Below are 144,179 nucleotides of genomic sequence, written 5' to 3'. Positions count from 1 at the left end.
GGAGAGAAACGGAGGAAGTTCTGAGGTTCCAGAGGAGGCTCTGGAGTTTCTCCAAAGCCATATTTTCAATTAAATAACTTATTTTAAAACAGGTTAGCATAGCAGATTTTTATAGTCTAGTAGTCATTGTAATTATTACGATAATTATTTACCACGGTGTGAAGTTTGGTAATACTTGTCATGTGTCCCTGAAAACTGAAATAAAACGGAAAGCCGACCAAGTTACAGGGTCTGAAAGAATGGCTTTCAGCCAAAGAATGTCTTTATTGCGTCGAAGAATTCACTTTGAAAGAATTCAATAAAATGTTCAGTTCCTAATCGGAAACTCAAGGTAGCTGTGTTATATTAAATTAAAAGTCAATGTATTTTGTATTAATAAACAATATACTTTCTTTACATGTGCAATTGCGATGTTTTTAATAATATTACCTACATATGTACAAAGAAATCGCCTTTCAAAAATTGCTCTACAGTACAAAAAAAATAATTGAATAACTATTGAATAACCATAGACTAGCGTGGTGGACTACGCCCAAAACCCTTCCTTCATTGGATGGAGACCCGTGCACCATTACTATGAATGTGATAATGATGAAACATTGAATTAAAACTGAATATAGGTATTTACTTACTAAGTAGGTTCATGTCATGATACTACATGGCATATTTCACAACAATACCATCAACACTGAAGCCTCGATTCGAGCGACTCTTCTACAAAATGTGTGCAGACGCCTAATAGGAAAAGTTGCAAATTGCTCAAGTTTAATGGGATCTTTAGCTATTGTGACAGTTTACAAGCAGACAACTTGCTAAAGTGCTTTCTTAGTAATAAGAATCTGGACTAGCAAACTAATATCGGAATAATAAAATAAATAGGGTGGACTTTTGACGACCGAATGGCGTAGTGGTTAGTGACCCTGACTACTGAGCCGATGGTCCCGGGTTCGATTCCCGGCTGGGGCAGATATTTGTTTAAACACAGATATTTGTTCTCGGGTCTTGGATGTGCCCGTAAAATGGCAATAGGCCCGCCCCCTATTACATTGGGACTAACATACACTCTGGCGAAAAGTGGGTGCAGCAATGCACCTCTGCCTACCCCGCAAGGGAGTACATTAGTACAAGGCGTGAGTGCGTGTGTGTTATCACTATCCTTCGCGTTGATAGGTCAGGGTTCCTGACATACTCAGCAACTATCACTATTGGCACAACTGTGAAAAAGCGAAAAAAAAGAGCCTTTTCCATTGTTTAACTAAGAAACAGCTGTTCTTTTTCAGAATGTTACAGTTGTTTTCAGAATGAAAGTTTGGTCAGCTCATCACGTTGACCTGCCATCGCCAACACTTTTAAAATTCCAACCTTTGTAGGTATACTGTTTGATAGAACGATGTATAATCCAAATAATTAGAAGCTACGTTTTCAGTAAAATCAAAATTGCGACTAAGTTTAATTATTTCACCGTAGGTATATGAAAAAAATAATTAGAAACAGTCCACAAGAACAATATGAGTCTTGAACAATGAGTGAGCTACCGAGAACAATGGGGTAATTAACTACAGCGAGATACGACATCCATCTGATAAGGCACAGAATTTGTGTCTATTCTAGAAGATTTGAGACTATTCTAATCTGTATTTAGTTAAAAAATATAAATAATATAGGGTAAATACTCATAATACTACTTATTATTTGAGTAACTGTACCTACTTGTTTATAATTTGTTATGATATATTATTATGTTTTGGCCTTTGTGGTGAGAGACCCATCGCTATTATAAAAGTAGGTACTTTTTCAATATTTTTGCCTGCATTTATTTGTGTAGTAGGCCGCCATGTAGGTATGTAGTTATTACTCCTGAAATGTAACTAATCCAGTGTACGCACTTACGGTAACTTATTAATAGTAGTCAAATCATTATTAATATTCAGAATAGCACCACAAGAATGGGTTACAGTTTCGGCAAAGCGGAAATTTACCTTTGTCTTTAATTTCCACACTAAATACTTTGTCGTTCCAAAGTTCGGCCTAACTTGCGCGGAAGAAGATAAATTGTCTAAGAGGTTTTGCATTGCGATAGTGTAATAAAGTTTATTCATGATTTTCGTTTTACTTCGCCCAGCTACTTGGACTTTCCTAGCGATCTCAGGTACGTCGGTAGTAAATTTTAAAGCTGCTATTCAGTAAGAATGCTCCTTGATTATTTAGTTTTATCTCGAGATTGTTCACGTAAGGCGTGGAATTTACATAGATATCACGAACTATTTTCAGATGTTGTTCTTTCCACAGGTGGGAAACCTGTTTTAGAATCTTAGGTTTGCTAGGCTTTTTCTAGGCATTATCAGGAAAATTATAAAGGTAATTTCTGATAAAATAACAGCCGAAAACTTCAGACTAAAAACTGACTATCAGAGCACAGTCAATTTTGCGATCACCCAGTTAGGTTGAGACCATGTAAAGTGTTACATAACCTGACATTCAGTATCAGATTAGTGCTATCAATTGCACGTATACCATATGGCACATTAGTTCTCATTAATATCCTAGTAAAATGAATTAATCTAACATCAAATCTAAGATAAGAAAATAGGAATACCTAAATGGTAGTTGAATGCACAAATCGAGTGAGAATTCCACCCCATTTGAAGAATATAATGAGCTTCATTACCATTACTGTATCCAAATAATAAAAACGAGCTCAAACACAATTAATAAACTTCTTAATGAGTATTTCGCACTTAATCAGACACAATAATGGCTTTTGAGTCACGTTGAACTTTCATTCTGTTATACATCAATTAAATGGTACAGTAAAATACTGAAAATTACCCTATTAGCGCTGAACAAAACGAGAATACCAAAAATTGGTTTTTCGGGCAGCAGACCAAATAAATTAATTTCCGCATTGCAAAACAAATTGCTATATTAAGGTCGCCGAAATAAATTGATGCAATAAAGGACGTTACTGAGACCTGTGAAGTATTTATTTGGTGGCCTTTATATTCTTACCTACTTTCGGTAGAAAATAAAAGTTATTTTTTAAAGTTCACTGTTGATCTGACTCTTAAAAATTTGACTGTCATTATCAAAAGCCCGGAATACCTGGACATAGGGACTTTATGTAAAGTTGAAAAAACCAGTAACTAACTAGCCTAAGTACATGCTATCCTAATTACCTTTGAACTTCTAAACTGTTTCCTGACTGAGGTCACAACACTAAGGGCCAGCTGAAAAACAGCGCCTCCCTGGCCACAGCACACGCTGAGCTGGTGCCTTTTTGACGCTCTGGACAGCAACCTTGTTTATATTGTATTATTTCTGTTTTTTCATATATATTTTTTGTAGTATTCTTTTTTTCTTTTTGTTTCTGTTTTTATTGTTCAGTGTGTCAAATAAAATGTTTCTTTCTTTCTTTCTTTCTTTCTTTCTTTCTTCCTTTCTTTCCATGACACATGGCTAAAAACAAGCGCTCAGCTCAGTAATAATATGAATAACGCAAATACAGTGAAACTTTTAGTAGGCCTATCTGATTTTGATTACCATGTACCTACATAATGCACGTACATTTTCATCTCCCGAGTGACACTGGCAAGCGTATCCATTTCCACAATTTCGCCTGAGAACACAAGGAGAAACATTATTTACTGTTTGCTGCAGAGATGCATGGAACATACGTATACAGATGCAAGAGGGTTACTCTATACTGACGAAAAACGAACGAACGAGAGATGTCTTGCAATCGGCACGTTTAATACGACAAGATAGAGTCGTGGCTCGCGTAGTAACGCTCCGAAACTTAGTTTTTCGACTCATAGAGTGACCCCTGGGAAACTGTTGTGAATGAATAATACCGGTGCAAAATGTTGGATTATGATAATGTTGCGAATCAGAGCCTTGTGTTTGCTACTTTTAGTCAGTTGTGTTTACAATACAAGTAGCGATGTGAGATAGTATCGATGTTTTTATGCATGGATTAACGTATAGGTACCGGATAAGTAATAAGTGCCTGGAATGTATCTCTTACTTGGAAAATGTATAATAATAAGATAAATACGATTTATATTGAATTGTCGATTGATTTACGTTTCCCTAAGAAATCTATTTTCTATGGACAGTTTAGGACAGGTTGTTACTGATTAAAATTACCTGACTTATTTCAGAAATGAAAAATATAAAAAATAAGTTACAGTAGCTTAAGAACCATAACATAATGTAGCTATGTACATCGAAACAATAAAATTCGATACAAAACATCGATACAAAGCGACATGTCTCGCATCGCTACAGCCCAGGCGGTTCGACTTTCTGATTGGCCGACACCTCGCCTCGGCTCCGTATGCAGATTGGGCATGAAGTTGTCTGTTTGTGCCGACAGAGGGCGGTGGTGCCGGGCAAGTTGGAAAAACTAGTGGTCGTGGCGAGTTAGTTTCAGGAAGGTGAAGGTGACTATAGCTTGAAAAATAAAGGACTGAAATCTGTCGTACAATCGGTAGGAATATTGCAATTCTAGATGATGAGTCCTGGTTAGCATCGGTACAAAAATTCGTTTTTTGTTAGATTGTCAGTATGGCATAGATATGTTATAATGGTGTCTTGTGCCAACCTTTATAATTATTATCGAGATTAAGTGCCAGTTTCGCCCTAATGGGTTAAAGTGTAAACCATGTCTGTCAGGAATATATTTCTTCTTCTTCTTCTTGGCGTCCTATGACCCCCCCGTGGGGCAAAGGGCAGACACAACGGTTCTCCATCTCTGTCTGTCGACGGCAGCGAGCTTCACCTCGGACCACGTCATCTCCGCGTCCTGCATCTCCGCATCGATTGAACGGCGCCATGTTTGTTTAGGGCGGCCTCGCTTACGCTTGCCCTGCGGATTCCAGTCAAGAGCCTGTCTTGGAATGTGGTTTTGGTCTCTACGCAGGGTATGGCCGATCCAACTCCATTTGCGCCGTTTTATTTGCAAACCAACAGGATCTTCGTGGCATCTCTTCCAGAGGTCTACATTCGATATCGTGTTGGGCCAGAAGATCTTCAGGATCTGTCGGAGGCAGCGGTTGATGAATACTTGAAGCTTCTGTGTTAGGGTCTTCGTAGTCTTCCAGGTTTCGCATCCGTATAGCAGTACAGATTTCACGTTGGTGTTGAATATTTTGAGTTTCACTCTACGAGAGAGGTGTTTTGACTGCCATACGGAGCGCAGACACGCAAATGCGCCTTTAGCCTTGTCGATACGGGAGCTGACATCTAAATCAGTGCCACCATCGCCTGCCACAACGCTACCTAGGTAAGTGAACCGTGATACCATCTCCACTTCTTCGGTTCCTACGAGAATCGCGTTATCTACGTGGTCGCCGGTTCTTAGGTATTTGGTCTTTCCGACATTAATTTTTAGGCCAGCTTTGGCAGACTCCGATTTAAGCACGTCTAGCCTGTTCTGAATGTCAGATTGATGGTTGCTCAGGAGACATAGATCATCCGCATAATCCAGGTCTTGCAGATTACCAACTGGTTCCCAATCTATGCCTTGGTGGACTTGTTCATTGACGCGCAGCATTATCCCATCAAGGACAACGAGGAAAAGCAAAGGTGACAGAAGACAACCTTGTCGCACTCCCGCAGAAACCTCTATTGGATCTGATATGAGGCCATCGTGACAGACTCTGCACGAGTAGTTATGGTACATGGCCTTCACCAGATTAATTATTTTGGTGGGGACACCAACTTCTTCCAGGCGGCTCCAGATGGCGGACCAATGCAATGTGTCAAACGCTTTTTCAAAATCGACGAACAGCGCGTGGATTTCATTTTGGAATTCCGAGGCTTGTTCGAGGATAATACGCAGCGTATTGATTTGGTCCGTACATGATCTTCCTGGTCTGAATCCTGCTTGTTCGTTACGGATGAGTGGCTCCACCGCTTTTGAAAGGCGGTCCAAGATAATTTTACTGAGGACTTTTGAGGGGATTGGTAAAAGTGTTATTCCTCTCCAATTGCAGCACTTGCTTAGGTCACCTTTTTTCGGTACTGTTATTAAAAGTCCAGTTCGCCATTCTTCAGGGATAAGTTCTTGATCCCAGATATCAGACAGCAGAGGGGTAAGCATGTTTACTGCAGATGAAATGTCTGATTTCAGCATTTCTGAAGCTATTAAGTCAGAACCGGGTGCTTTTCCGTCTTTGAGTGTCCTGATCGCGCTATGGATCTCGGTAGCTGAGGGTGGGTCTGTGCTTATATCCAGTTTATTTGATATGCCTGCCAGTGGCTGCGGGTCCTGGAGGTTATTGTTAGCTATAGAGCTCAAGAATACCTCAGTGAAATGCTCCCGCCAGCGCAACAATTGGCCTTCAGCTGTCGTAATAAGGTCTCCAGCCTTCGACCGCAATGGACGTTTCTTTGGACGGTTTTTACCTGCCAGTGTTTTAGTAGCATTGGAATATATTTACCATAGCAAAATGTTGTATTCCTGAGAGTTCATGCTTAGGTATATTTAGGTACTTACGTAAGAATACCTTAAATAAATATATAAAAGTAGCGTGTGTGTTGGATGCTGATTACAATATTATTCGTCCTTTAATACTCTGTAACTATGAAATAATACCTGTATAATGATTGTTCCATAATTCACCAAATGCAATATTCAACAAGCTTTACGCGGGTTGGTATTGAGTGGTACTAAACATTATTTATTCACGAATATTTCCTACTGTCCAATATTATGTACGAGTACATTTTAAGCTCCCGCGATTTATTGTATCAACATCACAAAGTTTATGTTAAGAGGAAGTATTATTGTTGTGAAACAAACTAAGTCTACGTTCAAAACGCAATATCTTTTTAAACCGACTTCGAAAAAAGAAAGAAAGAAAGAAAGAAAGAAAGAAAGAAAGAAAGAAAGAAAGAAAGAAAGAAAGAAAGAAAGAAAGAAAGAAACATTTATTTAACAAAAAAGGAGGAGGTTCTCAATGTTTTTAATTAACTATTGCATTGTTTTGTACAACGTAATTAAATATAAAATTTAATAACGCGACTCAGATAGTGGGTTTGTAATTTCTATTCGTAACTCAGCTGTTAAATATTCATGTACAGGCACCAAAAAAGCTACATTAGCCACTCTAAAGCAAGTCTGTTATATGATCCATTAACTGGGGATGCGTGACATACAAATTTATACATTATTGTCTTAATGTATCGATAACATATTATTTGATTAATTCAACCCAATGAGTCTCAGGATCAAACTGTTTTGCTGTCTGTACTTACAAATTTACACCAAGTTTCCCAGCTCCATGTTAAAAAAATACCTAAGTACTGACTTCTTAGACCTATTAAGACAATTAATATATTTTTTTAATGTTATGCCATAAGTGTTAGAAAATTTGTTTTTTAAGAATGAATGTCTTTGAGTTTGCCTTTATGCTTACTACACCACTTTTGCAACACTCTGTAAGTCGCTTAAAGAGAGATAGTAATACATAAAGAGAGATAGTAATACATAAAGAGAGATAGTAATACATAAAGAGAGATAGTAATACAGCTACTGAATAGGGTTGTCAACAACAACACGATCGTTTCATGTAACGCTTTATTAGATTCAGCTATTACTCGCGCAATACAACGTCGATGCACACACCTGGTGCCGCTCGCGTTGCATTACCATGTACCACGTCTAGCCTTATTGTGTAGCTAGGTTTAGCCCGCGAGCTTTACATGGATAGATATATAGAATGTGTGTACAAATATTCTTTACTAGCTCTTCCCACGAGCTTCGCTTCGCTTTAAAAAGTTTTCCCATGGGGATTCCGGGATAAAAAGTAGCCTATGTTCTTTCTCAGGGTCTAGACCATATGTATACCAAATTTCATTCAAATCCGTTCAGTAGTTTTGACTTGAAAGAGTAACAGACAGACAGATAGACAGACAGACACAGTTTCGGATTTATAATATTAGTTAGGATTTGTACACACACATGAACCAAGCTTGTGCTGGGGTCCACCAACCCGCACAAGGCCAGCGTGGTGGACTAGGCCTAAAAACCCTTCCTTCATTGGAAGCCGTGCCTTAGCAGTGGGGACGTGATTGGTCGTGATGATGATGGTGATGATCAAAACTAGGTATATACCTAGAAACTAAATCTATAGACACTTGTAAACGAAACTGAGCAATGTAAAAGTTCCACTTATTAAATGCTGAAACCAAATGGTCCCTTTCGGCATCGTACACAAACATAGAATAACGAGAACTCGGGTGTACAGACGCATCGCATTCGGTATTCTTTGTATAGAAATCCACACAATTGCGTCCACTTCATCGGCATTTCCGATGCCGTTTCTCCATACATTTAAGACCATCTATTTGATGAGATACGTACGATATCTAATAATATTCACTCCGAAACTGACCAGTCTACACCGATAAGAGGAGAGTATACCTTCGCGATTCTAGCGAAATAGGTATTTAGGAAAAGATTTGTTATCGCTTGCGCTCTCATGCCCCGGGCACGGGTGCGATAGAGATGCACTGCAGCTCGCGACTGACAATAGGTACTTTTCTTAATGAAATTCTGGTTTCGGGAGAAAACGTTTTACACTAACTAAATATCAACCAATATTTGAGATTTTGGTGTCAATCGCTTCAGCATAATATATTCTAGGTTTATAGGTTTCGCTTTTTTTTAAAAAAATAATTGTTATTGTTCAACCAACGGCTTGATTCAACACACAAAAATTACGTTATTTGAGGTGCCTATAAGTTTGAATCTATAAAAAAATTCGAAAAAAGAAAAACCTATAAACCTAGTTATTCCTTGTGTCAATAACATACAAAAAAATCATGGAGATTGGATAATATTTAGAAGTAGTAAAACGTTTTCTCTTTTTGTATGGACGAGCAAGTGCTATACTCTCCTCTTAACGCGTCAAGCGCCACTCAACACGACTCTACAATTTTACCCATTACACGTGAGTCCTGCCTTTATACAATAAAACGTTTAACGTTTACGTTAGCCAGCAAAACCGGCTGCCCCTTAATTTGGCCGCCCGGCCGGTAACTGAAGGCTAATTGAGAAGGTCTAGCAGTCTAGCAGCTATTTGCAATTCGACATCGCATTGCAAGTGGCGACATTGCCATTCAAAAGTACTTTTGTTTTATCTTCTGTAGGTGGATAAACTGTATTTTTTGGGAAACATCAGTTATTCAGTGAATAGGCTTTTTTGGAACGTTATTAATTTAAGTATACTGGGATGGATACAAGTAGAAAAAATTGATATGTTAAGCCAAAAAAGACGTCACAAATCTCCAAAAGTCATTTCTTTTGGCTTTTTTATAGATTTGTTGAACTCTTGGTGACTTTTTACTATGGAGAATCAAAGACTCCACGAATTTCCAAATTCAAATTCAAATTCAAAATCATTTATTTGCATGAACGTAGGTACACAAAGATGTTACAGAAAAACAGAGAAGTCATGCCTTTTGGCTTTTTTATATACATTTGCTGAACTCTTGGTGACTTTTTACTTTGGAGAAGCAAATTAGACTTAGTATACCATTTTTGCAACATCCTGTATATGAAGCGGCTGTATCAGTCGCCGCACAAATACTGCCGCGCCCGTATTTACATGTCTGTCACAGAGGATTGAATAAACAAACTTTTATCACAGTACAAATACTTTCAGTGGTTAGGATGCTGTGGTAGTTCGTAAGAACAAGAACAAAATCAACAGAAACAGGTAGGTAATGGGTAAAATCTGGTTTTTAATCTCAGATACTAAATTGACAGATTCTGAACGGTTCATCAAGAGGCGATTGTCCCGCGATTAACTGATGTACCTATCGTTCTTTTGGCGGGACAGTCGACTGTTGATGAACCGTTCAGAATCTGTCAATTTGGTATCTAAGATAAAAAAAACAGACCTTAGTTGGAAAGAACAAAAACAACAGAAAAGGTAATGGGTAAGTAAATATGTGATAGAACTTATTATCATCATATATTTGCTCTTAAATATACATCGAAATATAATATAATCACTAACAAATTAAAATAAAATAGAAAAACAATTTCATTTAAAGAAGTATAAAATAATATTAATCAACAAATAAACATGCAAACTTATTTACTTTATAGTTGATTAAAGTGGCGTTTTTACAATTTAGCTACAGTTTTACATCGAAAAAAAACAGTCGATTTATGCCTTCGTTAAAATATCTCCACAAAATTTGTAGTAACGCCACTGTCAGTGATCGCAACTGTAGTTATGTGGCCGTCTGAAACTTTTATTATTCTTCGTCCGGAAGTAAATATTTAGTTTTGTGGCGTTATAATGGAATGTAAACTCGGCCATTCTGACTCAGTTTTTGTTACACTGTGCAGTAAACTGGCGGAAAGGATTTGATCGTACTTTTATAGAAATATTTAAAAAAAACTATTTTTTTTATTGTATATTTTTGTTAAGAATTTGAATTAAAACTATAGTTTTAGATTGTCTTTTTGGGTTGCTGTAAACTCGATCGTTATTACGATATCAAAAGTTGATCATTGTGTCCTGATCCTTGGTTTTTTTTTGTTTTAAAATTAATTTAAATTTTGTAAATATTAAATAAGTATACTTACTCAAAGTATTTAGCCAAAAAAAACATGAGTTTTCATACAGTCATATTCTTAAGAATTATATACCTACATTATTTATATACCACCCTTATATATATTATTATGTACCACCCATATAGTATTCTATATAGTTATATAATTGCGTCGTTAGCCATTTTACAGGTAAACTAAAATATTTAGACTATGCCTTTCAACTTGTTCCTCTAGGTACAGATTTTAATTAAGATAAGTGCCCAAGATATGTTATCTAATGTTGCAAAGTTAAAGTGGTGTTAAATATTCCAGCTAAACATTATAATTATAATGTTCAGTCTAAACTGCTCTAGCGCTTTAGAAATTAACCGTGTTGGTATTCGATTTCTATGAAATTTTGTACAAAGACAAACAATACATCTGAATATTTAATATAATTAAGAAATATAATAACATAATTATAATGAGATATATTATAGTCATATATGAAACGCTAAGTATACATCCCAAGTTAAATGCGTACCCAGAAAGCGTACGTTTTCTCTACCCATGGACTGATGACCCACCAACCCGCACTTGGCCAGCGTGGTCTACTAGGCCTAAACCCATCCTTCATTGGTAGGAGACCCGTGCCCCAGCAGTGGGGAAGTAATGGGTCGTGATGATGGACTGTAAATACATATTTCACCATATTTTTCACATTGAAACCTACAAACGGCTCTGCATTCTAAAAGCTTTCTACTAGACAAAGCCTTCATTCCTTTATTTTACCTGTACATTTATTATGTAAGTAGGTACACTAATTTAGGTGAAATAAAGGAATGAAGACATTTCACAACCAATACTTTCCAGTTACCACTTCCTATTTCTTGCGGTGCAATCTACAGTCTTGCCGACCTCTCCTATGGCAGTGTCAGTATATTACCAGCTAACGGCTTGTCCTAATTGGTACAACTCCAAGAGAACGCGCAAAAAATATAGACGACAGATACTAAGGCTGATAAGTGTGGCTTTGGCTGCTAAAGGCTTTTTGTTGGTAACAATTAGGGTTTTCTATACGGAATCACTGTGTTACAGTAATAGAAAAGTCGTACAACAAATTTATCGTATAAAGGCGATAAATTTAATTGATGACTTGATTTTTCAAATAGTTTTTTGTAAGTACATTGGTCCGAAGTATTTAGGTTAGCAAAAGAGTTTGTCGAAGTGATCTCCAACACCACATAAAAAAACCAATAAAACTGAATAGTGCCTTTGTGAGAAAAACTGTCTTTATTCAGAAAAACGGTGTGGAAAAAACGTTGGCCATAGATTCGTCGGGCTAATTTATCGAGGGGTTTCGGGTAGTATTGAATAATACATGCTGTTAGAATACAGCTAGTATGGCAACTGAAAATCTTAGCCTATTTCTATTCTGAGAACACAAAAGTTTACGACTTTTTACATCGGTTTTCTTCTCACAACCACGTGCCACTGGTATACCTACTTTCCTTAGGTTAGATTATAGTCGTGACTATTTCGATACGAAAATAAACTAGCTATAAAAAATCGATACGAAAAGAAACTAATTCTATTTTCAATGATAAAATGCAAAAAAATACAATAGATAATAATATTTTAAACAAGGAATACTTACAATGTGCAATATGTAGTAAACTATAAAACTCTTAGGAAGCTTTTTTATGAACTACAGCTAAGTACTATGTATATAAATTAAATTAAGAAACTGATTGATATTTGATTTTTCTAAACAAACAAAACCGTATTTTTTTGGGATTATTTATGATACGTAGATGTCTCTTTCAGTTTCTTCTTCTCTAGAGACGCTTTTCAGTAAACAAACCTTCACAATTTTAGCGCAATCTTGACCTTCTATTTAAAAAAGCAAGCACTAAACTGCTTACAGTCGAAATGAAAGAAAATTTTCAGGACTTCTTTTTCGTAATCGCATTATGATACAGGACAAGGTAAAAACGTGGAAATGCCATTAGATACCCAATTTATAAAGTAAAAAGTACGATTCAAAAAAAAAGTTGCGATAAATTATTAATTTTTTGCGACTTCTCCGTTATTTTTATAATCTCGCACAAGAATTTAGAATTTTAGCGCCAAGTCGTTTAATTTAGTATTCTAAATCTCATCTGTTCTGCTCGTAAAATAAAGATAACTAGAAAATTTAAGAAACAGTGTGATGAAAAACAAACATAAACATGAATTGACTCACAACTTTATGGAACATAAAAATTGCTGTGGACATCCTTGGGGCCGTCCTAAATTGAAATTTTCTTCTTTTTCCCGACTTTGAAAAAAAGAGGAGGTTCTCAATTCGCCTGTATGTATTTTTATATAATTTTAAACTTTCTACAAGGTAACTATTGCAAATAGGAACCTAAAAGTATATTTTTATGTAATTAAAGCCTACCGTTTTAACTACAACGCTACCTAATATTTGTAAACCATAAAAAAATTATGAAAAGTGCTACATTGTACACAGTATTATGCTGCTAATACAAAAAGCCGACGAACGACGAAACTTGAGTCTTCCAAGTTTGCCAGCATATTCTCCAAGGCTATGATAGCTACTTTTATCGGTCGCAGAAAGTAGGTACAGAGTATTATCCAACTTATTTAAATGACCCGAAGCATACCTCCATGGAGTCCGGAATAAATGCATATTGAATTTGTTTACGTAACCAAAATCGGGAGATAGACTCGTCTATTTATATATTTAAATTCGGTCCTACAATCTCCATGTTATTGCTTCGGTCCGATATCTTCTGTTGTTTGTTTAAATGTGAGGGCAAGATCGGATTGTAAAAGCCTATACCTGGCAGTTTTTAAATATTGTTTATACCTACCTAGAGATTCAGGAAGGGAAAAAAATGCAGTTTTTTAAATTAAAATGTGTTTCAAAAAGAAAACAAACTGTACCTACACCTTCCTACTTTATTAAGCTATTGAAGTATACTGTACATATAGGTATTATTATGTACTTACTTATGTATTTTGCCTGGGGGCATCTTAATCCCCCAATTATGAATTGAATTTGTTCAATAAACGAAAAGAAACATTTGGAATGGGGAACAGCAGTCTCCACAATTTAAATATGGAATAAAAAGAAAATCCCCGTAAGGGGAACACATGAATCAGAAAAAACATGAATCAGTTTTTTATTTCAATTCAATTGAGAAAGTAAATGTTAGCACAATTAGGTTTCGCCTCGTGCCCTTATTGAGATTTGATTGTCAGTTCGCTAAAAAACGACTACACTATTTTCATAATATTTTGTAAATTTAAATACTTTGTAAAATAAATTAATTTAAAGGAACATTATGAATGCTACCTAATGATTGTGAACATATTTTATGCTATGATTTTTTGGTATAACTTTACCTCATTTAATTTCTTAATCATTTAAAATCATGTAACAAGGCGAGGCTCACTCTAATTGTCATAAAAACAACTGTATATTTATATTCGTAGAGAAAATAAAAACATACTTTTGTGGACAGCAGTCAGACTCAAATAAAAATTGTCTCTGCAAAACTAATATTTGACTGAACTTTTTGGTTCAAAAGTATTTTCAATGTGAAAAATAGCGCGCTAAATTTTCATTCTATAAATTGTGTTATTTGTCTACACAAAAGCTCACCAAAAAACTATTGATTTTGAATTTGAATAGTCATGCTGTCAATTAAAAACACGTTGATTAAAACGACAATATTTTGATTATAAAAACAACTTTTATGAACATACTTAAACAGTAACGTATGTCTACATAAAGTTTTTTATTCACTGAAGGAATGCACCTTGTACCTATTGCTATACTTTTCCCAGTTTCAATGTTAGTCCTACCTATTCCAAGGAAACAGAGCACCCAGTTAGACTTGGCATACGACCTCTTTCACTGCCTCATATTGTCGTGAATACTTCCATAATTATTTCGAAACACAGCAGGTATTTCTATGAGGCTATTGTTGTGCTGGTGCAAAGTCTCAACCAAGAATTTCAATCAGGGCATGGCTGCGTCGCCGTGCCGAATGTGTAGGCGTCACCTACACTCAATTGGGACTATGCGGTAGGGGAATATGGAAGAAGCTATGCACGGGGTTTACCACGGTTTCAAGGACAACATAACATCAAATGACGTCAATGATTAATAACTAAAGTAGCCGATATAGCTCTTAAGATCTGCCAACCGTAGAGTAGTGGATGTGTAATTCTGGGAATGTATTATTTAACGACTTGGTTAGTTTGTCCTCTTAACATGAGCTGAACCAAGATTTTTTTCGTCTATCGAACGTTTGTCCACCAATGTTTTGGGCGAAACATTTGTTGGGCTACCCATTCTTTAAGCTAACACATTTTATCCGTCAATCGACTGTTAATGAACCGTATCACCCCCGTCACCACAACGATACCATGATAGTTATAGTCGGTATTTGTAGTCATCCAAGTTTTTGACACAAAACGCCTACTCATGCGCTCTACCCAGCAATATTGAAGCGTGACAAGCCTGCGTGGCGCTGCAGCGCTGTTTGTCGAGCGCCGATCCGCTGCGCCGGGGCTAAGCCGAGACGCTTATGTTCTAGCTAAATTGAATCATGACTCGACGAACAATAAGTGTAGCGCTGTCACTCGATATTTTCAATAAAGTGTGTAAGTACTGCCTTGCGTTAGTCATAGAGGTGGACACAAATATTGAAAAGTAACACAGTTGAAACAGCAGCGATAGGACGTCTTATAGCTAAAAATATACTTTCTATGTGAAAGCAACACGTGGATGAATAACTTCTGAATGCATCAAGTGGCGAGCTATTGAAGACTATCTGACACAAGCACAACTACCTAATAGTTTCCCTGCAATATTTATTTCTTTTAATCGTAAATACAACCAAATACATGAAAAATTCTAATAATTTGCGGCGTGAACATAAACTATGATTAACTATAAACTTCCATTTTGTGGTCGAGCCAAGTAAACCATTGAATATAAATTCGTAATTACTCATATCAAAGTATAGGTAGTTTACCTAGTTTACTCTGATTATATTTTGCCAAAAAATATGTCTATGAAATAAATGAGAAACGCTAAGTACTGACATGCTCACGTTATTAATATTGCTAAAGTTCACGAACAATCAATTTTAATGACAAACTTTATTGACAGCCACTTCTGTATGTTCTCAAGATTATAATTATAGTCTGAAACTTTCAGGTTTAACAAATTATTCAACAAATTTAACTTTATAAGTTGAAATAATTTTATTTCTTCTTTAATTGTTCGTTGAATTATTATTAATAATATAAGGAACGTAACTAAGCAACATGTAGTAAGTTCAGCGACCGTTTAATCTAGCACGCTTTGGTGCTCGCTATTCCTTAACTTAATTACAAGACGGCTGCAACACATAAAATCAGATTTTTAGGGTTCCGTAAACTAGTGTGAAACAGGACCCTGTTTCTACTAAAACTATTCCATTTTTGTCACCAAGATGTATATCTAATGAACTGTGATAGTCAGACACAGATGATGTACATATTTATTTCTCTAAAGGATGATTATTAATTGTATGCCTTATCCTACTTTAAGTATATACATTTTCCGGCTAATTAGGTATGACGGCTGTGAAAATTTACTTCTATAGAAGGTATGAGCAATCCGCTCTCAGTAACAACCACAACAGATTTACAGAATAACATGATGACTCCTATGAATTCAGGAAACGTGTTTTATATTAATTTATGTAGGTATTTATAATTATATATGTATTTTATGTGTTCAGTAATTTTGTTTTTTTTTAGTTGTAATTTCGTAATTAAGTACACCTAAGTGCCCTTTTCCAATGTTTAAATTTTAACCTACAACGGTTGTCTGGAAGAGATCGTTCTTAGCGATAAGACCGCCATTTGTGCATGTATGTTAATTAAGTTAAATATAAGTTATGTTTCATGGTGTGCAAATAAAGATTATTATTATTATTTATTAATCAGTAACTACGGAACTCTTTCTGCTACTAATACCGACTGGGTCCCATTTTGCAAGACGAGAGTGAAAAATGCCATCCAATCTTAGCGCCTAAAGACAAAGAATCCATTCTCCTTCTTCGTTTTTAATCTGAAATGAAAACTCGGGTGGAATACCTATGTACTTGCTACTGTGTAGGTACTTTTAAAGTTTATCTACTAGAGAGGTTATGTCTTGACAGCGAAAATTATAGTTCTAGTTTAGCAGCAGAAAAAGGTTATCCATGCCTTTTTAAGTGCTGACAAAAGCAGACGCGTACTTTGATGACGTTTTTTGATTAAAGTATGCTTGTATTTTTAAATTAAGAAGCACCAGAGTATAGTTTTGTACAGTCAGCAGCATAAGTAGATTTACACTTCTGTACATTGTTAATTATTCGTCAATATTTGACTGAATAAAAGGTGGTTTGTTGACCGTATTTATGGATTTAAGAGACCAACAACGATGGTGAAAATGTTAATCTACAGTAGTGTCAGAAGGTGTAATTTATACCTCTGTGTGTGGAGGGCACCTCCTACTTTCTATGCATTGTGCTGTCCCCTGCTCAGGTTTTGATGTGAGTTACAACCTCCGTACGGTGACTATATTCATGGTAATAATTTACTTTTACTGAAACTTTCATTTACTACAGTCTGCATGCAAATATGGACTGGGATTTTGTTGTAAATAATAAAAACACTGTTAAATTTATTCTTTTGAAACATTCTTACTTTTAAATATTATTTCCTGTAAGTATAATTAAAAATGTCTAATCCATACATCAGAGCTGAGCTGGGTAGTAAATAGGACTTATTTTCAAACAATAACAGTGTATAATTCTTAACTACTTATGTCTACGCCACAATATTCTGTCCACACCAACTAAACTAACTAAAGGCCTCACACAACAACAAACCGACTAATATTCTATAGGTAACATAATATGACAAATAAGCTAGACACTATTTATTAGTCGACGGAAAGCTCTTTTAGAGGACAGTCTAATACCTTGTGTAGCAAAAAGCTTAGGTCAGACGTAGGAAGCTTTATGTGGCTCCGACAAAGACCGGAACTGGAAATAAAAGCCTTAAATTCTTTGTAACAGAAGTTAACAACCACCAATAGGGAGACGCAGAAAGAATTCGAGAACTTCGTCGGATTTAAACCACATTCAGTTACCAACGTAGCCAATGGTATTATATTCTTTTTTACATAGTTGCAAAGTACTTATATAGGTACCTATATTATATTTATCTAGTGTTGCCCAAATTCAGTCTTGGTCTTGCAGTCTTGGTCTTGTTCTTGCGTTTTTGCAAGACCAAGACCAAGAACAAGACCGCGTATTTTTAGCAAGACCAAGACCAAGACTGACCGTGCAAGACTTGAGCAAGAACAAGACATAGCCTGCAAGACTCTTGCGTCTTGCAGAGCACTATTTCACTGAGTAGTTAGGTGTAACAGTTCGGTGTATAGGTAAGTACGCTTAGGAATTCTATGAGATGCAAAAAACTGTATCAAAGAAAATGAATAACTGGACCTATGCGCATTACGACTAATACCATAAACATAGCGAATAAAAAAATATCTATTAAAATCAAAAAGTAAACTTTAATAAATAGTAATAGACTAATAGGTAATTGCAAGACTTGCAAGACTCTTGCTGCAAGACCAAGACCAAGACCAAGACTGGGAGCGCAAGACCAAGACCAAGACCAAGACCAGGTGTATTGGCGCAAGACCAAGACCAAGACCAAGACCAGGTGTATTGGCGCAAGACCAAGACCAAGACTGGCTAAGTCTCGTCTTGTTCTTGCATTTGGGCAACACTATATTTATCCCCGAATTTAGAGAGCTTTTTGACACTTTAAAATAGGTTTAAAATTGACGCTGTTATATACGAATTTAATCTTTTTGATCGACGCAAAGAGTCGAAACTTATTATAAATTTACAACAGTGTATGAATTTGAAGTTTTTAATTCTTTGAATATTAGCCTCATGGCCAACAAAAAAGTGTAGCAATGTAGCAAATTATGCTGCATGGAATTTTTTGGCAAATATTTGTGAATTTTCAGGATTGATATTACATACTATCCATCGTTCATGCTTTACAAAGTTTCTACAAACATAATCCAAATCTACCGATTAATCATTTTAGTTTTATTAATAAACATTTGATCAATCTTTCGGATAACATCCAAATAGATTGAAATTTGGCTTTGGGAGAAGCCTATTAAGATTGATTGAGTGTCTATTTCCCTTGGCCGTACTGTAAGCCATCGTTCATACTAGGCCAGGCGCACGCTGAAGGGAGTTCAATAACCTAACTTTGGCATAACTAGTTAGTTACTCAATTATTAAAATTACATTTGCATTTTTAAGTAAAATGAACAATAATTAGGTACATATTATTATTTATTTATACAGATTGAGAACTTAGGCCCAAGTAGGCTGTGTTAGTAATAACAATACTCTGCGGGGTGCTGGCCGCCCCCAGCTGACATTCGGATGTCGGTGTACACGCTGTCCATCATTATCGTTGTTGGCGTTGCCGCGCGGCCCTCGCCTCGCCCCGTAGGGCGCAGGCGTAGGGACGCTGCGGTGGCACTAGCTCAGGTTGACTCTAAGATCACCACGGATCCACATAGGAACGGTATTGGCTTCTTAGCAGGCGACCCGATGATGAACAAGCGGCCCACACTGTTAGACCTCGCAGTTATTAATGAAAACATCACATTAACTTGTGATTGTAAAATAAAAACCTATCTTGTTACAGTTAATATAGTATTTGTATGCATGTGCTTACATCCTGTTTGCATAATAATGGAAGCGGGGTTTAGGTACTCATATTAAATATAAGTAAATATATCTATTATTTTTAATTAGTGATATAAACATAAATGGCGTCGATTAAAGTGATACAAGCGAATATTCAACATTCGTACACTGGAGCCGCGGCTCTGCGACGTAAACTAGAAGAGGAGCCGACCACCATTGCACTGGTCACGGAGCCTTTACTTAGGAGGGGTAAGCCGCTCGAACTTCATCAAGGTAATACTTTCTATTATAACTCTCTCTCCACTGCAGATAGTTTTAAAATAAGAAGTATGGTACTTATTCCTAAGTGTTATACCGTTAACAAAATTACAAATCTTTGCACTCCGGACTTAACCGTGGTGGGGCTCACATTGGATGTGTCGCACGGGAATCGGGTGCTGTACATCGCCTCAGCGTACCTGCCCGGGGACGGGTCAATGCCCCCGCCCGAGCTTATATCTCTTGTCACGGAATGTAAGATAAACAATATCCCACTCATTATAGGTTGCGATGCAAATGCACACAGCAGTCTATGGGGCTGTAGGGAAACTAACAAAAGGGGTGGGGAATTACTCGAGTTCCTATTATCCAATAATGTAAGTGTCCTGAATAGGGGATCCGAGCCTACGTTCGTCACGGCTCGGGCCCAAACCATTCCAGATGTCACAATCACTAACAGTCAGGCGAGGGACCTGGTGGTAGGCTGGAGGGTGCTTCCAGACGTGTCCTGTGCGGATCACAGATGGATATCTTTTAAGCTAACATCAATAATACCCTTACCTAGACAATATAGAAATCCGAGGAAAACAAACAAAATCGATTTTCACAATCGTTTGCATAAAGCTCTGGGAGACACTCAGCCGTATGACAACTTAAATAGCGGTAACATGATAGACAATGCTGTTGACGAAATAACAAACGTCATTGTCAAAAGTTATGAAGAATCATGTCCTCTAGTGACTGTGAGTGCGACACCTCGGAAGTGGTGGTGCACATCACTGGAGAAAATGAGATCAAATGTAAGAAAACTTTTCAATCGCGCCAAGAATACAAAAAAAGAAGAAGACTGGAAAGCATTTCAAATTGCTAGGAACAACTTCAAAAAAGAGACTAGAGCAAAAACCAGGGAATCCTGGAGAAATTTTTGCGCAACAATCCAAAGTGAATCGAAAGCCGCGAGGGCGAAAAAATGCGTATCGAATGATTCTCAAAATCAGCTAGATACATTAAAAAATCCAGACGGGACTTATACAAAAACCGAAAGCGAAAGGAACAGCCTCTTGCTGCGCACACACTTCCCTGGCTGTGAAATGTTAGCGGAGGCGTCGTGTGATCAAGATATGCTGTCACCAATTATGAATTCTTCTAGTGACGCTGACTCCATTGCAGCCGCCGTAATAAATGAAGAAAAAGTTAAATGGGCTATCTCTTCGTTCCTTCCCTTTAAGTCGCCGGGAGCAGACGGCATAGTGCCGGCTCTTCTACAGTGGGAGGTCGACATTATTGTACCAAGGATGGTAGTTATCTACCGGGCCTGTCTGGCCCTGGGATATATACCAAAGGGATGGAGAGAGGTGAGGGTAGTATTTTTACCTAAACCAGGTAAAGATGACTACACTTCTCCGAAAGCCTATAGACCCATCAGTCTGTCATCATTTCTTCTAAAAACTTTAGAACGACTTTGCGATAGATATATACGTGACGGTGCACTTTCTGTGAAACCTGTTCATCCTAATCAACATGCGTACCAACCAGGTAAGTCGACAGAGTCGGCTTTACACACAGTGGTAAGCAAAATCGAAAACTCAATATTGTTACAACAATCCTGCCTTGCAGTTTTTATCGATATTGAAGGAGCTTTTGATAAAACTTTGTTCAATAGCATAAGTAATAACCTTAAAAATCATGATGTAGACCCGGTCATCAGTGCCTGGATAACAAATATGCTTAAATCAAGAACAGTATCTTTTACTTCAACAAATACAATAAGATGCAAAGTAGCAAAGGGATGTCCGCAGGGTGGAGTGTTATCTCCATTGCTGTGGGTTTTAGTTGTGAATGATCTACTTTGCGATCTAAATAATAAAGGTTTTACAACAATAGCCTACGCCGATGACATCACTATTCTCATCGGGGGCTTGTTTGTTAACACCTTATGCGAAAGAATGCAACTTGCACTAAACATTATAGAGGAATGGTGCCATAAACATGAACTGTCGGTGAACCCGACCAAAACAGAAATGGTGCTATTTACTAAAAAGACTAAAATAGGCAATTTAAAACTACCTAAACTATTTAATACAACCTTAAAGTTGACAAATGAGGTAAAATATCTTGGCGTATGGCTAGACCACCGTTTAAGCTGGTCTAAGCATATTGACAAGACCCTGAGTAAAGCAACAATATCTCTTTATCAAACTAGTAAACTTGTTGGATCTAAATGGGGATTAAAACCGAAGCTATGCAAATGGCTGTACACAGCGGTGGTCAGACCTATAATAACCTATGGAGCAGTAGTGTGGTGGCAAAGATCAAACCTCACCACTGTGAAAAACAAACTACGACAGTTTCAAAGACTTGCATGCGTTTCAATCACCGGATGTATGAAGTCAACCCCAACAGCCGCCCTAGAAATAATTCTAGGACTTCCACCGCTCGATATTATCATCAAGCAGGAAGCTAAAGCGGCGGCGATAAGGCTAAGTAACCTGGGACTCTGGTCAACGAATACCACTGCACAGGGACACAGTCGCATACTTGACATTGCCAAGTTGTCGGCTCCCGGGTCCACTGAATGCAGCGACACTACTATAAAGACGTTTATCTTCAACAGAAGCTACACTATCCAGCGAGATCAGTGTGGCACATCAGGCGAAAACAATTACGACATCAATATCTACATTGACGGAGCCAAGAACAAGAAGGGCAGCGGTGGAGGTGTCTTCTGCCCGGAACTTAATTTACAATACTCTGTCAGCTTCGGGAACAAAGCTACTGTTTTTCAGGCAGAAGCTGCCAGCCTACTTGACGGAGCTACACAAATAAAAGACACAAAAAATAGCAATATCTGCTTCTACACAGACAGTATGGCTATTTTATGTGCCTTAGGCAGAACTGTAACAAAATCTAAATTAATTTTAGAATGTCACAGTACACTGGAAAACCTAAGCATTTCAAATAATGTAACAGTACAATGGATTAAAAGTCACAACGACAACATAGGAAATTGCGAGGCTGACCGACTAGCAAGAATGGGATCAAATACCCTACCAATAGGGCCAGAACCATTTATTAGTTTGTCATCAAAGGCAATAAGGCAATGTCTCACCGATAAAACACTATCTGAACACAATCAGGAGTGGAAAAATCGTGTAGATTGCAGACAAACTAAAGCGTTCATTGTATCACACAACCATAAACTTACACGCTACTTACTCAACCTGTCCCGTAGTAATATATCATTAATTGTAGGATTAATAACAGGACATTGTTGCGTGAATAAACACTTATATACCATAGGTAACTCAACTAGTCCCTTATGTAGGACATGTAAGGAAGTAGATGAGACGGTTGAACATATTCTGTTAGCTTGTCCACCTACTACAGAAACAAGATTATCTATTCTTGGACCAACAGAGCGCCTACCTCAGCTATTACAACACCCAGGCCTGCTACTCCAGTTTACTCGGGAGCTAGGCTGGCTGAGCTGAAATCAAGGGGATATGTACAAAGGTTCCACTCGAGAGAGCCACGTACAGGAACTTCACCCCCTATGAGAATAGAATAGAAAATAGAATAACAATAGCCATATTTTGTATACCTAGCTATATACTCGTAACCAGAGTGCTAATCTGTACAATACGTACTATTACGACTAGACTTCACTTGCTTAGCTAGATATACTCAAGTGAACCTTTGCCTAAGTGTGAACATACACGGTTCATTGTCAAAGACGTTTTCAATAGTACCCATCTATATAGAGGGTGCTATCAATCACGTCCTAAGACAACGACCCTCGTTTTTATGTTGTCTTAAAAAGATTACTACGCGTTTTCAGATCCGGTTCAGTAAGCCTCCGGTTTACGACGCCGGTAACACTTGTTAGTTTAGATGAGGATACTGGATCTAATTGATGACAGGTCATAAAACTGGCCTATTTTTTATGCTTTTTTTCTGGGTAATACAGCGTTTTGTGTTGGCAAACTGTTGACCGTTACTTGAAGCGGGTAACCTTGCGATGGCGATGACGCAAAACTATCAAACTGTGAACATTTAGGGCCACTTGCAGAAACATACGAGTACTAAATTTAGTGTCAAATCTCGATTTAAGAAACGTCAGTCCATATAAAATTTGACACTAAATCGAGATTTAACACTAAATCTAGATTTAATATGTTGGTGCAAGTGGCCCTTAGGGCTTGTTTCAAAATGACTGGGTAATGGCTACCTGTGGGATCAAAGACGTGCTCTCACTGTTTAAATATAATTACAGAGAGTGACAGCATGTATTTTATTTATGCCAAAAGTAGCTATTATGCAGACATTGTGAAACAGGCCCAAAGCATACTAATCCCGCTATACACGATGCGCCGCTAACTAAGTCAGCGATGAACAGTTTTCCTAATGGTATCACAGCCTAGCAGTGGGTAAGTTATGAGTCACATATGATACAAAGAACCTTCTTGTAATGTAGCTTAATATACTTACATACTTTTTTTAAACTGAATACCAAATTTTCCCAATAAATCTTAGTTTTAAATAATAAAATATTGATGAGTCAAATCTAGACTTACATAACACTCTACTGCCACTGAAGGTGTACGTGAAAATTTGTGTCAAAACAAGCGGTGTAAGTATTGATTTCAAACCTTGCTCAAATCTAGTGTGAATGTTGGTTATGGCTTCTCTCACACTCACAAACAACGTAAGATATCTTAAGAGCGAGGACTTCATACACCGAACAGAACAAATTCCAGCATATAAGTTACCTCATCTGCGATATCGATTAAAAAAAAATCTTTGAAACTATCTATACTATTCCTGAGAATATTTTATACTTGTATAGTTTATAATTAATTTTGCATTTAAGGGGGTACCGTCTGATCGCATTAAAAATTATTAGATTAAAGCCTTATTTATGGCAAGAATATTACTATCATAGGCTGTATATTATAATACAATTCAGTACAATATATACAATATAACTGTCTTTATTGATATAAAACAATCAGTTTTAAAGTTCAGTAAGTTCAATAGGCGGTGGATTTCATTGTGACTGAGCAGGACTTGTGTTCTCTCTTCAGTAGATTTGAGAATTTTCAGAAACTTGGCGTATAATTCGGCACACACAGCTAACGGCTGAGTATGTGAATACCCTAACCCTACGTCCTCTTCACTCACACACACTGACATACTGTGATTGTATTAGCTAGGATTTATACACGCAATTTGCCCCAACACTTACGAAGACAGATTCATTATTAATGCTCCCACGGTGTAGTTAGCACTCGCTGTAATTCTGTTAGGGGGTTAGCGTGATATAGTTTTGTATTTAATAGGAGATACGGCTCGCGACCTATCACAATATGAGGTGTAAATGTACATCGAAAAGTGGATGGCTCGCTTGCGAGTCACCTCTAACTACCCCTTCAAGGATCACAGTCGTGAGAATTATATAGGTATGTATGTAACTATGATTTAATCTATGTACAAACCGATTTGGTAATTTTTTTTGTAATTTCTATCTTGTGGTGATTTTCCCAAACGCTAAACGTATTAGTAATTGTGCCTATTTAAATCAAATTTACATGCATTTTGTACTGACAGGCGACCAAATACGTATAACTTTTGGTAAAAGTACAACCTTAATCTGTGGCTACGTAACACTTGAAAAGGATAATATCGGTTCGAATGTGTTTTTAGGGTTCCGTACTTTAAAAGCTATCAAGGATCACTTTTGCTGTCAATTTGTCCGTCTGTCTATTTGTGTGTCTCTTCACAGCCTTAAACTTGAAAACGCCTAAATATATCGCCCCCTTATTATGAAAGTAGACTAAAGATAGTACCTACTGGTTTACAACCGGTAAAAGTCCAGAGATTTCATACAAATAAGTAGTTCTGAAGCCGGGTTTAAGATATTATTTTTATAATAAGGGGGCTTGAGTCAGTGACGTTATTAAGTTTGCTACTAAAATCCTTTCATGAAATTATTTAACTGAGAATCTATCGATCACGAGTCACGACTCCAGAATTTCAGTTTATAGTGCATTGTGTATTACTACTCTTAGCCACAATTCTGGTAAACAAAGGTATATAACAATATAATATTTTCAATCGCTCTGGGGCGTACTTGATGCAGAGGATCTCCCTCGCAGTGTAGCGTGGCAATGCTGCCAGCGTCATGGGAACCTTTGGGTCGGGTGCGTCCTGGGGCGGGCCATTTTAACTTTTTAACCGGACGAAGCATGTTTGCTGAATTATTTATCTTTTAATTATAAAAATAAAATAAAAAAAGTACATATATTTAAACTATGCCGAGAGGAAGGATGTAGAAAAGATAATGAATGAAAGTCTATCACAGGATTCGATACTATTTTTGAAACTATAAAAACATATGGAAAAAACAAATTTCACTTTTGAAACCTACAAATTTGCCTTACATTTTGACAGTGACAGTTGACGATACGCAACGTAAACGGAGTTTCGTGAAACTTATAACCGCTGCACTGCACGATTTCGTTGGACAAATGCGTTTGACCTCTTCAATTTTTCACTCGGTCTTCTCCAGGTTGATGTGCTGACGTACCGTGGCGTGGCGTAGGGCTCTTCTCCCTTTTGTTAACCTACATTACCACATCCAGACACACGTAAAATAGAAGATCGTTGACGGTAGGTTAATAACCTAACCAACTGCTAAGCCGATTTTAAGACTCCAGGTAACTAACAGTCATTACCTATGACCCAAAAAATATCAAATCGATATCGGTTTAGCCGTTTGGGAGCTATATACCGCAGACAGACACACACACGCACTCTGATACACAGACACATTAAACTTATAGCACCCCTCTTCTCCGTCGAAGGTTAAAAAGAGCAGACTCGAAGCCCTGATTGATCGCGCGAGCCCCCCGCGCAGACATGCTGCTAAGCCATCCATCTCTATTCGTGATTGGTGCTTAGCAGACCAGGTTTAGTGCATGGGAGCCATAAATTGCTATTTATAGTACAGAATATACGTTTTGATTTTGACGTGCGGATGCATAGGTCAGGATTGGATGTGGTGGTAGTGTTCAAAACCTGCCCTTCAGTTCTCCATACAAACAATAAATACTACCAATATTTCTAATAAAATCTTATTTAAAAAGTTTTGTATTTTTACCCGACTGCCGAAGGAGGAGGGTAATGTTTTTGGTTAGTAGTAGCTATCTTAGCCAGAACTTCAATCGTTAAAATACGAGTTCCTACATGGCATCGTCGCGTAGGCTATCACAGACATTTAAACTTTCAAACTTCACAATCATCTACCATCACACCAACACTCTGATACCTATCAAGCACGCCAATTCAATACATAACCAACCGGAAAAACGGCTGGCCAAGCTTCGAGCTTCCTGAAACCTACCGAAGGTATAAACCACCGTGTAATGTGACCGTATCGTCGCCGCCTGAATCCTGAAATACAGCAGCAGCCCGCGCTGCGCCAGTCACGTCTGAGCTAGCGCTTGAAGCGGTCGTGTTGGTGAAACCGCACCAATTTCAGTAAAGGAACTTACGTCGTCTGTTCGGACTTTGTGGATTCGACTGAGTGGTCTCTGTGGTTCTGTGCACGGCATTTTGGGAAACTGATCATTTGTAAGTAATTATAGTAAAAATGTGTTGGTGTTTTTTTAAATGATGCGTAGGTACATAGTTAAAGTAAATTTAAAATTATTAGTACCTAGATTGACTAAATGTATCAGTATATAATTTTAAAATTGCTTCTGCTTTGTAAAAATATAAATGCTGTGGCATTTCTGCCACATAGGTAGGTACATAACAAGATTTATTTTGACTATACACTCACGAGCAATGAAAATGTTCCAGCGACAATAGTAACAAATTACATACTCCTTAACGGAAAAGACTAGCTTAATGATGACGTCTACAATATTGCAACAGCTAGTATTACCAAATAAAAACGGAAATATTTTGTTCAAATTCGCAATTATTTTTTAAAAAATTGGGTTCATTTGGTCTCTACACTCGTGAGAATATTTGGTAAAAAACAGATCTCTTCTGAGTTTCGACCAAAATGGTAGGTACATAATATAAAGGCATGCTTATTTTTATGTTTCGCTGTAACCTTTTTGTTACTTAGCTCTTCTCTCCTTATCTTTACGAGGCCTACATGTGTAACGGCCATGGGCATGCAATTACGAAGGTAACAACTCTGTAGAAATACTCTACCTTTTGCATAAATAATTATGGATTTTTTCCCTTCCCTATCAACGTCACTAACGCCGTCAAGTAAGCTGAATGCGATATACCTACCTAAATATAAGAAATATAATTAGAACTTTTAAATCATTTAAAATTATGGTTTAAACTATGCTAAGCTTACTATACAATTTTTGCATCATCTTGTATATTTTATTTTATTTTTATAGGAAAACTTAACTATATGACAACAATACATTAATAAGGACTAAATATAAAATACGTTTAACATGTTTTCACCTATAATATAAAGAAATAAGTATAGGCAAAGGCAAAATGTGTACTTTAACAATTATTACTTTTGTAGAAAACTTGCAACAAAACTAAAACTACCGTATACTGTACTGTATGGGTACTATATAGGTCAACGATCACAGCTCATTTCATTCAGTTGATTGGATAGAGGATCCTGTTTTTGTGCATCCCCTACACACTAAGCCTACGTGCCCCAACATCTATGGCGACGATCAATTTCAACGCGGCTTCTTTTGTTTATTTTTGTAGAATGGAACGGGAAGTGAATTTGAATTTGCAATCGAAAACCATTGCGGCTATGCCACAAACAAAATAAAAGTTGTGTGCTTTTGGCTTAGGTAAAAAGGAAAAGATTTTTGGTAACCTTTTTTTAAAGACAGGCTGTCGATTGCTTTACGAGGTGAATACAAAAATGTCTGATGCGGATCTGTAGTGTAGCTAGCCAAATTAATAAAATGATTCAACTTATATAAGGAAATATGTTTTAAAACAATTTTATTCATTTCAAATGTTGAGTCGCTTGTCGGTCAGATAACAAGCTTGGGTTTATAATGAAACTCTTAGCTTTCATCTTTCAACTTCCACAATTGAAGAGGAAATTATAGACATCAGAATACTCCGTTCGACTTCTTGAATCTTGCCAATTATCCGTTTTAACTTTTCAAACAGATCTCACTGAGTCTTTGAGAAGCTACTCTTAATTTCTTCACTTTTGTTTCTTACCGGAAAGTTACTTGGAAGTAATGGGTCTTAGCGATAAGGGTGCATTGTTTTGCATTATTATTGTCTGTAAGTACTTTTTACAAAAATATGTGGCTTTTATTAAATACTGCCTATAAGACAGTTTTTTTTGTAATATACCCAAAGTAAATAGGACTATCCGCTAAAATTAGGGATTAGGTATAAACTAAGGTACCTATAAAAACAAAGTATGGTAAACTAAATAACCTACTAAACCTGTCTAGAAATTTCTAAATATGCATTTATGTGTGTTTTTTTTTATAACGTAAGTAATAAGTATTAGTAGGTACATAATACAGACACGATATATAACTTTCAAAAAAACTATTTTTCGACTTCTTTATGACATTTTCAGTTTAAAATGCTATATATATATATATATATGTTCCAGTATTCCGTTTCATTTTCATAATTTTATCTTACAAAGCCAACTTTTCATATTCAAACAATAAATAATAGGCATTCGCTGACAAAATTTCGACAGGAACAACATTCATCTCGGCTATTCCACGAAAACTGTATGGAATTCTGAATTCATTAATCTGCCTGTCAAATGTTTGTATAGGTCTCCTTTGTCTTTCCATTTGGCAGACAAAAAGGGTTTGCCGTTATTTAACATCAAAATCTCCATAATTTTAGTAGAAATCCATTTATGATTCAATTCTATTAAGTATTTTTTAAACTATGGTACAAGAAAAGCAGTTTGTTTTCTTTGGATCATGAATTACAGGGCCAATCTGTATATGATATTCAGAAAGCTAAGTAACATAGAGCTGTGAGTACTTAAAAGATGGAATTAAAATCTTACGCTCTCATCTTGGCTTTATGTTTCTGTTCAAGGTTAAAATACAGTGAGAATCATGGTTACATATTATCATTAACCTTTCTGGAAAATCTGTTAAAAATTATAAATCTTTAGATAATGTCACTGAAGTCACATAAGGTATACAAACCATACTCATTTGAAATCTATAGATACTTACCTAATTATTCATTTTCAACATTTCAATAAAAAATATTAAATACACAAGATAAATAAAAAACAGGCCTTTATTTATTTTTTCTCTTACACATTTTATGCTACATTTACTATTTATTTCGAAAAGGGACGGACAGCCTTAAGACGTAATATTGATTGACCGAAAAAAAGGAAAATAAATCACATTCTCTATTGTCAATAAGCTGTCCGATTTTTTGCGTTTCTTTTATTACAGGAAGTGAAATCTTGTCGTAAAGATAGAAGCAAATATCACCAAAATGTTTGTTATATCTATTTCATACATCTACAGGGTGTTGCAAAAAGGGTACCTATACTAAAAAAATATTATTCTTCATAGTAAAAACGTGACCAACAAAGTTTCTATGGTTTGTTTTTTTTCTCGAATTTTGAAATTCTGATTTCTGTTTTGGGCTTAGATATACCATGCTGCACATGTAGGTTTCGGCTTAGTATACCCTTTTTGCAACACTCTTTGCCCGTAAATCATATTTCTGTCATCCGACTAAACTTTACTTTCTTTAATATGTCTAAAGCCCCAGGAATAATTACAAACCAAAATTAAGGAAATCGGTCAAGCTGTTCCATAGTTTTTAAACAAATGAGTATAATAGTTATTTTATAAATTTAATGTGAAGTAGGTAGGTACATAATTATCATTGATGTTTAAGCCCAGCCAACAATACTGTTGATATAGCAATAATAAATAATAAATAAATAAATCTTTTATTAATCCCATAAAAAGTGCACAGTATACATGATACCCCAAACAACACAGTTGTTTCTCGGGGTTAATTAACGCTTCTTATTTACTTATGTACATCCACAAAATTTTATGTAGGTACTTATATCATGTTAACACTTATAGTACTTAGCAACACTAAGATTAAGATCTAAATTTGCAAAAAATGGTTTTTTAGCGCAGTGTTTCTAGCTCTGATTTTATTTGGCATAACATCTTTTGTTAAAGTTGACATCACATTAAATATTTTAGGCACAACATATTCTTTAGTTCGATTACCATATACATTATTAACTTTAGGTACAAACAACCGTCCCTCTGTTACTTTCCTCGTATTAATTTTGGATTTAGGTTTAGATTTAAAAGTGTCCTGCCAATACTCAGCCTTAGCAACTTCAAAGGAGTATTTTTTATCAACAGGTAGAATTTTACATTGTTTAAACAAACACGTGTTTTGTCCTCCTTATTGTTACCTAATAGAATCTTTAGAAATCGTCGTTGTATATCTTTAACTTTATTTATATAGGTTTTAAAAGAACTACCGTACGTTGTTATTCCATAAGTTATTAAAGATTCTACCAGGGCAAAATACAGGCAATAAAGGACAGAACGTGGAACTGAGTACTTTAACTGGTGGAATTTTACTAACAGAATTCTAAGCTTATCTATTAAACAGTTAATATGTTTTTTCCAATGAAAGTTATTCTCAATAATAATACCGATATATTTACAGTCAGTCACCTGTTGTATAGCTTGACAAGTACAGTTTATATTATTATTACAATGTAGACAGTCGTAGGAGTGACCCAACACAATCAGCTGCTTATCTCGATCTTTTTTTCTTAGGTAGTTTGAACAAATATGGATGACGCTTGTTTTGTTTACGTTAAGTATAATGCCGTTATCATGGGCCCACCTTGTGATGTTGTCGAAGTCAATTTGTAGGTATTTTTGTATTTCCAAGGGGTCTTTATGACCGTAGACCAAACAAGTGTCATCGGCAAACATATAAGTATTACAGTATTTTACTACATTTGGCATGCTATTCACATGCATAATATAGCACGCCGGCCCGGTCACTGACCCGGTCGCCACACCATACTTGACGTCCTCACATCCCCCAGTATAATCACTCACCTTTACAGATAATTTTCTACCACTTAAATATTGTTTGAACCAGTCATTAAGTTTCCCGCGTATTCCACAAGACTCCATAGACCTCAGGAGGACCTCATGATTAAGAGTATCGAACGCCTTCCTGAAGTCTATGAAGATCACGCCTACGTGTCTTTTATTATTTAAATGGTTATTTATTTCGTTTGAAAATTTAGACAGTAGTGTCGAGGTGCTTTTACCTGTTTGGAAACCGTACTGGGCGGATGTGATGACGTCATGCTTAGTAAGGAAGTTAAGTATTTGACCTGTGATTGCCTTTTCCACTATTTTATTTATACAAGATAAAATTGCAATAGGGCGGTAGTTGGTGGGTAGTTTATGGTTACCACCTTTAAAAATAGGACGGATAATTGATATTTTAAGTTCATCGGGGTACTTAGAATGTTGTATAAAAAGATTTATCATCTTAGCAACCTTGCTAGTTATACAAAATAAGTTCAGGGAGGACTATATCTTTTTTTTTTCAATCTGATTTATAAGTACCTAATACAACCAACCATGTTAAACAAAACCAAAAAAAGTTATCAAAAAAACCTCTTCCCATTTTCATAATCGAATCAGGAACTTCTGATATTTCCCTGCGTATTGCGTTTGTCAGATCATTCATTCCAATATTATATTGTTGGGTGCGTGTCGAGTGAAGGGAAAAAATACCCTTTGTTGTTCTTGGGAAGACGGCTATATTTCAATGGAAGTGATGAAAGTTTTCTGCCCGAAAACTAACTAAGAATATATTTTGGTTTCGAGATATAATAACGTACCTACTTATCATACAATATTAACAGTAAAAGTAATGAACGTGGAAGCGTTAATTTGTATAGCTATAATTATTATTATTAGGTATATTGTACATACCTAAAAGTTTTAAACCTCATTTTACTACTTGATCAATGATCAGTCTGAGCATACTACGCCGATGCCGTAGTATGTCGTAGCACTCGTAGCAATGCTACGGTTTATCGAGGTCTGTGAATATAGCAGCAGAAACTAGCAGCAATTTTTGTATGGCCGAATATGTTTTAAAAAAAGGCAATTGTAGCAGAATTCTGTTAGCACTACATGCTAGAGAATATATCAATGAACTTATAGACATATATCACATTTACCAACGTGCTCCGGGAGATTAATTACGTCACAATTACTTTACGGCGCGGCGTGCGCCTTATAAAGTGCAGCTAGCAGCAGTTACCAGTTTTGCTAAACTGCTAGCTGCGTGTCCTAAGGCGCGGGTGTGTGACGATGACGTCATGTCATCCAAAATTGCTGCTGGCTGGCAGCGATTTTAATAACGCCGAAGTAATTGTAATGTAATTAATCTCCGGGAGCACGCTGTTAAATGTTTTGTATGCCCATACGTTCATTGCAGTGTCCTCTATCATGTAGTGCTAAGCGTATCGTGTAGAATTGGTATTTTTCTTAATAATTATGAAAAAATAGTCGCCCATATAGGAAAATTTTATGTTAATCAAGTTAAAACTTGATAAGAACTAAATCTACCACTCACCGAGTGTATGTAATGGATAGACGATGGTATATAGATCGTAGCAATAACTACTTTACATGCGTACATGGTCAAGGGACTTCAAAATAATGAATTAAATTGTAAGTAACTGAAAAATAGTCAGGCTAGGAAAGAATGTGAAGGAGTTTTTCACTAAATCAATTATCAGTACCGTGGTCTAGTTGGTTAAGAGATCTATACGTTTGTCCTTAAAAGTCGTTGGTTCGCGACACACCGCGGATCTTTCTTTTGTTTTATGTTATTAGTGTGAAGCGTTTTTCTTTTTGTATTTTATTTATTTTGATAGTGTAAAGCGTTTTTCTTCTTTTATTTTATTTTGATAGTGTGCAGTGTTTTGGGATTTAACGTTTAATGTTTTTGATGGATGTTCGACATGTTAAACTGCTCAACATTAAATTTAATTTTGCTAATGGGTGCAGATAGGAAAATATTATGTTTTGTAAATAAAGTTAAACCTTGATAAGAATAAAAATCAGCAAGCTGGGTGTGTACAAACATAATTATATATTAAGTATAACTTATAGGTGACACATCTCATAAAAGCGCCATCTACATACATTTTAATTAACTATCTTGTACTCTTTAATACATATTATGTGTAAAATGACGCAGACGCAATGATAATTAGCATTAGGCCTAACCTACGTATTTGATTATGAATTGATGACGCATCATGATGCTATGAACTACTAAGTGTATCAATAAACATCATAAATCAACTATACCGAATGACAACTTACTTTGAAATAATAATTACATTTAAGTATTATATATTGATCCAGTAGCTAGTTAAAATAATTTTATTTATCAGTGTATGTAAATAAAAGTTACCAAGACAAAATGTATTTATATTGTTCAAATCCACATTAGAAACTACATCAGCATATTAAATTATTTTTATTTTATTGCGATGAGTGTTGTTGCACGCTACTGACCAACAGATGGCGTTACTGGTATCTTTACAATAAAAAATAATAATACCACCCACCCGATGCCGGGGAGAACCCCTGTTCCTCATCTCTGTCTTGCCTTTATTGGTTGTCCAGAGAGAAAACTGACGAGGAACAGGATTTCCCACCTCTTGCTTGCCTTCATTGGCTGGCTTGAGTGGTGTACCGCTAGAGCAGAAATGCTCGAGGTAGGATGTATTACCCAGTAAGGTGCTTGTAGGGGTCTTGACCGATAACGCGATTGCTCTGAGAGCCGTGGAATACCTCTCCTTCCTTACCACCTCATGCCATGTTGCCCCCTTGTTGCTACGCCACTGTAATGTACTAGCGACTGTTTTGGGGGGCCCATTTAATGTGCGTGCGAGTCACCCCCTGCCTTTTTATCCGTGTGTGAAACATATACAAAATATAATACAATACATACAATTACAGATATTTATTGAAAAAAATACACTTATGCGTGCGATTTAAATTATAATTAAAGAACGGCAGTGGGCGTACCGCCTTTTTTTTGGAGCGTTTCAGAACCATGTTTTCACCATTTATTAATACAGTGTAGATAAGGTATTTTCAGTAATTACAATATTTTTAGAAGTCGGGGGAAAAGAAAAAATGATAAATGAAGAATATTTAAATCTAAGGATAATGGAACGTAAAAACAAACATATAGAGAACGGAACGTAACAATAGTGGTGCCAGACCTCGGAATATAACCAGCAAATCCGAGCAAAAAAGTAATCGAATCGAATAGAAATATCGATACATTCTTAAATACAAAAGATATTTTATTTATCAATAAATTACATGTTCTGGTACTATTTGTGCCAAAACTAGTACATTTGGTTTATAAAATATGATTATATTTAAGTCTTGAAGACTTTTATCCATAGTAAACCATTTTCTTTTTCTCTTTATTCGATTCACTATCATCGATATTTTTTTAATATTTAAATCTAGTAACACTGAATCTTGCTTGTCAATCTTGTCATAGTACCTAGTTGTTATTTCATTTTCCATTACCTAACCTAATTATTTAATATTTTGAATACCGCTGAAACTGCTGAAGATATAGAACAAATGTGACAAAGGGGAGAACCAGACCCGGTTCCTGTTCCACCTCCCCGGCAGGCTCCCGTCCCACTTCTTCATCAGGAACCTGCAGAAGCAGCAGAACAAGAACACGCAAAATTCTGACAATATTTTCTTTGAACCATAGGATGATAAATACCTAAGTCAAATATGAGAAGAGCAACTGCGTTCTGCAGTTCGAATCCCGGCGCTGACATGTACCAATGTGTTCTTTGAATTTAATTAAAATGTATACCATCACACTTACAGTGAAGGAAACCTGCATACCTATCTAGATTTAGCACATCTAGAGAGCCAGGTGCAGGTACTTACACCCCAACAGAGAATAGAATAGAGTAGGTAATAGGAACATAAAATTCCTAAAGTTGATTCCAGGCAAATTATGTTATGTAAATAAAACAATGATCTTTTAAACAGTATATTTTATTTCATTACATTACTCGCCAAATGCATACCCATATAGTAGAACCTTTACATATAGCATTTCGAAATGGCATAGCAGATCCCTGTTGCGGAATGGCAATTTAAAACTTCAGAAGTTGGATAAGTATAACATTATTCCATAATGAAAGTAGTAGCCTGATCTAGTCGATAATATTAATAAAATCATTTTATTTATTATGTACGTTGCACGTCCCGTATTTATTTAAACGTAAACATACAACTTGATATACCTAACATAATAATATTATTATCAAATTATTATTCACGTTGTTCGTCTTATGTTGTTCAAGTGTTGACGTTTAGTTGTTGACATGACACATTTTTTTATCATTTCAATTTTTCTGCTCTGGTTTTGTCAATTTTTATCATTATACTGAGATCCAACCTAGACATTTATGACGTAAATCACAGAGTACTTGGCATAAACATTACTTCACTTGACGTTCCATTCTTCCTGTATGAATGTTTACGTTCCATTGCGACTACATTTTAAAGATTCTTTTTTTCCGTTTTTCTCTTTTCTCCCAGCTTCTAAAAATCTAGTTATTTATTTGTTTGTGTACCTATACAGTGACTCTCTAAACATGGTACTTTCATTACGGAACCCGTCATTTTCATAGGGGTACCAAACGTCCTTAGAACTCTGCCATTGTCCAATTAGCGTGCGTTCTCTTTGGGGGATAAAAATATTCCAAAGTAGGGATGTTCGATCATCACTTTGGTTGTCTGTCACTCGATTCGATAGCACATTCAGGTACTCGATTCATTCAAAAAAACTATATATTTGAAGTCGTTAGTCTACATAATAAGAAAATTACAATGTATAAATCATTGGGGAACAATTTTGGAAGCATAATTTTATTTTAAGAACTGACCCCTTATACCGAACTTGTATTGAATTTGTTTCGACTTCACGATAGGGGACTGGGGAATCAGGTATTATTAAAATTATTATGTTTTACTTTTTCTCCTCTTTGACAGTTGTCGTCTATTCGAACGTTATACAGTGTCTGAGTTGTACTGAACTGTCAAACCCTCAGAACACAGATTTTGTGTCAGCTCACATCTTATTTCCAGAGAGGAAATTCTATATCTGCCCTCATGCGTTCTCTACAGCAACGACGCTTGAAAAATAAACATTCTGAACTTGTAAATTTTACTAAATAGAAGTAAGTAGAATATTGTACAAAATAAAGGCTTGTACAAAAACTCAACTGACAGTTGTTAAGTAAAACGGCTCATTAGTGGGACAATATTATATTATTACAGGTTAACTCGATTGACGAACAAGACAGACCGTGTGTACATCACTACAATAGTAGTAGTGTTGCCAGTAAAAAAAATATTTTTGAAATCACAGAACGTTCATAAATCTATTTTCATCGCAGAGAAAAAAGAACGTTCATAAACACTGTGCCAATAAACTACATACAGTGGTTAGGGTGGCAAGCCGACTCGTGTGCCTCTGCCAGTGGTGAGGGTGGCAAGCCGACTCGTGTGCCTCTGCCCAATTAGAACAAAATGCAAAAATACCCTTCTAATCACATCAATTGTTTACAGATTTTGAAGTGCTGAGTTTTGGATTGCCTAGAGCGTGGTGTTGATGACTTTGAGAAGACGTTGCGGTCGAGGACGTCACGCCATCAGGAAAGGCCGTGTTACAAATATAACTCCGAACCTCAGAATAATAACAGGAAGCAATCGTATTTACACCGCGACGACGTACTCTGTGGTCGGCAGATAAGCCATGGCGTGAAACGTCAAAAAGGAGATGTCAATGTCATTGTCAAGGAAGGAGGGAGTCATAGAGAAAAAATAAATAATTGTGAAAAGAGTGCCATCTCGAGGAGTTTTTTGTCATACTCTATACGTCATACTGAACAGCGCCATCTCTTTATATTTCTCAGCCTCATTGTACATACATACAGGGTGCCCTGATGGGACACCCTGTATATATAGATATTGTTATCACAAGTTATTAACTTCAATCTATAAAGATATAGTGCAGGTGGGTTATTCCGAATTTCGGATAATTCCGATTTTTGCCGATTTCTTCCAAACGCAGCGATGAATGAATGGTGCCACGGTTCAAAGTTCATGGCTGCGTTTGGAAGAAATTGGCCAAAATCGGAATTACCCGAAATTCGGAATAACCCACATGCACTATAAGACATATTTGCCTTAACGTAGTTACACCACACAACAGTTATTACATTTATTAGCTAAATGTAAGTTCAATCTATATATGTACCTACCTATATGCAACAATAAATAAAAAATAAATTATTATATAACTAATTCTTTATTACCTCGCATATAACAATGTTTCAGTTCAGTTTTGTTCATGTCACTTGTAAAATAATATGCGAGTTTATGTTTCCCAAGAGAAGCAAATCCTTTCAATTATTGATCCCTAGCGGCATCATAATGCACTTGATGGTGATAAAGTCATTTCGTCCAAGATTATAGTGCATCATTTATCCTCGCGAGGCAAATCTTGGACGACATTTATCAGTTTGGTACACATAGTATTTTAATCTTCAGCGGATATGAAGATGTCGATCGCTCTTTGCCAGTGCCGCCATTTCAGCTCGGTTCCTGTGGAACCACATGGAACCTGGATCCATATGGAATCTGTCAGGTCGCAAGAATTTCATAAAAACACTTTTTGCGGATAAAGATGCTTTTTCTTGACAAATCATGTTTATTTTTATTTGTAGGTATATAAAATTTATAAATAACAATATACCGAGAATATAGGCTTTTATTACAAAAATGTTATTTGAGAGACATTGTAAGACAACTGAACTGACACTGACACGCAATTTCTTCATAATAGCCATAGATCATCACAATGTTAACATTCAAATACTACTTATCTATGTGTCTTGTTATTGTTCTAGGGTCTTGTTCATAACGCCATCTTACATCTTTTTTGGTATTAAGAGTAATATAAAGAGATGGCACTACCTTCTACTAAAAGTTCAGCCATTAAGGCACTGACCCCCCCCTGATTTGAATATGGAGTCGTGTTCTTGTATTTTCTGATTTAATTTGTTTGTTATCGATATAAATCCTCATGTTTTCAAGTTGTATTAATGATTTATGGTAAAACAAACCTATTTCACAAATGAGTTTACTTTTTGTGTCACCTTTTCCTTCTGGTTTTAACAGATTTGTAAATCTATTTTCATCACAGAAAAAAACGAACGCTATAATAAATAAAATTATTTTACTACCTAACTGGACCAATCAAAGTCAAAATCGGTCAAAAATCATCATGAATCGGTGAATTGTCTATGACAGCAACCTATTTGGGCATTTCAAATCTCAATGTAAACAAAATGTTATCCAAACAAACAGACAGCAGCAAGTGAAGAATTACAGTAAACAAGACTTTTACCTACTTGGATAACAGCGCAAGCGTCCAAATGACAACAGATGGTACAGACATCTGAAAAGGTACGTAACTCTACTAACTCTCACACAAACCACAACAGGCTTCCTCCTATTGAGATACCAAAATTCGGTGGCACAGTTAGTGAATACTATGTGTTTATGAACTTGTTCCAAAGTGTAATTGGCACATGATAGGTTATCCCGATGTGATAAGTTTTACTATCTGCGTTCTCTTGTTTATGGGGAGGCGTTAGATCTAATAAAACATCTATCTCTGGACAGTTCTAACTATGTGATTGCTCTGGAACTACTAGCCAAGCGTTATGACAATAAATTGATTGTTATAAACCACCACATAAACTCAATATTAGATATGAAACCGATCACTAAATGTACAGCACAGAATATAAGGGAATTCATAGCTACAGTCAGACAGCATAGTAGTGCGTTGAAAGTAGGGCATGCAATACCGCAATACCGGTATCCGTAATACCGGGATCCCGGACAAAATTCCCGCTTTTTTCAATACCGGTATTGAAAAAAGCGGGAATTTTGTCCGGGATCCCGGTATTACGGATACCGGTATTGCGGTATTGCATGCCCTACTTTCAACGCAGCACAGAATATAAGGGAATTCATAGCTACAGTCAGACAGCATAGTAGTGCGTTGAAAGTGTTGAAAGGCTTAAATATACCGGTTGACTCATGCGACTTAATAATAATTGCGATCATTCAGCGGAAACTAGATCAATATACATTGCAAGGGTTTCACTTTCTTTGACTTTTCTAGAAAAAAGAGCTGCAGCAATGGGAAACATCACATCCTGCGAGTCTACAGGCCAGAGTGTGAGTAAGGACACTCCAAAAAAGCCGTCATACATAGCTAACAACATCAAACCCATCACTGAAGAACCCACATGTAAGTACTGTCATGCTTCTAATCACAAACTATTTAGATGTGAAAAGTTTAAACTAGCTGCAGTGCATGAAAGGATTTCATATGTGGCCAACAATAAGCTATGCACTATATGCCTCAACAACCACCAAAAATGCAGATTTTTCTTTAAGTGTGGTATCTACAAAGGCAAGCACAACACCTTGCTTCATAATAGCCAACCCGCTGCCGCTGCTGCTACTAATCATGTTTCATTGATGTCTAACATACAGAGTGAGGTATTATTGCCTACAATATCTGTCAAGCTTCAAGCTAAAAATGGTGAGCATATCTATGCTAGAGCTCTACTAGATTCAGGGAGCTCTGTAAATTTTATCCTAAAGGATCTAGCTAAGCGAATTAATACTGAGTTCTTCGATGAAGAAAACAATTGTTGGTGTGTGCAATGCTTCCAACACAACCAACCAAAAGGCTCGATTTGCTATCCAGTCAGCCAACAGTGATTATAAACTCACTGTTCTATCATGCATTGTCCCCAACATAACATCTTCAATGCCTCATTTCCGTGTCAATGTACAGGACATCAACATACCATCTCACATTCAGCTTGCCAATGCTTCAGCGAACCTAGAAATATAGATATTTTACTTGGGTGTGACATCATGTTTCAGATCCTACTGCGTGAGAGACTGCCAGTGATACCAGGTCAGCTGTTTCTACACAACACTCAGTTCGGCTACATTGTTGCTGGCACTGCACCATTGAACAGCGAGGGATGTTCATCACTACCAAGTAACTTTTGCAAGTCAGTATCTGAGGCTGTCTCAACAGAGTCTTTAAATAGGAAAATAGATGGGTTCTGGGAATGTGAGAAGGTACCTGAAAAAGGGAACTATATTCCTACTGAATTAAATCCAGCTGACTGTCTGTCAAGAGGTGTAGATCCTCACAGTCTACTGAATAATCAATTTCATGAAACTGAATTCAAACATAGTGTAGAATCAGTAAATGTGCCTCAGAACTTACCTGAGTTAAAGTGTGAGGCTGAGAAAACAAATATGATACATGCTTAGAGTATATAGATACATGCAATCGGTTTAATATAACCATAAGCCCATAAGCAGTTTATTTGGTTCTTTATGATTGGCTTTGCAGACATACCATCCCATTGTCTGCTTGCCTTCTTACATCTCTTCTTATATCTTTATTTAATATTTTTTTTCTTCTAAATTTCAGCTTTCCTATTTTTTCGGGAATACCGCCGCTGCCCCCGGGCCATGCCTCTATAATGAGAAGGTAAGTGTAGAAATACATTATTTTAAAACAATAAAGTCATTTAAATGATATTGAAACTGATAGACCAGTGTAGCTCAGTCGGATAAGCGCCCGCTTCTCACGCCAGAGATACGGGGGTCAACACCCACATGTGCCAATGAGTTCTTTGAATTTAAGTACAATGTATACCATCGCTCTTACGGTGAAGAAAAACATCGTGAGGAAACCTGCATATCTAGATTTAGCTCATCTAGATATGTGATCTGTTCCTCTCTACCAACCCGCAGTGGACCAGCTGTATCAGGGCCTCTAGTACGGGTTTTGCAATTTACGTAACCGAAAAAATTTTTGTTTTCTTCTGTCACCTGCATAGATTATCTGTCAAAAGTTTCATGATAGTTTCCGCTAGAGGCGCCACTTTGTATGCGAGAAAACTGAAACTTTTATAGTTTTTAGTTCACACAGCAATGTTATTTATTTGGCACGCCTATTTACTAATGTATCGTTTCTTGCCAACAGATCACCTGGGTGAAGATGACGATGCAACATCGACATGTCGAAGTACCCAGCGAATGTGACGACAAAACTACTAAATGGATTTTGATCAACAGACAACCTGGATAGGCAACTTTTTAAAAATCCTAGAATCACTACCAGAAAACTTTTTAGCTCTAAGTTTTATTTTAACAGTTACTAGAAAATAAAACCGAGAGAGAGAGAAAACAGCTGTATTTATTTTAACTCTTTGGACACATGGCGCCATCTGTTGCCGAGTAGCGGTAATAATAGCGACACCTGTTGTCGAGTAGTAGTAACAATGAGTTAGTGCAGTGAGAGTGAAGTGAACGTAACAATTATATTATTTATATATATTTTAATATTTATAGGTTCTATTTAAGTTTAGGTTTATTAGTAGATCACATTTTATTCTGTTTTATTTAATAAAGTATGCTCTTACTTAAAAGAGCTATGATATAATTCAAGCTATCGATTTTAACTGTTACTTGTATCCATATTCTGATTGATAAATAATAAATTTAGAAATATCATTGTGATTTTAATCATACCTACTTATAACAATATAAAATAATTTAACATGATTGTGTTGATGTAGTTTCTAATGTGGATTTGTATACTTAAAATAAAATAAATTTGTCTTGGCATCTTTTATTTACCTACATATTAAGAACCCAAAATAAGTCTGTAATATAACTGGTTACATTCATTACTGTATGTATTTTTAAAAGTAACCATCATTAAAATAAAAAAAAGAAAAAGATCTTTAGTTGCTTTAGTTAGATTCGATCCACAGACCACAGGGATCTAGTTCGAGGCTGTAACCAACTGGGCTGAGGTGCTGATAATTGTGTTAGTGAAAAATTCCTTCACTTTCTTCCCTAGCCGACAACTTACTTAATACATATTTCAGATGCTTACACTTTTCATTATTTTGAAGTCCCTTGACCATATACGTACATAAAGTAGTTATTGCTACGATCTATATACCATCGTCTATCCATTACATACACTCGATGAGTGGTAGATTTAGTTCTTAACAAGTTTTAACTTGATTAACATAACATAATATTTTCCTATATGGGCGACTATTTTTTCATGATTATGAAGAAATAACCCATTGTGGCGGGATACTGTTAGCACTACATGCTAGAGAATACTTCAATGAACTTATAGACATACAACACATTTACTAACGTGCTCCGAGAGATTAATTACGTCACAATTACATTATATAGCGACATAACCGCAAATATGAGCGACAATTTTTTCATGATTTTGAAGAACAAGCAAATCTACCCAAATTCTGTTAGCACTAGATGCTAGAGAATATTTCAATGAACTTATAGACATATATCACATTTACCAACGTGCTCCGAGAGATTAATTACACCACGATAAATTTACGGCTTCTTTGCGCAATTTGCTGTACAATGTATTCAGGCGCTTTCTCTTTGATTGATTATTTTGAAGTCAATTGAGCAAACACAAAGATGACATATATAGATTTATAATGTATTTACCATCGTCTATCCGTTATTTACACACTCATGTGGGTAGATTTAGTTGTAATTTTTTTTTTAATGAGTGACATTAACTTGTAATGTAATTAATCTGCCGGAGCACTCTGAATGGTGTAATAGTAGTTAGTAAGTTAATTGCAGCATCCCCTAGCATGTAGTGATAACAGAATTTTGCTACTTTTTCTTATTTCTTCATAATCATGAATAATATTTGGCCGTATTGAGTGTCCTTATAATTAATAATTTTGACTAATTTCGAGCACACTGTTAAATGTGTAATATGTATATAGGTTCATTGCAGCATCCCCTAGCATGTAGTGATAACAGAATTTTGCTACTTTTTCTTATTTCTTCATGATCATGAAAACAAATTCACTCATACAAAAAATTTGCTTCTGCTGCTATGTTCACGGCGGTCGGGCTACGGAGTCGTAGCGCTACAATGCTACGCCGTAGTCATAACTATACAAATTCAAAATTATATTACCTCTACATTTAGTTACCTTTTAAATCTTTATAATAGAGAACTCGTCACGGAAAAGGCTTCAAAACAGCGCGGCCGGTGTTTGAACGGCAATCAATCATAACTAAATGTCTATTCAGAACCTCTCGTTATTCGTTACCGATGGCGGTAGTAAGTAGAAAATACCGCTTATTCATTCTATTCGAGACTAAAACGATTCATCAGCACTTGATTGAACCATCAACTGTTAGTCTGCAGAATGTTTCAAGTCCATGGGCAAAACTTTCGTTAGGAAAAAAATTCTGTTGGTTAACAATTTCATGAGTCAATCGACTGTGGATGAACCTGTACCTCAGGAAACACCAAGGCAACTTATATTGCAACTGTCACTGGCCATATCACTGATGTCAGCTTTAGGTAAGATCTATGCGAAATGACGTGATAAAAGTGTGACATTGCACTCGCTCACATCGCTCGACTGCAAACACTGTCCTAGAGGGACACTCTAGCCTAGGTATAGCCTACGGAAAACGAAATTTCGGAGCGTTGCTGCGTTAACTACGACTCGATTTTTTCTCATACATCTATTGCATGAAAGCTTTCGTTTGTTCGTTTTTTGCATCAAGTCCGCGTTGTTTTATGCTTTTTTGACAAGCAAGAGTAATCTTCACTGTGACGCTTCGTTCGAACAATCTACCGTCGCCGCGTCAGTGTCGCTCGTCGGAAGTGAACCTTTATGAACAGAGATAGTGCTCGAGGTCAAGCTATGTGAGCGTAAATGTACAAAGATTATTCGGTTTCCGCACAATCAGGACGTTATTTGACAAGACCAGTTACTATTCGGAGTCGCCGGGGAGCGATAAATCTATTTAATGTGATCTGAGCTCCTGGTACTTGGGTAATTTCAACTCCGTTCGTGTTATTGTTGGCGAATTAGTAATAATTAATGGCTTAATAAATTGAGATTTGTTGTGCAAGAGAATGTGTTTAGTTCATTCTTGTGTGTACCTAATTATATGATTATATTTAAGTATTTACTATGTATCCAACAATAGCAGCGTTCGATTACTTATCGGTTTCTTTTTACAGTGGACGACCGAATGGCGTAGTGGTTAGTGACCCTGACTACTGAGCCGATGATCCCGGGTTCGATTCCCGGCTGCGGGGCAGATATTTGTTTAAACACAGATATTTGTTCTCGGGTCTTGGATGTGCCCGTATAATGGCAATAGGCCCGCCCCCTATTACATTAGGACTAACATAACACTCTGGCGAAAAGTGGGTGCAGCAATGCACCTCTGCCTACCCCGCAAGGGAGTAGGTACATTGGTACAAGGCGTGAGTGCGTGTTTTTTTTTACAGTGGGCTCAATGTTTGTCATGTGCGTGTCCTCAGAAAGACACACAGTGATAATGATCAACAGAGGCACACTTATAGCTACTGATTTAATATTAATAATAATGATCAGTGAATATATTTTTTTTGTATTTAATTGTTTAACAATTTTATAAATCATATTTCTGTCATCCGACTAAACTTTACTTTCTTTAATATGTCTAAAGCCCCAGGAATAATTACAAACCAAAATTAAGGAAATCGGTCAAGCTGTTCCATAGTTTTTAAACAAATGAGTATAATAGTTATTTTATAAATTTAATGTGAAGTAGGTAGGTACATAATTATCATTGATGTTTAAGCCCAGCCAACAATACTGTTGATATAGCAATAATAAATAATAAATAAATAAATCTTTTATTAATCCCATAAAAAGTGCACAGTATACATGATACCCCAAACAACACAGTTGTTTCTCGGGGTTAATTAACGCTTCTTATTTACTTATGTACATCCACAAAATTTTATGTAGGTACTTATATCATGTTAACACTTATAGTACTTAGCAACACTAAGATTAAGATCTAAATTTGCAAAAAATGGTTTTTTAGCGCAGTGTTTCTAGCTCTGATTTTATTTGGCATAACATCTTTTGTTAAAGTTGACATCACATTAAATATTTTAGGCACAACATATTCTTTAGTTCGATTACCATATACATTATTAACTTTAGGTACAAACAACCGTCCCTCTGTTACTTTCCTCGTATTAATTTTGGATTTAGGTTTAGATTTAAAAGTGTCCTGCCAATACTCAGCCTTAGCAACTTCAAAGGAGTATTTTTTATCAACAGGTAGAATTTTACATTGTTTAAACAAACACGTGTTTTGTCCTCCTTATTGTTACCTAATAGAATCTTTAGAAATCGTCGTTGTATATCTTTAACTTTATTTATATAGGTTTTAAAAGAACTACCGTACGTTGTTATTCCATAAGTTATTAAAGATTCTACCAGGGCAAAATACAGGCAATAAAGGACAGAACGTGGAACTGAGTACTTTAACTGGTGGAATTTTACTAACAGAATTCTAAGCTTATCTATTAAACAGTTAATATGTTTTTTCCAATGAAAGTTATTCTCAATAATAATACCGATATATTTACAGTCAGTCACCTGTTGTATAGCTTGACAAGTACAGTTTATATTATTATTACAATGTAGACAGTCGTAGGAGTGACCCAACACAATCAGCTGCTTATCTCGATCTTTTTTTCTTAGGTAGTTTGAACAAATATGGATGACGCTTGTTTTGTTTACGTTAAGTATAATGCCGTTATCATGGGCCCACCTTGTGATGTTGTCGAAGTCAATTTGTAGGTATTTTTGTATTTCCAAGGGGTCTTTATGACCGTAGACCAAACAAGTGTCATCGGCAAACATATAAGTATTACAGTATTTTACTACATTTGGCATGCTATTCACATGCATAATATAGCACGCCGGCCCGGTCACTGACCCGGTCGCCACACCATACTTGACGTCCTCACATCCCCCAGTATAATCACTCACCTTTACAGATAATTTTCTACCACTTAAATATTGTTTGAACCAGTCATTAAGTTTCCCGCGTATTCCACAAGACTCCATAGACCTCAGGAGGACCTCATGATTAAGAGTATCGAACGCCTTCCTGAAGTCTATGAAGATCACGCCTACGTGTCTTTTATTATTTAAATGGTTATTTATTTCGTTTGAAAATTTAGACAGTAGTGTCGAGGTGCTTTTACCTGTTTGGAAACCGTACTGGGCGGATGTGATGACGTCATGCTTAGTAAGGAAGTTAAGTATTTGACCTGTGATTGCCTTTTCCACTATTTTATTTATACAAGATAAAATTGCAATAGGGCGGTAGTTGGTGGGTAGTTTATGGTTACCACCTTTAAAAATAGGACGGATAATTGATATTTTAAGTTCATCGGGGTACTTAGAATGTTGTATAAAAAGATTTATCATCTTAGCAACCTTGCTAGTTATACAAAATAAGTTCAGGGAGGACTATATCTTTTTTTTTTCAATCTGATTTATAAGTACCTAATACAACCAACCATGTTAAACAAAACCAAAAAAAGTTATCAAAAAAACCTCTTCCCATTTTCATAATCGAATCAGGAACTTCTGATATTTCCCTGCGTATTGCGTTTGTCAGATCATTCATTCCAATATTATATTGTTGGGTGCGTGTCGAGTGAAGGGAAAAAATACCCTTTGTTGTTCTTGGGAAGACGGCTATATTTCAATGGAAGTGATGAAAGTTTTCTGCCCGAAAACTAACTAAGAATATATTTTGGTTTCGAGATATAATAACGTACCTACTTATCATACAATATTAACAGTAAAAGTAATGAACGTGGAAGCGTTAATTTGTATAGCTATAATTATTATTATTAGGTATATTGTACATACCTAAAAGTTTTAAACCTCATTTTACTACTTGATCAATGATCAGTCTGAGCATACTACGCCGATGCCGTAGTATGTCGTAGCACTCGTAGCAATGCTACGGTTTATCGTAGCACCTTGTATGACACGTAGCATTATGCCTTATGATAGCTCGCAGGTCCATACTACGTTCTCTTTATTTTGTTCTGTCTTTAAATTCTAGAGATATATTTAATTCGTAAATTTATGAATAGTTGAAAATAAAAGGCAATTCAATTTAAAGCCGGTCTTAAAACTCCACATAGATAGATTATACAACTCTCGTGATAATTTCACATTTAAAGCCGCCTTTCAAACTTATAAAAGAAAAAGAAATACAAACCTTTACCCCATGTTTCTTTAATACAGTTACCTCAACCAATTTCATATAATTTTATGATATACCTTAAGTATTAATATTAGACTATTGTATTTCACTCCTAATTAGGTTTTCATGTAAGAGAAGGCGAAACAAGCCGTAAACTATTTAAATTTTAATTCGTTATTTCCCTCTAAACGTTTTCTCCGAACAAAATTTCATTTCTGCAAAAGAGCTGAGCTAAATTGAGTTTTATGAGTTGTTAGTTTTAAGTAAGTTATACACAGTTTTAGGTATCAACATTTTTATCAAATTAGTTTAAATTGTGTTATACTTATTAGCATAAAGTTGAGTAGGTACGTCCTTCAATTGTGTAATTATTGTAATTTTAACTTTATAATATGTTATGCAATAGGCCCGCCCCCTATTACATTGGGACTAACATAACACTCTGGCGAAAAGTGGGTGCAGCAATGCACCTCTGCCTACCCCGCAAGGGAGTACATTAGTACAAGGCGTGAGTGCGTGTTTTTTTTTTTTTTTTTTTTTTTTAATATGTTATAGGTATAAAAAATAAAGATGAACGATTGAACGAAACTTTTATGTAATAGCTCAAGTACCTACCATCAATTACATCATAAAATTTCATAAAATGAATATAATTTTATAAGCGATACTTTATTCTAACATTCTTCTTCTACGTCTTTCTTCGATCATAATTTATCTTATTTATCGCAAAGTCACTAGTAAATTTATATTTGGTATATTATAGGACTATTTTTTATTTATTTGTGAAGGTATAATATTTATAATGATAGTATAATAGTTATTTAATGCCTTATATCTACAACATCATATTTTTTACAATTTATAAGTAAAAAAATAATACATAAAAAAAGTTTGATGAACCTAAGCTCTCCTAATTGCTAGACGAAAAAAAAGCTTCCAAAAAATTGTAATTTACCTAGAACGTGTTTTATTAAATTTTACCTTCTCTCAAAATATGCTTAGTGCTCACTAGTTCATTAAGTTTATTCAGAACCTTTTGTCTACTTGTAAGCACAATTTTCCGGTCCTGTATTTTTTTCTTTCTGAAAAAGGCCATGGTACAGTCTTGCTGTGATTGATTTTAATATTATAACGTCATTATGCTACCGTTGCTGCGACAGCTGCACGGGTCTGTTATAGACGTCGTCGATAAACTAATTTTAGACGCGTTCCAATCACAGCGCTGTATTTATGTCGAATCGCAATAGAGTGACGTTTATCTATATCGATAATGATCCCGTGCAGCAGCGACTGACCTCGCACATCTTTAGGCTCGACGTAAAACGGGCAACCGAAGGCTAGCAACCATGACTTTTAATACATTTTGATGCTGTAGTGAGTGGCAAGGACTTGTGGAAATTGTATGAAAAGTGTGGTAAAATTCATCCCAAGAACAACTAGCGCAGACAATTGAAAAAAAAATCATAACTTCTATTTAAAAACGTTCTTCCCCGAGCTGCCACGTTTCACGCACTTTTCATACTAATTAAATTTTTTGAACGTTCCCCTCAATACCTAGTATCTAGAATGTAGAATTTTAAGCAACAAACGCTAAAAAATACGTTTCTGGCGAAAACAACTAACACAGTAGTTCATGTCTGAAGAAATGCGAGAAAAAATAAGCTACGGAAAACGTGACGAAAAATTATGACCTGTGAGGAACAAAACGGAATAAAAAAAACTCTCTCGTTTGCTTTCCTTAATAAGAGAGATTCGTTTAGTTAACCCTTGTTATATTCTGTCACCTGTCATCACGAAAGACGTAAAAAAGGTAAAAAAAACCTTGATTCGTTGGAAAAATTAGAAAGACTTCAAATCTAGTTCTGTCAGTTTTTATGTCAACCGTGGACCACTTTTGTCTGGCTCTTCCACAGGTCTTTTCTGCTCATGCTGTCGGATTATTATCTGTTTTTTTCTCTTTTATTTCATGAGTTATTTAGTTCATTTAGGGACTTTTGATTGGTTGATTTATTTATTTATACGAAGCTTTTGAATCTTAGGGTTACTTGCACGATAGTTGACTTCAAAACTTATTTAAATCTATTGCTCGCTTGCTTTGACAGTATAGTGTCAGAGCAAAACAATTGTATATTTAAATACTCGAGCAAGTCACCCTTCCTTAGTATATTCATTATTTTTAATAGCTAATAAGAACCTGATTTGTAGAAATCACGTTGATTTTTTTAAAGGTTCCATACGAATTGCCTAGACACCCTTTTCAGAGCAAAGTATATTAGATATCGTAGTTATCACATATCTCATTTTGGAAAGAATATAAAATGCATTTTATTATCTACCTACGATTTTCATATCCAAAATTATAACTGGAGGCATTTTTCGCGTCCACTGAATGTATGTCATTTCTCTTAATTAGTGAAAGAGTTACTGCATCGCTGCACATGGAATTGAATTCAATATTGTATGAAAATTTCAGCCTGAAACTGGTCGCGTGAAAATGGTTTTGTGTAACTGAAAATGGTGCGTATTTTAACGAACTAAAAATCTGAAACGTTAGATTATTTTACATTAGATCCTTATACAAGTGGCAAACAAATACTAAAGAGGTAGAAAAACTTTGAAAATAATCCAATAGCTTTATACTTAGAGATTTCACAGTTTTTATAAAATTTAAGATATTCGCACGAGGACCAACTTAGAACCCAATCTATTCTATTTCTCTCAGAAATCTAAAAAACTCGTAGGCTACTTAAGTTATATAATATATTATGTTTTGTGGCCAATGGAATTTTTAAATAAATATGATATTTATTAATTCGGTACCATCGTATCAATGTAACTATCGAGCTGTCTAAAACACACTCACGGGCAATGAAAAGGTTCCGCTGAGAAAAATACCAAATTACTCTTTAACGGAAAAGGCTAGGTTAATGCCGTCATCTGCAACATTGAAGTACATTTAACAGAGCATCAGGATATTACAAACAGAAAACGGTAATATTTTGTACAAATTTTAAATCAAATGTTTGAAGAAATTGAGGTCGGTTGGTGTCGGCATTTTGTGAGTCTATCACGACCCATTACGTCCCCACTGCTGGGGCACGGGTCTCCTTCCAATGAAGGAAGGGTTTAGGTCTAGTCCACCACGCTGGCCAAGTGCGGGTTGGTGGACCTTGTGGATTTTGTGAGTGGAACTATTTTATTGCCCGTGAGTGTATTTTAGCCAGCTTATAACAACTTAACTTGAAATGAACCTGTCTATTTTACCTTTTCCCCGCGTAAGCCTTTCTTCGTGTTCGTTTTTACACAGCACGGCGCGTAATGGAAAATGAATTATTTATTTTAAGTCTGGATTAAGTACAGCGTGGGAAAACCTCAGAATAATAAGGCAGAAGTTGAAAAATAAAATCGGAACCACTGGTTTACTAGCATTTTTATAAAAGAAAATGGGTTACGTATGGAAGAGCCGAAAAGATTTGTTATAATATAGTAAAAACAAATTAAAACATAGCTTTTCAATCTAATCCTTGTATTATTCATCAATTGTTAGGTAGTAATTTGGCTCATGTGTCCGCACGCACCGCGAATATTTTTCTGCGCGAATTATATTCCGCGATCGAAGGTCGCCTGTTGATTTTTTTGCGATTTTTTTTCCGCAAGTGCGGATACTCCTACAGTTTCGATGTGTTACAAAATTGCGAATTAATTCCGCGCGGAAAAATATTCGCGGTGCGGACACAGCCTAAAGTTGACACTTCTTTCCGGGTCCGACTTACCCAACATTCAATCGCATTTTTACCTACTTTCTTTCAGCGAAAAATATTTATAATACAGAACTAATTTTCGTTATTTTACATGTACAATGTACCTACATTATTGTAGCACAGCTGTTAATTTCCTTATGTTTTTGCCTACATTTGGCATGTGGTTGGCTGATTCCGTATGCTAATCTTTGTTGCCGGATTTGAATACGAATAAGGTTATCTATCTCTTTTTATTTACAAAATGAAAATTATTCCGTACTTAGTTGCTTACCTTTTGATATCGTATTGAATTTTTCAGAAATATTTTTATTTTACATACAAATTGAAAACATTAATGATTCGTTTATTACATATTAGCAGTCGTTTAATCGTCTACAGCTCGTGGCTTATTATGTTTAATGGTTGAAAGAAAAAAAAAACTATTGTGCCCCAAAAATACTCATACTTAGTTACTTTCTACTTATTATAATTATTATGACAAGTTTAGGCATTTTCCCTAAAAAAACATTCAAAATCCAATTCTATTGTTCCAGAAAATGACCCAGAAGAGAGTGCGAAAACGAAAGACGAAGCACATCAGAGTCTTGAGATAGAGCGCTCAGGATGTGACCGCTTCACATCTCCGACGATGGTTGCTTCGGTTCTGTTCCCGCGCGATGCGATGGGCCGAGTGACTGCTATGGGCCAAGTGACTGCTATGGGCCGAGTGACTGCTGGCCGGCTGCTGGTGGTGGCCCTGTGGTTGTGCGGGACTATAGTGTGTGACAGTTCGTGCCCGAAGTATGCTGAGAAGCCGCTAGAGACGCGGGTGCAAGACGCTTCGATTGTCTTCCGAGCCGTCGTCGTTCAAAGCTATTATGAGGTGAGGTTTTTATTATTATTTGGATATGATCTAGATCATAACGGTTTTTATCTTTTTAAATGACAGATACAAAATAAAGAAAAAACATATGGCAAAAACATAAGTCAATAGGCTTAAACCTATGTCGGATGCAGAGGGCTATAACTGGTTGTGTGTGGTTTTGCTTCATTCTGTGATAATTGTATACAATACCTATATATTTTTAAATTTAAGTAGGTACCAACTTGATATTTTTTTTACTAAACTTTTTTGAACGAGTATAATTATTGTTTTACAAAGGTCTTTATTATATCGTCTCACTTCTCATCCAACCTTTATAGCGAGGCTTTTATAATATTTGTTACCTCCTGCCTTCATGCACGGAAATACAATCTTACAATCATTATAAAATAAGTTGTCACGAGAAGTTACAAAAAGTTAGGACTTTTATAAATGGCTTCTGCGGCCGATAAATAAGTAAGGTTTACCCGCGGACGAACTTCCGAATTGCCAGTGAATTATGTGTGTTTGAAAACACTTATTTTACACTACAAACTGCCAAGCTATAAATTACCAATGGTTAGGCACATTAAGTAAATAAGTATAATGATATTACCTATGTAATATCATTATTCTTTTGGAGGAACAGCCGATGTTGGAAATATCGCTATTTAATATAGGTACCTATTGGTACTTAAAAATAAAGGTAATAAATCAATTCAAGCAATCAATACAAATAATAATACCCCGCCTAAGTGAGTAAAAAAATCGGGGAATAGTGTTTCAGAGATATCAACACTCGTCATAATATAAACCACTAGGTAAAGGCCTTTAGATAGTTTAGATTCACGCAATATCGGGTTTCGGTCGTGGATGCCAATACACTAAACCCAAAATAACGTAACGATAACAGTTAATTTCATTAGAGCCATCAAACGTAATACAAAAAAACCGTATTACAAAACACATTAGCCCTTAAGCCTTTTACATTTAACAGCAGACTAAGTAAAGTACACAGTACATTGGCGATCAAAGAAATTGGCTTTTGGACGTGAGACTGGCTCGCGAGACAAATCACCTCATTATTGTTTTTCATTTGCACTAGATCCGGCCAGGCCTGCTTTATGGGCAGATTTGCTGGCGTAAATGTGCTCTTCTTGCCAAGGAAATGTTGCTACTAATTTGTGGCGGTGTTTTATCGTGGATCGAGTGCGCCAATGAGGGGAACTCCATGCTTAGTGGCAGTCGTGTAATTGGGTTCATGAGCGTGTACGTTTGGAGTTATGATTGGCTCGTGTTTAGTGCCTGGGTTTGGGGCTGTACGTACTTTTAGGTTAATTACTGTTTATTTTTGTAGGTTATTGTGTTAATTGTACTGAATGATAATGGTTCTAAATGTGAGGTTACTGCTCCCCTATCGCCAATGTGAGGTTACTGCTCCCCTATCGCAAACTATTTGATTTTCGGAATGAAAATATATTGATTTTGATACTAATTACTTAGTAAATGCTACATCGTTTTGAACTTTTAACTTCACGATAACTTAACGATAACTCCACTGAGCCTGAAATAACAGAGTTTTCAGAAGGAGACTTGAAGTGACTGTACTGTGGCACTATTACGCTTTATTATACTGTCCTATATCACCTATACTGATCTATAGTTACACTACAAAGTCAAGCGAAGAGCCAATAATGAGCTAATTCATTTTGTGACACCGCCCGGTACAGAAAGCTATCTCGTTGATCGCTATTGCTGGCCGCAAGATCGCTTAGTGGGAGCAAGCGGCCATTTCTCAAAGACAATATGGATGGTTGTCTACGGACATTTATCAAGTAACAGCTTGCAGACGTAAACTCAATGGTTCGATTTTTTTCCTAGCGTTTTTATTTAAAGTCGCTAGTTAAATGTTTTACATTTAATGGAAACTAACGAAGAATGCGCTGAATGTTTATGTAAGACATTTCATAGACTGGCTAAAGAGCATGATCAAAATCTGCTGATACTGCTGCTATGAAAAGATCGCCTAGTCAGATTAGCGTCAGTGGTTGAATGCCCAGGGTGCGCCGGACGTACACAAATGATGCGTCACTTCAGAAAGCTGCTTTCGAGCACCCTGTGTATATTAATATCTTGTTAAATGCAATAGAATTACGGATGAACAAATCTCTTTCTCCACTCCACGGTGTAAAATGCCCCCCCTACACAAACACGGCTAAACCCTAAACTACCTAACTGCTACGTAAGCTGCCTAATCGCTACGTATTTTTCCGCCCTAACAACCCTAACTGAAGTGAACATAACGCTAAATGTGTTTTGCATTATTCGTTTGGCCAATGCGTGATCGTCTAGTCTAGTGGTTAGGACTCTACATTGCCGCAGTAACACAAGTTCTTTTAGGAGGTTGAGAGAATCCCTAGCCTAGCTCATAATACCTAGCCTATCTATTTGTTAAGACAACAGAACAAAGTACAACCAATAATTATTTCTTAATATTACTATGATTTAGAAAGACAAAATTTATTAAAATAAATATAAAATTATGGACTAAAATGGCTTGTAGTTAAAATAAATGGTATATATGAATGCGTATGTAAAATTATGTTATAAAAGGGTTTGTAGTTAAAATAAATAGTATATAGGAATATGTATATGAAATGATGTATAAAAAAGTTTGGTAGTTTGAAAGGAAGGTATGCCCCACCTCGCACACCCTATGAAGTTCGACCAGATCTATCCGCCAGACCCATTTACCTCTCTAGCCCACTGGCTCCTTTCAAACTGGTCTTGTTAGTAGTTAGTCAATCTTTAGACATAGATCTATTGATTGGGATTCAGATGATGCTAATGATATATAATAGATATTTGGCACGGGTATCCCCTGAGCCTAGTTATGCACTTTGGACACGGACATTTCCTGAGTCTACTAATGCATTTTTTCGACACGGATATTTCCTGAGTCTACTTATATATATAATATAATGTGTAATAATTATTTGGCACGGATATTCCCTGAGCCTATATATGCACTTTGGACACGGACATTTCCTGAGTCTACTAATGCATTTTTTCGACACGGATATTTCCTGAGTCTACTTATGTATTACCTCACAGTACAATAGCTTCCAATAAAAGATATTATTAAAATATTATTACTCTCTCCCATTTCAGCTTGTGTCAAGGGCAATCCCTCAAATGTATCTTCAAATTGTAGCTTTCAGAGTTATGTGACAATTAATATTTTATCAATGCTGACTTGTATCCGCCATGGAATTCCTACAGACCGTTGGAGACGGGACTTCCCTCTTCTCTTGGTCTCACACAGCACAAGTGCAACATTTATCAATAAATAACTGTCATCATGTCCTCTTGTATATAGTAGATCAATATAAAGAAGAATCCAATTCAGCAACTGCTTTCCTTTACCCAAGCTGATAAGAAATCAACTCAATTCATTAATTAGTAGTAAGAAGGTTATGTACTATGAAAATACTGTATTTTGTCTTAATCAATCATATAGGAAGTTTAGTTAAAATATAGATGAGTTGGTGCTCCTATGGTCATCAACCAACCATTTGACTCTAATGATATAAGTAATTGAAGGTATTTATTTTATTTAAATGATAAGGTATAAAGTGAGAACAAAGTTGGTGCTTCTATGCCACCATCAGACTCAATGAACATATTAAATTTTAATTTTGTTTAATAGGTATTATCAACTTCTCATCCAAACCCAAATCATCAATCTCTGAATAATTATGTAAGAATTGTTATAGTAAAAATAGTCATAGTCAGTCAGGTTAGATGTATATAGTCTATGTACAAATATATATATATATATATATAAATTTATATTTATGTAATGGGAAGGCCGTACATGTACGTTATTCTGTTGTCCAACATTTAATTAACCGTTTTAATTCTAAAGATATATAAAACTATGATTCCTAATGATCCCTGATTTATAAATTTAAGCGCCTTTACCTATTTCATACTATAACAAATAACACCAGTTCTCCAAATAGCAACTAACTAATAAGTATAGTAATTTAACAAACGACTAATATATTACCGATTATCAACATAAAACATGCCAGGTCCCTATATCGTAGAATTATCAAATAGTATTCTTCAACACATTTACTACCTATTTATATCGCCATCCGCCATACAAAGTGAACTTTTCTATTTCAATTTGAAGATATTATCCCATTTAACCCATATTAACAAAGAATTAACAGTAATCAAGTCTTCTAAGTTCAATAGATACCGAAATATGCCTGCGTCATCTGTATAATATATTATAATTTTATACCCTATCTCCTATATAAACACAGTTTTATTTATTTATAAGATAAGGGCACATAAAATACAGTAAAATATAAAATCAATTCACTGCCAAGGAAGATGAACGGTATATTAAGTAAGCCAATCTTAAGAAGGTAAATTGAAATTAATAGATGCAAGTTCATCAATCCTTTCAATGAATCAAATGCAACCATATTGGACCTTTAGATTCAATGAACCTTAGTTTACACAATATGAGAATTACTACACAACATTCCACTAGTGGGACGGCTCATGTAAAGATTAGGAAGGATGATCCAATTTAGTTTATAAGAAAATTCCACCTACCTGTAGCTTAGAGACCCCACATATTAACCTGTAAGAAATCACGCCATCCCGCCAACTCGTTCAGGAGATGTAGGGTCTCTTAGCTTTACTTAACTCGACAGCACACGATGAAAATGATAAAACCCTCAAATCTCCAGGATCACTGCCCTTCTGAGCTTAAATCCTGAAGGTTTCTTAGGGAAAGCTACTGTTAGATTTTACTTATATTTACTTATTTATTTCTTTATAATTTTAGCATTATAATATTATGAGTGATAACTACCAATTATTCTAACATATTTAAGAATCGCAACCCAACCCCTAATTAACACATAATAAACCGCATTACTCTGGGTAATTTTAGTTTGTTGATTTTGTTTAGTTAATTTTAATTTCTCTGATTATTTATGGGTTATTAAATTTCAAGAATTTGTTACGAAACATAGTCTTTGTAGTAACAATGGAACAAGTAGTTAATTTCTAGATCCAATAAACAGTCCCAAATTTCTATAGATTTTGCCAACGACCATAATTCATATTATAATAGTAGCCAACACCAATAATCAAATCTTGCTAAAATAATCATCATGACTTAAACCTTTAGATTTTCTCTGCATATTTATTTAAGGTTATAGCCAAGTAGGTAAATAATGAATTACTAAATTATCTTAGACCCTGGTTTTGATTAGCTTACCCTTTCTATTTGTCTGCCTACCAGTACATACTCATAATAGCTACCCTTTACCGGAATAACAGTAACATAACTCTAAATTAAACGTGTCGGATTGAACGACAACGGGGTAAGTAATCGACTTCAACGTTTCATTATTCTTATCAAACTATAATTGAAATAATTATGAATAGTTTAAATCCAAATTCCTCATAAATGCTGTAAAAGCTAAGTCAACTCGTTCGTCAGTACATATTTATCATCATCATCAGCCCTCTATCGTCCACTGTAGGGTATAGGCACAGGATAATAACTAGGCTTTTTCCTTATACCTAGTGAAATATTAATTAAATAAAGAAAGATATAATTTTAAATTTAACGTGTCGAATCGAACGACATCGTGGGTAAGTAATCTACTTCAACGTCTCATTATTCTTATCAAACTGTAATTGAAATAATTATTAATTATGTATATCTAAATTCCTCCTAAAATACTGTAAAACTAAGATAATTCTTACGTTAGTACATATTTAAAGATCTTCATCATCATCAGCCTTCTATCGTCCACTGTTGAACATAGACACAAGATAATTACTAGGAATTTTCCCTTATTCTTAGTAAGATATTAATTAAGTACAGGGAAATATAATTTTATAATAAATGTGTCGGATCGAACGACAACGTGAGGTTTCTTTATTTCTGCCAAAAGCATAGTTTAATAAGTAATTAACCAAAACCAGAATTTCACACATTCCACAAGAAATAACCTACTTGGCTTGATATTGACCTAACAGTGGCTAGTAAATTTGCCTAAGGTACTTACCTGAGTTCTGCAGCCTCGTGCACACTATGAATATCACTGTAATGTAATTCTATTAATTAAACCTGAGGAGAGAAATTGATAGAACACCCTCTAAAGAAAATAGACCAACGATCCTACAGAGTTTCCACTCTATCACTTATACCCGAATGCCCCGAGCCGAACCCCATGAGTCCCTTTTATAGTCGCTCCTTCCAAGCTACCCCCTAGAGACGACCATATTATCGATCTATTGATTATATTTAGTTCTCACTTATCCAACACCAAAGGGCGCTGATAGTTCTTTAGTAGTCTATTACATGTCGAAATAGTTCACATGTTGTACAACAGATGGCGCTATCCATAGATTATTATTTCTATTTCGATCTATTCTCTATCCTACTTAAAATAGATGCCGCTAGTAGTAGGTTAACATGTTTGTTGAAATTTTCCTATTAGTGAGTCCCACTAGATGGCAGCAGATGGCGCTTTACACAATCAATAATAATTAGTTAAGTACAAACTTATTTTATTTTATTGAACATTATTAAATTTCGGAGTAAAGATACCCTGACCAATGTGAGCCCCGTCCTTATTACAATATAATATTATCCTTATTGCAATATAATATTATGTTCTATTACAACGGCCATTGTATCATCGTTACCGAAAATCGCGTTATCGGATATCCTTATTTCGTTGTTTGTTACACAACATCAAATCCACTTTAGCTAAAATCGATTGTTTCGTTTCGTAACATTGTTATAATACTGTTATACGATCTGTTCAGTTTCCAGGGTTTCTTCGAATTAATTAAATAAATGTACGGTTGGCATTTTCGCTTTCGTATTTTAACTTAACTCATTGTTGTTTTGTTTAAGGAAGATATAAATTCGGAGATTGAAATTAAGTTGTTTGCCCGAATTTGACTCGCTTAATGGCGTTCTTTATGTTGGATCAGAAGTGTCGTATTGTTTTAAGTGTTTATTGTGATGCTGGGGAAAGGCCACAAAACATTAGGAAGCTAGCTGCCAGTTGGAGGAAGAGGAAAGAGTTTTGCTGATCCTGAAAGAGAATGTTTTAATTCTTAACTAAGATTGGTGATATATTTATCGTCACTATCGATTTTTAAAAAAAACAAAACTACAATGCAGTGCAAATACTTTTTAAAATCATTTTTATAGTAATAAAATAATACAAAAAATCATCAAACAACTTAGTTTGAGCTAACGAGCAACATGTTAATTTAATCGAAATATGTAAACTCAATTTATATCTCAGTTTACTGCAACAACACACGATCTATGCACCGGTGAACACTGAACATATTGCGTTAATAAAGGTCTAAACCTCAAAGGCATTCAGCTGGTGTTTACCTCATGTTCTCACAAACGGTCGAACAGTGTTGAGCAAATACTGCTTAGCTCAGAGACGCGTTTACACCTTGCGAATATCAGCGAACAGATATTTTGCAATACTGCATTTGTACATACTATACTCTGTCCATTATATTATTGTTTTTTTGACATTCGAAATCCCATACATTTTTGATGACTGCAAAGGAAAACCAACTTTACTTTCCAGACACCTTCTGCGCTACCACAAAAAAACTTTAAACACTATTTAACAAGTGTTTAAAACGAAATTTGATAAATTTTATGTCTAACGTCAAAAATGCAATAACATAGTGGAGGCTCTTTAGGCATGAAATGTATACAATCTTAGTGTTTCTTTCCAAATATGAAAAAATGCAGTTTACGTAGCCATAATAATATGTGGTTAAAAAAAACGAGATAATAAAAACCCATTCATTTTCTTCTGATATTTTCACTTACTGGATGATGCAATAAGGCGAAGGGGCATTATTATCTGATCTGTGTATGTGTTACTTCATAGGGTAAACTGCAATAAATTAATGTAATTAATTATTAACCTTACTGCATCTGTGTAATATGTGAATGTGTATGCCATCTTTTACAGATTTTAACAGAAATGGCTTTGTGTTACAAACGTATTTAGACAAACTGGAGAGCTCTTATAAGTTATTGAAACGAAAATAATTAAGAAAACCTTTCAGACTCCCACTGTTTCCACAGCTGTTACAATGAAGGGCTTAGAACAATGTTTATTTAATGTCAAAGCTCGAATACAGAACGAAAGGAAAGTACTTGACTTAGCCGTGTCTTTTTTAAATAGAGTAGGTATTATTTTTTAACTTTTGTAGTATTATTTATCCTTTTGGGCATTTATAATCTGTCCCTGAAATGTGGCAATACTTAAGTATACAGAATACTGATACGACTGAATACTTACATACGATTTAAAGGCATATGTGCATAGACTAGACCCATATTAATATAGGTAATGCACTAGGTTAATGAAAAATATCATGATCATCATCACCATCAGCCTATAGCAGTCCACTGCTGGACGTAGGCCTCTCCCAAAGCATGCCACTGGATGCGATCCACAGCCTTCCGCACTTAACTACTTATTCATACGATCTAACACTAAGCACTGCCTTAAGTCTTGTGAGTGCAGCGCAGTGACTATCAGACTACAGTGATGGCGTCTCTACCGTCGCGTCGTCTACTACTCTAACGTTACTATTTTAACATTTAGTAGGAACATTTTGTGATAAATCAGATGATTTCCTAAAAGAATAACATAATCATGAGCATATCGTTACCCGATGAATTTTCACGATCCTGTGTTTTTTTTTTGCAGAGGAGAACACTAGACCTTGCGCTGGTGTCAATATACAGGGGAGGCGTGGAACTGGCGTCAGTGTCGCAGTATGCGGGATCACCCTATAACACGACTGATCGGTAAGTCAAATTTTAGAGTAAAATAATACGAAAAAAATACCTACTTGTGACAAAAAATATTGGTATTTTTATAAGTTTTGTTTTTGTAAACTGACTTAGTATCCTATGTCCCCTGGATGGGGCAGAGGGCGTCCACAGTGACTCTCCATCGCAACCTGTCTTGAGCTTCGCCTTTGATTTCACTCCAAGACTTCCCGATCTTTTTCGCTTCGTCCACTACCGTGCGTCGCCAGGTCTGCTTGGGACGGCCACGCTTTCTCTTTCCTTGCGGATTCCAATCCATCGCCTGTTTGGGTATGTGGTCAGAATTTCTTCGGAGGGTGTGGCCAATCCAGTTCCACTTGCGTCGCTTAATCTGCTGGTCGATCAGGGTATCGTGGCACCGTTCTCTCAGTTGGTCGTTGGAGATTTTATTGGGCCAGTATATTCGGAGTATGCGTCGAAGGCATCGGTTCACGAAGACTTGAAGCTGGTGCGAGATGGCTTTGGTTACCTTCCACGTTTCGCAACCATATAGCAACACGGACTTAACGTTTGACCTGAATATTTTCAGTTTGACTCTTCTGGTTAACTTTTGTGATTGCCATATTGGTCGCAACTGCGCGAAAGTAGCTCGGGCTTTGGCAATCCGCGAAATGACGTCCTCTTCTGTACCTCCTGTTTCTGAGACAACGCTGCCGAGGTAGGTAAATTTGTGAACGCGTTCCACTGCCTCACCACCGATCTGCAGCGGGGTCATATTCTGCACACCTGTTCGCATCTCTTGGGTCTTCCGGATGTTAATTTTCAGGCCTATTTTCGCCGCCTCTTGGCTGAGAGCATCGAGCTTGTCTTGCATGTGTGCATGTGTGTGGCTTAGCAGGCAGAGGTCGTCGGCGTAGTCTAAATCCTCCAATACACTGAAGGTTCCCCATTCTATTCCACGTCGACTGTTGCTGCTTACTCTCTGCATGATTCCGTCTAGCGCTATTAGGAAGAGCAAGGGCGACAAAAGACAGCCCTGACGGACCCCAGCGTGCACGGCGATATCCTCCGAGATTAGGCCATTATGTGTCACTTTACAGGAGTAATTCTTGTAAATGGCCTTTATGAGATGTATTATCTTACTCGGGACACCCACGGATAGTAAGCGGGACCACAAACTGCACCATCTCAACGTATCGAAAGCTTTTTCGAAATCGACAAAAGTAAGGTATACCTCCCTCTGCCATTCTGATGCTTGTTCAAGTATGATACGGAGAGTGTTCATTTGGTCGGTGCAAGAGCGATTAGGGCGAAATCCAGCCTGTTCGTTCCTCAGGAGGGGTTCTACGGCCTTCGATAGCCTGTCCAAGATAATCTTACAGAAAACCCTGGAAGGGATAGAAAGCAAAGTGATGCCTCTCCAGTTGCTGCATTGGCTTAAATCACCTTTTTTTGGCACTGTTATCAGGAGACCCTTATTCTAGTCATCTGGTAGTTCTTCTGCTTCCCAAATCTTGGTGATCAAGGGTGTTAATAACTCGACCGCGAAAGATAGGTCGGCTTTAAGCATTTCCGCACTTATAAGATCAAGTCCTGGTGCTTTGCCCGTTTTCAAAGAGAGTATTGCTTTGGCCACTTCTTCGCTGTTAGGTGGTGCGGTGTCAATATCGAGAGACTGTGGTGGTGGTGGCTCATCTTGCACATCAGCTGGTGTAGCAGATATCGTGCTACGGAAGACTTCCTCAAAGTGCTCACGCCAGCGTCGAAGTTGCCCTTCCGATGTCACAATGAGATCCCCTTCTTTGGACTTCAGAGGTTTCTGCTTGAAACTGTTATTTCCGGCCAAGGTTTTAGTAGCCTTATATAGTTCCTTCAGATTACCCGTATTTGCAGCATGTTGGGCACCTGTAGCAATATTATCCGCCCACATCCTTCTATCCTTTCGCGTGCTGCGGTAGATTTTCCGGCGTATCAGGCGGTATTGCTGTCTGAGGTTGGATCTAACCGTTTCATCGTCTGTTTCGAGCAGCTTTAAGTGCAGACCTCTTCTGTTTTCAATAAGGTTCCAGGTATCTTGGGAAATCCAGTCGTCACGTTTGTGGTCCTTGTGTCCTAGAGCATTAGAGCTTGGGGTGGGAAGTTGGGGTTTGGTATTGGTGGGAATGGTTAACGCAGTGAGGTTACCATCTCCTATAAAAAGCCAATGAAAACCACCTGCTGTGTTAGTAGCGGAACACTTACATTGAAAGCAGAGCCCCAACCAGTCCGTGTCTTCCACGTCCAAGTCGTCCACCCTGGGACCTGCTGCGGCCGCGCAACTGCGTGTCCGCTACCTTAGAGTCGCAGCTGAGCTGAGGAAGCAGGGCACAAGGCGAACATTCTGCGCCTTAAAACAGAATCCTTTCACTAGGGAGGACACCCGAACAAAACCGAGCATGTCCGTAGGCTCCAAGGAGGCAGCCCCTCTAGCGGACTAAGGCACAGTGGGTTAATCACTCGCTTGCTCGAAAACAAATGATTAATGAAACTGAAACAGAGACAAACCGGAACGATCATATACCGACGACTTTTGGCATGAAAACAAGGACACGAATTGCTTTTTGGAATGTACGCACACTTAGCGACGATAGTCGACTAGCCCAAGCGGAAGCAGAAATGCTTAGATACAAGCTGCAAATTCTAGGTCTCAGCGAGGTTAGAAGAAATGGTTTCGGCGAACTGAGAACACACAAAGGCCTCACACTGCTGTACTCTGGCAAGGAGATGGAGGATGATGTCCGTGAATACGGAGTGGGACTTCTCCTCTCAAACTCAGCAAAGAAAAGTCTTTTGGATTGGAAACCGATCTCGGACCGAATCATGTACGCCCGTTTTAACAGCAGAGCCCGTAAGATTTCTATTGTGCAGTGCTATGCGCCGACCAACTCTTCTTCGGAGGAAGACAAAGATGACTTCTATGACGCACTAAATGCCACTATGAAAAATATTAGGAGACAGGACATAGTCATTGTTATGGGAGATCTCAATGCAAAGGTTGGAAGCAACAACAAGAACCGGGAGCGGCACATGGGTACACAAGGGCTGGGAGTAGAGAATGAGAATGGTGAACGATTTATAGAATTCTGCCAAAACCAAGACCTCACCATCGGAGGAACTTTATTTATACATGGTGACCATCACAAGTACACTTGGACTTCACCCGATGGTGCTACCAGGAACCAAATCGATCACATTGCGATCAGTTCGAAATGGCGTTCCTCGCTACTAGATGTCCGCAACCGAAGAGGGGCTGACATAGACAGTGACCATCACTTGGTTGTTTCTGAAGTGCGACTTAAGGTTGCTGTAGCAAAGTCCGCTGGAGAACCAGGCAAGGCAGGGAGACGTTTTGACGTCTGTAAGCTACGTAGCCCAGACACCTGTACAAAATTCAGACTAGAACTTCGTAATCGTTTCGCTGCACTCGACGTACCCTCAAGCATAGACGAGGAATGGAAAAATATAAGATTGGCGTACACCGAAGCCAGCTCTAATGCTCTAGGACACAAGGACCACAAATGTTTTTGTAAAAGTACCTATTTATTTATTGCGAAACAGACAGCATATTTAGTACATACAATTATTTATCAAATGAGTAATACATAGGCCTGGAAAGTTTTCACCAACAATATTTTGTTACTTTCGTTGTTACAAAAAGCAATAATAGAAAGACAAAAAGGCAATTTTAGGCAATAGGTAACTTACGAGGGCGGGTCAATAAGTCCGTGACTTTTTGAAAAAAATACTGGTTTTTGGATAATTTTATTTTTTATTTTTCAACGTAGTCTCCTTTGAGCTCTATACACTTTGTCCAAAGTTTCTGCAATTTTTTTATCCCTTCCAAAAAATTAGGTTTCTCGAGGTCATCAAAATACCCACCTTGGCCTTCTTTGGCGCCGATTCACCCCGAGAAACCCACTGTTTAGATTGCTGTTTGGTCTCTGGTGTGTTGTGGTGGATTCACGTTTCGTCCTCGGTTACAAAACGGCGTAAAAACTCGTCCAAATTTCGGTTAAACTACGCCAAACACTCCTCTGCGAAGTTGTCATTCGAATGCGTTTGTGAGCAAACGCGGCACCCATCTTGCGGAAAGCTTTTTTATACCCAAGTGATCATTCAAAATTGAAACCACTGAGCCACGTGATATCCCTGTGGCTTCCACTATCCCTTGCACTTTCAATCTCCGATCGGCCAACACCATGTCGTGAATTTTTTCAATCATTTCAGGTGTAGAGACCTAAACAGGGTGCCATGAACGTCTGGCATCTTCCGTACTTGTACGGCCAGAATGGAATTCAGTAAACCACTTTTTACCATAGATATTGATGGTGCAGAGTCCCCATAATCTTTATCAAGCTTAACCTTGGTTTCAGTGATGGTTTTTTTCCGCTAAAAATCATGCTTAGTGAGCACACGAAATTCAGTTTTTTACTTTATGTTTTTAAATGGGTGTCATTTAAACGATCGCCAATTAAATCCGTTTTGAATTTGCTAAATAATAGGTTTGAAGGCAAAATAGTAGATTTGCCAGCAAATTTTTGCCCCCAAACAATTTTAAATCAATTCAACAATTAATCACTTAAAATTGCCGGGATTTATGATCAAGTGGCAAGTTAACATTTATGTATATATTTTAATAGGTATGTCCACATAACTCGATGTTATGTTTAATATTTAAATGAAACAAAAAATTAAGTTTAAATCATCAATATTCTTAATTAAAAACAACATAAACAACCTTCTTCTAATTATAACTTAAACCTTAATCTTCTTCTAATCAAAATCAATCTTATTGTAATTAAAACTTAAACTTCCTCTTTTCATCATCATCATCAGCCAATAATCATCCACTGGTGGAGATAGATCCGCTCCCAAGGAGTGCTACAACATTCGGTCCTCTGCCTTCCTCATCCAACCACTACCGGCTATCCGCCTAAGATCGTCAGTCCAGCGGGCAGGAGGGCGTCCCACGCTCCGTTTGCCTGTTCGTGGTCTCGACTCGAGAACTCGTCTACCCCAACGGTTATCGGTTCTTCGGCAGATATGACCAGCCCACTGCCTCTTCAGCTTGCATATTTTGACAGCTAAGTATGTCGGTAACCTTGGTCCTCCAAGCATAGCTCTCTCCATAGCACCGTCTCCGCTAATTTGTAAACTCATGTATTAAATTGCTAACGAATTATAATGTTTTAATAACTGGACCAATCATAATGTAACTACTGCAATGCTGATAAAATATGAATTAAAAAAGAAATCGCAACATGCGACCTAGAGTCAATATATTTGCTGGCAAATCTACTATTCTGCGGGCGCAGTTATTATTTGAGGAGCAAGAATAATATTCTGCATACAAAGTTTTTATTTATGTAATGAACTCAAATTTTTTGGCAATCCATCTATTATTTTAGATTTTTGTATTGATATTATTTGCTGATTCATACCAGAGGACACTATTATTTATTTGAGGACAAAAATATATTGTTGCGGTTGATCTATTAATTTGCTGATACAAGTTGATGACAAAAATAAACTTTGCTGGCAAGAAATATAGTTCCCTTTTTAAATCACGCGGTAGTTGCTAATAACGGGTGTAAAACACAAACCAAGTGACGTAACTGGTCCAAATTTTGACAGATGTCAACTGACAGTTGCCTGTTGACAGGAGCAATGTTGTTCTTTCAGTTAAGTGGCGGGAAATTATAAAAGTCACGGACTTATTGACCCGCCCTCGTATAACGTACCTACATATATAAGTACACATAATTATTATTATGTGCAATTAAAAGTTCCTGAATACAAGGTACTGAAACTAATACGTTATATACAATATTCCATTGAAGAGGTCTTTGTCAATCAATCATCCTACAGTGTACGGTCATGCCCATCAGTGTACGATGTACGGCCTATGTGGCGTGTGGACACAGACCGCCTCTCTCAGTACACTCTGTTTGATTCCATGAGGGTATGAGGTTGACCGGCTTTGATGAAATTGAACCCATTTAATTATTTAGTATATTCTAGTGTTTATAGGTATTTTAACAAATTTTCATTTTCCTCTCAGTCTATCGCACTACCTATCACTTTCTCCTCAACACCCAAGGTTAGCTGGAAGAGAATGCTATTAGCATTAAGTTCGCCTATGTACATATTTATTATTGTGCAATAAAAAATTAAATAATAATTATGTCTCAGAATAGAATATAACTTTATTGGTCACCTCAAATTACGAAACGGACGGAGAACTTTTGTAACGTCTTGCGCCGCGTGCTAGGCCTTCTGTATGGATCCTATGCATGGGTTGGGTACTCTAAATACAGTAATATGTGTCTTCATATCCATTTTCAACACAAATTTATGTATTGTTCGTAAAATAAATTCGACTTATGACGCTTTAGTGGATTAAAGACCTGAAATATGAAATAAAATATGATAGTGTACCTACTTATTTAATGCTATTTCATCAGAATAATTTCTAACAAAGACTGCTCTGAAATAACGTTTTATTATTATTCAGACACATCATTATGAATTTTGGAATTTGTGCTAACATTTTACTTTCATTTTAAGTAATAGCCCATTCAGGTTACATAATAATTCTTATAGTTAGATATACTCTAGAAGGTTTTAAATGCTAGGTCAGAATACAAGTAGGTACATTTCGTCCATAGTCTCGTCAGATATACAGGCCGCTCCATATACTTGACATATCGGTTTGAACTATTAATTTAGCTGCCAGATTTAATACTGAGTAGCTTCACGTTAAAAGCTTAGCAACAGTATAAATAGCCGTATTTGGTCTATCCTACTCGTATAATAAACAAATGCCGAGTTACACAAAGAAACATGCTAATGTTGTTATTAAATCTACGTCACTCTGTCTCTTTCTGTGAGTATACTGTCAAAGCAAGGCACCCATAGATTTAATGCCGGCATTGGCTTAAAGTTTCTTTGAACAACTCAATGAAAATCTATAACCGCAATATTTAAAATCCTACCAAATACAGTAGGTAAGTCAGTTGAGTAGATCAGCTAACGATGTTTTCTCAAATAAAATAAGTTACGAATAATTTTATTTAGCGGAGCAAGCCGGCCGCTCACCGCGGGGAAATAAAAAGTTCCGAAGTTGCTTCTGAATGCACGATTTTTAGGGTTCCTTTGTGTTTTTTTTTTTTTCTTAAATATGTGGGGACATCTCACACACTGCCATCCGACCCCAAGCTAGGCAGAACCTGTGTTATGGGTGATAGATACTAAATATAAATATCAACACCCAAGACCCGAGTACAAATATCTGCCCCAGCCGGGAATCGAACCCGGGACCTTCGGCTCAGTAGTCAGGGTCACTAACCACTACGCCATTCGGTCGTGCTTATTGAATTATGTAGGTACGAATCCAGAAAAAATCTTTTTTAGGTATGAAAACTAACTTACTCCACAATTTTATCATACTCCTTTGTACAATTTACTGCTTGAATAAATGTCTAAAGTGAATGGTAGTTCCATAACTGAGACGCTTGAGCACTTAACACAAATTTTACTCTTACCTCGTACGAAATAAGGACGCCATAGTGTCCAATATATATATATAAATATAATGTCTAGAAGTCTAGATAGATCCCTATCCCCACTGTAGGTAAGGTGTAATTATAGGTGGATGCAGCAAAGGAATGCCACCACCACTATGAAGGATAGTCATTTAATACGATCCTATTTCAGAGGAAATTCTACAGAAATTTCTAGACGGTACTCCAGAATGTCATGAATTGCTTGATTAAACCGTAAGGCTATGTTTTGTTGAACTTTATACTCAATATAAATTATATCATCTATGTATGTAGTTCAAGCGGTCATAATTAAGTAGGAATAAAATAATTTAATTCGAGTTAAAAGATACGGAACCTTATGGTTTGTAACTAATTTTAATAATGTATTTTCTATTTCCGGAAAAAAAATATTGTGAACAAGTATAGGTAAATACAGATTTCTATCCAAAAGGTCATAGTGCGCGAGTTTTAAGATGCCATTAAAACTTTGACCTGATAACTTTATGAGCATATTTCGGGTCGTATTTTGGTGTTTTCGAAAGAAAAATGGCAAGGATTCAAACCTGGTGCCGTATTAACAACAGGGTGTTGTAAAAGTGGTATACTAAGCCGAAAGAGGGTAATTGAAAAGTGTAAAAAAAACGACCATCATCATCATCATCATCATCATCATCACGACCCATCACGTCCCCACTGCTGGAGCACGGGTCTCCTTCCAATGAAGGAAGGGTGTAGGCCTAGTAAAAATCGAACATTAATAGCATAATAATAAAAATTATGATCCATTGGCCTAGCAGCCTCGCGCAGATTAATCTTTCACATCAAATAACTTTATGAATAGCGAGTTAAACTGGCTCCGTACCTCCTCTGCGTCGGATACACCAATCTTCTCAGTAACGAGACCCACTTTGTACAGCGAACTAATTAAGAAACATTGATGTGATGAAACGCTCGAAAAACTTCATTTAATTTATGCATGAAACTTAGAGGAAAGTTTCGTTTTAAGCGGAACAGTTTTGGGACAAATTGACGTACTTTTGACGAGATGGGATGTGCCGGAATAAGTTGTGGGTGTGACGGCGATATTTTAACTATAATTAATAACTTGGCAAAACAAAGGCTGACAGAGTTAAGCTAGGGTTTTTTTCGGAAAATATAGGAAAGTTTTTTTTTATAATAGGTACTTTATAATTTTGTAATAGCTAACAAAAGAATGAAAAAAAAATGTTTGTGTAAATAACTATTCATATTATTCAAATCGATGACCGATCAATAGTAAAGTTTCTTTCTTTCTTTATTACTTCAGATCATTACCTTTTGAAAGGTTTTTGACGGTCGAAACGAGTCAATGGGAAAATAAACAAAAGCCGTCTTTTTCTTTAAGTCTTTAAATTAATTTTTCAATCACTTTTGCACGCACTTCTGCTTTACTGTAATGACCGCTTTTCCGCACTAATTTCACAATGTAGTAATTATATTTACGACCACGTAATACATCCACGATCCATGCACACGCGGCCCAGCAATGCCACGCTGGCTACGTCAAAAGGGTTCCGTATAATTTAATTTTTCAGAGCGACTCTCACAGTGCGCCCTAACTTCACGCTTCGCAGCCTATCCGTCAACCGTACTCAGTACTAATGTAATTTGTCGGTTTCTTTTGCTATTTGCAGTGCCGTGTTTCTATATTAGGTTACGTATATATTCTGTGTATTATGAGTTTAATACGGTTCTGAGGTGCACGCGAATTTAATCTTCTTCGTTTTGACGTTTAGAGCTAGCTTTGCTCTTCTCGGTGTATAATGCCTGCTTCTACAATATTTTACATAGTATCTATTGGCGCAACACGACTGTTTCTTTCAATATAGTTATGGATGATATTATGGTACTCGTATTTTTGCAGGAATTTGAATAAGCTATTTTAGTAAAAAAACAAAGGGTGCTTGCAGTGCTATTATGCAAAAATATATGATTAGCCTTTCTTTCAACCAGCTACATATATGGGGGCAGTGGTGTTTTTATAAATTTATAATAGATATACTTACCTATACTAGATAGATATATTATTATAGTTAAAAAAATTGTACACACACATGAAAAAATACTTACTTACATTACTTAAATAGGTAGGTAGGTACTACTACCACTATCGGTAAAACACTGAAATGATAGACCAAAGCTATCGTTATAACACATAGATAATCTTGTAAAGAAACAAACAACAGAAGTGACAGGAAGAAACACCTAACCGTATCCTGCTACCTTACATCCCATGCGACCATTAGAGTAATAACCTAATAACTTAATCAAAGAAAAACACGTTTTTTCCCCCGGCTATAATTACTGAACTGTACAAAGGGGATTAATCAAAGAAAACTAGCCGTGGTCCAAGAAACTTGCCCGTTCGAGTTGTAGAAAGACCTCTCGCAGAGTTTCATAACTTGCCAGAACAAGTTTTTCCAAATGGTAGCTAATAATGCTATTGGATGAGCGAAACAATGATGGACTTCAACAGTAGAGTTTCTCGAAACTGAGCAAAGTTTTCTCTACCTGTTATTGTGTTTGTTTATTTGACACAATGCAATGGTTTTGGCTACCCATTTGATGATATTAAATAAAGTTTTCAACGCAAGTGCACCGAATTTAAAATATAACTTGAGAAATGGATCCAACATTAAAATACTACGAGCCGATTCTTAAAAGAAAAGTTTACATTATTGGAGAAAAATATGGCGTTGTCTAAGTTGTCAAAACTGTCATATATTTTAAAACGTATTATTACATACATCACTAGCGTGTAATGAGGAAACATACAGTATGTCATGTATGCCAAGTAATTGTTCATATAAAAAAACCGGCCAAGTGCGAGTCGGGCTCGCGCACAAAGGGTTCCGTAGCAGCAAAATTACAGTTAAATCAACCTATCTCAAAAACTATAAGAGATACTTTGATCAAACCAAAAATCGTTGAAAGAGTTAATTAGCATGCATCACCTCTATTTTTTTTAGAATTTTATACCCCGTAGTTATAAAAATAGAGGGGGGGGGACATACTTTTTACGACTTTGAGAGCTGATATCTCAAAAACCGTTCACTTTAAGAAAAATGTTTTTTAGAAAACTTTATATCATTTTAAAAGACCTTTCCATTGATACCCCACACGGGTATGTACATCGAAAAAAAAAATTTCATCCCTCAGTTACATGTATGGGGGGCCCCACCCCCAATTCTTTTTTTTACTATTTAGTGTCATATTTTTGTAGCGGTTCATACAACACATATTCCCATCAAATTTCATCACTGTAGTACTTATAGTTTCCGAGTAAATCGGCTGTGACAGACGGACAGACGGACAGACGGACAGACGGACATGACGAAACTATAAGGATTCCGTTTTTGCCATTTTGGCTACGGAACCCTAAAAACTAATTATAAACAAATTTCCGACGGCAGACCTTTTTCAAAATTAAATATATGTTTTACCCGCAAATTAAATAGAAACTTAATATCCCGAAGCACGATTTTCAAATATAATTTACGTCGAGCAAATATGAATCTCCTCCATTCAAATATGTTTTAGACGAATGAAGGCCAGATTTCTGGTTAGAATCGGGATAAATTTAGAAAGGCCAATAAAATTATTTGCTTCCGATTGTTTGGAGTGGCTTATAGGATGATAAAGACACAGATTACTATTTGAAAAATTGGTCTGAATGATTCCGTAAACATTTATCTTAACACCTGTATACATAATATATTATATGTATGTACCATTTGTGCAACCGCCACCACTATCGGCTCTTTAATTGCACCTGCAGTAAGATTATACTCGTATAATTTTACAGTGTTAGTAAACTAAACTTGGACAGAATATACATTTTCCTAAAGTTGGTATGATGACGTCATCGTGGGCGACATACATTACATATTGTATGTATGTTAAGGTATGTTTACACCCGTTGTTCTATGGTATGTACTAAAAACCTACCTATGTACGAACTTCAGCATATAAACACACTTTCCTTTCAGAGCCGGTAATTACCAAACCTCCACATTGTTTACCAACTTGCCCAATCAAATTACGTAACCAATCTTTACCTTCCGGTGGTGGGATACTGGGTGGAAAATTATCAGTGACACTTCGATGACATTAATAATTATTTGTAAGAAAAAACATACAAACATCTTTAATTTTCCCAATCTCGTCTGTGATGTCTATCTCATGGGGTATATTATTAATGCATTCCTATTATACCGTGTCGTTTATCATCAGCCAATTATCATCCACTGCTTGACATAGGCTTCTCTTATTTTTTTTTATTAAATAAATATTATTATGCAATAAGGATTGCACAAATATAAAAATAAGTGTACAAAGGGTGGACATAATGCTAATCATAAAATTTTTGGGGTGAAAAATTTATGAAGAATGAAGTTCAGTGTCAATTGATAGCTAATTTCAGTATCTGTATCTGTTAGCAGAATTTAATTACCTTGTCCCAGTTTCGTAAGAGCAAACGCTGTGCCTCTATTCCGGTGGATGTCACAAAACTAGAGCATTCCAAAATTGTTTTATAGTACCTGAGAGGATATCCTAGACTCTACTTATAGGTTAAAAGCTAAACTTTACATTCAAGTTTAATAAAGTAGGAAGGTTTTGTAATTATAAATAGGCTTTTTACTATAGAACTAACAGGTTTCTAGAGTTTTTGTACGGATACTCTGAAAATATACAATTAGTTTCACATACATTTCAACATAGCTTTACATGCTAACAAAAAGTTTTTGCTATACTAGGTAGGGTAACGTAACGTACCTAGGGACATTTTCGACTACCCCAACTTTGAATGAAGCTATCGCAGCGTACAACTAAGATATTAATGTGAAATTTTCTTTATTCGGTAGGATATATAATCTATTATCACTAGTATTTGTGCTTAAGCTTTAGTGTGGCCAGATTTTATTAAATTAAGATAAAAGTAAAAGTGCTTGTTTTGACCCAAGGTACGTTACACGTTTGTACCTTGGGACACTGTTTCCTATAGCTTTTGTACTATGGAAAATGCAAACTTCTAAATAACGCCTTATATCTCTGTTCTTATTTATTTACTGCATCACTCTTCTGTCTAGTTTCACTCTGGCACTAATAAGAACAGAGATATAAGGCGTTATTTAGATGTTTGCATTTTCCATAGTACAAAGTCATAGGAAACAGTGTCCCAAGGTACAAATTTAATCGTGTCCCAAGGTACAAAAAAGCAATATTTAACCAAAATTTAAATATCTTTATTTTTAATTAATAGGAATCTTTCAGATAATTGACATGTCATAAAATTAAATAACTGAAAAGTTATACGTGACGTCCATGTCTTTATTTTGAGCATGCCTCAATGAGATAAAGCAACACAAAAAACTATACAAAAGCTACTTTTGACTCCAAAAAACTTCATACTGTCTTCACCACACACTAGATGCTGGTATGATCACGAGACTCACTAGTTTTGCCAAGCGAGTAAAATACTATGCCTAGGGTAGAATTTTAATGTGTTTATTTAGCCGGTTTTTAAAATACAATCAATGTCCCGAGGTACAAGCGTCCCAAGGTACGTTACGTTACCCTACATGTATCATAGCTTTAAAATTTCGTGTACTCTAGCAATCCAGTCAGGTATCAAATTAAATATTCAGCTCTGGAGCACTGGCCCTAGACAGATCCACAGAATATGCCGTCAAAGTTCAAGTTGGTATTACCTAATTGAGTTCCGACTAATCTTTAACTTTGAGGGCCCCAAAGTTGAGCGTCACGCCCGACACCTTTCGACAAACTTCGTTATTTGAGTACTCAGTACATGAATTAACATTCTCATAACGTGCCGTGGACCTTGGGAACGGAGAATTGTTTTATTTTGTTGTTCTTCTTAATGTTTGTTTTGGTGATTTGTTTCGAGTGCGTACGAGATTCGATTTTGTTTGGATGGGTTCGGTTTTATAAAGTTAGCGAAGGTTAATCTTGTCTCATTCGGGTAAAACAAATCTGTTATCGATATTTATTTTCTCCACCGTAGGTATCTACTTAACGCATTCTCATAATATATGTGTGGTATTAGATTGAACTTAAAAGTAGGATATTCTGTTGTAAAAAAGTTGTTTTTTATTTGTCTGTTTTATCATGAGACAAATGATAAGAAAAGACAATGGAATCGAAAGCCATAATGTGTATTAAATACTAACACTATAAGTACCTAGAGAAGTCTCCTTACGGGTACCTAACTAATCCAGTAAAAAAGTAGCCCCTTTATACTAAACAAACAAGGCCAGACTGCACTGGCTTTAATCCCCAGTCTTTCGCCATCTCTTAACTTTTTGAAAAAAGAAGGAGGTTGTCAATGTGTGACGCACCCCTTCGATCTAGCACGTCACATTAAAATCGTTTGTAGAAATCGTTTGCGAAAATCGTTTGTGAAAATCGTTTGTGAAGCTGATCGAAGAGCAAGCAGGGATTCTTCTTTCTTCCTATTGTAGGGCAGGGCAGGTGCTTGAAATGAGAAAGCCTTATTTCTTCTATTATTAGGAGGCTTCTTTGCTTCTTGGAGGCTGCGAGCGGAATGATCGAGGCGGCCCGGACCGCCTATATTTATATGCGCTCTCCGCCGCGCGGGCGGTGGGAGGCGGGGCAAGAAATGCGTCGACCAATCAGAGCGCTTTGCACCATAAGCGCCCTCATTGGTACTATCTAACTATCTATTATCGCGCCTAACAAGCCTCATAGTTTATTTATTAATAAACAACTTATACTAGGTATATTTACAAACTATTAAAACTATTACCAGATATTATACCTACTACAAACAATAACTATGTTAGATCTCTACCTACCTATAAAACTTTATTAAACTTAAACAATTCGAATTATAAACAATTAAATCATCAACTAATCTAAACAGTCTTGAACACAATGCGTTTATCATTCTTTTTTTATCGCTTACCAACATCTTTCCCCAGACAGGTGAACCTGAAGATCAGCCGGCCCCTCCAAGACTGCTTCAACTGGAGCTATGCGCCGGCCCAGTCCGAGCTGATAGTGTTCGCGAGGGTCAGCGACCCGGCGGTAGACTTCGAGACCACGCCGCCAGACGGACCCTGGTTGGAGGCCACGTGTGCCGCCGTGCCTTGGAGTCTCGGCGTGGACATTGCCATTTGGAATGCTGTTGGTGAGTTTTTTTTTATAAACTTCTGTTTTAACAGGTTGCCAAGCATAGGATGACCCGTCCTCGGTTTTAAAAGTATACCTCTACATAATGGAATGCCTAGAAAAGTGCTTTAAAAAAGTAATAATACCTCCATTATTGGTATTTGCATAAAAGTATCCTTAATAGGTAGATACTTTTTCGTAGAAATCTTGATATAAGCGAGTACTTTCATAAATTCCCCTTATAAATATAATTTATATCGAAACACAATTTCATGATGTAATCTTTCACAGAAATAAGTTGAAAGTTGAGTTGACAAGCTTTCTAACTTAAATGAAGACCTGGACGTTTTTATTTATCTTTTAAATAGATACAGAACAGTAAAACTTGATGGAAGGTGGAATTAAAACGCTTCAGCTAGTTGAAATAGAAAAATGCCGGGACTTTATATCTGCTTGCAGTTTTCCAGATGAACTTTAATTAAAAATGAAATGATGAATCGATTTACTACGTAGTCTCATCTCAGCAAAACAACGTGGATTACCTTACCATTGCGAAGTTGTTATTATTGCTACTTTAGGGTTTTTCAAGCCACAAAATTCCTTCTAAAATCATGCTAAAGTTGATCGCTGACTGCCAACATAGGCTTTAACTCTACCATTACGGAGATGTGCAAAGATATCCAAAGCGGGCACGAGAAGAAATTTCAGCTTTCATCAATCTTCTTTACGTTTGTTAATAATTCACAAAGGATTCGGTTCTTTTGACATAAATTTATAATTATGCATATTTAATGCGATATATTGCTTATCGCAATCTCTATAGGCCTCCTATTTGTACTGCTATTATTTGTAAGCACTTACACATTTATTATATTTATATGTTTTTGGTGCAAATCAAAAGTCTTGTATTTAATGCCTCCGAAACCACGGCTAAAAGCTGAGCTAGTCATCAATAACTATTACACCACACGACATGTCCCCCAGGCTGGGCGGGGTGGGGCGAGTGGGGCGCGTGCAGCCGGTCCTGCGGCGGCGGGCTGCAGCTGCGGCGCCGCTACTGCTCCGCGCGCGCCTGCGAGGGGTACGAGGAGCAGCGCCGCGCGTGTAACACCTTCTTGTGTGATGGTGAGTTATACACACAAACATACGCAATCCCAAATGAACATAGATGCATATCCTCTCCCAAAACACAGACTCTGTCAAACACACACCTTCTACTAAACACAAAACACACACACTGCCAAACACACTCTCTACCCCAAACACACCCATCCTACCAACCACATGAAAAACACGCACACTTACTTTGAGACACATCTGATCTGGTGGCACTGCTCCACGGGTACATCTTGCGAGAGGTGCTTGTAGCAACGGTGGGGTTGCATCTACTTTTGGTATGATTTTGACGCGAACTCTGTCTAACACAATATTAAAATATAAGAATCTACTGCGTACATCGCAGATAAAAATTTAAAGCGCACGTACGGGTGGTGCTCTATCCATCAATTTCAGTAGTCAGCCGCAACCAGGGGCCGCGATGCAAGGTATAGTTTATTTAACACACACAAAAAAATATATTCAAACACACACATTCATTGAAAATGTAGTCACAGAGTTTAGTGGATTAACAGGATCGAGTCAATATTTGGATTATTGAAGCAGAAATTAATCGTTATTCTGGAAATTAATTCCAATTAAAGCAAATTCATTATAACGACGACGGCAAGAAGATTTATCAATCCGATGATCTGAAGGCGAATTTGAGGTAATCTTCAATACTTAATTGTAATGGTGTCAGAGATCAAATCAAAGTGACCTAGATAAATTCTCTCGCTGATGAAATTCAAATCATTAAAAATACGAAGTTAAGTCTTGGGCAGCGATAAATTAAAAAAGACTAAAGAAGTTAACAGTTTCAGTTTTATCCGCGTTTTTATTATATGCGTAAAAATACTTGATATAATACCTATATTATTTATGAATTTTAAAATTCCTGAATGATGAACAAAAGAATTCACGCAACGCAAACTCCAAACCAACCCCATAGGAATTTTGCAGAATCAAAGCAAAAAAAAAAAATCTTTGCAAAGTCGTCCTTAATTCCTGCGAAGAAGCTGAGGCCTTGTTTGATCACGCCACGGTTGATGTAAAGTTTTAATAATTCAAGATAAGACGCGCACAACTCCGCAATTTCTCCAATGAAACAGACAAAGGCGGTGGGTTTCATACATTTTTAAGTGAAAGAAGCCACACGCATTTTTGGAACGCAAAATGTTGCCAGATTTTTGCTTGTAGGAAAAATCTGCGTCGTGTCATGGTCGCTCAACCTATGAGTTTTATGAATAAACTGGCACGATTGTTGATTTGCACCTGCTAAAGAGGGGCTTTTAATGATTAATACACTCATGTGCAATGAAAATGTTCCACTTACAAAAATACGATAGCTCCAATGTTTTAAAAGATTTGAACATAATATTTACGGTATTAGTGGGTAAGTCTGATGCGCTGTTAAACTTTATGTATGCTTCAATATTGCAGACGGAGTCATTAAGCTAGGCTTTTCTTACTTAGGAGTAATTTGGTGATATTGTATCTGGAACTTTTTTATTACTTGCGAGGAAAATGATATGTCTGTAGAAAATTATATTGCCTCAATATGTAATTGGTTTTTGCATACTCGAAAAGTCTGGTTTCAGAAAAACTTAAATATATTATGAAACCTACGCAAATAAAAATATCATTGGCAATAATTGCGTGTGGGATGATATGAAAATATATTTGACCTTTATCGTTTACTTTATTTGGCAGGTATATTTGCCAAACGCAAATAGCTAAATACTTTGATTTATTTTACGTTATTTGTGTAGTAAATATAGCAATAACATATTTATTATCAATCTACAGATGATTACATACTTTCAGAAATTGATCGCACTTTTTTTGAAAATTTTCTGTAGTACCTACTAAAAATATTCTTAGTCCTCTAGCGTGTGTGAGGATAGCGAAGTTTTTTGGACCTACGTAGGCAGATATATTGACAGATTTCTCCGGTAAACAGGAATCAACAGTATAACTGCGCAGGCACAACTGCCATAAATAGGGCGCGGTTAGTGGAAAGAGTAAAAATATCGACGCCGGTAACAAACCTGCGTCACTCTGCATAGTATAAAGGTCTGACGTTTCTTCCATATTTTCCTTATGTTGTCGTTTCTTCCAGGAGCCATCAACCCTCTCGCGCCGGGGGCCCGGCGCAACTTCCACCCGGCGCAGGCGCGCTGGGGCCGCGTGGCGGACCGCCCGCACGCGTTCAGTCTGCGCCCCAACTCGTACATCTGGATCGCGAGCTCGGAGCTGTTCGGGGCCGATCGGGCGTTCCCGAGAGAGTTCACGCTCTTTGTCTCGCTTAGGTTGAGGCCAGAGGTTGGTTTTTTTATGTACAGAAGGCCTAGCACAGGGTGGAAGACGCGCACAGCAAGACGGGACAAAGGTTATGCACCGTACTCACTTACATCGTGCGGCATCGAAAGCGAGCGCGGCGGAGAGATTTTGACACGTCTTGATCTTGATATGTGCGCGTCTTATGCTCCGTGCTAGGCCTGCAGGATGTAGTTTTATTGGTATCTTTCCCCGAAGGTCAATGCTTTAAATGTGTGTCTCTTAATGAGAGCTTTTTTAGGATCTAGAAGGCATTAGTAGGTATAGTCTAGAAATTCTAGAAACTTCAAATGACATGAAAAATGTTTCATCGACCTAACTAAACGTCATAATATAGACTTAAACATTACTTACTTACTTATTCCCAATCTCCGCTGGGGAGCAAAGGGCCGAAGTGAAGCGCCGCCATTCTTTACGATCTTGGGCCAACTCAGAGACATCCGCCCAAGACATCCCCGCCTGGCCCATTTCCTTTTTCACAGTGCGCTGCCATGTCTCTCGCGGTCTGCCGAGTCTTCGTTTACCGCCCTCGGGGTGCCATGTCAGCGCTTCCTTTGGGACGTCTTCAGTACGCCTGAGAACGTGTCCTATCCATCTCCATTTGCGTTCTTTTACGGTTTCTGCTACAGGTTTTTGATGTGTTCTGCGCCAAAGTTCCTCGTTGGAGACAAAGTCAAACCAACGGATCCCTAGGATACTGCGTAAGCATCTGTTTACGAAAACCTGTAGCTTGTTCGTGGTTTGAACCGTTTTCTTCCAAGTTTCGCAACCGTAGAGGAGAACGGTCTTTACGCACGCGTTGAACAGGCGGATCTTGGTTTGGAGACGGAATGCGGAAGACCTCCACACTGGGCTTAACATGGCAAAAGCTCCGCGGGCTTTGTTGATGCGGTTGCCGATATCCTCGTCAGTTCCACCATTTGGTGTGATTTTGCTTCCCAGGTAGGTGAAGGTGTCAACATCTTCAATGGATTGGCCGTTGATTTTAAATGGAGTACGGTCCGCAGTCATTACTCGCATTGACTTTGTCTTTTCTCTGTTGACATGCATGCCCACTCGGTTACCCAAATCGACGAGGTCATTGAGTTTCCTTTGCATATCAGCGCTATTTTCGGAGAAAAGACAAAGATCGTCCGCAAAAGCGAGATACTCTAGAGATGTTCCATCGGACCAATCCAAACCTCCTTTGCCATTCTGCTCCATCATATCCAAAATTACTTCGGTAATCATGATGAAGAGTAGTGGGGATAACATGCAGCCCTGCTTGACGCCAATATTGGGGCTAATTGGTTCGCTCAGCTTCCCTTCGTGGATTACTTGGCAAGTGTAGCCATTGTAGGCTTCTTTAATACTTAAACATTATGAGACCGAAATACCAACCTCTAATGTATTATTCTGTTTAAAAATAAATGCTCTAGTACGATGCTTAAACTAGGGTCAGCAGTTGAAAAAACGAAACTGTTAACTACGTCTTTAAAAACGCTGAAAGACTTCAACGTCGACTAAAACGTCGCACGGTTACGCAACTCTGCCCCTCTTATCTCGTCACACATCTTTTCAAAATAAAAGCCTTCATCAAGAGATGGCAGGCCCAGATATAATTAACCTAAATAAAAACTGGAACTTTATGTTTAGTGGCGGCCTAAAAGGTTTAAATGTGTTTAGCCTCAAAGCGCGCGTTTATGTAGGTTTGTAATAAAAAAGTTTTCACTTTTTTATATGCGTCCTCTTTGGGATATTACCTGTAAGTTCACCACAGGGTTATGTGGTCTCCTAAGCGGTGACCAGGCGGTCGTGAAATGTGGCCATCAACAGTTTCTGAATGTTTAACCCCTGAATAAAAAAAGGAGAGTGTTATAAGATAGTTGTGTGTCATTCTATGTGCACCATGTTAATAAAAAATGCACGATGGCATATTCATCTAGGTATAAAAAGTTATTTCATCTTCTAACATGATGCATACGTAATAAAATATGTACGGTACGGTACTTAATATGTATCTCTAAGGCAAAAGTATAGCGTATTATTTAACAGGATTTTATGTCTATTAATCCAATTTAGTTTTATGCTTAAGTACCCGCCTATCATTATAAATTTCAAAACAAATTTCCCATTTGTTTGCGTTAAACCTTTATACTCATAATGCCTATTGTTCACCAGCTTCAGGCTTTAACTTTCAGCTGAAAGCCATTTGTGAATAGTCAATATTTTATTTCCAATTACGGCAATTGTGAAGTGTGTACTTACGAGTACCTTAATTGAATTGCTGTGTCTAGTAGTTCTGATGAAATTAACAATTTACGAGAATGTACAGATAACGTCTAAAGTGATTAGTTGTCTTAGTGGCTTAAAATGTAGCCTCTATTTTCTAAGAGGTCAAATATATTTGATTTTGTTCACTGCTTGTTATGGCTGGAAAAAGAGAAAAAACAATTGAATGTTACTGACATTAAATTATTTCAGTAAATATAAAATAATGATAGTAATATAGTGATAGATCTTATAAATTAACCAGTGCTTGATGGGATAAACTTATTCTAACTAACCTATTCTAAATACCTCCTCATATCTAACCAAAACAAAAATAAAACAGTATTTTACAAACAACAGTAAAAGTGACTTGAAAGTGCTTATCTAAGAACACACAAGTTTTGTCAAGAAAACTATTCCTGTGGCTTTAATTCTACAAATGTGATACAAGTTAGTGGTCTAGAGACTCTAGAGTATGAGTAATACACGAGAAGTAGAGAATCCTTAGAATACAGTGAAAATGTAGCTAGAATATGCGGAAATAATAATTCCTAGCATTCGCAAAAAAAAACTCATTTCATGAAATATTTTACAATCCTCAAAAATTACATGAATGAAAATTGCCTAAATTCTAATTAAGTAAGTACTTTAAATATTTCCCTTTCTCTCTCTTATAAAGCAGGGTAGATAGATATTATGCTGCATCTCTGAATAATAGCGTTTTATACACGTATCGATAACACAAATAAAAGAAAACAAATGCAACAGATAAAAAAATACCTACTCCTCCGCGGTCTGTTTTCACGAATGTCCCTTCTGGAGTTACTCTGTGTTCTTAGAAAACCTTTCCCGTAACAAGTTTCTGGCCGTCTCGTCGTCGGGAGTCGGTTTGTTGGGCGAGAGATAATATTTGTATTCGCTTGAATTGTTCAAATCAATAGTAAGTATATGCTGTGAGCAGAGGTCAAGTTATACGAGAATATTCGGGTTACATGGTTTGTAATAATAGTGACCACATTTCAATCCATATCCATTCAAATAAGATAATGTATTATTCAACACCGGCAATATGTGACCAGCCTTTGAATCAATCATTAAATGTGCAAACTGTACAGGATGTAATTTTATCCATGTACCGTTGGCCTGTCAAAGCACCCAGCAAGCAGCTATACACAACCAATAAAGTATTAAGTTCTCCTAATTCAAAAGAGTCTAATTTCCTACTGCCTAAATCATACTTGGCAAATTGGTGACCCCAACATGATACAAATTTCCACACTGTAGACTTTCTACCAATCAGCCTCTAACTCACAACTCCACCCCCACAGAGCGGCGGCTACGGTCAAGGCACACTATTCTCGCTGCGTTCGCGGCGACGCACCGGCGCCTTCCTGTCGCTAGAGCTGACGGGGCGCGGCGCCGCGAGGCTCCTGCACGCGGGGGCCGGCGCTACCAGCGCCATCTACCTGCCAGTGCCGCTGTATGACTTCCGGTGGCACCATATTGCTATCAGGTGAGGAAACGAAGCAATTCCTAGATGTAAAGGCAGGATCTAACTATCAGTCTTGCTCAATTTGTAAGAATGTGACACTATGTCGCTAACGCCATCTACCTACCAGTGCCGCTGTATGACTTTCGATGGCACAATATTGCTATCAAGTCAATTCCTAGATGTAAAGGTAGGATCTAACTATCAGTCTTGCTCAATTTGTAAGAATGTGGTGACACTATGTCGCTAGCGCCATCTACCTGCCAGTGCCGCTGTATGACTTTCGATGGCACAATATTGTTATCAGGTGAGGAAAACGGCTTTGCAAGCAGTGTCCAAATTTATAAACAGGCGTTTCCTGAATTATTGACAGGTACTTCCTAGATGTAAAGGTAGGATCTAACTATCGGTCTTTGGCTCAATTGGTAAGAATCTAGGTACAATTTAAGTGGTTATCCAAGGAAGAACTGCAACACTTTGTCGTTGGCTTCTCATCTCACCACTACCGGCTTTCCGTCGATATTTCTAGAAAAACCATATATGCCAGTGCCATGCACAATACATTTAGCAATTCATACACGAAATTTTGCAGCTCAATTTTTTTATTTGGCCATTACAATAAAATGTCATGACACACTCATGACATTTTATATTTTATTCCGGAGTGAAATTGTACGGTAGCGTGGTCGCTATAGTGCTTTATGGCCATACTTAAATGTTATTGGTGCTGTACATTGTGCTTTATTGTACTCGTACTGTAAAATTTTGTTTCAATCCTATAGTAAAGCTTAGAGTTATGCTTGACATAATTTTATTTTTTAGGTTGAAATGAGTCTGTTAGTCGTTGTTCGCAAAGAGCTATGATATACATATTATTTTGTATTATTATATATGTATTGGATCTACTATAAATTTTAACCGCCGTAACTTATCTTATAATTTTGAATTTACCCGTTATTGTTCAATGTGAAGACATTGCGTACTTAGGTTGGTGCCTCCGATCAAAACGGTTGTATGTAAGAAACGTGTCACATCAATGACATTATAAACCCCTAAAAACGTAACGCACAATGTCATAAACATATAAATTATTAATAATTATCCAAGTCAAAGTAATTATCTAATCCAATCCAATCATCACTCAGAAAGACTCTTGAAATTCTCGGGTGAAGGATAAAATCGTTTAGAAATCTGCACGTCAAAGATAGATTCTCTGGCTCTAATGAAAAATGCTTGTTGAATCTTGATAAGCTAGTATGGCGGAACATTCTACTTTACGCTTTATCGAAGAAGTGATTAGGGGATGAAGTGTGCTGATACCGCGCTGAAGGGTGATTCTTGTATCATAAAGACAGTTTAAATGAAAATCTAGACTCGCCTGTTAGGCCAGGCTAGACGATAAACTTTTAGGTTCCATTTTTTTCATAGATAAATTTTAGTTTCTGTGCATATTAGTTTTCTCTGACGTAACTTATATTTAATAATCATTTATTTCACTGAACTCTACCCGTATACGTATAAATTAGTTAGCTTAGTATAGATTTCCTCTTCCAATCATTACGATCGTAAAGTTACATCATTAAAGTCAAGAACTCTATTAGATGCTAAATTAATTTTACAAACTAATTTATATCTTGAAGCCATTGGAATACTTCAGCTCAATTAATAATTTTCTGATTTAATATTATTTAACATAATTTTCTTTCAACAACTAAAGTGTAATCGAAATTATTTGGAACTTTTTAATTAAAAACTGGTAGGTACTTTGATTGACACTGCCGACTTTTAGTTGCGAAGCATGAGTTTGGACCAAACGGAATATTCCCTAAAATAGTTTTCATACTTTGACCAATTTAGGTTTTAGTTATTTGAATATAAAAGAAGATAAAATAAAGCTGAACTACAATTTTTTATAAACACAAATTCAAAAATATAAATCTTTCCTCTGGGCTGTTTGTTTTTACCCTATTGTACAACGACAAGCTAAACCACAGAGTAGTATTAAACATTTTATACAAAGACGGTGCATCATTTTTGTCTGTGAAAAGTTACGCTGTCTACCTTTTATAGCAGAGAAGGTGTTAAAACGAAACTAACTGGGCTGTAACTTCTGACTGTGCTGTAAAAATGTGCAAGCTCACTGAAAAATAGTTTCATGGAAGTTGTAAAAGTATGTTTTGTATTGGACACCGTATTAGTATGGAACTAGGTACCCTGAATATGTCTACGTAACACATTCGACTATTTGATGGCAGATAAAAAAATATACTACTAATAATAGTAGTTTATTTTAAAGGCTGTATGCTGGCTGTATGTCACACGTCACGTCACACAGCGGAAGTGGCGATCTCATTTTTATGAACGAACGAACGTAGTGATTGTGGTGGTGAACTAATCACTTCGTTCGTTCATTCGTCCATTCGTCGAAATTAGTTCGTGATACACCTCTCTTGGCTCGGAGTGTATATAGGTATATTCGCAAGAAGCACACAGCTGAGCCGGGCTATCGTTAACTAGGTAAGTTTACTACCGGCTTCTTAAACCGGGTCGCAAGTTTATCCGCATCTGCGGGACACCCGGATAAGACAACACCCGGATATCTGTGACCACTGGGTTTTATTCAGCGTATGTATTCTGCTGCTAGTATTTTGGCTTGCTTGTTGATTAAAAGATAATTTAAGGATCTTGTATGGTAGTTTATAATTACTGAACTAGTTTTATTGCTATTCTTCAAAAGTGAAACTTATATTTCATTTCAATTATCAGCTGCCGACTTATTACGGTGCCCCGAATGTATATAAAGAACAGTTGATACTTACCTTGGGCACCCCAGTACACAATGCACAGATGAAACAATAAATACCCGCTTTACTCATTCGCCTATTAAAAAGCACACAATGGTTATCTTATTTGTATATTTTTACTAAAAGGCCGAAAAAACGACATAAATAAAGCGCAATGCGGGCACAGAACGCTGACTGAATGAAATAGCTCTCCGCATATAGTATTCCCTGAACGCTCCAGGTATAAATCTAGATATAACCCGAACCCTATTTCAGATACCGCAAAGAAAATAATTTATTTTATATGCCTCTTTCCTCTGGCTTGGAAGACGTATTCAATAAATCGATTTTGAATTTTCGCAGTGTGAACTGGAGGGTTTTTTTATATTTATTAAATTCGGTAGGTTGACTTGTGTCCGGACTCTGTACAGACCTATATGGTTTGGGAGACGTCTCTCTAAATTTAAAAGTAAAGTTTGTTTTACTTACGAGTAAAATGATATTTTTTTTATATATATTTTTTTTAAGTGGGTTCAGCAATGCACCTCTGCCTACCCCGCAAGGGAGTACATTAGTACAAGGCGTGAGTGCGTGTTTTTTATATATTTTTTTTATACCTATTTCACAACGTGTGTTTTTAGGCGTATGTATTGGAGAGGTATATGTATTGGATACGAATACTAGCTATTATTCAAAGCGTAATCCCGGTGACAAAGGCTCTAGTTTTCCGGTTTTATCACAGTATTTATGGATACAATTAAATTGTGTGAAACGCTGCCAATCCCTGTATTTACAGAAACTGTCGACATTTTATGTAGCTTTTACTTTGCGAATTCATAGATAAAATTCGAATTTGGTCCTATTTCGACGACCGAATGGCGTAGTGGTTAGTGACCCTGACTACTGAGCCGAAGGTCCCGGGTTCGATTCCCGGCTGGGGCAGATATTTGTTTAAACACAGATATTTGTTCTCGGGTCTTGGGTGTTGATATTTATATTTAGTAGGTATCTATCTATGTATTTGTGTAGATATATCAGCTGTCCGATACCCATAACACAGGTTCTGCCTAGCTTGGGGTCGGATGGCCGTGTGTGAGATGTCCCCACATATTATTATTATTATTATATATTATTTCTTCTATTTTAGGCCTACGGAGAACTATGTTATGTAAATAGACACCAAAATATAGGTACATAAGTAACTGTATGATCGCGAATTGCGTTTGATTTCGCTCCGTGACTTCCCGATCTTCATCGCTTCGTCCACTACCGATACCGTACGTCGTCAGGTCTGCTTGGGACGGCCACGCTTTCTCTTTCCTTGCAGGATTTCTATTGTTTAGGGTCGTGGTGGCGGATAAGGTCTCACAAATGAGACCTTATCTGCCACAATTCGGCTGTGGGGTCGAATTCTGCCATGTACTAAATAATTCTTAAAATTCTGTAGAAATATGGAATTTAAGTACAGTTATACAGGGAAAAGCGGTAGCTTACCCCTGACCTACTCCTTCGCGAATTACATACAATAAAGAGCATTATGTATGTAGGTATGCATTGTTGTTTATCTATTCATCGTATTAAACCAACATGTTCATCCCCAGTGTCCACGACGACAACACAGTCCGTGCGTACGTGGACTGCCGCTGGCTGCGCACCGACGTGCTGGCGCCGGGAGCGCTGGACACGCCGCGCGACGCCGACCTCATCATCGGATACCTGTTCTCTGTGAGTTACTTTATAGTACCGCCAGAAAAAATGATTCTGTGCCAATGTGCCAGTGCAAACAGCAGCCGCGGCACGGGTCTGTTGTCGCCGTCGATAATCTCGTATAATATGTATAATGTTTTGTAATGACTGTTTGTAGCCAAAATAAAGAAAATAAAAAAAAAAAATACTCGTTCCACCAATCAGAGCCACGTATTAATGCGAATCGCAATATAGTGACGTCTATCTGTGTCGATAACGAACCCGTGAATTTGTGGTAGGTAAGACGCCTAAGACTTACAGGAGTAGCCGTTTGTCCCCCTTACAATATTATCACGTTTTTGTAATTTTTTTTATTAGATAGACATTTTTTTCAAGAAAAAGTAAAAGATTTTAGAGTTCCCAAGCTGATACTGACAGTAACTCAGTAACTTACTGCCAGTTTAAATTCATATTTTATTACATCACATCAAGGCTCTCTTTTATGAAATCCTTTTTCTACACAAGTAAGTGACTATCTCATCTCTCTTAGTCCGCTAGAATCTTATTAAATAAAATCAAAGGGAGGCATGAAAGGGACTAGTGCAAATATTGGGGAAGGACTCGTAAATCGTAATACTGTTATAAGTACACAGATTATGGATTAGTTGCAGAGAAACCTATGCAATCTATTAGTGTGGCTGTAGGGAAATACTTCATTTAGGTCATGTTAATAGGTCGAGTATTTATAAGTGCTAGCAGAAATACTTCCTAGGGTCAGAAGAAAGTCACATAGTATGAGGCATAGAAAATAAAGAACTTGTATCATTGGTGCGAACCTATGCAATATTGCGTAGCCGGAATTCAAAGTGTTAATGAAAATGACTCTCTAGAAAAATATATTTGAGTCTACCATAATACTATGGAATGGAACCTATGTACTTATATCCGAAGTGCCAGACTGGTTTTCAGGTAATATCCTTGAAAATAAAAGATACTAATATCGCTTTGTGGAATTACTTATACCGATAAAGAACACATTGATGTGAATCAGAATGCTCACACAGCATCAGCAACCAACGAAAAACATCGCGTTCATTTAATCGTCACAATAATGTTTCTTGGTGGACCACAAGGACACTTAAAATGTATGCACAATGGCATTGTATATTACGAAGCTTGTGCCAGCCGGTATTGTACCGGAAACCCACTATAATTTACTACATACTCTGCATTTTTGGTACACAAAAGTTTTATTTTGTGTACTCGCTTCGGGAATAGAAAGTGTGGGGTACTTGAGGAAATTTACGCCTCACTGTTTCATGATTGCCCGTTTTTAACTGAGATCGGGAAAGCCTTTGTGAGCGATATATAGGTTTTATTAGATTTGCCCGAATGCCGAAATGATTTTCGGGTTTGTGTTATTATTCATGCGTTTTTGAACGTGAGTGGTTTTTTGTGTATTCTTAATAAGAGTAACAGATACGCGGAAATGATAGGAAGTAAGCTTCGAGGAAAAGGAATTATGGCGATACACCTCTCGTATTATAATTATTAAATACGTATATGAGAGTAGGGTGTAATATTAAAGGAATACCTATGAAATAAATAAAAACTGGTTAACTAGTTGTCTTATTATATTTATATGTTTTAACATTGTTTCTTTATTTGCGGGCATGACGTGTAAATAGCCGTAAATATCTATGCCTAGTGCTTCTTTAGGTATGTACTCATTGTCTTTAGGAATAAGGAATGGACAACATTTCAAAAAACTAAAGCTGCTATAAATCGAAAACCATTTCGAGATTTAGCGCTAAAGGCCACAAAAAAAATGTTTTTGTATTTTTTGGATGTATCATTTTCGAGAAAATCATAAAATAGTAAAAAAGTGCTGATGACATCATGCATCAGGTGCGATGCATTTTGATGATCAAAGCCTATAGATTTAAAAACAAAGTAACTGTCACTTTCATTTTTGATTGACGTTGACGTTTTATCGTGACGTTGTTGTTTATTTGGGTCATTTTCATTAATTCTGTTCTGACACTTTCTGACTATTTTTTTTATTTATTATTAAGAGATAACCTCTATATAATATGTCCCAGAGCATGCCACCGCCTACACAGCTGAAAAAATGCTTCTGCTTATTTTTTTACATGATAAGTACCTACTTTCCATCATTAGAAATATCAAGGTCATTTGAAAATGACCCATTTGTTGGTTGGCATGTAAACAAAGTTTAAATGTCACTTGTCAGTGTCATTTATGTTTTTTTTAGAGACTCAGGCAATAGACAAAAATAAAAATTGAGCCTAATATGTGACGTCACTTCCGGTTTTAAAATAATTAACTTTAAAGATAAAAATAACATGCAAAAATTTATGTAAATACAAAATAAAAAAATACGGGTCCACTAATTTTCTATAAACTTTCCGAATTACTAATAAAAATATAGGGTAAAGAAAATGAAATGTTGTCCATTCTAAGACTTGACACTATGTTTTTTTTCCAGGGTGATCTGGAGCAACTAGTATTAGTGCCAAAGGCGGGACAAGCCCACAAGCAGTGTTCCAGCCAAATAGTTGGCGTATCTCCGTCGACGGACACAAACGAAGTTTAAACGGGACCGATGCCACAACTTAATTCGACAAAGGAGATCTTGCGAAGATGTCAAAGCGCTATAGTACTCTGTCATAATGATGTGCTATACTATGTTTCTGAGAAAACAGGGCAAGGGTATAGATGCCGTGGCAACTCGTTTCATTAAGCCATTTGTACAACAAGGTTTCTAGTACATTGATGCTGGAGCGTCGAGTTTTAGTAAAAAACACAGGTGCTCTTACGTAAATGCACTGACAACTCACTTCGGATTCGTTTCAAAGCGATTGAGACACAAGCTTATCGTGCGCTTTTTAGTACGGATCATGGAGGGCTACTTTAGTTGTACAAAACACAAACAAACTATTTTACCACAACATCTGTACGTTAAAGCCAACGAGATAGAGTCACGATAGGCCGAAACTGCGTTTTTCATAAGTTACAGTGACCCCTATCAATAATTTATTCAGTACCTTCAAGAAAAGCCGATCCATGCAATCTATCTTGAAGTCTTATCTACCGGCGGCATCTGTACAATAACGGCAAATTTTGCAAATGGCATAGACTTGACTTATAACCGCAAGTTAGTAACCCCCATAATTATGGTGGGGCATTCACTAAGTAAGTTACTTGTTTGACTGTATTAGATTAATTTTTGGTTTCTGGAATGTAAAGTTGAAAGACTAATTTATTTGATAATTAAGACTATTTTGTTCAATGTTCTGTTATACATAGACTAAGTTACTGAAAATAAATTATTTATGTATCTTTGTTACTACCATAAAAAAATATGAATGAACGTGTGTTTTTTTACGTTAAACGAGTTTTGAATTATATTTCCGATATATCCGAGTTGAAAAATTATTCATGTAGTAAAATTATAATTTTGTTAAATTGTATAAATTCTAGAGAAGTAAGAAAAAATATATAAGATAAGTTAAGTTCTTATAAAACATATGAATTGGCAAATAACTAAACAATAAAATTTGTGTATTGGACGTGGCGTTTCTTACTTTGTGGACTTGGCCTAAATGTAAATATTAAAGTATATTATAGCTCTTGTAGAAAATGTTAAATGAGTTTATATTAAACACCCGGTTATAGCCATTACCATAGTTTTGTATTCGTTATTTAATTTCTGATACTAACAACTTAACTAATACTTAATTTAAAGTTATATAACAGCTACATTATAATTTATTTCTATCTGTTTGATAAATAAGTATTATGTAGTCTGAGCCTATCTGAAACCTAGTTAAACATTGTGAGATATGGCGTTTCGACTTTCTCCGTGTTCGGCATCATAAGGGTCACAGTGACAGTCCATTTTTCTCTCCACCTTTAATTTGCAAGGTGCGGGTGCCTATATAAATAGAGTGAGTCGCCCGCGCGCCTCAGTTGGTTTTTGATTTTTGAAGTGAACACTTCGGCAAAATGGCTCAATGTAGCCACGGTTCTCGTCGGCTTCGCTTCGACGGGGAAAAATATAATATTGAATTTGCGGAGTCCTCGCTGCCGGGAGCTGTAGCGTGATGCGGACCAGGCGGCGCGGGGCCTGCCGGCTGCTGCGCACGCAGCCATTGCTGAGGATTTCGCAACGAAGGTTTGAGTTGATAAGCCGTGAGTAAAATGCTATTATTTACTGCTTTTAAAAGCTCAGCCACTGGTCATAATGCTCCGGCGCTTGGGGTTTTTATCCCACGCAGTAGGGTCCGATTCAATAGTCGTGGTGATGATTGATCACATATTTCGGTCCTACTAGTGGCGCTTGAGCTAGATACTTACATTAATGACCGCTTTAAGTAAAGCATATGTTAATTTTATAAAGGAAAAAATAATAAAAATATATTTTTCTACCCTCAATTTCTAATATTTTTAGAAAACAGTTGATAAAAACTTTGCTATTACAATAATGCACTTGATTATAGCTTATGTAAGGCTTTACAAACAGGAGCTTTCCAGGACCGTCATAGGATTTTTTACAGGAAGCACGTGGCTCCGAGTTTCAGTATGTTGGGACATTGTGGCATGTGCGGCGAGTAATGTGATCCGCCGGTACCTACCCGCTGAGGGTAGGCAGGCCGATTCGGTGAAATTGAAGTTTCGTGTAACCTGCACCCGGCCCTGAGCTCCTGCGCTGGCCGCCGTCTTGTGGCACCTGCATCGCAGCGTACACCCGGCCCTGCGCTCCTGCCCTGGCCACCGGTTCGTGCCACCTGCATCGCAGCATACACCCGGCCCTGTGCTCCTGCGCTGGCCGCCGTCTCGTGCCACCGTACACCCGGTCCTGGCCCTGGCCACCGGTTTGTGGTACCTGCATCGCTGCATAGACCCAGCCATGCACTCCTGCCCTGGCGGCTATACACACAAATTACTCGTCCTCAACACTAGATGGCAGCACAAATAGCTTACCGAATATATCAACAGAAAGTTGTGATAAATTGGAAGACTTACGACACGAATTAGACGACATAAAAATCCAATTATCTATAGCGCACGAAGAAGTAAAAAACTTATCACTCGAAAATGCTTCTCTGAAGGCCTCATTGGAAGAAATGAAAAAGAAATGCGTACTTTACAAAAAAGTTACATGCGACGTAACACCAAAGAAAACTAAGCAGACTTCATCTACTCCAAAGAAAACCAATGGCTCAATAGTTTCCAAGCCAAAAAATGTTACACTTATGAATACATCATATACTACTACAGCAACACAGACCGATACAGTACTGCCAAATGCCACAAAATACCAATATGAACCAATTACAACTAAAGACGGAGCTATGAAACCTAAAAACAATGCGAAGAAACACAATATCTGTATAATAAGCAGCAACAAAAATAACAACATCACTGAGATCGCTGAAAATACGTTCCAAGGAAATTATAGATACTGTCACCATATCCACACAAATGGTAATATTGCTACACTTATCTCAAGTATAAAAACTACATTAAAAAACTACACAAAGAACGATTTTTGTGTCATTATGATTGGCGAGGAAGACTTCAAATGCACAAGTAACTACTTTGACGTGATAAGTCAGATAAGGACTACACTTCAAACCATAGATTTCACGAATATAGTCATCTGCCTACCAACATACAACTGCTCCCACAGCAAAAACATGTTCAACTGGAGAGTTGAAACGTTTAATAACCTTTTATGGTTAGACGTCACCACTCACAAGTATGCGCACATTCTTGACTCCAATCTGCAACTGACATATGATTATGTAACTTATAATATGAAATATGGAACTGTCAACAACAATGGAATGAAAAATATATTTTACAAATTAAAGGAACTATTAAATAAAATCAGTAATCTAGACACTTCTTACATTAATAACAAAATCGTGAATGACGATAATATAGGACATGTTTCGGAGACCAAGAGTAAAAATAATAGCAATAATTTTTTTCTTTTATAAATACCTATATATTATGCATCAAAATATTGCAGGGCTTATTAATAAATCCGATAGGCTTATTTTGCATGTAAAAGAACTACAAGAAAGGCAAGTTCAAGTTGATGTAATTTGCGTTACTGAACATTTCATGCCGTCGGGTCATGAAGACATACTCAGCATTCCAAACTATCAATTAGCTTCATATTTTTCGAGAAAAACCAAATGTAGGGGAGGTGCTTGTATTTTAGTACGAAATGGACTACGATACAAGGAACTAACAGGAGTAAAAAAATACTCCGTTCCAAATTATGTAGAATGTTGTGCAGTAGAATTGTTAGATCATAAGACCATTATTATATGTTTGTATAGAGTCCCCCTTAAAAAGGAGAATTATGATATATTTTATGAATGCTGTGAAAATATACTTAAGAAAGTCTATAACAAAAAAGATGTAAAGATTATTTTATGTGGAGATTTTAATATAAATATTTTAAACAATACTAGACAAACACAGGAGTTCCAAAATTTACTGTTAAGCTATAATTTGAAACTTGAATTTAATGAGCCCACTAGGCTGATAAGTAAAACCTGCCTAGATAATTTTGCACATAATATCCGACGTGACTGTAAAGGCGATGTCTTAGACTTAGGACTATCGGATCATACAGCACAGCTTTTACAATTACCAGTCAAAAAAACTTACGCTTTTAATTATTTACTAATGAGAAGACGGCACTACAGCAATGAAAATTTAACAAAATTTAAATCATATCTGTCTAATTATTCGTTTACAGAAATTTGTCATATGGAAGATCCAAATAAAGCGTATTGTCAATTTATGGAATTCTTCAATATGTTATATGAACAGTGTTTCCCTGAAAAAATTATTAGAAAACCGATAAACAGGAAAGAAAAATGGATTTCGCGTGGGATCAAAATATGTAGTAAGAAGCAAAGAAAACTACTTTGGGCATATCGACTTTCTCCGACCGACCAAAACAAAGCAAAATTCGATAGGTATAAAAATATGCTGAAACGTATAATAAAGTTGACTAAAAAAGCTCAAAATAATCACTTAATCCGCACCTCATGCAATAAATCAAAAACGACTTGGCAAATCATAAATAAAAATAAAAATATGCTACTTAAGCCACCGATAAATACTATTAAAACTAATAATACAATTATAACTGACCCTATTGACATCGCAAAATGTTTTAATGACTATTTCATAGATAAAATCAGCTCTACAGATGAATCTATATCCCCTATGACCAATAGCACAGGAGATTCTTTCTTAAATTCAATGTTTCTTGAGCTATCTACATCAAATGACATTATTAAGATAATCAAATCATTAAAAAACACAAACAGCGTCGGACACGATGGCCTCTCAACGAAGGTTATTAAGTTTGTCTCAGAAGCAATAGCTCAACCACTAAGCCACATACTTAATCTGTGTATAGAGAAGGGCACATTCCCTGACCTATTAAAAATAGCAATAATAAAGCCTATGTTTAAAAAAGAAGATCCGGAAAATATGAAATACTATAGACCTTTAGCGATGCTATCAGTAATATCAAAAATATTTGAAAAATATATCCACCAAAAACTATATCTCTATCTGACAAAACGTAAAATACTGTGCCCAGAGCAAAAAGGTTTTCAAAAAAACAAAACAATTGACATGGCGATATTTGATCATTTAAACTACATTATAATGAATATCGACAAGAGAATACCAATATGCTCAATATTCATGGACATGTCAAGCGCATTTGATTGCGTTGATCATAGAATATTATTAAATAAACTCCAATCATATGGTATCAGGGGCAATGTACTTCGATTGTTTGAAAAATATCTCTGTAACAGAATGCAGATAACAGAAATATCAAACATAGATTTAAAAACCGGATATGTTAATACTTACTCGTCCAATCCTAAAAAAGTTAAATATGGAGTACCCCAAGGCAGTGTACTGGGACCACTTCTATTTTTAATATATATCAATGATCTTCCGAGACATATAACACAACCTCTCATACTATTTGCAGATGACAGCACAGCCATAATTAAATGTAATAAATTTGATGAATATGAAAATGACATTAACAAAACATTAATAGACGTTATAAAATGGCTAAAAGACAATAATCTACAAATAAATGTTGACAAAACTAAAATTATTCACTTTTGCCAAAGATCAAAACCGCCCCAAATAAGAATAGCCTATGAGGATAATGTCATTGAAGAAGTATCATCAACCAAATTCTTGGGCTTGGTGATAGACAGTAAAATAACGTGGAAACCACATACTGAAGAACTTCTAAAAAAACTTAGTCGATCAGCCTATGCACTCCATCAACTCAGAAAGGAAGTTAATTTGGATGCAGTGGTAACTTCATACCATGGTTTTGTATCATCTGCACTTAAATACGGAATAATATTTTGGGGAAATTGTAGCAATAACGTACAAATCTTCAAAGCACAAAAGAGATGTATTAGGGCTATGTGTAATCTAAAGAACACTGATAGTTGTGCACCCTACTTTAAAAAACTGAAGTTGATGCCATTACCATGCATATACATTTATGAAATAGGTGTCTTTGTGCATAGTCATCTTTATTTATTTTCAAAAAAATCCAATGCACGAATGCGCAATGTACCTCTTCGTTCACCGTACATTAATCAACTCTCATTACCAAGTTGCAAAACAGCACTAATGAGAAAAAATATCATAAATATGGCTCCTCTTATATATAATAAAATTCCACAAGCCCTAAAAGAATTTCAATCTCATTTATACAAGGCTAAACTAAAGAAGTTCCTTATAGATAAATGTTATTATAATATTCACGAATTTCTCTCAGACCAAACATTTTAAAGGTTTGATTGATTTATCAATAAATAATAATAATATTTTTTTTTTTTTTTTTTTTTTTGACATATTGTATTAATATAGCTTCTTAATTAATTATGACATTATATGATTTAATTATTATTATTTTTTTATATTGACTGCTATTGATTATATCTCGTGACATTTATTGTAAATTATAGCTACACTGCTTTAGATTGTTATTAATTTTCTTTTCTTTTTTTATGCATGGTGTGTGAACTCTCGAATTTTTGTACGCCCCTTGGGTAAAGCATAGCATGAACCTTCACTATAAATAAGATCCTGTATTTAAAATGTACTCACCTGTGCTTTTGACAAATAAATTTATTTTGATTTTGATTTTGATTTTGATACACCCGGTCCTGGCCCTGGCCACCGTTTTGTGCCACCGGCATCGCAGCGTACACCCGGTCCTGGCCCTGGCCACCGGTTTGTGCTACCTGCATCGCTGCATAGACCCAGCCATGCACTCCTGCCCTGGCGGCTGTGTTGTCCCACCTGCATCGCTGCGCACACCTGGCACTCCTGTTCTGGTTGCCAGATCCAACCGCCCCCTGTCTGGGAAGAGATTTTATGCTCAGCGGAACCGCCTGCACTATTGCTAGTACGGTCATCATCATCATCAGCCATCATTATGAGTGACTTATTTAGAAGGTATCGAGTAACGTGCGCTATTCATCAGTGATTTTGGCATATGCAGACGAACGTTTACTGCCAAGGTTGGTCATGTTAGCCATACAAGGGCACACCAAGGAAGCCTGAGTAACCACCTGCAGTCGCCGTAGCCGCATCGGCATGGCTGCCGACAAATCGGGTAACGTGCACCGCTTCTAAAAGTGTTATAGCACTTCAATTTGATGCCTCCGCTGAGGTAGGGTATTCTATTAAAGCAGCTTTCTTCTGAACTGCCCAAAGTGACCTGTAGACTGCTCCTGGGGATAGTTGTGCAAGAATTTTTTATTTTTATTTCGATGTCTGCTGAAGAAACTGTCTAATGCAGCTTTTGTTCTAAACTGCCTTAAGATCATTGGACTGCTCATGGGAATGGTGACGCACGGTAAATAGGAGCGTTACTCTATACTGATGAGAAACGAACGAACGAGAGCTGTCGTGCAATCGGCACGTTTAATACATACAAACAGATAGAGCGGCTCGCGCCGCAGTGCACTGAAAGTTCGTTTTTCGTCATATAAAGTGACCCCCCAGACACTATCTTAAGTGTCATGACACATCGGCAGATTCCAGCTTTGAGTCTTTTCTTTTCTCGGCTGTGAGCAAAGTGAATCCCACCGGCGAGTGTTCAACCTAAAAGCATTGAGCTAATTCCTGATTTTGTGAAAGTCGCTGTTGCTATACCATACCGCTTCACAAGTTACCGAATTTATTATGATCCTACTGTCGGGTGATCATGATCGGAGTGTCATCGCGGTTTCTGAGTGGCACCATATTAGCTGTCTTCTTTATGTCCCAGTGGATTGTGAGTGTGTATCCGAGCTCTTTGTTCAAAAATGCGTGAACCTCCTACGCAGCAGCTGTCTACTAGTTGTGTATCTAATAAATCGAGTAACGGTGCTCCTGCACGAGACGACTACCTTTTGGTAAAATTATAACTTCCACTATTCTGGGAACATGCATATACCCTACTGTGTACTGTGTATCACATCACGTGTAGCCGCAGCCCTACTCAATGTACGGGGCTAGATAATAAACAATGGCAGTCGTCATTAAATTTCTATGAATTTCGAAGGTCATCATTTGGAGCACAATCCAAAGGGTGAAAGTACCTATTCATGCCTAAACGGCTTCTCTAATGAAAATGTATTTTTAATTCGATTCTGGCGCAAACGTTTCATAACTATTTTTCAACACTGTATCTGCTGAAACTACTTAGACTGACTGGTTAAGATGCAGACGTGCCGTTTTCACAATTCCATTTTGAGTAATCCTCAACTGTTTTATGGATCTTTCAGTTAGTTACGTGACTAGTTACCAAGTAAAAAATTACTTGTGTCATGCTCGTACTCGCATCTCATTTAGGAGCTCTCTGGCCTCTAGCTGAAGGCTAAAACTGGTATTTATATCTACTAAGCTAGTACAGAGTTATAACCGGCCAGCGGTGACATGGTAGCTGCTTGATTTATTAGTTTGCTGAAAACTTTCTAAATAAGTAATAATTATTAGTCATAATAAACTCTTCGCAGTTCTTTCAGAATGCAATGCCAGGTCGCTGAAGTAGGTAACCTTCCTTAGCTGGACAACAACAAGCCTTTTTGTTTTAAAGAGTGCCACAGTTATTCGCCGTTCCACTGTCATATCGATGTCCAAGGACTTTTTCTTGGGTATAGCTAACTACCTAAGTTTACCTATAGATAGCCGCAAGCTATCTGCTGTTGGCGAACTGTCAGTTCTGATTGATAAGTCAGGCTCGAGGTGGCTCGTCCAACTGTCCATGTTCCCGACACCATGATTGTTGCTTCCACAGATTAGAGAATCTATGTTGGCTGTCGTTGCGTCAGGTCTGATCAGGTACAACTAACATCTTTACGTACCATCTTTATTTAATCGAGCTATTTTATTTTGTTTTATCTAGGTTGACTTAATGGTTTCAAAATCGAACCTACAACAATGTAAGTAGGTACCTACCTACGTACCTTTGAAGTTGCAACAAGGCGAAGCCTTAAGGTTTTGGCCGAGACCTGCCCTTAGTGTTGACGAACATACCTAAAGGTGACCTTGTTAATGTTTTTCATATGAAGTACTGAACATTTTACTTATCCTGGAGGCATGACTGATCATTTACTTACCCAGTTAAGACATGTTAGCCGGGTTTCATTTATCAACTATTATAATTGTTATTGTTGTGTTAATCAATCGTTATTAATTGATGTCATCTACCAAGGAATGCTGCCAGAGCTCATAATATTCACACATGATGATACAGAATGATAGTAGTCACAGCCTTCATCTAATCTTTTCCAGTAGCTGATAAGGCTGAGATATTTAGTAAAATTATCTTCCCTTCAAGCACCACTCCTCGTTCCAAGGACTAGATGCCGCGCCAGGTGTTGCAGGCCGTGTCGTCGTACAGGGCTGACTGAGCAGGTCCTCGAGGCTCCAGGGTCGGCTGCTGCATTTCTGAGGTCAGTCCAGAATTACATACCCTAGTCAGCATGTGCTGACCTGAGCCCCAGCGGCCTGGATCGATATTCTACATTTTACAGCTTTTAAATATTGTTGCAAAGTATTTCACTGGTTCCATCCATTCGGCTAGTGTATGTTAAAAATATTGCCTTGACAATAACAAGATTTTGATCAATAATTACTTATAAGTATTGCTTTCGAAGAGGCACTGTGTGTATCCATATGTATAAATACCTACCTATATGTATAGGTACATACCTTCCATAACTTTCTGACAAGTCAGGAATAATAAGGAAGTACTTAAGTCTTATGTATACTTATACCTTTCTTTTTAGTATATCTATTACTTAGAAATCTATGCATTATAAATTTATAGATTCAAATATTTATCTACTGATATACTCATCAGTAGCTTATGGGTCACAGTTGGTTTTCTCTCCACCATGCGATAATAAACACATCTCACAATGTTTAACTAGGTTTCAGATAGGCTCAGACTACATAAAAGACGCATTTTTCCTGAAATAAAAATGACATATTATGTATCTAGCCTATCTGAAACCTAGTCATTTCTGCATGGTGATATTACAACTGAGGCGCGCGGGCGACTCACTCTATTTATATAGGCACCCGCACCTTGCAAATTAAAGGTGGAGAGAAAAATGGACTGTCACTGTGACCCTTATGATGCCGAACACGGAGAAAGTCGAAACGCCATATCTCACAATGTTTAACTAGGTTTCAGATAGGCTAGATACATAATATGTCATTTTTATTTCAGGAAAAATGCGTCTATTTTGTATTTAATCATAATAACTACTGTAAGACATTCAAAATTAACGGATTGTTATTTACCTAAATTGTGAATAAGAAATAAATACTTACAAATTGTAAAATACTGGATATGTTTTTTTATCTTTTTTCCATTCGTATTATTTTAAAACTCTACAAATTATTTATGTGTATTTTTCAAGGCAAAATAAATCACGTGGCTTTAATTATTTTAAAACTATATACTCGTGATTGGAAGTAGTGGGGTGAAGGCATTGAAGTATAATGTAAGTACTTATCAGTTAAATGGGTATAAGCAGCAAGTGCTTGAAGTCAGCAAATTGAAAAATTTCATGCGATTGACGAACTATTGACGGAACTTCAATCGTCACTTCAAAGGGAAAGTATTCAAGATAAAGGTCGCTGTCGTCGGATACGACGAGGATCATCATCATCATCATCATTTAAGATAAGTAAAAAACCACACACACTCACGCCTTGTAGCCAGCCAGCCGGGAATCGAACCCGGGACCTTCGGCTCAGTAGTCAGGGTCACTAACCACTACGCCATTCGGTCGTCTTAAGTAAAAAACCGATGAGGTTAAACACACTCTCCCAGCTGGATAGCTTCCCCTGCCAGGTAAGTTTCCTTCCTTCTTTCTCCTTATTTCCTAGCATACTTAAATAAATAGTACTGAAAACTTATTAGGGCGCCTTGCCACTGGATCTGCTATGCATTTATGGTGCGATGATTTCTATGAAATCCGTTTCCAAGGTGCTATGTTATATGCCTAATATGGAGCAATGAATATTATCGGTGGATATCAAACGCATACACAGCAACACATCATAGCATATCAATCTCTACTGGAAAAGCTCCCTTACACAGAAGTTTAACTGCCAGTCCCTACATAATAAATATAAAGCTTATGATAACATTAACCTTGGCAGTACCTACAGCTTTCACATTCAAACGTTACAGCTACAACTTCAGATACAAAGATAAACCGAATTAATAGCTAAAATTTCAATAACAATACCGTAATCCTAACGTTGGATATATTTCTATTGTTTACACTGAATAACCATTGTTGTTGGACAATAAACGTAAATTTAACTTTAAACTGTTTTCGTTGCTCTATGATTTTGGGATTGTGGTTTAACTGTACAGCTTTTAATGTTCTTTCACAGTTAATGGTCGAAAGTTACTGGTTTGAATTGTATTTTTAACCTCGACAGTTACGAAAATTAAGGGTTATGTATCTATCTTTTAAATGGTAATATACGTTACAATATGTACCTAATCTGCTTGTAATATATTGTAGCTACCAAGTAGATGAACTTTAAAAAAAACTTATTTTGTTGGACGGTTACATGTTATATTTAAGCTTTTGAGTAGATTCAGTCAAATGCTAAAAGTTTACAATTTTTTTTATCATACTCAGGTGTTTGAACCTTTAGTAGACAAAAACAATATCTGCTATAAAAAAGAGCGTGTTTTATGAGCTACCTCCGAAGAGAAAACCAAACACAGTCTGAAACTATAAAAACAGTTGAAAAAACTTAGCTCTATTCATAATTTTCACGCCAAACGCTGAAAGCTTTCAGGAATACTCTGTTTTCTGAAATAATAAAAATGTATGCACAAAATAATGGGAGCAGAAAAAACAAAATGTGTTTTATTATTCCTACTGATAATAGGTATAGGTAAAGGAAGTAATTATTTAAAAAATAATTGCCTTGATTAGTAGCTATTAAACAGCGGTAACGTGAATCTTGGTAAGAACTCCTGTTTTATTCTCTTCAATACAAAAATAATTCCAGTACCAGTCTTAGTGCCAATTTCTCTATTGTCGGTTATCTAACCGACCGGGATTGGTTAATCAATTATACGTCATCTCCATATAAAACTCTTGACAGATGTGTCAAAAGTCCACAACTAATACATGGTTATACTCTAACCGACTATGGAGAAATTGGAACTTAATATTGTAGTGGTTTATTTATAGTGGGTTGTTGAAGTATAGAGATGCCATTTCTCAGCAGAGCTGTCCTGATACATCATCAGAAGAGGCCGGCGCAGTTAGCACGTACGTGATATAAATATTATTCTGAATCAAGGCCGATGGGTTCTCTATCAACTATACTAAAGTTTACATTTTTAGCTTAATTTAACAGAGTGCAGTTTTTTTGTTTGAACTCTTCTTTGATTTCAATATTTTGTTTTTGAAAGTTTGGATTTCTTTACGTATTTTCTGCATTTTTGTGCATTAATGTTTCTTATTTGGTGCGTTGAGGACGTCTCTGAGTAGTTATTAACAAAATAATGTGTTTAATAGAAAGTTTTGTAGACTTATATAAACTTAATCGGCCACCTAGTGCGCTCTAGCAGTCAATAATTTAAAGATATAAAAGATTTTTAAAATTAATTTAATTAGTTAACTTACTTAACTTTCACCCATAGAAGTAGGCGAGAAGAACAAGTCTATATTGACGAAAAACTAATGAACGAGAGCTGTCGTGTGGTGCGATCGGCATGTTTAATACAATGAGATAGAGTCATGGAGCGCAGCAGTCTGACACTTCGATTTTCATCATAATAATATAGACTGCCTTACGTATTTTCAAAGTTAATATTTTAATCAATTTCCAATATACTTCCATATTCTAGGCACGCGTTGCGATCGCAATTGTAATTCAACATGAAAGCTGATATAAGTAACGAGCGTGATACATATAAGTGGATGGATGCGTGACAACGCCGTGTCCTAATATGCGGCGTTTAGTGATTGATGTTATATTTTTTCATTATTCCTACATACCTATTACGGTGTTTAAGGAACATGAGCATCGAATTCATAATAAATATAAACAAAAACATGTCAATTATGGCTGTGGCGTAAGTAAGGAAATCATTATTATAGATAATAATTCACTGGAAAAAATAATATAGATAACAATACAATATAATACACTTTATTTGCACCAAAGGAAATAAAACAAAAAACAACTTATAAATTTATAAAAAAACAGTACAAAAAGGCGGCCTTATTGCTCAAAATAAATAATATACAATTATACAGTCATTTATAAACAGGGCGAGATGGTCCAAGCCTTAAGTTACTTCATTTGACAGTATTACACCTACAATGACTTCACCAAGTATAAAATAGTTACAAAAACCATAAAACTGAATATTTAAAAAAGGAATTCATGTGTGCGTGTGTCTAACACGAGAATGCAAGTATTTAGAGTAAATATTTTAAACTAGCTGTTCCCGCGCGCTTCGCTTCGCCTTAAAAAGTTTTCCCGTGGGAATTCCGGGATAAAAAGTAGCCTATGTTCTTTCCCAGGGTCTAGACCGTATGTATACCAAATTTCATTCAAATCCGTTCAGTAGTTTTGGCGTGAAAGAGTAACAGACAGACAGACAGACAGACAGACAGACAGACAGACAGACACATTTACTTTCGCATTTATAATATTAGTTAGGATTGAAACCAATTTCTCCGCTACAAACGTAGAGCTACGAACCTGGCTACAAAATGCTTGCTACGAATTTGCTACGAAATACTTCGTAGCGCTCGTGGCCGTAGCAGAGTTATATTGCAAACAGACGTCATTTATTTTTCTTCAGCTTACGGTAAAAAGTAAGGATGTTTTTGGATTGTTCATCTTATCAATCTACAGGATGTTGCAAAATTTGTATACTACGCCGAAACCTACATGTGCAGCATGGTATATCTAAACCGAAATCAGAATTTTAAAATTCGCGAAAAAAAATTATCATTTTCCATAGAAACTTTGTTGGTCACGTGACTTTTTTACTATGGAAAATGAATTTTTTTTTTGCGAATTTCCAAATTCTGATTTCAGTTTCGGTATCAGGTCCCTGTATAAGGAGTAACCGCTAATACGAATATGAAAGAAGAAATAAAATGGTGTTTATTTAAATTTTACTTACTTTAACTACAATTTTTAAACAATAAACAAAACGTCAGGGTCCTTGAAACTACCCCATTATGATGATGATTTAAGATTGTGCATATAAATTATAGAGATACTTACATACTTTTATTGTATGTAAAGATTTACACGCTTATAAGTATCTCAATCTTTAACTCTCTGCTATTCAAGGGGTTGTTGCTAGGCTTTACAAGAAAAGCTTACTTGTGCAACTCGGCAAAGTTAGAATCTTAACTCCTAAGAAAGCATAGTGATTGGGGGAAGTTTCCTCTCGCTAGAATAGTTGTAAGTTGCCTAAGTAAGTTCATGTATTGACGTTTCGGTGGCTTGCTACATGTGTTTTGTGTAGTTTGTTGAGACAACCGTAAGTTGTAGGTATTTCTTATACCTCCACCATGTCAGCGCCATTGCCAGACATAATAAATAAATAACAGTAAATATACCACGTTATCTAATTTATGTGCAGTAGTCAGAACATAATATAGCTACTAATTCACACACACAGCTCCTAAAAATCCACGGCATTATATGAGCCTCCTCCAAGACTTCAGTCTTTCGACAAAATATCAGTGCAGGTCAGGAATCAAACCTGGGCGTTCGGCACAGTAGTCAGGGTCCCTAACCACTACACCATCCGTTCGTCCAACACTACTATTAAATCATTCTTATATTCCTTATTCTTAAAAAAAACATTTGATATGATACTGAAATCTTCTTATGAAATATTATTGAAGAAAATAGCTAATTATAACTATTCAGTTATCGGAATAGAGCAATTAGATGATTATAATTTCCGCAATAAGATAATTTTGAATATAATATACAATGTAATAAATCAGTTTCATTTAATAAACCCAGACTAGAAACAAAACACTTTATTGTTGGTCTGGCTTGGAATTTATTATACGTATTAACTAGGCTAAGGGCTGATTTTTGAATGGTCAGATAAATGCTATCTGAGGAATAATATTGTTGCCGTCACTGTCTAAATACCAAACTTCACATGCGACAGCTATAAGCTATATAGCTATTGCTCATAAAACTTTTATCTGACTATTAAAATCAGCCCTAAAACTACTAAAACATAGTTTCTAGATTAATCACGTAAATTTACTTGTATTAAAATAAAATAAAATTATAAGTATTTATGTCTCAATACAAATCGTAGCTATATAAATAAATAAGTATATTTATGTATGCGTACTTATGAAGCTTACCGTACTCAGAACAAACTTTATAGGTACATAGTTTTTAACAAAATATTTATAAAATAAACAGTGTAAAGATCTGTTTTGTATGATTTGATGTTGTACTGAATATTTAATTATAATTAAGTTCTAAAACTTTGCTCAACACTTCATTGCTCATCAATATGAAATTCAGATCCAACAAACAGCAGAGCCTATCAAAATAAACACTAAAGCCACGAATATAATTTCGTTGGCACCCTTGTCTATCAACCACACACTTTGTCAGCAAAAAGAGCTCTCTACACGATCTTCCTTCCTTACACCTAGAAACAACCTAAGTGCACAGCAATAAGACTTGAATTCATATGCCCTGTGACATTTTTATTCCTGGTTAGTGCATTTTGCCGTGCCAAGACGGAAATAGGGCGGCGATGCATAGACCACTAGGCAACATGGTAGAAGTAACGTTATATTTCATTCTACGTGTTTTCGAATGCACCCTTTTTAACAGTTGGTTGGTGCTGGTTTGAAGATTCGATTTACTTTCTGAACGGATTTTCAGATTTGGTTTTTAGTGACTAACGTGTTTTGTAAGGTGAGGTTGTGAGCAGGGAAGGCTAAGATTGCAAAAAAAAAAACAATGAACTAGTTTACTTACAAGTTTATTCTAAAAAAGACATTGGTGTTAACTTTCTCAATACATTTTCCTGCCAGAGCATATTTTGTATTTATATTTATAAGCCAAAAAAAAAACATAATTAAAAGCCAATTTTAAAACTATTAACTGTCGTATTACCTGGAAAAAAATTAAAGCAGCTTTTTGACACGAGCCACAATTAGTGCAATATGAGTATTATGAGAATTATAAAACTCATATCCGTTTCAAGGGAATCCGTGTATTACGCACCTTTTTATATTAATTCCTCTACCCATGAATAACGGAATTATTGGAATATGTGTTTATTATTAGCGGTATTACCAGCTTTAGCCCTTCAAAATGGTTTACCTGGAATTTTTTACCTGTCAGAATTTAAATGTACCTAGGTACTTAGTTTTCAAACATTTATTTCAATAAAAGTTCCTGGAAGTATTTGTAAAATTAAAATTTTGCTTAAAAGTCAATTGGGAAATACTTACTTACCACACAGTATGTACCATAAACTAAGTAGGTATACTTTCGTAGTATTATACTAAGATTACTAAGGTCCTGTTTCACAATGTCTGCTTAGTGGCTACCTGTGAGGTAAAATACATGCTGTCACTGTCAAAAAAATAATAACAGAGAGTGACAGCATGTATTTTTTTGTCCGTGCCTTTTGAAGAGTGGTAATTTTTATGAGATAAGTTTATCTTTATTTATCTTTTGTCTACATACTACTCGGTAAGGAAGTTTAGTTTATGTATAATATTATCTTTAATATATATTTATTTAGTCTTTAGTTTATATATTTTATCTTTTATATAGGTATATGGTTCTTTTTTTTCTTTCTTGGGGTGAAAAACCACATGGATACCTGAGACCCAAGAGGACCCAACAGCATGTATTTTATCTCACTAGTAGCTACTAACCAGACATTGTGAAACAGGACCTAAGTCTATGATATGTACCTAAATCTACTCTATGCACCTTCGTAAAAATTTTATTAGTATAATATATTCTTGTTTATGGATTTCACGCAATATCGAATTACTGATTAAGTGTATACTGTATAATACAAAGACCAATATACACAATATACAGCTACAACTTGCGAATTTATATCAGTACATAAACCCCTGATTGCAGACATTTCCGATGTTATTACCCATATTATTCTGCCCGTTGTATTAATTGCAATAACGTCCGTGATTGGACCATTTATTACTGCTAGGGATGGGCGGCAGTCATGATTTTCACTTATATTTTACCACAATTATTGTGATATACAGGGTCTTGCAAAAGTGGTTCCAATAATAAAAAAAATTAAAAAAAACACGCACTCACGCCTTGTACTAATGTACTCCCTTGCGGGGTAGGCAGAGGTGCATTGCTGCACCCACTTTTCGCCAGAGTGTATGTTAGTCCCAATGTAATAGGGGGCGAGCCTATTGCCATTTTACGGGCACATTCAAGACCTGAGAACAAATATCTGTGTTTAAACAAATATCTGCCCCAGCCGGGAATCGAACCCGGGACCATCGGCTCAGTAGTCAGGGTCACTAACCACTACGCCATTCGTCGTCTAGCTGCCTGTATTATTATTTGAGCCACGAATAACCTAACAAATTGATAAAAATACCTTTCCCCATAAAACTGACTTAAACCCATCAAACTAACAAATTGCTGAAAATACCTTTCTAAAAGTTCATGTGCTTCATAGCGAATAGGTATATATTATCTTCTTATCTTTGAGACAACTACCCTCATTTACTATTGGATTGCACTACTACCAACGATAGAGTAATTTCCTTTTACTGTAATAGAAAATGTATTGTAGACATGGTAAAGTTCCATAAGAAAATAGGAAAAAGCTCTTCTATTTATTATTATAATATGTACTTACTATGAGGAAAAATTGACAATTATACATACATAGTCTTTTATAGACAGGGTGTCCTAGAGCGGTATTTTGAATATGTATACAAACTATATCATAATTTATAATACAAGGAATAATATAATTTCGACAATAATTTAGTTTAGAAAAGTCATTGAAGATGATCGAATTTCTACGTATAACAGAGGCCATCAAAATGTAAATATCAATTAAATCAAAAAATTTTCAATAATTCACATAAAATTACAATTCAAAGAGTTCAATTTCGAAGAACGTTTGGGACGTCACTACTGCGATTTTCCTGGAGGGTTACTCTATACTGACGAAAAACGAACGAACGAGAGCTGTTGTACAATCGGGACGTCTAACACAACAAGTCGTGGCTCCCGCGGCAGCGCTCCGAAACTACGTAACATAGAGTGACCCCCCTGTGATCTGGTCTGCTGGTATTATAAAATAACAAAAGGGACAATAATGTTGGCAAAACAATATGTTTTCTCAAACAATACCAATGAAATGACTGATAGCATAATACCAATGAAATAAAATAAGACTATTCTGATTCTGGGGTTGTGGATATCAATAAGTAGGTATTGAAAGGTGATGTAATAATTAATTATATCTATAATTTCGTATTTTACCGAAAGTTTGCACGTGAAATAATAAACATAATTGTGCAATGTGTGTATACGGCGTCGAATTTGTTTTGTTTATGTAATTATAATTATATTCGTTTTTTGGCAATAGTTTATTCCCTATGTGACATCGCCATGGGCACCCTGTATATTGTAATCCAGAATCGAGTAAAAGGTTTCACACCACGAAGTATTCCATAAGGAAACCCTTTTTTCCATCCCTGTAGATGTTGTAACATTATTAAGGAGGAAAATAAAATGAGCACGGAAGCGTGTGAAGTTGCGAACTTGTGTTGTGGTCTTGGGCAAAGACTTGTAGTGTAAAGTGAGGTAGACGCGACTTACTAAGCAAAACGTCTGTCAATAACCTAACTTAACCAACGTTAAAAACCCCCGATATTCAAAAGTCGCATAACTTTTGAACTGCCTAATATGGGTTTTTTACCGCAGCATATGAATTTAGTTGGTTGGAATACTAATGGTTACTATTTTTGACCAAATGTTGAGTTAACTAGGGATCAAAAAACTGGCCCTTAGTCGACTCTGATAAAATATTGCTAATAACACTTGTTGTAATTTACCGTTAGAGTATTACTCTAAAAGGACAAAACGAAAATTTAATCAGTCGTTTGGGAGCTAAGCTACCACAGATAGGTTAAACTTATAACAGCCCACTTTTTCCGTGGGGATTAAATAACAATCCTGGTAAATCAGGAACCAGACATTGGCATAATTAAATATCTGAGAGCGAAAGAAACGGCCCGAATGGAAAGATGCTGTTTCCCCCCTTGAAGCGCTTCAACTTTTGGCGCATGTTCGGAATCTACCTCAGTTTTAAATATAAGTCTTTGATCTTGAGTTCCCTTCCTCTACCACCGTACATTATTAAGTAGCTGAAACGATAGTTTGTAACTTATAACGAAGAGAAGTCTGAGTTCAGGCACCTGAAAAGGGAGTTTTGTGGAGGTATAGAGAGAGATGCCGACTGCCAAATACACGCTTTGTGCGTTCATGGGAAACACAATGCAAGCAACACGCATCGTAATAATAATAATAATAAGTTTATTTGCCAAAATGAACACAGTTACAATTAATGTACAATCAGAACAAACAGTGTGTATAGGTACAATGGCAGAGATTCTGCAGTATCGTGATGCGGAGCAGAGTGAGGTCTGCATTAGAATTTGAAGAAGAATGGCTATATGAAGTATATTATACTTACCATACATTTTCTTAGCTGGATTTGTCTTGTTTGTTGGTTTTTCAAATTCTAAGGCAGTTAGCCTCCTATATATTACACTTACGGGCAATGAAAAAGTTCCACGCACAAAGTAGGTATTGACACCAAACGGCCTCCATATTTTAAAACATTTCATTAAAAAAATAACAAAATATTATTGTTTTTAGTTGCTAATATCCTGATGCTCTGTTAAATCTACTTCAATGCAGAAGGCGTTATTAAGCTAGCCTTTTCGATTTAGGAGTTATTTGGTGTTTTCTCAGTGGAACCTTTTCATTGACCGTGAGTGTATATAGCTACAAATAAATAATAAATATACCTAAGTAGGTACTTGAATAAACATATAAATTGCTAAAAAATATGACCTGGATTGTATTGTAACAAAAGAGGTTGGTACATACGTTTCAACATTTTATTTTCTATTCTATTATCCTCTCGGTCTGTATTAGAACTAGTAAGTACAATCCAAACAAACAGCATTATCAATCAGCCTAATGGAGGATGTGGGGGAAATTAAAGAGATTTACGAATTTACTCACTTACTAAAAAAGAAGAATACGTACTACTAATACCTACTCACCGACGCAGAATAGGATGAACTCTAGAGTAATTTTTAGTCTTCCTTTTCTGAGTATTCCAATCAACACGAAAGGGCCATCAATTCAAACAGTTTTGTATGGCTTACGCTGAGTTGCAGAAAGGGACTTTAATCTAATGTCGACCTTAAATCTATTGCTGCCTTGCCTTGACCATATACGGCCAGAAAGAGACAGACATAGATTTAATGCCGACATTAGCTTAAAGTTCCTTTCTGCAACTCGGCATTAATTATCTATTTCACCAATGATTAGTCGTCAATAAATGTATGTAAGGTTCATGATGACAAAGACTCTTCAAGAAAATACATACATATAGGTTACATATATTATGCCATTTTTCATCTTTCTATTTCTTAATATCTTTTGAATTTAATAATTAAGTAAACTCTTAGTAGGTACCTAGGTATTTCCATTCCTACAATCGAAACCACACTGACTGTCATTTCTTTACAGAAGCCAGTAGTCAGCACAATACATTTTCTAGTAGAGTTCGTTAAAATGGCATTACAGAATTATCAGCCCAAGTCACGTTTGTGAAAAAACTACTTCATCAGAGAAAATGGCGACGGTCGACGGGTCGTCGGCAATGTCATAATTTCATCGCTATCCCTCGTCCACAGGGTGTTTGGTGTAGATATACTTATACAGGGTGCAGCTTTATTAGTAACTGACGTCAAGAGAGGTGAATGGACCCAGAGGCCGGAAGAATGTGTAATGTCATAGACTAATACACTAATATTAGTCTATGGTAATGTGTACAATTCTAAAACTTAGAGGTGTTGTATTTTTTTTTCACCAAAAACAAAACCAAGTACCTACATCAGTATATTATACACACATTGATTTTTTGAGGAAAAATTACATTATGTTTTGTCGGATATTGTTTTCTGTAATATTATATCGGAATTTAATAGTCACTGATTAAATTCCATGCCATACTTGGTAACTTTATGGGAAAGCTCCTTTTGTGCAGCAGGCACTTCGTAAATAAATATACCTAATGTTTTATCAATGTAATGTTTATTAAATAATGGTTGTATAACGTGCGTATTGTGTATTTTAAATTGTATGTTATGAATATGAAACACTATTGTTTAGCGCAAGCCTTGCGTCGCTTCGCCTTTAAAAGATTTCCCCTTGGAATTCTGGATTACAACAAGTAGTAGCCGATTCTATAAGAAAATTGTTTCTGTTTTTAAATTGTTCATACTTTAAATCTTGAGTATATAATATGCCTAACTCTGTGCGATTCTTCTTAGCACGTTGACCGAAGTAGTGAAAGGATTCGCCAATTTTACGATAGCCATGTGATACTACTAATACTAAATACCCAAGTATACGCAATAAATTCCTAAACAAAGCTATATTAACTCCATAAACTTGCTCGTAGGTCCACCGGTGACACCTCAACATCGCTCAATTCTCCCATCACACAGCGATGGCCAGTTATAATGGACCTGTGCACTCGACCTACGTAACCTTTGAGCCGGCTTCAATATTAATATCACAAGATTTATTTCTCTGGCCACAATCTCCTCTCTGGACATAAATCAAGATGTTAGTCCGGGATCACGTGTGACGTCATAGTGTCAAGACGAATTTGATAGAAAGGTTTAGGAGTCCTCTGCTGAGGTCTGAGTGACAACTTTATTGGGTTATAATCTTTTATTGGCCCGGGAGAGATTGAGTTGAAATATTTATTTCGATTATCTTATGAACGCAAGTGACGACTACGATGATAAAGGATACTCATATGTGTAGTCGAAGAACAAAGCTCTTTTTTTCTTCATTATGTCAATACAATGCCAAATTGGAAACATATATTATAGTTCCGAAGAGAAATTGATGGGCCGATTGGAATACATGTTGTATGTTTCAGACGTGGCTCATTAAATGTTCACATCACATAATTTTTTGGTAGGTAGGTATATTAAGTAGAAATTAACTGATAGTGGCAGTCGGGTCATGCTAAGCATCCGGCATAACAACCGCGGCACCTTGACATTGACAAGTATTCCGCCGTTAACAACTCCACCACCCGGTTATCCGTATCTCCAGTAATCAGTGACGCTTCACGCGGCTCAACAGATTAACCCGGCCCGGTGATCCGGACCGGATTGCGACTGTCAGCGGTTGAACCGGCTTCATATTTTACATCCCGTTTTAAGCTCTTTGTGGTCCGCTTATGAATGTAAGCTGCTGGTGATTGCTATTGGCTAGTGGTGGCATTTTTTTATTAAAATAAGTCGTGTGTGTGGAGCTGTGGTAGCTCAGTCGGGTAAGCGCTCGCCTCTCACGCCAGATGTGCGGGTTAAATTCCCGTCCCTGACATATACCAATAAGTTTTTTTGAAATTTAAGTGCAATGTACAACATGTCAGTGAATGGTTTTGGATCTGTATCTCTGGCTTGAGAGGCGAGCGCTCAACCGTCTGAGCTACCTATTTGCTCAAAGGAAAAATCGTGAGGTAACCTGCATATCTAGATTTAACACATCTAGAAATATGAACCCACTAACCCGCAACCAAGAGATGCGGGTTCAAATTCCGTCACTGACATGTTGTACATTGTACTTAAGTACTTAAAAACTCATTGGTACAATGTCAGCGACGCGATGGGAACCCAGACGCAGTCTAGTGTCCATTAAGGGCCAGCTGACAACCACCGCACCGCTGTGGCCTCTTTGGCCACAGCACATGCTGAGCTGGTGCCGTTTTGACGCTCTGGACAGCGACCTTGTTTGTTTGTATTGTATTGTGTATTTTTTCTGGGTTTTTTTGTAGCATAATTTTTCTTTCTTTTTTCTGTTTTATTGTTTTTTTCTACTTTTCTTTCTTATTTCGTCTTTGCCACCGACCCAAAATGCCTCTTTAATTTGTCGAACGACGATCAACACTCCGTGAAATCAGGTACTAACCTTGTTTGCTTCCAAATAAATGCTTTATTAACCTAATCCTGATCTCGCCACGCACTAAACAAAGAAACCTAATTACTCCGCTGGCCCGAGCGTAAACAGTGGCGAAAGAAAATGTAAATGAGCAATCTCAGTCCTACATCGTCCCAATAAAAAGGAAATAAAAGGTGAAGAAACGCAGTGCGTAAACAAAAAAACCCGTTTGGGCTCGGCGGTTGTACCTAAAGCCCGTCACAGACTTAGCTATAATATATATTAATATACCGTACTGTAATATATATTATCGCATGTCGCAAGCTACCACACACTGAGAAATATATATTTTGCCTTCATTGAATGATGGTCGTCCTAGTGTTCGCATGTATATTACGGTATCGCTAGGTGGTATATATATATATATATATATATATATATATATATATACCACCTATACATTATACCCGAGTGTGCGGTCACTGCGAAAATGTAGGTATAGAGAATATAATAATTTAGTAATTTGACTAGCTAAAAAAATATTAACATATAATTATATTATTATAGCTAAGTCTGTGACGGGCCTAAAATACGGGAGGCTCGGTATTAGAACGGATTATACGTGGAACTGCCGCAGTCAGCGCTCCGGGTACAAATCTACTGAACAGATTAAGTTAAGGGTGGATAGCGGCGACCGTTCCGTATAATGGGTGTCGCTGATCACGTGTGGTGGAGCTTAAAAATACACGAGCAATGAAAATTTCCAGTGACATATGGAACTTCAGTGACAGGTGAAACTTTTTCATTGCCCGTGAGTGTATACATGTCCAGCTATTTAGGTGGTGAGCAGGTTATATGTGAAATATACGGAGTAGCAAAAGTTGTATACCTAGTAGACGTAGTAGTAGGGTATGACTCAAAAAGTAATTCAGAAAAGCTTTTCTTGTTTAATTCTCATGTAGTCTTGATTATTAAGTGCCAAAAAATGTAATATTCAATCTTTTGTATCCCATTTTCCTAAAGAAGGTAAGTATAGGTATTTTATGAAAAAATAATCATAAAAAACATCTATCTTTATACTCCACTTGCACCACCACCCGAAGATTTAAACAAAATCATCTCGACAGAACTCATGAAACTGCCGGACTATTTCCCCATTTACTTTTTTGCGAAACATTTGGCCCACGGGATTGAACCCGAAATTGTTTCGGAAATGTCTGTATTAAATGCTGATGGTGTCCAATTTAGACCCACTTCCTATTCCACGCCCCGTCGTAAAATTTCTTGCATCCATTAAAAGAAATCGCCTTTAGAGATAAGCCTGATGACAGTGAAGAGTTCCAAAGCTTTATTTAATTGCTGAAGTGAAAACAGAAAACTGACAGCTAAGATGAAAAATGCTTTCATGAAATGTAATAAATAAATTAGAAGTAGAAGATAGGTTCAGAATTTTAAACGAATATTCCATTGGGATTCGTTTGGATCGCGTGAAAATAATATTCTAAATCCTAAAAACACAATACCTTTACATTGCATGTTAAATTTTACACAAACGAACAAAGTATCTCGCACTTACACGTGTAACTCAGCGAAAACTCTTCGTATATAAATATATCTTTGCAAACTTTAATTAAAGCTCATAATAAGAACACGAAAAATTAAATTAATCCACAATACAAAGGAGCTTAGCTGACAAAGAAGATCTCGTTTAACCCTGCGGCGCGCGGTGTCGGAGTTGTGGCAGAAAAGAAAACATTAATTACCCAATTTGTCTACTGACGGAACCCACAAGTATAACAAGGGTAACAACAGTAGTTCAACTTTAATTTAACACAAAAATGTATGCTTACTAGTAATCCCAGATGTCTTTCGGTATCGCTGTTTTGGAATCCTTAGTAACTACCTAGTTAGGCTTTAAGAAAACATACTTAAACGTCAGGCAGTTGCCCGATAAATATACTACAAAGGTTCACAGGTAGGGTGTATACATACAATAAAATAATAATTATGTAATTTTTATTTTCCATTACATATATAAACAGTAAATCTTTATTTGAATATGGCAAGGTAATATGAATTTGCCAAAAAGTTAAAATCTCAAGTTAAGTTACTGTTCTCATATTTACGACATTTCAAGATAAACGATAGCCTTTGAATGCTCATGATGCAGGGTTAACGTTGAATATAATTTAAAGAAATCTTCCTAAAATAAACTGTAAATAAAGTTTAAAATAATTTCTGTCGCATTCATTGAAAACTCATAATTCCTTCAACGTTGTAGAAGTTGGCACTGAGTTAAAGAGATAATGTGAATTAGTTTAAAAAACACATTTCTGTTATACTTACTTAATTTGATAAGCATGCAAATAGCATCAATTACACCATCTTGCATGTATTAACTATATAATTATATTAAACTCGATATAAATATGATGAAACTATACTAGGTGTAGGTATATTTAGGAACGTATAGGCGTATATTAACGAAAAGTAAAAAACGTTTTTTTGAACATGAGACTCATTTTACATTATCTGAGCCCTTCGCCGCCCAATATAATTTTAGAAGAAAGAAATATTCTTTATCTTTAACGTCAAGTGTAACTAAAAAGGCCTTTTTTCATTGTTAAAATATTATAAAAGGTGCTGAAGGTAAGGCAGGTTCTTTATTACATTTTGAAATAGTTAATGTAATGCGTTCTAGTAAAGTAATTTATTGCGAAATTCACATGTATGTATATTATTAACTCAATATTATTACGAGTAAGATGGTAATAAGTTTGTTGGTTATAAGGGTTGCAGAATGAAACAGGCACCATAGATAAGATTTAATATTTGTTAGGTATTTAGGTGTCCATATTTTCTTCAGACTGTTGTAGGAGAAATATTTTCCAGCAGTGGCAGTAATTTCTGTCTTCGTTAAAAGATTATATGTACTTATCGAAAAAAATAATCCATAAAAGGATCCATTTGACTTTGATCAATATAAAAAAGTGATACCTATTCACATTTCTCCAAAATAATGAGTTAGTAATAATAATACACATGTCGAAGTAACGGAAAATACTTAAGAAATTCCAAGATTTCGAGGATGGTAACCTTATTAGAACGGCTTTGATCAAGGGACCTTTAAAGAGGCCTAGTATAGGTGGTGTGTTATAAAAGATACCTACGACATTTGATATGGTTATGTCTGCACCCTTCGTCCTATTGAGGACACCTTTGATCCCTCAGCTGAGTATTTGTTAACATAGTCCGTATTATGAGTGAATAAAAAAATATTTACATATTTCTGTACGCAAAATCGTAAGGTAAAAAAATATGTGTTGGTGTATGTATTTGACTTTGTGGAACGATTATTGTTGTTATATGAATGTGTAAGTACATACATATGTGTTATACATTATATCTTTTATTTCTCGTGAACAACTTATTTCACTGCGTGAACGTTAACACAAAAGTACAAATAATCTGTATTAAAAAAAACTGCACCGGCCGGGAATCTAAGCGGGACCTTCGGCGTAGCAGACGGGGTCTCTAACCACTACACCATTCGGTCGTCACCAAGAACATGTGAACATTGTTTTTTCCTTCTATAAGTTATGTTTGTAATTTTTTGCATTTTCACCTTTTTTTTGTATAATTTCTCTCCTCCGAGGTAGTCTGGAAAGAATTACTCTGAGTAATAAGGCCGCCATTTTTACCGTCTATGTTGTGCATATTCTATTGTAATTTCTGCGTTTGTGTGCAATAAAGAATTATCTATCTATCTATCTATGTGATACGTCACTTGAAGAGGCTCCCATCCTGCCCCGTAGCTTATTTTACTATTAATTACGTAGCTTTTAAACCTACTTAGTTGGAACTAAAGCGGCCGGGCGGTTGTGTTACGCTATAATATCTATCAGCCTGCGTAATATCAGTTACTAATTGCTTTCCAGTTAGTATCGTACTTGAGCATCCTCTGTATATTATGTAATAGTATGTATTAGATATTGCACTGATAATAATGTTGGCCAATAAAAGTTTAAGGTTTGGACTATCGTAGGTTGATGAAGGTTTTTATATTATATATATTCATAAATGATCTACCTGGACACAAACTGAAGAATCTGAAATGTCTTAGCGATTAATCCTCCGCCTATTGATCAATTGTTCCTATATTTGTTTTCCTTTTTTTCTTTTTAAAACTCCAAAAAAAGGAAGAGATAAAGGAGGAAAGAATATACAGATATTCTTGAACGTAACGTTCTTTAACATTATTATAGAGATAAGTAAATAAAAATAAGTAAGTATATTCTACTCTATGTCTAACGCCATAAAGCAGATTTTTGCAAACATTACCTGCAAGATGTAAAATAAAGTCTAATTCAGTTGGAGTGCACTACTCTCCACTCCTGCACTCGCCGCGCGTGCTGTGCCAATAAGTTTGTATATTTTGTTTCCACAAGCTTGGCTTGTTATTCTCTTTTAAATAGTAAAAAACACAAGTTTTTTTTCAACTCATTTCACTTGATGTATTTTTAAATGGGCATCTGGTTTGTTTGGGTTAAGGGGGTTAAGTACCTTCACGATGTTCGAGGTTCAATTTATTTTCGAAACTGAAAAGAATAAATTCGAATTAGGTATTACACAAATGCTCGATCCTATTCTGTGCTATGATAATGTTAGGTAATGTAATGTAGGTAAGATGAAAAAATCCGAAACCATTTCCCACTTCAAACCCTAGCAAAAACCCATTGGAATTCATAAATTGTGAAATTTCCCTCTTAATCTGAACAAGCTGAATGATATTTGTCTAGCGAGAGCCACGTTCTCGACCTAATTTAAAATTCGCCCAATAATACGTGACTGCCGCCACCTCCGCACGACCCACTAGAACTGGGATAGTAAGCCAACTCGAGATCAAAGGTTTACATACCTTTGTGTCCACCTTTCGGAATTTTCCGCAACGGACGCATCGCATTCAGTATTCTTTGTATAGAAATCCACACAAGTGCATCCTCTTCCTCGGCATCGACGCCGTTTCCCCATTCATTTATGAAAATCCGTTTGGTCCGATACGCACGATACCGCTTACCTCAAGACTGCGTTTCCAGTAGGCAAAGACACGCGTAACGCTGCAAACTGATAAAAACTACCAATCAGTAAACTCACAGTCGGCGGCTATGGCGACCATTTTAACTGCAAGGCACGGGAAGGCAGCCTAAAAACACACCCAACCGGTAAACAATGTACTAGTATGAGTGAGTTTTCACCATTTTGTATTTTTTTAACACCACAACACAAAATACGTGCTCCATAACAAACACAAAACTGAAAACTAATCAAACTATACCGAACATAACTTTATTAGTAAACACAGCGATCGCCTGTTGTGAGTTTACGAAGTTTCGAGCTGCGAGAACTCTGGAGCTCAGAATAACCTTGTCAGAAGATACCTTACTAAGTTAGTTCCACATTATTACCTCTCTAAGCGCGTTATACTGCCAATGTCGACTGTAGAGTGGCTGTAGACCAACTGTCTAAAAGTTTCACCTCCCTCAGATTTTAGGGTACTGTAAAACGATGTAAATTATTCTGTTTGGCTTGAAAATACTGTTTGTGCATGTTTGTGACGTAGGATTTGTTTAAATGTTCACGTTAAGGTATTTTATGTATTGGTTTAATAGCATTACCTTAATTTCATAAAGTCTGGATAAGACTTTTGTTATGAAATTCATGCTAGGTATCAATATCTAAAACATAAATTCTGCATAATATTAATCCCATACAAAAGCTTTATCCAGACATTGTGAAACAGGTCTTATTGTGAAACGATTAGTCTTCCTACCAAGCTGTACTACCTATCTACTGTATAGTTGGCCTCTCTATCGTGTCTATTTCATTATATTCGCTGGTGTAAACACCTGCACCTGGTTCACTCGAATGTATCCTTTGTCATGGGATTGAGGATAATATGCCTCAAGGTCTAAATTAACTCACTTCATAAGCCTGAACCATTTTCCACTACCCTGTTAAACTGTGTCTTGGCATCTAGAGTGAAGGTTTCCTCACAATGAATTCCTTACCTTAAGAAAATGTGGAGTAATTGAACTTAAATTCATTCATTCAAAGGAATTTATTATACAAATGGGAGAACAAGACCGTATTCACTACTCCACCACTGCTCCAATTCCCGAGGGATTCTCTCATTTCACTGGTCTATTCGTGGTCTTCTCAAAACAGTTCTACTGAAGTATCTTTCAGTTTACAGGTTACAGGTTTTAACAATTAATTATTACAGTAATACTTGATTTGTTTACCATAAAGGCTGCAAATAATGAACCAGGCTCTGTATGCAACACTGAAATAATGCACGCATTACGCGTGTCATTGATGAAACCTCAAACTGAAGTATAACACGTTTAATTTATTTGAAGCACGCCAAAACATTAATTCTACAAAGCTGAAAACCGCATGGCTATTAGCTATTCGAGACCACGATTTCAAATAATAATAGGACTTGAATTAATCAAACGTGAATAGTTAACACTATGAGGTGAATCACCTTGAAAAGTCAGAGACAGAAGGGTGACTTTAAATCTGGAGGGCTAGCATGGGGTGCATTCAAGACGTGGCAAAAGTTTTGCATCGCGCAGCCTCATGAGCGAGCGCGACGGAGAACTTTTGTCACGTCTTAATTGCGAGCCATGCTAGCCCTTCTGATAGTACTTGTATGTACAGGTAGGATAGCTCCGACAGAGATGGACGAAATTTTGTAGCGCTTCCATAACTTTTGATAAGAAATAAAACAATTTTTAAAAGAACTATTTTATATCAAAGAGGTGATAACTAACAAACAAACAAAACATACTTACAAGAAATAATTTCAGTCAAACCATCAGAAAACGTATTTTCTTTCGAAAATCACTAATCACTACTTAACTCTTAAAAGTTAAGTGCCTTTTCTTCGTGCAATTTTAGTAGAATTATGTATTTGGTGCTAAAAGAGATATCGATATATCAATAACGAAATCTGATTCGATAATTCATAATATTAAAATTTACTTCGAAAATGCTACAGTACTTTCCAAGTGTCTTACTGAAGCGGATTTGTAAAGATTGATGAAAGATGGTTTGAATAACACAAGTTTTATATTATAAGAAGAAATGGATTTCAAACACAGGTTTACATTAAAAATTTAAAATGTCAGTTCAAAAGTACCTATTTACAGCACTGATAATTTTCATAAGAATAAAAATGTATTTCAAACACAGATTAAGATTAAAATCTCAGTTCAAAAGTATTTACAGCACTGATCATTTCTCATTAATATTAAAATTACAAACTTGGTCTTTTGGGTGTGGCTTTATTTACAAAGTGAAGTCTATCAATGTGACATATATTTTATTCTTTAATTTGTTTCATAATAAGGCGTCATCAAAAATAATTTTATGAAAGTTGCAATGAAATTCACATTTGAAAACAAAACCAAGAACGATGTGTAATAACAGCTCTATACATACAATTCTACAGAACTGACTCACAAGAACTGAAGGACCTTTGACTGATTGGTGACAGCCGCCGACTGCCCGAATTGTTTTCGATTATGTGACATGTGATATTGACTCCTATTTCTTTCAAACACGGTGCAACATCCAAGTGCATTGTTTAAGGCTCTTACGATTCAATGATTCGGGTGTTTCCGGGAATACGACAGTTTGCGAAGATTTGCATGTGCATTATTAATATGGGAGAACTGTATACTTATTTATAATATTTGTTAAATGGGTTATTGATATTTTTTTCTATATTTTTTAAATATCTATTAGCCAGTTATTCATAAAATTTTCTTAACTAAAAATATAATTATGGCACTATACGTATACATTTTTCGTAAATTTAGATTTAAAAATAATATCCACACATTGCTTAAAAAAACTCTTTTTAACGTATTGATGACATTCTGACAAAATGAAACAAACTAATTTACTTAACACTAAACTTTATTGTATTTTGTTATGTTTGCTTTGGAACTGGAAAACATTTATACGTCAAAACTTTTAGTACCAATTTCACTAATTGCATGCAACTTGCTCAGCTTTGTAATTATAATGATACATTGTAACACATTTAGCAGCAAAACTTTTAATTTTTGGTTAAACTTTAATCTTTTACCTAGTACCTTTAGTGAAGAGCAAGTAGCTGTGGTCTGACAATATACAATCACGGGCAATGAAAAAGTTCCAGTGAGAAAATCACCAAATTACTCCTAAGTCGAAATAGCTAGCTTAATGACGCCGTCGGCAATATTGAACTATATTTAAATGTGCCCCAGAATATTGTCAACTAAAAACGTAAACATTTTGTTAAAATTTCCTATTAAATGTTTAAAAATATTTAGGCCATTTGGTGTCTGCATTTTGTAAGTGGAACTGTTTCTTTGCACGTGAGTGTATGTCGAAGAACCGATGACGGGCGGGGTAAACATCTTCTTGAGAGGACCAAGCACTGGCAAGCGTAGCGTGGGGCGCCCTCCGGCCTGCTGGACCGACGATGCAGTCAATAGCCGGTAGCGGCTGGATGAGGAAGGCCGAAGGATGTCCAATGATGATTATTATGATAACCTACCTTGTATTAGTAAAGTAGTGGTATCAATTTGGCGGCCGAATGTTCTATTTTATTTCGTTATTAATAAATTAAGATAGCCAGAGGTATATATGTAATAGAAATGTAACCGTATCAATTTCTAACTTACTTTTAATTGAAACCGAAAAGGGTGTTGCAAAAAGGGTATACTAAGCCGAAACCAGCATGTGCAGCATGTTATAACACCCTGTATAAACATTACCTTCGACAAGGCAACGTCGCTGACGCCTGTTTTTTTCGCGTAACGGAAACGTAAACTCACTATCCAAGGTACAACTAAAACTTCACCACTAAGAAGCTGACTGTACAAAGCGGACCTCACAATCTCCCATCTCCATTTACACAACGGTGGCGTTGCGTGGACTATCTCTCCCACCTGCCCTTAGTCATCTAAGGCGACAGATTTATAACACCCTGTAATAGCCAAGAAAATTGTCTTTCAAATTAACTTTCGTCTTTGCTTTATTATCTCGTGAGCTTATGTCAGCTGTTTTCTGTGAAAAGCGGCGGACGTTTTGAGTGTCCGCTTCAAGATTAGTCGTTATGACGAGGCATTATCTTTTTTTAAGAAGAGCAGAAAAGAGTGGTGTTATAAGTTAGACGTGTATGTATATGATTCTGTACGAATTTTTGTGTCGTAGGTCTTAGAGGAAAAATGTATATTTCAGCTTTAACTTGATTGAGTTCATTGAAAGCACAGCAATTCTTCATGTAGATTTGGATTTATTAAAGACAGGTAAGTTAATTTACCTAAGCAACCAAGTAAATAATCCTACTCAACTTATGTCATATACCAAAAGGAGCTTTGTTGGGTTCAATGAATTGTCTTTGTTACAAGTACATCATACGCTCACAGGTTATACCTACAACAGGTTTATTGCTTGAAAATAGTTAATTGTAAGTAGGTATACCTTGTGTCCCTTTTAAAGTTCTAATGAAACATATCTGTATTAAAATAGTTTTAAATAGAGTAAACATTTCGAGGAAAAATAGAGCAATTTTATTTAATTGTAGCTTTAATTCGGCATGTACCTAATTGATTCACTTTTTTGGTAGCAAATAAAAATAGCATTACAATTCTAGCTGCGGTTATAATTTGAGCATCCTCAGTTCCTGGTTATTCATGGGTCATGGTAGTTATTGTGAGAAATTCCAGAATGGTAATATTCGCAGTGTAATATTTACAATTATGTATTTCAAAATCGGTTCAAGTTACTGGATTTGTGGACCGATCATTTTCGTATGTTCATATAATAAGGTCAAGGTAAATATTTAATTTTCTTTTATTTTATTTTTTAGTCTACGGTGATTTTGTTCCACGTGTTTTTTATATTTAACTTTAGAATTTTTAAAATAAAAAATATTATACCTATCTACATTACCTACCAGGACAACAACCCTATTTTTTTCCTGCAAGAGTGTATTGAATTGCGTCGGAGTAAAACTTAGCTGAAATAATTAATATTTGTAATATTTTTGTAAACTTATTATCAGTTTCTATAATCAAAGCGGCATCGCCCGTGACTCTGGGGGTTGTTTTCATAGTGCATAATTGCGTCCCGCGGGCGGGGCCAAGCGATTACGCTAACAATAACGCGGCGCTCGCCGCATCTCGTTGCAACTGTGCTGCCATCTGTTCTAGATACTTCTAGATGTAGAGATAAGACTTTTAGGGCCACTTGCACAAACATTTAAATCTAGATTTAGTGTCAAATCTCGATTTAAGAAACTTCAATCCATATAAAATTTGACACTAAATCGACATTTAACACTAAATCTAGACTTAATATGGTGGTGCAAGTGGCCCTTAGCCGTGGTGATACTCAGTTAATACCTTGGAATAATAATAGACAAGTAATAGCCGAATTTGTATTAGTTTGCAAATTGTTTATGGTTTTATTTCCTATTTGACACCCGTCTGTCATTCGTTATAGTTAATTGTTTTGTACACAGGTTTTGTAAATAACATTCTTGGATTTCATTTAAATTATTACAATGTAAAGTAAACAGTAATAAAATATTCACAACCATGAGCTGTGCACACTTTAAACCTATTGTTTCTAAAAGTTGTAAATTTAAAAGAGTTATTTGGAAACTAGACAAATCGCAAACCCATTTAACATCCAAATCATACTGTACGAAAGAAACGGTAAGAAATCTTGATAAAGCGAAAGACCTGTCTATACGAGTAGATAAGGAAAGGTACTTAACAAAATCTGTAACAAATCTGCTAAATTTGGAACTTGTAAAGTTAACTCAAAATGCCGTTGCTGAAAAGAAAGAAGACAGCATGCATTTTTATACTGGAATTCAGAAAAGAGGAACAGGCTCAAGGATGATCAAAAATAATAATTTGGAACCCGCCACTTCCCGTGAATATTTCAGTAAAACTAAACCAGACAAAGACCAGGAAGCAGAGATATCCGTTTACCACATCAAAAAAGATGAAAAACTGGTTGATAACAATGGCGATGAATGTTTAAATGTTAAGGAATATTCAACCATAGACGATGAACCTACTTTTGTTGACAAAATAATGATGGCATTAGGTTTCAAATTTACTATGATCCAGTCACCTGCAATTGATGCTTCTAACTACGACACAGTTAGTCATGCTAATACACCTCTATTGTTTGGGGACCAGAAGGACTTGGAAATACTAAGTACAGTCAGTTTTAGTCACAATGAGTCTTTAAGACAAAACCTCAAGTCAAATCAAGAAGCAGGCTTCGGTGTTAACGTTTTACAATGTACTGACAATGACTTTGAATCACTTATAAATGACTCCAAAGCTACTATAGTGATGTTCTATGCTTCTTGGTGCGGTAATTGTGCAACTATTAAACCAGCTTTCAGTAAATTAGCAACCACTCTTAAATCTGAAGGAATCGGTAAAGCTATAGCCATTGATGCATCAATCAATCCTAGGACAGCAGATTTTGCCCACGTGGAAATTATCCCGACTTTCAAATTGTACAAAAGTGGCAAAGAAATAGCAGTGTACAATGGTGATCGTTCTTTTGAAGATTTTCTTAATTTTGTGAAGAAAAACTAGAATGTGTCTTTTACTGTTGAACTACCTAAATGTAATGTTTTTTTTTATCAGTATTGATATTAATACCGCCGCATGTTACAAATATATTTAATCAAAGTACATAAGTATTTTATTTTATTTTATTCGTTGGATGAGTTGAAACATAATATAATTATTATTTAAAATAAGTAAGTAGGTGTTTCAAAATAAAGAAGATTTTTTTATCAACTGTGCTAAGTAGTACATTAGAGGTACATCTCAATTCTTTTTTATAAAATCCATCACAACTTGTCTTCATAACTCGGTCCTATAAAAACATAATTTAAAACGTATTTCGGAAATGATACAGCGTCTTTGCAAGGAAACCCATAAGGAAAGTTTTAATACAATGGCTACCGAGTTTTACTTTTAGTAGAATATTAAAGTGAAAGAGAATAATAAAAGTTGAGTGTCTTGTGTCTCGTAGACAACATCAATTAACTACATAATGCAATATTCAGGAGTTTAATAAGATGCATGGAAGTAATAAGTAGATACTTTGTGAAAGTGCGGGGTAAAATATTAACCGCTTCATAGAATCATACCCTCTCCACCAAGGAGCTACTAAGATACAAATAATTTTGAGGAACTCCTCTTCAATTTGGATGTTCTTGTCTAATAAAATAGCCTTACGTATAAGAAATAAAATCTGGAAATTATTTTTTTGTTTTCCAGGTCCTTTCTGAGACACTTCCTGAATTTAGAATGCGAGACTTACTAGATCCTAGACGGACTAGATTAATGCATGATAGCATAAATAACGATAACCGATCTAAATTGATTTAGATTTTAGAGTAATGACAAACGTTAAGCCAACTTGGATATACCTACATTATACACCAGTGAATTCATATAGATTTATGGAAGCACGTTACGTAAAACTTAACGCCGGCTCCATACGTTGGCCCCAACGCAGTTCCCAACGCTACTCGTCCAACGTATGGATCTAGAAAATTGCATTGGCCCTAACGTTGGCCGGCTCGTGTCGGTTTTATCAAAGGAATCTGCGCCAACGCTGGCGATCACGTCCACACGTTGGCGCTTTGCTCAGTGCTGTTGCAACACGCAACGAGTGCGGACGTCGAGCGAGAATGGATTTCTCATCCACAAAATCGTCACCTTTATGGAAAATTAAAAAGTTATATATTTTATTGAACTTAACAACAAGCACATCCAATAATAAGGGACGCAACTCGAAAGGAACATAATAATTAAAATGTATTAGCTGATGCATGGCGCAGCATTTAACAGAATATGGGCATGATCATCTCAATTAATTTAAAAAAAGGTTGCATTGCCCACTTAAAAAAAATGGTATTTATTCATAATCCACCAGTTAGATATTTTTTGTTAACAATAGGAAATTATCTCTTAACTATGCATACATTTGTGGTTGTAATGCGCTTAACTAATAAAATATTATTTGTTAAAAAAACATCATAAAGTACAGTAATTGCCCATGCAATACAGTTATTGACCAAGCCAAAGGTACAGTGTTTGCCCATCTACTGAAAGTATAAAAAATGCACAAAAAATATAATATCAACATTATAACGCTATTATAATATTTAACTTAATCTATTACTCAGTACTAATAAAACAGGTAGCATATAACAGTCTTTGTAGGTTATATATTTCCTCATGTTACAATAAATATACAAAAAATCAACATATACAACTTATCAAACTGTTTTACTTAAAATATATTGCGTTTAGCTTTACTGACTACAAGTTAATTCGTTTTGCATCACTAACAAATGACAAACTGCACAAATTATACCAGGTCTTAGGATAGTTGGGCTCAATACAGTAATTTTTAATACACTAATAGTTATTACCCGGGCAATCACTATAGTCCTTGACATATGGCAATAACTAAAATTGCAATGAGCAATAACTACCTAAATATCAGGATATTCGGATACAGTTATTGCCCACCCCTAAAATGACCGTTACTTTTTTAAATTAGCCAATTGATTAATGAAAAACAAAAAGAGAATACCTATTAATTAATACGAATAATTTGGTCCAACCTTTACAAAACATGGAAATCACAGAAAAATCACACGAAAATGATGACGTCCTTACTGAAAATGGTTTAAAAATTTACTTGTTCGAAGAACTTGTGTTGACAAAACTCGCCATATTTTTTTTATATTTTTTTTCGGTGTTGCCACTTGTTTTTTTTTTGTTTAACGATAAGTAACAGTGCCATCTAGTGAATCACAGTTGAAATATAAAGAAGAAAACTATCATAAAAGGGGCGCTATCTTAAAGCTGTTGGCAATCACTGTCAGTGGGCAATCACTCTACGGTTTCCCCTATTTCTCTGTTTACATTAAATCAGTATTATCTCAAGTAACCCAATACGTGATATAAATAAATTAAAATATTAAGAAGTACGTAGGGGAGACCGGGGACAAAAGTTACAGCGGGTAGAAAGTAACAAAGACCCTGTGGACTTCCCCAATAGCCGCCTTAACGTCCCAAGCGACCGCTGGTAGTCAGCATGCGATGCATCCCGCGCATGATATCATTTTCCACGCCCATGCCGCGGTGCAAGGTTGTTTTAGTGAGAATTTCGTGATTTTACACACCAAAAGTAAGTTTTTTGGTGTTTATTCATTTAGTGTTTACGTAGAATTAATATGCCAAGAACCATATGACTATTTGTTCATTGGTTTGATTCATTATAAGATTGTCTGTAGCATGCATTGAGTATGAATGGTCACACCCGAGTCCGCGTTGTTCTATGGTAGCATGTCATAAATTGTTTTCGAATAACACGTGCTGTTTTAAAGTTTATGTCGCCTGATATTTCAAAAATGGGGATGGGTACAAAAGTAAGAGCTCGCGGCAGGACAAAAGTAACATATTACTTACGTAAGTTTGCCATGTCACATTATTTGTGTCATAATATTGTATACTCGTATTATGGCACAAATAAAATTACTTCTTATCAGTCAGTCAGTTTAAATGATGGATCTCATTTACAGTTTATATTAAGAAGTTTTTTTTAGTTTTGTCAATAACTCATAAGATTTTTTTAGTTTCGATAGTTTTTTAAGAAGTTTTCTTAACTAAATAATTTAATTGTTTTTTTTGTTCTTTCTTTTGAATCGTATTTATAACATTGTGCAGAATTTATGGGCTGTTACTTTTGACCCATGCCTTGTTAGTTTCGTTCTCACCATGGGGTCGAAAGTAACGATTTCCCTTTTTTTTGAGGCTTTACAATTGCTAAAATTTGAGATGCATTAAGTAAAGTAATGATGGATATTTGTAGACTATATAAGAAAGTTTTATGTGACTATATTTATTTTATCGTAAATGTTATTAATAACGAGAAATCAGACAGAAGCTACAAACTGTTACTTTTGTCCCCGTTCTCCTATTCTGAGTTTTAAAGTTATTAAATCGCGAACTCCTTATTCATTTGGTTCATTCTAACCGCCATGTTTCGCTCCATAATAAGTAAGTATTTTTCTTTTTTCACACGCAGCAAAGAGTCTGTATAAATCTTCTTGTCGGCCAGGCCCAGTGTCAAGGGCTATCTAAAGAGGTATAAATCACTGGCGAACTCTATTATGAAAGGTTTTTGTGCTTTTGTATTTCTCTGTGTTCTATGTGTGGACGAGCGTAGTAAAGAGATAGTAAGACTAGGCACAAGTCAAATCCTAGGTTATTGTATGTAAAAAAAAATACAGACGACTTGAGAATCTCCTCCTTTTTTCGGAGTCGGTTAAAAACATCTTTGGCTCATATATATTATGATCGAAGGGCTCATCGATGAAATTCCCTATTGCATTTGTTTATTTTGAAATTAGTTAAGATAAGATAAGATAAGATAAGATATTCTTTATTTGCACACAAAAATATGGATAACAATACAAAACTTAATCTAACACATATGTACAAATGGCGGTCTTATCGCTTAAAGCGATTTCTTCCAGACAACCTTTGGGTGGAAGGATATTTAGATGTAAAGAAGGGTAAAGTGTACTAGGAATAAAGAATATATCATAAATATTTAATATACCAATACATATACTACCTACAATATATTTACATATATAATTTATATACCTAGCATCATAATATATAATATATTAAAATATATATTAATATATAATAAAATACATACCACGTTACTTATATATAATAATAAGCATATTAAAGAGGATATAGTGATCTTCATTCAAGAGCCGAGGAAATGGTCTTTTAACATCCTTTTGAATGAGGCCAATGACGGTGCTTTCCGTATACTAAGTGGGAGATCGTTCCATAAAGTGATTGCTTGTATGGTGAAGGAGTCACTGAAGAATTTTGTAGTATGGGGTGGAATATTCAGCCGTAGGTTTTGTGAGGAACGCAAACCCCGGCTGTGGGATTCATGTCGAAAGTGAAATCGCTCTTTGAGATAATCGGGGTACGCTGGGTTAAACAGTATTGAGTAAAGAAGTGAAAGAATGTGAGTATTCCGGCGAAGGCGAATGGGGAGCCACTTGAGCTTAGCGCGATACTCTGAAACATGGTCATACTTGCGTAAACCAAATATAAACCGTATACAGACATTCTGGAGGCGCTCAAGTTTGTTAAGTTGCTCTTCGGTAAGATCGGGATAACATGAGTCGGCATAATCTAGAATAGGAAGAAGTAGGGATTGAGAAAGCACAATTTTGGTGGCTGTGGGCAAGAAATTTCGCAGTCTGCGGAGTGAGCCTGCAGAAGCGAACACCTTCCGACTGACCTCGTCAAGCTGCGTCTTCCAGGTCATAGCATTGTCCATGTAGACCCCCAAGTTTTTCACCTGTTTACTCCAAGGTATGTGGACACCATCAAAAACTATTGGAGGGAGGACATTGTAGTCAACAAATGAGCTGAATCTGGGGCTGCCTAATATAATGACCTGCGTTTTGTTTGGGTTGACTTTCAAACCGTAATTTTGACTCCACGCCAGTATATACTCCAAGTCAGTGTTGGTTTTATGTATGGCAACTGGGAGGTCGGAAATTGGAGCATGGTTATAAATTTGTAGATCATCTGCATAAAGGTGGTAGGAAGAAGAAATGTTGTTGGATATACTATTTATGAATATTGCGAAGAGAAGAGGAGACAACACGCCACCTTGCGGGACACCAGCCGTAGTACTACACCAAACAGAGTAGGACTCTTCAATACGGATTCGCTGCCGGCGCCCGTGCAAGTAACTATGAAACCAGTCAATTACCGTTGGAGATACATTGAGAGAACGTAATACCCCCAAGAGGATATCGAAATCCACTGTGTTGAAAGCATTGCTGAAGTCAAGTAGCGACAGCACAGTCAGCTCTCCGTTCTCCATACCCTGGCGAACGTCGTCCGTGATTTTTACTAATGCCGTTACCGTGCTGTGTCCTGGGCGGAATCCAGATTGGTAAGGATTCATGAGATTATTCTGCACTAAGAACCTGTTCAGCTGGTGATGGACGAGACGTTCGAGGACTTTGGAAAGGAAAGGAAGGATGGAAATAGGGCGATAGTCTGAAAAGGATGGGTTGGCTTTTTTGGGCAAAGGAGTTACTTGAGCGTCTTTCCAAGAGGATGGGAACGTATTAGAGGAGATGGAAAAATTTAATATGTGGGATATGACGGGAAGGATTATGTCCAGGATAGGGAGTACCATGTTCCGACTTATGCTGTCACTACCGACAGCGTTAGAAGTGATGGCAAGTATACTTCTCTCAATGTCACAATCAGTAAAATGGCTAAAGTTGAATTCGGAAAAGTCAGGAGTTGGTATAGTAGAAAGATTGTTCAATGTTCTAAGTTTAGTTGCACTATCCATGGCTACTGACGATGTAAAATGTTGGTTAAGAAGGTTTAAGTCTAGATCTTTAGGAATAGTTTGAGAGCGGGATTTACCAACTCCGAGTGACCTGAGGAAATTCCAGACTTTGGCTGGATCACCGTTTTGAATTGATTCATGAATATGGCGTCGTTGTGCGTCCCTACACACCTTATTGCAGTGATTACGTAGCGCAGTATATTTGTCCCTATTAAGGTCAGTAGGTCGAGATTTAAATTTGGACTTTGCTGCAACCTTCCGATTAATAATGATCTTGATTTCGTCAGTCAACCATGGTGCCGGGAAATGCTTCATCCTGACGGATCTGACGGGCGCATGGACGTCATACAGCTGCATGATAAGAGAATTAAACACTGATACCTTCTCATCCACCGTATCAGCATTAAAAACCTCGTCCCAAGCTGCAGCCCGCGCATCACTGCGAAGGTTTTCCAGAACCATGCCACCAAAATTGCGTTGAAGGAGAGTTCTAGGTTTAGCCTTAGGGGGGCGAATTTTGTATGATAAATAAATGAGGTCATGATAGGAAAAGCCATCAGCCCCACATTGTCCGTGTTTGGCAACATGACTTGGAGACGAAACTAGTATTAAATCTAGGAGAGTAGGGACACAATTAGGGAAATGGTGGGTAGCACCTAGGGGAAGTAAAGTCATATTGCTAGCCTGTGTTACTGACATGAAGGAAGAGGATCGCACGTCGTTTTTCAGCAGGCAGGTGTTAAAATCACCCATAATAATCATATGCTTATAGACAGGAAAATAATTTTCAAGCAGTTTTTCAAAGGAATTCACGAAATGATTATACATTGAGTGATTATAGTACACCCCAAGCAATGTCTTATTTTGAGATAGTGTGATCTCTAAAATAAGATGCTCTCCGGCATTGTCTGGTGGAGGCTGAGCTGACATACTAACCACGGAATATGGTATATGAGAGCGAAGGTAGATTGCAACTCCTCCACCGCGACTACCAATACGATCATTGCGCACTAGGATGAAACCTGGCAATGAATAGGACGTTGTTGGCAGACACGGTTTTAACCATGTCTCTGAAACTAGAATGGCATGAATATTTTTTGTATCGAAAGAAGCTAATAATTCAGAGTAATGTGCCGGAATACTTTGTGCGTTTATGTGAACTACGTTGAAATTTTTTGGGACATCGGAAAAAATAGTGTTAAGATTGTCAGATAAAGAGGGGATACTATGGAAGCTGTCAATACTGTTTAACTCATCATCAGAAGAGGACACACAATCGAACAGGATCTCACTACCACTGCTACAAGTTTTATTGTGATCAGAACCATCAGAACTCATTTAATATGCTATATAAAATAAATAATATAAATATATATATATTAAAATTATAATGTTTAAATAGATAGACAAAATCAAGTTGTTTTATATAGCCAAACCAGGAATATAAAAACCCTGTATTAAGAGCGCCACATTCGCGTTGAGGACTGCAACACTAAGTATAGTCATACCAATGTGAATTGGCCATGCTGAAATTTATAATAGTAATTTTTTTATGATTTATTTTGAAAAGAGTGTCAGTAGCTCAGTGAGAGGATATATTCTATGGGTTCTTTGGAACTTTAGTAACATGACGTGTACTAACAGTCTAACGGTGAAGGAAAACATCGTGCAAACCCACATTTAGATTACAATTGTGTAGGTATTTACCTTGTAGGTACTCATTAACGGCAATTTGAAAATAGATAAATTGACCTCTAAAGGTGTATTAAATTTGATGAAAAGGTTTTAAGCATTCAAAAGACAAGAGTAAGTGGCTTAATATTTTCCATCCTCACAGGAATTCGAAATAAAGTACATCTTAGCCTCTTACAGGTTTGCATGCAGAACTATTTAATAAAAAAGTTAAACCCATTGACTGGATAAAATATGTGTAGGTATAATCAGTTAAAATTAGAACCTAAATATTCAACTGATTTGATATGTAGGTATTCATATGATATATTTCAGATGCCTCGGATTCGCCGTCCCTTGATGAGTCGCTTTCACTGCCACCAAGATTTATAATCAATTTTTCAATTTCTGTTTAAATTATTGTAATGTAGTTAATAAAAACTACAGTAATACCTTAAAAATTTGCCAATTCGTTTGCTCATACTATACTTTATACCTACAAGTCATTTTGACAATAACATCAGTTATGTTATCAAGAGAAATAAAGTCCAATCCCTTGGACATTTTCTCCGACAAATACTTGTGTATGTGGTAAATTAGTTTCCTTTCACGGCTATGGATAGTTTTCGGCATTTAGAAACACAAAAAACTCACAAAAGCATAATAAACACTACGCATTGACAGCATCACTGTTTGACAGCAATAGACAAATGACATTTTGAGTTTATGACACTTTGTGATACCAGTGCAAGAAAAAAGTTCTATTGCTTTTCCGCAATATGGCGAGGGTTTTTATATTCCTGGTTTGGCTATAATTATCATTCCACCTGCCAGTTGTCAGGAAAAAATAAATATAAATAGAAGCAATTTCCAAACGCAACTAAATGACAAACAAGACACAATAAGAAAAAAAAAAAAAGTTTATACACACAGATCACAGATGCACAGACAAATATGTCACGGGTAACGTCAACTGTCAAAAATTTTAATGCTACTGACTGACGTGACATTACGTACTCTGTGGACGTGACGTTTAAGAAAAACAAATTTGAAGCGAAACTGAATCTAAATTACTTAATTAAATAAAATAAAAACGGAAATGTAGGGTACGCAAATCGTTTCGAAGAGCAGCAAGGCGACAAAGAAAAATGGACCTAACATACGCTACTTTTTCGAGACCGTACGCTTCGCTCTGCCAGAGCTCGATGAGGCATCCGGCGCTTTGCTGCCGCTGGCCTTTGGTGCCACCACACCGGAGTTCAGGCTCGCCGGCGGACACACCTGGTCCAGCTCGGCGAGCGACACGATGCGATGCTGCTTCCCGTCAGCGCCCAGCACCACCACGCAGCCGTCCCGCGTCCAGCACTGCTTCACGCCGACCCGCTGCCGAGCCTGCATGAAAGCTTCGTGGCGCGGCTTGGTCAGGAACTCTGATAGCGTGACTCCACTGCCCTTCAACTTCGCCTTCGCGAACCACACGTTGTTTCGCAGTGCCAGATCCTTGAATTTTACAAGAATGGGCCTCGGCTTGTCACCTATGCGTCCCATCCTGTGGCTGCGAGCAATGTCGTCTGTGCAGAAGAGCTCAGGACCCGCGACGTGCTGTGCAATCACCCGGACAGCTGTGCTCGCTACATCCTCCTTCTTGGCCTCCGGAATCCCATGGACAAGCAAGATCTTCCGGCGGCTGCGCATGTCCAAGTGATCCATGCCCCTTGCCAGCATTTCGACCTGCTTCTGGAGCATGTTGAATGCAGACACCGTGAAGCTCCTGAAGGCTGCAAACTCAGTTGCCAGTCCAGTAGCTGAGGGAGATGCAGGAGCCTTGTTCATTTGTGCTTCGAAGCTGGCCATTCGCACGTTCAGCTGGCCCATCATTTCAGCAATAGACTCCTTGATGTTCTCCATTTCTTAGTTTTGAGGTTAACTTATTGTTTATGTGAGGAAGTGCAGGAAATGTTGCTTCAATTAGGGAGATAATGATTTCTGGCAGGTATTTAAGGTTATTCTTTCATAATATTGCAACTAATTATTTTATTTATACTTTTGAGTAATTTTAATATAAAAGTTTATTAAATTTTAATGTGAGCTTATTTTCACACCTACCCGAAAAGTAGTAGTTTTTTTTTTTCAAATCAAATCAACGTCACTTAGTTCCTCTATGAACAAGTATCCACCATTTCAAACTAAGATTTTTATCGTCTATTTACCTATTCATTTCCTTCTTTCTAAAAAGACTCCCAATTTTATCTTTTGAACAATACAATAAGTTTATATTTTAGGTAGGTACCTAAGTATTTTCCAAATCTACCTCTTTGGGATGACCATTCATGTTTTCATCGAAGGGCAAGTATAAATCAGCTTTCCCCATATAAGCTATCAGTGGAGAAATAAATCAACGAAGAACTGTAAGATATTTTTTGTATCAGGAACGTTATTTTTCATCTGTCAGATCCATACAAGTTACGTCAGATTTGACAAGAATTGCTGATTCGGTGGTGGTAACTTCACTGTTACAGTCTAGGCAAAGAAATCTTAACCAGAAAAATAGTGACAATGCTACCTGAGAGGGATCAAGTTTCTCTGCCTCAGACCGTACTATGAAATATAGGTACAATTGTACAGTACCTCTTACGTTCCTATGTGTTAATAGGTTAAGTGGGCTTTTAGTCACAGACGTTAATGTGTATAATAATATTGTATGTAGAGCTCACTTGAGGCAGTGTATTGAGCGTGCGATAAGATGTGACAAAAGCATACCTCTCATAACTGCGCCAAGTGAGTGAGCGAGACAGGTAGTCGTGATAAATAAGACTGTTCATAGAAAGACAAGGTAGTCACGCGCCGTGATATGGCTATAGAATTTGCGGCTTTTGGGGTGCAGGAAATAATGCCTTGTTTACAATGTCGACTTCTCAACTCGCCCGCCTCGACTCCGCCGCGACTCCGGCTCGACTTCTTCAGTACGTCTAGTACAGCATTTGCAATTTTTGAAAACTATAAAAGTTACATTTTCTTCTGTGATCTGCATACATTATCTGTCATAAGTTGCATGATAGTTTCCGCTAAAGGCACCACTTTGCATGCGAGAAAACGTAAACTTTTATAGTTTCCTACAATCTAACAAACCTGTACTAGACCCTCAGTGAGCGTCGAACGTCGAGCGACGTTCGACGTATTATGGAAAACATAGGGAAGGCACGCCTCTTCATCGCCCCGACCTCGACTCTCGCAGTGCGCCTTACGATGTAATCTTTTTGTTTTTTTCTTAGTCATCGATCTTCAATAATTGTTTCAAAGGCAAATATAACGAACAACATTATTTTTATGCCAACTCACTTTGCCCAGTAAAATTAATAGATATCTATGACTAACGATAACACATAAATATACCTTTAATTAAGCATAAATTAAGAACACATATTCCCTTTCAGTATAATAAGAAAAACTACTGTAAATAGAAATATGAGAGTAAAAATACGCAGAAAGAGAAAAAATTCTTATTTATTGCAGCGTAAAACCCTCTTACATCTAATAAACAAGACATTTAATATCGGACATTTCTTCGTCGATAATGGACAGTAATAAAAATCACTTTATCTACGGTCTTCGAAGAATTATTGCGATAATCGTCGCTGGAATTTCATATTTTCCGCCAGATACCTACTAAAAATAACAGCTGCACAAAATAGAAATACTTACTGAAAGAACGAGCCCGGTAGCGCTAACTTTGCAACGAGTAAAAGACGAGATGAGTTTTTTTAAAAAGGTGAAAAGCAGTAAAAAAATGATATTATGTTAGTGTTTGTCACGTACCCCGTCAAGAATTACAAAGAACATAATATTTTCCCTAACCCTAATATTTACAATTTTTTGGTGTTGTCACTTGTTTCTGATGCAAAGTTGCCTTTGTCGGACTCATTAAATAAACTATCGATTATAATAAATACCGAGAAGGAGGGTCTTAGTGTAAGGGCTATTCTATGAAAATAGATAAAAATTATAAACCTTATGTTAAAGTATAATTTTTCACATAAAAAATCAGGTATTACATACCTATCCATATAAAATAGGCTGCGTTTTTAGTTTTTGCCGTTTGACTACGGATCCCTAAAATGTAATCTTTATTTCATATCTTTGCTTTGCTGTGCATCAAAGTTGGCGTGCCAGTGTACGGTACACAGCATAGAAGACTCACTTAGCATCTAAAGCACCTCATGTGGTCTGCTCCCTGTTTTGTAAGCAGGACATCTAGATTTCGTACGACCAAATGTTTCAGCTGTGTAGAATACACAACTTTTGTGTCAGTTTTATTCTGAGTTTATACTCTATGGTAGTAAAGGATGCACTAAAAAGCAAAATAGGCTGGTTTTGTAGTGGATAGCCGATGCAAACTAGGTATGCAATTGATGTTTTTATTTTCATATTGCATATATAGGTATTATTCTTGATGAAAAATCAGTGTTTAACTCGGGATAATTGCTTATTTAATTCCTTCGAACTCATTAGCTGCCTCGCTATCGCCAGGTCGCCGAAACCCGTTTTTAAAATATACAGGGTGTTGCAAAAAGGGTTATACAAATCCGAAAGAGGGTGACTCAGGGGACGAATATTTTTACTATGGAGAACGAATATTTTTTTTCACGAATTTCCAAAACTCGTAGACCAAAAATTGTTCAGAATGACCACCTTTCGGCATAGTATACGCCTTTTTGCAACACCCAGTATAAGTAATTATGTTTCACCCCTAAAAAAACAATGAAGTATTGAAATATTTTTTAAGTTTTTTTTCTGTTATGAAGAGATTTCAAGTAGACTTACCTTTATAAAATCTTCTGCAAACTGTTATGAAAAGCGGATAATTTACCTTGCAATCTTTTAATATTGTCTTTATTTAAATACTATAAGCATTTTTTACGTTATATACTAACGCTGGATTGTATAATGGATCTTCAAGCTAATGTTTTCTTGATAATATTAATATATTATAAAAAAATATATAAATACTTTCTGCAACTCGGCATAACACTCATTTCCTATTTCGAACATCTAAGACGGCCACCTAAAGTTATTTTACTTTTTACCTACTTCCTTTTTTTTAAATAAACAAATGTATAATTCAAAGCACTACCATACCTGTACGCAAAAATATAAAAATATTTTATCCCAGCTAAAACCCGACGGTAAATATGTGCTTCTATTTACGTCTCCCATTCTTTTAAGTACCTACACATATTTACTTGAGCTAATTAGGATAAAAGGTTCCCCTTTGCTACACACGCGATGATGTTTATCGCTTTCTGTAATTAAAGAAACATCTAAGCACCCATATTTACCTCGTCTCTTTTCATACTGGATAATATTGCGACTCATTTCTGGTTTTATTTATTGCATAAACATTAAATAAATAAATAATAAAATAAATAAATATGTTGGGACATCTCACACACGGCCATCCGACCCCAAGCTAGGCAGAACCTGTGTTATGGGTGTCGGACAGCTGATATATCTACACAAATACATAGATAAATAGATACTAAATATAAATATCAACACCCAAGACCCGAGTACAAATATCTGTTTTTAAACAAATATCTGCCCCAGCCGGGAATCGAACCCGGGACCTTCGGCTCAGTAGTCAGGGTCACTAACCACTATGCCATTCGGTCGTCATTAAACATGCAGGGTGTTGAAAAAGTGCTAATTTCGGAAAGTCGTTTAACAAATATTGTTCAGAATGACCCCGTAAGTTTGGACGACCGATTGGCGTAGTGGTTAGTGACCCTGACTACTGAGTCGATGGTCCCGGGTTCGATTCCCGGCTGGGGCAGATATTTGTTTAAACATAGATATTTGTTCTCGGGTCTTGGATGTGCCCGTAAAACTAACATAACATAACACTCTGGCGAAAAGTGGGTGCAGCAATGCACCTCTGCCTACCCCGCAAGGGAGTGCATTAGTACAAGGCGTGAGTGCGTGTTTTTTTTTGACCCCGTAAGTCCTACCCTACCCTAACCTCATTAATGGGGTATACAAGATATACAGGGTGTTGCAAAATTGGTATACTAAGCCGAAACCTACATGTGCAGCATAGTATATCTAAGCCCGAAACTGAAATCAGAATTTGGAAATTCTCGAAAAAAAAAAAAATTTTCCATAGTAAAAAGTCACGTGACCAACAAAGTTTCTATGGAAAATGATATATTTTTTTCGCGAATTTTAAAAATCTGATTTCAGTTTCAGGCTTAGATATACCATGCTGCACATGTTGGTTTCGGCTTAGTATACCCTTTTTGCAACACCCTGTATACTCACTATCAATGAATAAGTTCCAGTGACATATGGAACGGCAATGGCAGGTGGAACTTTTTCTTAGCCAGTGAATGTATAATTATGCCGGTGAATGTAGAATGGGACTCCCTCCACCCTTCTTGACCGACGAACGAGTGTGTGGCGCTCCTAAGGAGAACACTTTGTTCAGCAGTTGAAGCAGATATGATGTTCATTTTTAGGACTTAAAACTTTTGACCTCGCAACAAAAAACGGCGCTCTATATAACTTTAAGTTCATATCGAGTTTTTCTAGCATTCTGTTAGTTACAGATTTATCGCGTCTTGAAACGCATAGTGGCAAACGTTTCCATTCTGAAAGAATCAAATCGAAACAGGAATAAATCATTACGAATTTCGTCGAGAACATCCAACAGTAACAATATAATTTAGTAACACAATATGTTACTCCAGATGGTAGCACGTTTTATTACACCTTGAGGGTTACTCTAACAAAAAACGAGCTAACAAGAGCTGTCATGCAATAGGTACGTTTAATACAGTGAGATAGGGTCGTGGTTAGTGCAGCAACAGTGCTCCGAAAGACGTTTTCCATAAGCTAGTGTGACCCTTCTGCCCTCCCATTGTTCAGCGGAAATCGTTACATTTCATAGAGAACAGGTGAAAGTTATGTTTCAAATCGTCGTATTTTTTCTGAGGGCTTTATTACTTTCTTATCACATCAAACAAGAGGGAAAGTGTTAGTTAGTGTAGTGAACGCAAAAGGCTGGGTTTCCAGTAGAAAAACTGTTTACTGCTGACTGAGTCAGCGGCATATGCACACTTTTATGCATTACTAGTAGGTATTAGTTTTTAGGATTACTTCTTGAAATTTTGACGGCTGTGACTTCAGTTAGTTACGGTCAAGGACTTTGTATATATAGTTGGTTTACTGTTACGGTACAATAATGAGAGCGTGATTTAACAGTCAAGACATGACACAAAAAGAATTAGCTAGGTACATCATTCAGAAAGCTATGTATTTGACCATCCTGTATATTTATTACCAATAACCGTGACCGATCTCAATGTTTGTGTTTTGTAAATTAAAACGCAATTCAGAACTCAACAAATTGAAAGTTTTACAGTTTACACGATCTCGTCTAAAACAAATTATAACTGAAGCCAAACAGCGAAAACGTCTAATTTCAGTTTGTAACAAAATGATGTAGGTTAGCCAATTGGGAAGTTTCCCTGAAAATAGTTTTGTTTTCAGCTTCAGCCGGTGTTCGAATTTATTGGACCAATCGTTACAGGTTTCTGACCCGAGTCACAGATGTGAGGAAAACGGATAAGGCTATTGTTTATTTTGGTTGCATATACCATTATACAGGCAAACGCAGCGTAGGCGTCCTCCTGCCCGCTGGACTGACGACCTTAGGCGGGTAGCCGGTAGTGGTTGGATGAGGAAGGCCGAGGACCGAGTGTAGTGGCGCTCCTTGGGAGGGGCCTATTTCTAGCAGTGGATGATTATTGGCTGATGATGATGATGATGATGATACCATTATGTTATTTTTATGAATATCTGAGGAGCAAGCATGGCCTATTTAGTGAGTTACTAAAATGGCTACCTTCGTACAAATTAAATTGTAACGTAATATTATTACAGGACAGCACAGTCAACTCTAGCTAAGTCCAAAGATGGACTGTGCTTTTGTGCGAAAACTATCAAGAAACATTTGACAGATAATGTGTGCACTGTAGGTCTAGTACAGGTTTGATAGATTTTCGAATACTATAAAAGTTTCAGTTTTCTCGCATACAAAGTGGCGCCTCTAGCGGAAACTATCATGTAACTTTTGACAGATAATGTATGCAGATGACAGAAGAAAACGTAAACTTTTATAGTTTTCAAACATTGCAAAACCCATACTAGACGGTCAGATGAAAGAAGAAAACCAAAACGTTATTCGTTTACTTATATTTTAAAACCCGTACCAGAGGTCCTGTTTATAAAGCCAGATATTCTTACTCGGCTCTTTAGTCTACGACGGCATATACCCATGTTACCTCACCACGTCATCGGCAGACGTGCACCCATCGCATCCCATTTCACGCTTACTGATGTGCCCCAGACACATCCCGTTCCCGGGAATTTCCCTTTAGGGTATGTTCTCGGGAATTTTCAGATGTTCCCGGAAACTTTCCCAAAGAGAATTGACAACTTTGTGTCTAAAAATAAGCCTAAACAGACCCCTTAGCATGAATTTTCATCGTAAACGTGAAGTAGAATTCATCGAGTATCTTGTATGAAAATATGAACAGCGCCCCTGGCGGTCGGTAGCAGAACTAAAATTTACCTACAAAATTCAGTAGTAATTTTTACTTTGCGTTCACGATGAAAATTCATGCTAAGGGGTCTGAAAGTGAAAGTCTTGGAGTAACAATATAAAAAATACCTTAGAGTGACAGGGCTACTAGAGGAGGATCAGGTTATTTTGCCCAAATTGTTATTTTCACATAGAAAATAATTAAAAAGATAGCTAACGAAAAAAAAGATGCTTCCCCATACAAAAATTTGTTGTTTACGTTAATATGTGGGGACATCTCACACACGGCCATCCGACCCCAAGCTAGGCAGAACCTGTGTTATGGGTGTCGGACAGCTGATATATCTACACAAATAGATAGATAGATACTAAATATAAATATCAACACCCAAGACCCGAGTACAAATATCTGTCTTTAAACAAATATCTGCCCCAGCCGGGAATCGAACCCGGGACCTTCGGCTCAGTAGTCAGGGTCACTAACCACTACGCCATTCGGTCGTCCGTGTCACTGTGTATGGGGAGTAGATATTTTTTTTCGAGAATATCCCAAGGTCATTATAACAAAAGTTGTTCAGAATGAAGAGCTCTGTAACATACTTCCGGATATGCACCTACGAAAGACTCATCCTGTATTTAGAAGAATGTACCCTCTGTATGGTAATTAAGTTTGCACTGACCGAGTGTATGAAAACAAACCGAACGCTACGCGACAACAAGATATTATAAAGACATATTTTGTAACAAAAACATAATTAAATTAACCCTGTGTTGTTTATTTTATTTATTTTATTTTATTTTATTTATTAAAACACAAAACGGATTACAATTAATACATCACAATAATATGATTACGTACTATAAATTTAGATCTGAATTGAAATCCAAAATATGTGTTTACAGCATAATTAATTTAAACAAATCGTGCTTATGCTTAACCTATAGTATAAGTTGTGCTTTAATTTTATTAATTACCTAACTAATTTCGGAATAAATTCCTAAATTGTGAGATGAGTGGGTTAATCTGTAATAAATACATTTGTTTATTTTTTTTAACATTGAATTTAATTTTTAATTACAATAATGAATTTTTTTTTGTTATTATAATTTATTTTAATTTACGTACCTCCAAGAGTCCCATCAATATTTGGCGTCAAAGTAAACGTTACTTGGGGACGTATAACTTACCTTGGGTAAGTATACCTACTGCAAAAATTCAGTATGTTTGGTGAAAAAGAAAACACGAGAGAGAAAAAAGCCATTTAAAAATATAACGTATCTACATGACAATATAACTCATTTTTTATATATTACTGGCATACAGAATAACCTCCTTTCAGATTGCAAAACAATATTTGCGCCACCCTGTATAATGACGTGAAGTGGACACTCTAACGATACTGCAGGGCGCGCTATTCAGCGTCAATCTAGCGATAACAAAGCTGTAGTAGTTAAGCCTCGAATTCACTAGGGCACAAGTTCTGAGCCTGTTACAGAACATCTACGGTGCGTGTTCTCAGAACATTTTGGCTTAAGCCTCGTATTCATTAGGCGACAAATTGTCGCAGAACCTGTCTAGGCACATGTCGTCTACGTGTCGCCGCGACGTCGCGCTCAGTTCTGCGACGTCGCACGCGACTATACAGCGACATCTACGTGTCGCATAACAGGTTCCGTGTTTTGGCTCGCGAGACAGAACTTCCTGCGACATCAGTCTAGCGCATAGAGTATATTTTTTTTACTAGGTCTAGCGACCGCTGTTGCAGAGTGTGGACGCGTGCGCGACTTCTGTATCACGACATGTTATCAAAATGTTCTGAGTACACGCACCGTAGATGTTCTGTAACAGTCTCAGAACTTGTGCCCTAGTGAATTCGAGGCTTTAAATTCGTTGGTAATTTTTGCGACTGACAGACAAGAGGTTGACATTCCAAACCGCAGAGTTGTACCGCATCCCATATGGAAATGATTCTCGTTCCATGTATCAAAGATTTAATAGGTGTTTGAGGTTTGGCACGTAATTTTTACTAGGATCAGTAATTTTTGCTGTCTGAAATCTATAATAGCTGTCTACTTTTTGGTTGAGTAGTTTTATCTTTAGTAAAGTCCAGAGAGAAAAAACATTACCCTCCTCCTTCGGCAGTCGGGTAAATAGCATGTGTTTATAATCTTAAAAGGTTATCAGGCGTATAATTTATAGGTTTTTTGTAATCTCTACATCATTCTAAACTCGATTGTAAATGTAATAGCATCCTATTTATTCCTCCATTACTACAGAAAATTAACAATTCTCTCAACATTTTTGTGTACGTATTATGCAAATGTAAAACTATAGCCAGCCTAATTTGATATAGACCGCTTTGTGGATGCTAATGTAACCAGGGCATGGCCCAGAATTGGAATTTAGAATTACTGCTGTAAATATACAAACACTATTATAAATGAATTTCACTACTTTCTGCTCCTGAACCTCCTGCAGGTTAAATGGTAGAGAATGCTCTTAGCATTTAGTCCTCCTGATTTTATATCAACTTTTTTTAAATTGTGCAACAAAAGTATTAGTTAATAAATTTCAAATTGGCAAATAATCAGACTTAAAGAAGAATTTA

The 144,179-nt window shown here is 36.5% G+C and overlaps 2 protein-coding genes across 2 annotated transcripts; one reads left to right on the top strand and one right to left on the bottom strand.

Moving 5' to 3' along the window:
* The first annotated feature begins 27,110 nt into the window (after positions 1-27,110).
* Positions 27,111-91,175, top strand: LOC105388201. The gene is made up of 9 exons (XM_048629364.1): positions 27,111-27,249; positions 52,297-52,625; positions 61,415-61,515; positions 76,064-76,272; positions 77,238-77,378; positions 79,471-79,673; positions 83,267-83,451; positions 87,812-87,935; positions 90,406-91,175. Exons 2-9 carry the CDS (start codon positions 52,392-52,394, stop codon positions 90,511-90,513), a joined length of 1,305 nt encoding a protein of 434 aa, XP_048485321.1. The 5' UTR covers positions 27,111-27,249; positions 52,297-52,391; the 3' UTR covers positions 90,514-91,175.
* Positions 91,176-133,818: 42,643 nt separating this feature from the next.
* On the bottom strand, positions 133,819-135,063 carry LOC125490398. Its single transcript, XM_048629503.1, has one exon. The coding sequence runs from the start codon at positions 134,877-134,879 to the stop codon at positions 134,136-134,138; it is 744 nt and encodes a 247-aa protein (XP_048485460.1). The 5' UTR covers positions 134,880-135,063; the 3' UTR covers positions 133,819-134,135.
* Between the last annotated feature and the right edge of the window lie 9,116 nt (positions 135,064-144,179).

This window comes from Plutella xylostella, chromosome 23 (genome assembly GCF_932276165.1).
Source record: "Plutella xylostella chromosome 23, ilPluXylo3.1, whole genome shotgun sequence".
NCBI lineage: Eukaryota > Metazoa > Arthropoda > Insecta > Lepidoptera > Plutellidae > Plutella > Plutella xylostella.
This window is presented reverse-complemented; position numbering and strand designations above follow the sequence as displayed.

Bases quoted from the DNA above. Each gene is read 5' to 3' on its own strand.
- LOC125490398 (XM_048629503.1), bottom strand. From the start codon at position 134,879: ATGGAGAACATCAAGGAGTCTATTGCTGAAATGATGGGCCAGCTGAAC.
- LOC105388201 (XM_048629364.1), top strand. From the start codon at position 52,392: ATGGTTGCTTCGGTTCTGTTCCCGCGCGATGCGATGGGCCGAGTGACT. The intron at 77,379-79,470 runs GTGAGTTATACA...CGTTTCTTCCAG, and splicing joins TAACACCTTCTTGTGTGATG to GAGCCATCAACCCTCTCGCG. The intron at 87,936-90,405 runs GTGAGTTACTTT...TTTTTTTTCCAG, and splicing joins TCATCGGATACCTGTTCTCT to GGTGATCTGGAGCAACTAGT.